This window comes from Lepisosteus oculatus, chromosome 6, assembly GCF_040954835.1.
Source record: "Lepisosteus oculatus isolate fLepOcu1 chromosome 6, fLepOcu1.hap2, whole genome shotgun sequence".
NCBI classification, from domain to species: domain Eukaryota; kingdom Metazoa; phylum Chordata; class Actinopteri; order Semionotiformes; family Lepisosteidae; genus Lepisosteus; species Lepisosteus oculatus.
Window position 1 is genome coordinate 51,316,692 of NC_090701.1, and position 118,387 is coordinate 51,435,078.

Here is a 118,387-nt window from a genome sequence, read left to right on the forward strand (position 1 = left end):
TCTTAAATTGCTGTTTTCGCTACAATATATTACCAACTACTTAATAGAATAAGTGAGAGTTCCATAAATGTAGAATGTTTACTAAATATACAAAATTGATTTTTTAAACATAACTGTTCATATAGCTTAATTAATTAAGAAATACGCAATAACACTTTATTATAATTTATCATTAACACTATATAATGAGGAATGAGTTGTTAGCTGTTTATGAGTAGCACTTAAATGATGACCAGTCCTTGAGAAATGCACAGCTAGGTACTATTTACTGGGAAGAAATAAGTAACAGATGCTCAGCATGTGTCAATAAAAAGATGTGTAAGTAAATTACTAGGACTCACAGTAATGCAAACCTCACAGGTCAACTCTAAAATAAAGCATTATTGAGTAACTGTGCTTCAGAAAACAGTTCAGAAACCGCACTATCAAATCAAAACTTATTTCAAATCAAATCAAAGTTTATTTATCAAATGCACAACAATACAGCGTGCAGCAGTAGTTGCTGGCAATGAACTGTCTTAATATTATGATATGATATAATACTATGATATTTGATTGGAGCACAATTACGCCTCTTGATAAAATGATGATCAGAAACGGGTCTCGAAGCTCAAACCACTTCTGGATAATTCATGATTATGATACAGACACTGCTTTTTTCTAGCTTTTCAAATGACATCTTCCAGTGTAATATCATGTTTTAGCTGGCCTGTGTTCTCTTTGCAGAAAACCGCTGGATATGTCACACCATTGTGAAAGGGAAACCTGGTGAAACCAGTGTACTTTCAGTAAGTGGAATTCCTTTGAAACATGGCTGGGGAAGATTTTAAGTAATAATGATACTGAGCGAGACTTGTAACTTTAAATATAAGGAGTATCATTTAAGTGTAGCTCACAGAGAAGAAACGCCATTTCCAGGAAACTAACGTGATTTTTGACAACCAATCAACAGAAAAGCTTTTACCCTCAGAGCAAGAGACACCTACACAAAAGAAGCTTCCATCTCCTGGAGCACAAGAAGGACTTTTAATATCTTGTAAAAAGAGTTACATTTTGCTTCTCAGACCTATAATTTTGTCAATTATTAGACATTAAGCTGACTGTTATATCTTGAACAAATGACCTTTCACACTGGCTTGCTCAGAGGTTGCTGTTACTCCATATTTTTATTTTATATCATGCATGGAACAGTTAGGGTGGTTTGGAGCTATGATTAAATGGGATCCTTTTCATATTAGTCAAACTGACAGTCTCCTGATGTTAAATGATAAGAGGTAATCATTGCATTTAAAAAATGAACTTAATCACTGTCTGTCCTATTATCATCATTAACTGTGGTATCTAGTGTTGATGCCGGAGACCGTTCTCAGAGAATGGAGGAAAAGAAGCTGTATAGCACATATCGCTTCACAGTGGAAATGCTATTTCAGTGAAACGTCACAATAAGACATCACTATTATAGGGATTGTGACTATTTTATGCTGCCCTTTGTGGCAATCAAATCATTTTCTCAACATGTCCTGTCAAGAAGGCAGTGTATATTTAAAATGGAAGTTCCTAACTGAAGCTCAGGTACTGAAGATAATATCCACCTGTTCCTAAATCCTAATCATTCCTGATATCATTTTCCGAAAGCTCTATATAGCATGAGTTCATCTCTCTTTTGACCTTTGTCTAATACAGCCCTCTTCCATCAGTTCAGCCCTCCCTGTTACCCCCTCCCTTCACACTCCTTCCCGTCCTATAGCCAGTATTTCCATCAGAACGTTACCATTAAATCCTTGTGCAGTCTGGGGATTGTAAAATCAAAAACAACTAGAAGATGTGCTTATGTTGAAACTCCGAATAGAAACCGGCAGACCTACAATTCTCTGGGAAATGTAATGAAGTTATTCAGCCAGATCCAAGGTAAAGATAGGATATCTCAGATCTAATAAACATCTTGATTTGAAATCTGACCGCTATAGAAATCATTTTGTTTTAGTTCAGTAATGTGTTTTTAATCATAAATCTAGATCGTAAGTTCTTCTTCTTATTGTTATTGTTATTATTATTGAGTCCGGACATTCTGCCAACCTTCTGATGTAAGGTTAGTGGTATCCTCACTAATGAATAAATACCCACATTTTGTATTCTGTAATATACTCTGGGGTATAATACTTAGAGGGCTGTCCCAAAGGAAGAAACCTATACTTGTCTTTTTATGTCAAAGGAAATATTTGAAGCTAGAATCTAGGGCCTAAGTGACTGAAAATAAAGGTCAGTAACAGAATGAAGAAATGTCCAAAGCTGTTTGACTGGGGTGCCGACTTCTGCCTGGGGAATGGATCTTGTGTTTTCTGTGAGCTCTCCTGAATACAGAGCGCTGACTTTTTTTTAAACAGTAGCAATACAGACTATAATGAAAACAACAGGGTCGTAAATGTCTGCTTAGCTTTTAATGTGGTATAAAGATTGATACTGTGGCTTCTATTTGGCATTGTAAGATTTCATGCCAAGCTGACTGCTGAAACAAACACAAGTTCAGAATTCTATTCCTTTAACTGACATGTTGGAAAATATCTGTTAGGGCCACTTTATTGCCTTACCATGTATGCAATAAAATGCTTTGGTTTGTAATGAACTATATTTGTGATTAACGGCTTTACATTACCCCGTGAGCAAGAGCAAAGCTGAATTCTGAAACATTTTTTTAAGCGGAGGGATCAATCACATCAGATTTATTTTATTTGGACATAATCAGAAATATATACTTTTGATTTTGTAAGAAAAAAAATCAATGGGCAACTGATTAGGCTGACATTTACAAAATAATTATACATGAGATATTTATCATCACCAATTAGTGGTTATAAAAAGTTTTCCTGTATTTAAAAAAACAGCTGGATTTTTTATGGATTGTTCAACGCTTTCAGTCCTCAATGTCACTGTTAAGCAGTCTTGATGGAAACCAGTAGAAATGTTCATTAGTGGAACACTGAAACTCTCAATAACTTTTACACTGTGTAGTGCAGTTGTAATTACATGAGAAATGAAGGTTTTCAATCTTTTCTGATTTTTCCACCACACTTAACTTTAACTAGAACACCGACATTCTGTGAGAATGCAGAAGTCTTGAGTAAATAATTAGTCATTTTGCTGCAGCATTACAAGAATTCAAAATGTTTATTCTTTATCACAGCAAAGTAAAAATTACTGAAAATGGTAAATCCACACATGCTTGTTTAATTTCAAGGGTTATGCACCAAAATGATGTTTACTGGGTCACAGAAAACAATGTCTAAAATATATTCATACCTGCACACTGGAATATGGGCATAAAGGTGGTGAAATGTGTTAACTGGAACTGGGAATTGGAGTCTGTGGGAGGAAACCAGAGCATCTGGAGGAAACCCATGCAAACACGGGGAGAACATACTGTACAAACCCTACATACCGTAGATAATGTCATCCCCTGTACTCCTAGAGGGTGCTCTACTTCTCTCCTGTTCCTAGTTCCCTGTGATTATTCATGTCTTTCCGTTGTGTCTTGTTGTGGAGCCTATTTACTTCCTGTGTCTGTTCTGCTCCTGGCTCAGCATTGAGGGTATGGGTGTCCTGACTCCAAACTCCAAACTCTTGTTGTAATATTTGTTAGAAACCAACAGCATTCTCTGCACGAGTGTTCCCAAGCGCAACAGTTGCAAAGGAGTAAAACCTGAGACATCTTAAAGGAGAACTACAGTACAATGCTGTTTTCATATTTCAGGGTTAGAAAGAAAGCATTGATGTGAAGGGACAGCTCCTGTGCTCTAATTTTTTACCTCTTTCTTTCATTCTGCTTGTTTTTCACTTATTTTATTTGAGGTTCCCAGTGCCTCTAGTTGACAGGAATCACACTTTTAAAACCACGTCTGTTTCACTTATGCACTATGGAATAATACGCTGTATTAATATGTAGTAATATGGCTTAAAGGAAATTAATGAAAAAACCTTGGAGAACAAAAAAATCTCCTTTACTTCTGAGACAGTAAAACAGATTTGTTATGTTGTACTGTACATCCTGTATGTTTTCAAAAGTTACGTTACCATGCTGTGCACTGATACTAATAAGGAACAAGTAATAGGTTTATTCCATGCTGAAAAAAAAGAAGAAAGAGAACACAACGTTTCGGCCGTGGAGCCTTCTTCAGGTGTGAGAGAGACAGGGCAGTAGGCAAAGGTAAAGTAGCGGGAGAACAAAGGTTGAGAGGGAGGAGGAGTGAGAGGCGGGAGCAGGGGACAGAAAGAGAGGCCAATCAAGAGGTGTGAAGTCAGAATGGGTGCAGAGAGGTGTGAAATGAAACTTCCAATGAATGGAGAAAATTTAAAAGAACAGTAATCTGTCGTTAAGGGAAGGGAGAATGTGTGATCCTAGCTGCAGAATAATTTTAGTTTTGGTGGTCTTTCTGATGTATGAGTTCGGAAAACCGTCTTTGAGAACACAGACGGAGAGATTAGAGTGGTCGTGGCCGTCAGAGGTGAAATGAGAAACAATGGGCTTGGAGAGATCTTTAATCTTCACAGCCCTGACGTGTTCTCTGAAGCGGTCTCCGAGTCTCCTTCCTGTTTCCCTCTCAACCTTTGTTCTCCCGCTACTTTACCTTTGCCTACTGCCCTGTCTCTCTCACACCTGAAGAAGGCTCCACGGCCGAAACGTTGTGTTCTCTTTCTTCTTTTTTTCAGCATGGAATAAACCTATTACTTGTTCCTTTGCAGCCTACGCATGCTGACGCAGCTACCCACCTGAACTGATACTAATATACCACCAAGACTCTTTGACGCTATAGTTCAAAACTCATGAACACAGTTCTCATCAGAAGGTTCAGAACTCTGCTTTCCATGCCCATTAAGACTAACCAAAACCCAAACAGAGAAAGCAGGAACATGTCAGTAAGAATTAATAAATAAATTAAAACAGCAGGCAGTAAAAGCCAGTTCTAGCAGTTAAACAATAAAGTAAGAGCTTTATGTTAAGATAAAAAAATACAGTTAAATATTACGCGTAATGAAGATGTTGTAGCTTACTCATATACACAATACTACTCAGTAGCCAGCATATAAATTGGGAATCTGAAGAAAAACAATATGTACAGGTGAAGCATTTTAATTTACATAACAGAACATGTCTTGTTCTGGAATTTTAAAATAGGACTTATATATGTCACTTGCATTATTTATAGTAGGGGAAAATGGCTCTGAATTTTATGCAGTTGGGCATCTGTCATGTTTTACCGAACTGACATTTTAGTGAGTGCTGCCTGCAATTAGCAAATGTAACAGCATGGCACACTGAACATAGCGCTTCTCACATTAATCGCTGCAGGTCATTGATCTGCCAACTTCGGAGTCCTAGCATCACAAACTTCTTTCTTGTGAGGATTGTCGCTCATTGTTAGACTATTTAGGTAGCGTTGCTTCCTCACCTCATCATGCTGCTCGGGAGGTGGAGGCAGAAATAATTGCAGAGTTCTTCAATTAGATTTTAACTGGAGCCTCGTTTAGGATGATTAACTGCAGGCTTTTTCAACCTGAGCCATCCTGTAATATTTAATTGACAGTAGAAAACTCCCACAGGTACAGGACTCGGCAAGGGGTTATTGATTCATTCTGTTGAACTAATGAAAATGTATTCTTTCTTCTTCACAAATCAGAAATGATACACGCTAGACTAAGGACACAGCCATGCAGGTTTTGCGGCAGTCACATGTTTCTTCATCATCCGAGTATCGTTTGGCGGAAGATTTTAATTTGAAGGTTTGAACAGCTGAAGTTTTAAAAGGCAAATTGGAAAACTTCAGCTGTTCAAACCTTCAAATTAAAATCCTTAATCCTCTTCTCTCCATACCGAGTGGTAAATGGTACGGAGCTGCTAAACAGCCAACCTGCAGCTCCTTTAGCAAATCACCTCTAATGGCCAGATGGACACACGGTTTTCGCTGTATTCAGCATAACTGCACTACATGTATATATTGCATATACCATGGACACACAGCAGCTCTACTCATATTGAGTTTTATTCAATTTCTATTACATCTCTTATTATGTAACCTTATTTTCATAACCTCAATTTTGTGATTTTTGTGTTTTTGTGATTCTTGTGATTTCTGTGATTCTTGTGATTTCTGTGAGCTCGCAGAAAAGACATTTCATTGCCAGCAACTACTGCTGCACGCTGTATTGTTGTGCATTTGATAAATAAACTTTAAATTGATTTGATTTGATTTAAATATCATGCTTGACATTTTGCACCGGTATTTTACTGCCTTCATATTGCATGTCAGCTTGCGCGACAACTTGAATGTTGGTGAATAAAAGTTATATTACAGACTTTCAAAAAAGTTCAATTTTAATCATTTACCATAGATACTGTACAATCATCTATCCCTATTGGTCCAGGGCGATGTACTTCCCTGCACTTAAAGTTGACTGATAAGACTAATATGGAAACTGCATGCTCTGGAAACAGGTAAATAAATTATTGTCTTGGGAAATACCCAGTCATGTGCTGCACAATCTGATGATGGTGAGCTGTCTTCGATGCTTTCTCTTGCCTTGTTCTGAGATCTTTGGGTCTCGAAGGACTAGGCTCATTCCCAGATACCCTTTCTTCTTCTGGTTGGGTCAAGGACTATAATCACCCAAAACTGATGTTGGTTTTTATTCATGAATAAATCACCAGCTTGATTTACTAGAGTAGTGTGGCTTACTGAGAAAAGGTTCTAACATTCTGTGATTGTTTATTGGTGAACAGTGACCTATGGAAGCAGAGGGTTTATTTCTGTTTGAGTACAGTTTTCTATCAGATACGTAGTATTCTAAAATCAATAATGAGGTGAACAGGGGGTCAGTGGTAATATGTTCATACTTCTTTTCTTATTAAAATGATCTATGCAGCATTCTGTACAAGCTGTGGTCATGACATATGAGTGAAGATATAGTACAAGAGAAAAGTGCATTGGGTTAATCCAAGCTTGATGTTACAAAACATTAATCTCTATGTCTGTGAAAAAATGTGTTGGTCATGTTTCTTAGACAAAAGATAACTTAGTAACACTTAAACCATGATTTGATATTACAGATAACTTTGAATTGTTAAGTTGCTAACAAGGTCCCAGGAGTATTGTTTGTTTATCAGAATGTAACTCCAAGGAAGGATTTTTGAATTACAGATCTGACCTTTGATTTATGTGACATACATCAGTATCATCAGTAAAAATGTAATGAGTAAGGTGAGCTTACCTCTGATTTTCAGAAAATATTCCCACAGAGCAATATATAAACTGAAAACAGAACAGACCAAGAATGGATGTTCATGCCAGTCCCAGATTTACATCCTATTCCAAAAGAAATGGATTGTTTCAAGACAGAAATAGAATATTCAACTTTCAAAATCTGTGCTTAGATCTAATTTAAGCACTGAAGGTAGATCTTACTGAAGGTTTGTCCAAACCAGAGGCTAACAGTATTCCATTTGCTAGCCTGACAAGAGTTGTTTCAATAGTGTGGGCAGCATAAACCTGGTTTGAAATGCATAATTTAGACACTTTGACATTCAACGGATTAGAGACCACTTGTTATAAACATTTTGAAAGAAATGAGAGGTTGGAAACACACCTAAAATTAAATAGTCAGAGGAGATTATTAGAGGAGAGCTGGGAATATTACCTGCCAATGAACTGTTAACAAGCACTTGCATTGATACCTGGCTCATTCTGGGACAGGGTAACAAGCCAAGGTGTCCAGCTCAAACGTGGTGGTAAGAAGTTACCACGGTGATTTGAAAGCTGAGACTTGCTTTCAAAGCTTTGGAGTATCGGATCATGTGCGCAGCAGTTATCCAACCCAGCCTATCATTCTAATCCAGTGGGAATGGTTGCTATTTACCCAAAGGAGGAGGTCCGCAAGAGAAAACTAAATTGATGGTCTATCAAGGGGTCTGGCAACAAGATCCATTCGCTCTTCATTCTGCCCTGGACTTTCCCCAGGGGCTCGCAGGCCTCTCGTGATTGTGAGGTGTCTTGGCTTCACTCTCACTTGCCTTCCAGGATTAGTACCAGCAGCCATGTCACCCTGCAACTCCCAGCTGGCAGCCCACTGGAGCTCAGCTGGTGTGAGCCTGGTCAGTACCTGGATGGGAGACCTCCTGGGAAGGCTGAGGCTGGAGGGGATCCCCATTACCTGTAAAATGCTTTGAGTGCAGTGTCCAGAAAAGCACTGTATATGTGTAGGGAATTGTTATTATTATTATTATTATTATCATTTACCAGCCTCTCAGACTGTCCACGCACCATGGGACTTGCTCAAGTAGAGTTTCCTTCACAATACCCTGGCTGAAGATTTGTGGGTGGAATTTCCCCATGTTGTAATAAGGCTTCCATATTCATCCACTGTCTTTACTGGAAAGTCTTTGGGAGGTCTGTCGATGAACTGGGCGGAGGACTCTCCTAGGATTCTAAGTGTCCCTTCAGGCCTCTTCCTACACTGCCAAGCCAGAAAAATAATTAAAACATAATAATTATCTATCCATCCATTTTCTAACTGCTTTATCCAGTACAGGATCACAGTGGAACCAGAGCCTATCAAGGCAAGTAACAGACGCAAGGCAGATACACCCTGGACAGGAAGCCAGTCCATTGCAGGCCAGACACAGACACACTCACAACAGGGCCAATTTCCTCAGAAGCCAATTAACATGCCAGTATGTCTTTGGACTGTGAGGGGAAAAATATAATATATTGACACAAGTTAAATAGCAAAATCTAAGAAATGATCTACTTTTTGTTGATGATCTTGTTAATTCACATTTGTTAGTCTTTTATTTTTCACTCTTAGGTTGGATATCCAGTAAGCTGAATTTCTTATATGGTATTCAGATGTACCAGTAGTGGATTCAATATGGACTTTAATGGTTTTCTAAATCCTGTAATAGACAAAACAGGTAATAAACGTCTTGTGTAAGAGTTTACAGTGTGTGGAGAAATTTTAACCAAGAGAGCTTATGCAGAATTTTCTCTCTCAATAACTCTTTCTCAATAAATCATTCTATAGGAGAGGTGTATTTTGGATAACATGACATTTTAAAATGTGTTCCATAATATGATTTTTTTATACTCATTTTCTTGATCATTTTCTCCATGAATATCTCATTCAAAAATCTTTATGTTGGCTGAATAATTTTTGCCACTAAACTGAGATCTCAATAATTTCATGAAGCAGAACATTTTGACGAAACAGAAGCAGGAAATAAAGAAATGACAACTGAGAAACCAAAAGTTTTTGACTTTTGTAACAACAGCTCTTTTCTTTAAAATTTCTTCAAAAGGCCTATTTGTCACCTGTCATATTACAAAAATAATGATGAGCCTCTTGTCTCTGGACGGTCTCCCCAGAGCACTGTGCCATCAACTCAGGCACATGTCACAAAAATATGTTCAGGAGCAATTTACTGATAAAAATGGAGTTAATGTAAAAGGTCATACAGAGAAGGCTTTGATTAACAACTGTCAGTGTACTTTCCTGCCAGCAGTCAACTTCTAATTAAGGCTTGTTATTTATTGGTGTTTGCTATAAGCGACGTTTTTAGTTTTGTCTTTAAAAACTGTCTAGGTTTCTTTTTCAAAAACAGTACATGATTTGTCCTGATATCACAGCGGATGTGCTGTGAGTAAGAATGAGAGAAAGTAGAAGAGACTACGTAGAAAATATTTTCTTCTTCTGCTTCAGTGTAAACAGATTGTAACGAAGCGTTCTTTCAGGACCCTATGCAGACTACACAATCCGGGGAGGAATGAGGAAAACACAGGGACAAAGGCATGCAAAGGGTCTGGAAGGAAAACAGGGGGCGTGTCCACGGTGCGCTGGTGTTCAGGGGGGTGTGTCCAAGGCAAACAGTCCAAGGGAGTCCGAGGCAAATCCATGAATGATGCTATGTCCAAAACTGGGAGATCATCCAGACAAAGACATACAGAGTTAAAAGCCGGAGTGGGATCCAGCGAAGGGTAGGGGGAATAAAAGGGGGGTCATGGGACCAGACGCTCCAGTCCTGGACCCAATAGGTCAGGACGCCGTAGAAGCCGATGGCGCCGAGTCACTCCTGGACTGGCTGGTAGGCAGGTAGGCGGGTAGGCGGGCGTCCATCTTCCCAAGCTGAGCCCAGATTGGCATGAACACCTGGCCTTTAAAGGACGGGGGCAGGAGCCAGAGGCAGGTGCAGGGGATGAATACAGAACAAGGAAGGGCTGGAGCGTCCTTAAGAGGAGAGGTTTGCAATCGTGACACAGATCTCAGTGAAAGTATGTTTATCTAATTCTGTGCTTGTGTTTGTGCTTTCAGATGACATTGATAACACAATGTTTCTCCAGCAATTTCAGAACATCTATGAATTCCTATGTGTTCTATCTGTCCCATCTGCTCTTGCTTGCAGATATTCTGTAGTCCATATTCTCCTTCTGTTCACAAGGAAATGGTAAGATCTCAAAGAGGTCATACAGATAAAGAGATACATAATTAGAAACCATCAATAAATCATGACAACTAATCATTAAGATGTATCTACACATAGCATTTATGGAATGTTCTATAGCTATAGTTCTAAAAGCTTATTGTGTTCTTTCCTGATTTTTTCTAATTTTGTTACTGATGCACTTGGAACAGCTGAATTGCATTCCTACATGCAGTGTCAAATTCATTTTTGTTGGTTATTAAAGAACTGCCTACATTAAAAATTAAAATAGACTCTAATAAGACAAAAGAAATTTGCATGAAACTTGATCTTAAAAAGTTTCATGTAGGTGTTTTTTTTGCGACTACTACATTAAACACTGATTTTTTTCAAAAGAAAATAAACATTGAGTTTCCATGGGTTCCAATTGTATATACAGTTAATTCTGTATATTTTTTTATTTTCTTCTAGATTCAACATTTTGTAGTAGTTCCAGATTAGAAGCAGCAGTGGAGTCACATAATTACTGATCAGTGCTGCATATTGAATCTCATTAGTTTGAGTCAATGAGCCAATTAAGAAATACCAAAAAAATCAATACCTAACCTTGCTGATCCCTGTCATCTGTAAAAGCCACTTATTGTATCAAACAACAACACAGAAACTCTTCATTACTTAGTGAGCTACAGAGATTCAAAGAAAATTTACAAACAAAAAAACATCCCTTAGAAAATCGTTATTTGCAAGCTAAGTGTTGCTCATAATTTATTTTGTTTTCCTTTTTGTGCTTTCCTTTTTCATTTGGATTAGGTCTGCAGAGGTAAGGAGTGTTTGAGCCGAGTCAGTCTGATAATATTAGATAACATTTAATCAGTTGAATAAAGTGGACAAGCACCCTGTGATTTCTAAGATGTTCAAATGGTTCCAAACTGTCTGTGTTTACATATTTAGACTCAGTATTACTAAGCAAGCTTTACCACATACTTCATTTTAGCTTGTGAAGGCACCGGAAGCTGCTTCTGGAAGTCTTTTTGTGTGAACCCAAAACATCAAACCATCACACACTATGAAACATCTGCTGTATGTAATTAATTTACTGTATGTTATGGGAACACCTGTTACAACTGACACATCTGGTACATTTCTGGGCTAAGTCCAGGGGTTCAAAGGAATGCCCTACACTAACAGGCTTAAAGAACTGCATCTTTTGTGTCTTGAACAGGGCGGATGGTGAACATGCCTGATTGGCCTGTAACCTACGGTATACTCCTACTATTACTTCTCAAAAATTATTTCCAGTATGTCCAAAATTTGGCAGCCAGAATCCTGACCAGGTCCAGTGCAAGTGATCACATTACTCCTATCCTGGAGTCCTTGCACAGACTTCCTGTCAAATTAACTATTATCGCCCTCCTCCCCACCTCACAACCTTCGCACTTCTAATTCTGCTCTCCTAACTGTCCCCCAGGCCCATCTACATTGTATGGGTGACAGGGCCTTCTCCTGTTAATGCTCCAGATTTCTGGAACTCTCTCCCCAAGGATATCAGAGAGTCACCTTCTCTAAACACCTTCAAATCCAGACTCAAAACCCTCTTCTTTAGAAGAGCCTTTACTTAACTGGTTCCATTCTTTACCCCTCTGCTCCTACTATACCTTTTACCACCATCCACAGTCTCCTCTATATATTGTAATTGTGTTTTATCTTGTGTATTCTTTTTATTTAGTGTTGTTGTCATCCTGTAAAGCACTTTGAGAAGCCACCTTTAAAGGCACTTTATATAATAACATTTATTATTATTTATTATTCTCCTAGTGCTATTACTAACAATGCAACTGCTACTGTTACTACTACTACAAATAATTATAGCAATCAGAAATATAAACCTCGAGAGTGATGAAAGTGCTTCTGGAAACATTGTTCATTGCGCAGCAGAAACAATCAGACTTCAGAGAGAGTCTTGAGGGACATCTGTTTCGTACTGCATTGTGTTAGTAACCCCCATCTGTCCTTGCTGCTCATTTTCTAAGCATATGGCAAAGTCCTGGACTGGCTCTGTTTCAGCCCTGTGGACGCTGGCACAATTTCAGGGCATTTGTATTGGTTTTTCTGAGTTTTGACCTTCTCAAAATAACGGCACGTCTCAGTTCTTTTTTCTCTACTCATTAACCTTTATAGGACTGATTGCTGTGCATCGACAAGAGGAGCTAGGAATTAAAAAACCACGCCCCGTGACAACGATAAACAGATGAAAGCACAGTTCTGGTTGCAGCAAGGTTTTTAATGATGTCATGCAAAAAAAGTAATAGTTGCTTGGTGCGTAGTGCCATTGGTTTTAGACAAAGGGATTAAAATGTTGGCTGGCAGATGATCTCCAGCATAGATTCATTAGCAGCTCATATCAAAGCCAATGGTCTTAATTTGTCAAATCCCGTCTGCAGTGCATTGAGCTGGCAGTGGTGCAGCTAAGCAGAAACAACTCAGAAGGTTAACATAAGGACTCCATACCCCTACTCTTTCTTTTATTACTTACTATCAGGGGCCACAAAGCACAAAGGTCCTCCTAGCATATTGACCTTTGTTCATCTTGAAGTCTTCTGGCTGCGTTTTTCTTTCGCTTCCCATTATTTCTTTAATGAGAAATACAATATCTTGAGAAGCCCTTAATAATGTCTTGTGAAGCCATGTAAAAACATATAACTTGAAACAGTCTACAAATAAAATGCAGGACTGCATTAAATAGATATATGGGGTGTTTCTCTTCTTGCTTTTCAAAGAACGTGCAAAGGAGAGATTCTGTAAACCTGAACCAGGTTGATCTCATTTTCAAGGCAGCGGGTGGTATTTGACACTCTGCTTGCAGCACGTCCAGAACCACAGGCCGTTCAAATGGAGAAAAAACCAAACGGAAACAAGGGAAAAGCCCAAAGGACGATGCCATAACCTGTAACAGTGAATACTGCTGATTTAATCATATGCCAAAGTTTACATTCCCTTGTGATTTTCATGCACCAGAACGTGAAATTCTGTATCAACATCAAGAGACAATGAGGAGCCGAATTTCTAAAAAAAAAACTGCAGAACTGCCTAGAGATTTGTATCTGACATCAAATTAACAAATGAAAGAGAGAGGAATAAAGAGACAAGTAATAGGTGTATTCCATGCTGAAAAGAGAAGAAAGAAAACACAATGTTTAGGCCGTCAGGTTGAAACTGACTTCCACTTACATTACATTACACTACACTGTAGCTACAAAATAATTAAGGAGAAGGAAAAGCTTTGCACCTGCCAGGCCTATCCATTTTCAGTAAGCCACCTATCCTGGTAAGCATCATGCAAGAGAGAACCTGTCCTGGGACAATCGGGTTGAGACTGAGAGAACACAACAGCTCTCCCCCAGACAGGGTGCCTGCCCACCACCGAGCATGTACTGTAGAACAGCCTATCAAGCACACTTGGGAAGGTGGTACAGTACATATTGAATTACCCACACAGACTCCCAAGGTCTCTGGAGCTGTCAGAGAGCAGTACTATCCATCACATCTCCTACCTGCTCCCGTCGCGTTTTACAAATAATTTTAAAATCATATTTTACAGTTAAAAAAAAAACTCCATCTATCCTTTTTTAGAAATGCCACCTGTCATTCTTATCATAAAAGCATAGGGCGGCCAGGCAAGATGGTTAATTTTTGTCTAGGACTTGAGAGAGAGAAGACTAACAATGGAAGTAGCCCCAGGATGTGATAAAGGGTCATTCTTAATCCCAGGGGGAGGTTTCGCCCTTGGAATAGTGATCAGTCCGTTTGGTGGGTGGCCAGTTCAGGTAAACAGAAAGAAAGAAATCGTATTTTACAAATAGCTTCTCTGCACTGCATTCACAGCTGTGTCCCAGTGGCGTTGAATGCATAAAATGAACACACATACTGCAAGCTTTAGCTCAATTCTACAGTGACAGGTAGACAGCAGAATAGTTTAGTAATGATTAACCATTTAAAAACAGCCTCTGATTTGTGGTGTTGCACATTTATACTGTATTTTCCCAGTCTAAAGCAGTGGTTGCCAGACATGGTCCTTGTAAATGCTGCCTCTTCTGTTATGTGCTCTTACTGAGTTCTTAATCAGAGGTGAATTGATTAAAAGTGCCAATTTGAGGCATATTTTTAAATTTGCTTTCAGATCTTATCTCATTCATTGCAACTGGTATCATTTCCGCACCACTTTTTGAGTTTAATTGAGCTTATTTAAGTGTGCTGCCTGAAAAGTAACCAAACAGAAGACTGCAGAAGAAAAATAAATTATTGTGGGAAGACACAGATTATTGTCCTTAACAACTGTGTCTGTTCATCATAAATTGATCACCAACTAATCGTGGTTTAGTCAGAGACTGCTTAAAGTTTCATATGCTGAATTAATGGGTAATAATACACTTGAAGTGTGGTCATTTTGAAACTTAAAATTGAGTGCAGCAACATGTTTGTCTAAACAAGCAAGTGCAGCAATTAAAGTCATCAATTAGCATTGTAAATTTGGAGCTCATCTGGAACAGAAATCAGTAGGCACAGGGGATTCTGGTAGCCCAGGACCAGAGTTAGGCAGCACAATATCTATGACGTTCTCCCCCACTCTTTCCAAAACCATAAATAGGAAAGATACTGTAGATATTTGTTTTTCACTTAGTTATTATATTGTAATGCTGTAGAGGGCTTGAAATGGCTCTGCAGCAGGAGATATAGGCAAAGCCCAGGCACAGGACTATAAGAGTGCACTTTTAGATGTTACACGAGTGATCAGGGAGAGTTAGTAAGGGATCTCAGGCTGATGTGTGGAGGTCAGACCGTAGAAGTAAAAAGGTGTTCAGAAAAAAAAAGAAAGAAGATTAAAAGGGGCGCACGGCTCCCAGCCAAAATATAAAGAAAAGAGAGGCTGGCACAGAAAAGGAGAAAAATAAAAACAGAGAAGATTTTCTGGATCGAAGAATCAGAGATTTAAAGATAGGAAAGAAACAAGGTTATACTCTAGACGAGAAGCCAGGCGCAATCGCTAGGTTTGTAAGGTTTAGCTCTAATGATGGAGAGGAAGTTCGGCCTACAGAATAGACTTAAATAGGGAAGTAATTAGTGTGATTGTGAACAAGATCGGGAACCTGATTGAAAGATTGAAGGTTTAATTGAAATACATCCTGATCTAGTTTGAATGACAGGTTGAGTGCTCATGGGAATGTTACTGTTGTCAGGGGCAACAGCAGGACGTGTAGTCAGTCCAGGCCCGGTCATAACATATATATTTTAGGAATATAGAAGCATCAAAAGTAACAGATTAGTATATATTCATGGAGATTTATAGGAAAATAAAGAATGCAGATTGTGAATATTGATTAAATGTGTTTGGCAATATTTTCATTAACTAATTATTCATGACCAACCCTAAAAGCCCTTGAGTGACTTTAACTGTTGCTTCAACACTAAATAACCTCATTAGTGAGAGAAATGATTGGGTTCAAATGATGAGTTTATTTTGCCTGCTATCAAGCCTGTCGAAGAAAGAAAACAACATAAAGGAACAAATGTGCTTCACTTATTAAGTGAATCAACTCCTTCGTGCCACAGATGGACTCACCAAAAATTAAGTCAAATCTTCTTCAACATGAATCGAGATTTTGTGTGGTGGACTGATGGACATCACCAAGATTGGTGTTGCTTACTAGAGTGATATAATAATTGTTCTGTATTACTGTATTATAGAGCAAGTCCAAGTGTGGTGGTCTGGACAGATGTGTCCAGTCTGCTGCCCTGTAGGTTTATCCTGATATTGCAGCATTCCAGCAGGACAGCAGGTGTTTGTGTCCCCTGTGTAATAACTTACCAACAACTTTTTGGTATGAAGAGGACAGTGACAGTTATGTTACAGATATCCTAGCCATGAATTTGCCATGAAACTAGCTAGCATGGCATGTGGCATCTATGAGTCATAGACGAGTCCAGTGGACAGGCACTTGTGCCACGCCCCTTGAGCACCAGATCACTGTAGTCACGCCCCCCTGACTGTCATCCCTTCCTGATCCTGCCGTTTTTTCCCCGGTGTCCTACTCCAGTCACTTCCGGATTATACCGTCTACACTTCACACTTCACGGGAGTCAGGACCAGCTCCCGTTACAATTGCAGCGTGAGAGTAGATTTACAAAATGGGAACATAGAGGCCAAACACCTGAAGTGATCATTAAATAACTTCTTTATTATATAGTACATTCTATATTTACAAATAGTCTTTGGAGTCAGTCTTTTAAGAAATGTAAATGAAAGAAAGAAAACTGTTCATACATGGCAGTGGTTTCACATTGACTCTGCTTATTAGCACAAACACGTTCTGGTTTTAAAGTGTCCTTGACTGAAAACGTGTGAGCAGTGGTTCACTGAAGCTGTCATGTAGTGTAAACAGTTGCTCGAAAACAGCAGGTAGGTCTGTTAAGCTTTTCAGAAATCTCATGGATTGTCTCCTATCATTGTTTAAACTGACAATAAGGTTAACACCATAGTTTTATTCCTTTGGGAGTAAGCAGTGAATCACCATCTCTCTTGAGCAATAGTTTTGATGCATTCATTCACATGCCTTATAGCATACCAAAAGTATTTTTTTCGGATGAAAAACTTTTCTTCTATATGTATTATGACAATATTAAAATCAACTGGTCCCATTCCCAGGCTTAAGAGATTTTGTTTTTACACAATTTCATCATTCTCTGTATCAAATTCACATTAGAATCACAGTCACTAACAATCGTATTAAGGAATTGATACTGGATTATTGAATGATTCCATGGGTTTGTTTTATGGTCAGAGTTAGAGAAGGTGAATTCAAAAAGCAGAAAACTTAGAAAAGAGTTTCAACAAGGGGAAGCCTGAATTTCAGAAAGCTATGAAAATTCGGCATTTTTATAGTCATGTGTCTTTTTTCTAGTCAATGTCAGAAGCATTAATACTAGGATATTTATTTAAAAGTGCAAGTTTTATATTATGGGATGTTAAAATCATACAATACACCAGTAAGATCAAATTTAGAATAATACAATTCTTGTCAGCACATTATACCGTATTGCTTTTCTGCAAACAGTCTTGTGATACAAAGACTCTTGTGAGAGTCTTCTTTCAGGTACTTACAGTAGATTTGCTGAATGGACTATTCTCACTTTTACTGTAAATGTTCTTATGTAATTATCTGACCAGCAGACTCTATAGTGAGAAACAAACTATACAGTAAGTACAAAATCGCGAGGACTGAGCTAGAAGACACAATATAAGTTTATATTGGCACGTCATTTGCACCCTCTAGACCATGTGGGGAAGTAATTAAAAAGGCAAATAAAATGCTGTGATATATAGTTAATCACATAGAACTTACTGTACATCTAGGGATGTTGCGTTTACATTGTATGAAGCGCAAGTAAGGCTTCATTTAGAATATTGTGTACAGCTCTGGTCATCCTATCAGAGAAAATATGTGATTGTGAGTTTCATCAAAACTATTTTTTAATTATTGTCCACAGAAAGCTGAATGTCCAGAATACGGTATTCTTAATTTAAAATAATTTGTATGTTACCAATCCAGTGTAACATACAAAAATGAATTTGTACATTGTATCCTTTAAATACAATCTTGTCTGTGTTTTATTCTTGATTAACTGTTAATCTTTATACTTTAATCTGTGCAACATGAATACTATATATAGAACTGTTTATTTAATTAAAATGTCAATAAACGTTCAAGCGATTTATCAACATATTTATCTTATGAATATGAAATGCACAGTAAAGCAGTATGTTTAGAGCAAAGTCATTTTTCTTCAAAAAGTAGTTTTGTGTGCTTTTCTTTTCCATAAGAGTACTTACTGCATCAATCTGTCACTTGTGAAAAGATAAATTATCTTATGCATGTAAGCTCTAAAAGCTGGTGATTGCAGCTAATTATTTAGAATGGGGTCTCTTATTAACCAAAATTGCAAATAATTTCTGTAATGCTGACAAGCTATGGTATTTAGTGTGACATCTTCTTAACAGACTTTTGAAAATCTAAATTGGGCATGAAAAATCACGTTCAATCACGTATAATTTCTATTCATAAACCAAACAAATTATGTGCAGCATGGGGACACTTTTGGAAATTCAGCAGGTGAATGGAAACTAGTGTGCAACAGACATGTAAGATTGTTTTTCATTTTATTTTTCTAATGTAATGATCATTTAAAAACATTTTAAAAAAAGACATAGATGGTAGCCAAAATGTAAAGCTTAAAGTCCAGCACAAACACCACTTTTGGAGTTAATACTAAGAAATAAAAAATATATTAAAATATTAATGAAGTAGTGAAATTGTTTGACTTTAATATAGTTTTAAACAACAGTGTTAAGAAGAGGACTTCAGCCTGCCTGCATATAAATATGTTTCCATTACATTTGAGCAAGCCAGAGGTCGCAGACCTCGTTCTCCTCAAAAATCGGGCACATTCATATGAGGAGTCAAGTCTTTCATGCCATGGTGATTGTTCACATTTGTTCATTATTGTATATTGTAACATGGAATACTCCTTCTTTGTCCTGAAAAACCAATAAACAAATTGAACATAAAACATCTCCTGGGGCTGTGATGACTTGCTCTGGCCGATTGTCCCAACTGTCAGACACTAATTAATGGACAACTTCTCCATCAGCTCAAGATATTTAAACCCTGATCTGCCACTGATCTGATGCTCTGCCATTGAGATACCTTCCATCTAGAGTAGTGCTCACAGCACATCTAACCAACTTCCCAAAAGGACACCTGGCCGGAATGCAATCCAGGTATTTCTCCGTCTATCTTAAAGCAGCTCTGCCTGTCAGCATCCCATCTGTCTAGTCGAGCAACGACCCAGTGACACAGATCTGAAACTCCCTGTCTGATAACCCTGTGTAGTGGTACAGCCACCCTGCCCAGATCAGCCCTTATAGCTGCGCCCTCCTTCCTCCTGTGACCTGTCCTTTCCACAGTCTCCGCCAGCCTTCGCTCTCTGACCTGCTTCAGCAATCTCTGTCTGCTCTTGTCTCTCTCCAAGTCTGCACTGGGATCAAGCTTTTGGGTTCTTCAGCCTGTCAGCCAGACGTAGCTTCCTCTATCTTCTCTCTGCGTCAGAATAGTTTCTAACTTACTTCCGTGCATGTTTGGGGCACATTTGGCATTGGCTGTTGTCAGAGACAGACCTTACCATGCAAGTCTTTGTGGCTTCCTTTTCCTCAGCTTTTCTAGAAAAAAACTCAACTTCAGTGCTCCCACTGACTTGGCAAGCCAAGGTCCTCCAGCATTCAGTCTCATCTTTGTCTGTTCCAATTGAGTCACACCAGTTTCTTTGCAATTCTTTCAGCAGCTGAATCTGCCTTTAGCCTTGCAGCTGTTGCAGCACATCTATTTCTTCCAAGCACGCCTCCCCAGTCCGATCACCATCCGCCTTGGTAGCATCCTACTCTCTGAAGTCACCATGCTGCCCTCCCTTCCTCCTCAACCCAACTGATAATGGCGTGCCTCCACAGAGCTCCAGAACAACTTCATCCAGGCTATATCACTCTGTATAGCCATCTATACCCATTTCTTTCTGTCTCCCCTCCCACTTTCTCTGCAAGGAGTGAGAAAGAAATGGAGAGAAATAAGAACAGAAAAGTATCAAAAACATATTTTTTCGTGGTGCTATTTATTTTTTCTCCAATTCTCTTTCTTTTTCTTCCAGGTGGTATAAGGAAAAAAAAACTCCAGCGTTCCTGCTGATGGCAAGCCACTGGATTCCAGCATGATTGTTATGCACATTTCTCCATGAGCATCTCTCTCACTTTCTAGCTGCACAAGTACGTGTGCAACTCTTCAGCTGCCAAATCTGCCTTCAGCTCTGCGTCGCTTCTCCATGTACATCATTTTACAAGCCAGCCTGTCTACTCTAAACCCTGACACGTCTCGGCAAAAAAAATATTTCTCAATCCATCTCACTTGGACCCAATTTCCACACCATTCCCAAATTTTTTAACCCTTTCATAATTGCTCCTTCCTTCATAATTTTTTCCTTCAATTCTAGGACAACGTTTTTCTCATTGACACTTCCACCTCTCAAGCTTTTCGATCTCGGTTCAGGTTTCCTGCATGTCTGAGTTTCCCTCAGCCCTGCCAAAACTTAAGCAATTCCGCCCTCCTTTACATCTCTTGAGATTGTCCTTGATTCTATGATTTTCCCAAACACCATTCCTGACAAATGTTTATCTAAGCTGCTTTGAGATAATTCTGACCACTTCCAGTCTGTCTGCACATCGTCCTTCAGGGTGCACTGTCATGTCTTATTTTCTCAACCTTGCTTTTTCTGTAGCACATCTGCACCACTGTTAATCCGGATACCAACTGTACAGAGGAACTAGGGACATGGCACCTGTTCCTAAAGCAATGAAACAGCATCATTTTCCTATAATGATTGTTTTCTGTCTCCAGATCTCCAACATTACACTGGCACTACATCATCCATAAGCTTTAGGACATTTGTCCTCTCTTTCCTCTTTGTTTCCCTTCCCTTACTGTATAACATGAGCTAGACGCTGATGCCTTCATGTTTAGCATGTCTTCAGAAATTGGTTTATTTCTGTGTTATTGCTTATTCGGATCTAACTCAGTGTCTTCCTCATATCTAATACAAATACTCTTAGCTCTGTACTGTACTAGAGCAGTGTCTTCTGAGTACAGGTCACACCCTCTCACTGTCTCCTCTGTCTCCCTTTGAGCCTCTTGGGCAACAACCTGAAATCCTGACACCTTTACTCAATACTGGCATTACCATATGCAGCAGGCGATTTCCCTACTAGCTTAGTAAAAATGCCAGTATTGTCTCGATTAGTCAGATGGATCACACCGTCTGTCAGACGTGTTGCCATTTTGTCACCATAAAGTAACACAACGGGGGTTCAGGTGGGCGCCCTTGCTGCATTAGGTCAGCCCCCCACCGTCAGGGGCTCGAACCCAGGACTCCTACATCACTTAACAGGGACTCAGCCCGGTGAGCCAAAGACAGATCTCTCTACAGCCCAGTAGCTGTAGTCATGCTATCACAGGGAAGTGCGGCGACGTCACCACTCTGGTAAGCCGGCTCTTACACACCCTGATGGCCGTATGAGTTACACTAATAACAATTCATAACTCCCAGCAAAACTCTTAATCCAACCGGTAAAGTAGAATTTCACTTATAGTAGGTTGTCTTTACATCCCATCTTTACAGCTGTCTTTAACTGAAGACATTCCTGAAGACATTGCATTTTTTGAAGATGCAATATCTTTTGAGGGATTAGTTCTTTTGGTGGGTATATATCCCCAACCTGCCCAGTGTATAATAACACATTTAGTAGAAATAATGTATGTATTACGTATGTAATGTATGTATGTATTATGTATGTATGGATTGTTTTTAGCAGTTCTAGTTGATTTGGACTCCATTGTCCATTTCTATCTCCCCCTAAAGGCAGACATCTTGAACTCCTGGAGACAAAGGTCAGACTAAACCAAAAATCACACCCCCTGACAAGAGCAAGTGGCTCATCTACACTTAATCTTTGCCTGTTATGCTGAAACTAATCTGCTTTTGTTTCTGTGGCACGAGTGCTCCACCTTGAAATCTTACTCAAGACTTGAGCTCCAGGCTACATTCAGATGGGGGTACCCTGTGACAGACATTTTCAACCCTGTGACTGATGTTTTGCAACCATCTCCTTCAACCTCTGGTACCAGAGCCCAGAAACCTATTTAATGAACTGAGAGCTCGTGACTCACACAAAAGACAGAATACATCTGTGACTATGAGGTACTGTATGAAGAGATGGATGTCTCAAAGCAATTTTTAGATGTCTTGGTAAATCTGCAAGGGTACGAGTAGAAGTTCAGGTTAATTTCAGATCAGAATGAAGTGTTATTTCTTTTCGGGAAAAAAAACATGTTCTCCTGTCACCTTTTATCTTTACAACACTCTAGTGTTTCACAAAGCCAGTGTGGCTTTTTGTGATGTCTACTGATCTTTGGCACATCCATAAAAAACACTCTGAAGACACGTTTTGATTTATTGTTGAGGAAATAAGAACACCTTGCTGTCAACGTTAAGAGCTATGAGAAGCTAGCAAACAGCAGCTTTTTGGGAGAAAGAGATGAAATATCACAACAAGAACATAAAACATTAATGCATTCTAACTTTGGTTGCCATGTTTCAAAAAGGAAAGATTCTCTGGAATCATTCAAAAGGACAGCAACAAGGATAATTCCTGGGCTTAAAAGAGAGCCTTACACAAACAAGTTGAAAGACCAGAATGCCATTAATCTTATACAAGGGAGACTACAAAAGAACTTTGATAGAAGTATTTTAAATCGTGGAAAAAACAAAGACAACCCAGAAGAATGCTTCAAGATCAACAGAGAGCCAAATACTTATTTCAGTGGAAACTGAAATAAGGTGCATTTAGGACCAAAATCAAAATTCATTGCTCTGTGCAAAGGATTTTATAGTCTAAATCGAACTGTCAACCAATGACATTCAACCACATTCCCTGATTCAACAACATTCACATGATCCTTGGATCGAGACGCTATTAGCAGCTATGTGAGTAAAATGGGCCCAAATGGTCTCCTCTCAATTTTGATCATTTTTAACAATATTATTATGTTTCAGAAAATGAATAATAAATGATGCAATAAAAAATCAGAATTTTTCATTCATATTTTCATTTCTTATATAAATTTATGTATCAGAATTGTACAGTCATAGGAAAGTGTGTGCACATACATTTGGCCTACTATTAGAAAGACAATATTTCCCTGAGCTGAAAATGGGACATTTGGCTTGTAATTTTTCATTTACCCAGAACACAAAAACTGGAGAAATAGCCTATTGTTAAAAGAACTTGAAAGTGGCTGAGTTGAAACTTTTGATATTTGGAAGATGGATACCTGGATGTTTCTACTCTTCTTTCAGCAACATTCTATTTTTTCGTTTACTTCTTCTACAGAGAAAGTGTGATCAGGCATATTTCAAGTACAGCTTCTAAACCTGCTGATAGCTGCTGTAGTTTACGCTTTGATTCATGAGGAATAACAGCACTTAAGGATTGAATGTGTTTAAAAATGTTTATTGATTGTTTAGTCATAGAAAGATTTGGCTCAACCTGCTTGGCTGAGGGCCAACGCCCTAACTGTAGGACCCCAATCCAAAGAGAGGAGGGACCAATGAATAGCTTTAAGGTAGAAAAGGGGTGGTAGAGGAATGCGAAACATGAGTGTGAAGGCTTACAATTACTATTGTAGTTTGTTTTTTCTAATTTGGAAAATGACACCAGGAATGATTATGAGTTAGGGCAGCTGAGGAAAATTGAACTTGGTTGTTGTCAGCACACCTGAACCTTGGTTGCAATTCATATTGTGAATTTGAATCAATGAGTGTATGCATTGCTCAATAAGCACACGTTTTATTAATTATAACCTCTGTAACATACAATCAAAACACACAGCACTTAACTGCAGTTATATGTGGTCATAACAAAGATTTGTACTGTCATCATGAAGGGACAATGCATAATGACAGGAATGTTTTTAAGATGTTTTATTGTTTGCAAGTTTCAACTACGCTCTACCATCACAACAGCAGCTCTAGGAGGGCAACAGAAACAGGAAAAATAAAAATGAGGTAGCATCAAATTAGGCTGCAAGTCAAGTGCAGAAAGACAGAAAAAAAAGGCACACTTTAAATACACTGACCTAGGGGGAATGAGGAATGACAGTGTCCCCCGAGATGTAAGCTGTCAGACTGGTCACCTCTTTTCATGCGGCAAACCTTAATGGAAATAATAGGATGTAATTATTAATGTGAGTGGCAAAGACTCTACTGATACTACCCAGTCATGCTGTACACTCTATCCCACTGCTGCCTGAGCCATACTGGAAATCCACAACGGCAGTCTGAAAGTGGCGCCAACTGGATCCATACAAGTGAAATCCTGGCTGTAGGCCTCAATGAGTGAAACGTGCAGATTCATCTTATGGCAGATCTTTTCGTATCTGCACAATTACTAATATACTGTGCATCGTTTATATATTTCTGGGTCATGACATTGTTGTTGTTATTATTAAATTGTGTACAGCTGGAATCCTGCCTTAGAGGAAGAAAAGAGTATAAAACAGATAACATCTGGCCAGTTATCTTTTTAAGCCGCTGGGACATAACAGCTTGGAACATCCTGTGGAATGAAGATCCAGGAGGAGAACTTTTGGGCGTGCAGGGACCATCACAGAATAGATTATCCAGAAATGAAACTGGCACATTTCCTGGCAAAACACAGGTGCATCACCCTACAAGGGCAAGTAGTAGAAGCTTCTCCACTACTTAGCCCCACAGGTAGAAAACAGGAAGGAGAAATGTTCTGCATCCTGTCTAGAATTATGTTTTTATGACAAAGCATAACATTTCGAGTCATACCAAATCTTCCTTTGCTGTCCACCTGGGGAACAGAGTTGGGAGTTGTTCACTATAATTGATGAAGAAGAACTGGAGACATTTAATTATTTATTGTTACCCTCCCTTCACAAAAAAATATTTATAGAATACAGTCCTGTTTGTAAATGTATAATCATAAACTAAGGATAAAATAATACAAAAAGGAAATACCAACAATAGGTAGTATTCTTCTTTAAGTCAAGCATGGTTCTACATGTATCAGGGTGTAAGCATGACTACTGAGAGCAATTGAAATGCAGTGAAGTGTCAAGAAATTCCTACAGAATGAATTACTCAGTGAATGAGTTCTGAATTAAACACTACTGAAATGATATCTAATAATAACCAGTAGTGTAAACACTTACCGTATCTGTGCAAGACAGTTGCACAGTAAATTTAAAATGTGTTGTTTATTGGCAAAATAATTTTGTTGTATTTCCCATTTATAATTATACATATAATATATAAAGATATATAATTATGTAATTCGAGTTTTTTCTACAATGCATACTGTATTCTATTTTATGTATTGTACCCAAGAGGTTGAATGCCATTGTGTTTTATGGTCAGGTTGCAATTGAATAGAGTAGAAAACTATAAATAGGAACAAGATGGGCAAAAGGATGGCATTCCCCACTGTCTGGTCAAACAAAACACAAAACCATCTACATTCTTTATTACTAATGACTCAAAATTTCAGCAGTGGGAAACGTAAGGGGGGAATTCAAACCTGCTGGTTATCTCGGAGGTTGAAATGAATTAATGCCATGCCCCCAAAGACTGAGCAAGTGTTAAAGAAGAATGACCTGCAGTCATCTCAGAGGTACTTTAGCACATTAAGATTAGTCAATAGAAAATTAAAGCATTTTTAACTTCCTTCGGTTAACAGGCAAATTTTAAAAAAAGGAGGTCAACAGGGTTTTTTTTAATATCTGTTTTTTATTTGAAGAACGCATTCTTCTGTACAAACACAGAGGTGATTAGATGTTTTATCATGCATTTTCTCCCTCCCTCTTTTCTTCAGGTTATGACAGGTCAGCAGTAATATGTCACCTAGACAAGTGCGAAGCTGACAGCTAATTTCAGAACACTTAGCTTCTACTTATCTGACGTATACGTTTTTAATGATTCATAGATCACAATCTCCTGTGCTCATTGAAGGTGCCACCAGTCAGAAGGTGTTACAGGAATGGTGTCTGGAAGACATCTTTTCCCAAGAGCTACACACGACAGATTGACCTTTACTGAGGTATAAAAAGACTTTCTTTACTTATGCTCTGGGCTCATGCACCAAACCATGCAGAGAAACTGTGTATATAATTGAGTAAACATCATGATACACTACGCAAAGAAAACTGTAGTGGGAACAGGATTTTCATCATGACAAAGAAGCAGACAGTTGGATAAGTAAAAGTCTGCTTTAATTCAAACATGAAGTTTTTTGTGTAAAAAATATTAAATGGACAATTACACAGTGTACGGTCACTTAAAAGTCTTTAGGGTTAGTCAGTACTTGAAGATCCTTAAAAAGTTAAAACCAAACGTTTATCTAATTGACTGAAAATGCTCTGTCAAAATGAATATGTATGACTCATTGCAAAGCAGAGGATGCAAGCTCTTGAATGGCCAACCACTAACCGGTCTGGAAAAGTAAAATATGACACAGAGGGAATCTTCATTTTGAAAGCAGTCCTGTTTGTTAAAAAATGCTGAATGAAATTTTATTTAGAAATGCTGTAGAGGCAACCTTCATATGTCATAATGAAAGGTAGGACTGAGAGGTGAAATTCTTTTTTAAACAACAGTATAAAACAAAACGTGTAAAAGCTTCAACATAAATGCAGAAAGACACAAAGACTGGGCACATACTGTATATGGAAGATGATATTAAATGCAGTCAAGTTACATGTTGTTGCATGTAGTTTGCAAAAGGAAACTGTAAATATAAAATGGGAAAACCATTTTAAGTTTAAGGTGGGTGGATTCTTATGAGATAACATAGGCGTTTATGTAGATGCATCATTTCCATCTTCAAGAGACTGTGGAAGCAAGAAAGCAAACAGAATATTGGGCTATATAGTGAAACATCCAGAGGGGAAGGCATATCACCAATATAAAATTAAATGAAAAGGAAATATGGAGGGCTAATTTAAAGACCATGAAACAACAAGTCCCAGCTACCTCCTGAAGGCTGGAAAACAATAAACAATTAAGGGGATCTGATAAACTACAAGTAAAACACCTGGAACACCAATGGTTGTCTTTAGATTATCTTATAGGAGAGAGACAAGGAGGCAGTGATTTAGAACAAGACTGGGAGTAAATACAGCAGTATGTGCTCAGTGCTTTTGTGCCTGGACTTAGCACTTTAATCTCGAGAAGGCACTGTACATAATTCTGTGACATTCTGTAATTCACCTGGCTAGGTAAATAATTGGAAATAGAAATGCCTTTGCAACTGGAATACTGGAAAGAGTCGTGATTGTTCACCATTTACCACAGGAGGTGAAGTGGACCATGGGCCAGGCTAACCCATACAGTAGATGTCCAGTCTCTTAATGGACCTCATAAAGAGATGCCTAGAGAGAGAGGAATTACTGTATTACTAAGTCACCAACCTCAGATGCTCTCTGCACCTCAACTCGGGAAAACTGCTGGGAGAACTAAGCCTAAACAAAAACAGATGGGGAAGAAACTAGACAGGATTCACAAGGAAAGCCTTGGAGAGGAAAGTGTAAACAGCTGGGAGCATGCTTTGGAGGAAGAAAAGAGAATAAAACAGATTAAAATCCCGACCGTTGTCTTTGTAAGCATCTGGGACATACAGTATATCTTGGAACTGCCTGTGGAACGAAGAACCAGAAGAAAAACTCATGGACGTGCAGGGACCATCACAGTGTGGCATCATGAAAATGCCTCATTTCAGGTGAAATACCATACAAGGGCAAGTAGCAGAAGCTTTGCTGGTTTCAAGATGGTTTCAATATGGTGTATTTAGATACATCGTCACTGATCAATCCCACAGGTAGAAAACAGGAAGAGGAAATGTTCATTATCTGCATCCTGCCGAGAACTTGTCATGCCTGGGCAGACCACAGTTTGTGGCACTCAGTTTCCTCAGAAGCTGAGCGCACTCCCACAAGGAGACGCATTCCACCCTGGGCCATCGGACTGTTCGAATATTTCCAGACCAGTCCTGATCACAAACACCATCTCCCTTCCTCGATCACCCAGCGACCTCCATGCCCCACCACTTCAGCTCCCTCCGCCCGCCTCCGATTAACACCGACACTCTTGCGCTTGGATTTCCAGCCTATCAGCTGAGGTTCAGCAAGCTACGTCATAACAGAATTACATTTTGATGACAAAATGTACAGTATAACGTTTGGGTTCACGCCAAATCTCCCTTATCCTGTCCACGTGGGGGGAATTGTTTCACTTCAATTTAAAAAGAGGAGCTGGAGACAGTTTCACTCAGTCACCTGGAGCCAGGGTCTAAAGAAGGCCCTTAGTAATAATTATTAAAGGCTGTTTTGATATTTTGATATTTTGTTTTGATTCAAGAAAGCTGAAATTTACCTGTTGTGTGCTGATCCATAGCTGCACTGGCGGTTTCTGAGAGATCTTAACAATTCTGCGGGAAGTGCAAAATCATTCCTAGTGTCTCCAGTATTATCTGTTGGCACGGGCACAGGCAGCTACAGTTCCTGCAAATTGTGACAAAAGGACAACGGAAATTATGTTTTACATCATTTTTACATATGAAACGGATGCATAAAAGGAGAGAGGAAATAAAAAATGCAGCTTGAATAATAACTAAAGGCCCCCATATTATTTTAATCCAATCTTGAAATAATACAGAAATAAGCACTCACTATATTTGAAGATGTATTATGAATCTCATCAGTGTGATAACTTGAAGGCACAGAGACCTGTTCCATTTTAGTTGTCAACATCTTCCTGCTCACAGGGGGAGTTTAATAATGGATATATTTACTGTGAACCAAAAATAAAAGTGTCATTTCTGCTACATTTAATCATTTGTGGAATTGCACTTACCTAAACATTCTTTTTGTGTTAAGTTTTTTTTTCATTCTGTCATTATCTTAGAAAACAAAATACTCTGGAAGTTGGAAATCTGATAGAGAACATTTACTGGACAATTATAGCAGGTTATATTAGATTTCATAGAATTGAACTGAAATCTGAATACTCTATATACAGTAGTATATGGGTTAAGTTAATTATTTTTAAGCTCAAAGTTCTCTATTTGCAATACCAGAAAATAATATTTCTACAACTAAAGTCCAAACAAAGCATCAGTAATTAAAAAACTCATAGCATATACCAGTCACTTACTCTGTAAGGTCAAATAGATTTATCATAAATAAAAGTGTGTGAGTCAAATCTTCAGAGTAAAACTACAAGCACAGCTTTGTTCATATTTAACAAAGCCGCTTTTAACAAGGAAAACTTAATTAAAGTATGATAACAAACAATTCTGCACTGATTAACATCGTCAACAAGTATTTCCAAAGTTTTACCAGTTTTTCAGAATTCTGTTTATGTACAGTATAAAGCTGACATAGATATGCACATCCTGTGTCTTTATTCACCAGACCATCTTAACTTCCACTTTCCAGGATAAGAATTCAATAAATTCAAGAATCCCTTGCTTGACTAGTTAGTAACACTATGCTATATAAAATGCCAGGCTATGACTTTCCAGTGTCACTGAGAACCTTTGCATCATAATCATTAGGTGGGATAAATGTAGAGAGTTTCTAAGGTACAGATAAAGTAAGTCAAATGTTTTCCTAAAAGGTTTAAAAGTTACAATGCACTCAGGATGCAGGTCATGCCAAGATTTTCAGTGAGACAAAAACGGGATGGATGAATTTGCTCTGCAGACTGCTGGCTGTATTTGTTTGTACTTGAATTATGAGAATTGAGAATTATTTGATTAGATTGAAGCCAGTAGATTGAGACTGGCCTCAAAATTCTGTACAGAAAATAATACTCTGAGCTGGCCGTGACATCCTTTTAAGAAAGTCAGTTGAAGTCCAGTGTATGACTTTCCAGGTGCATGACTTTGCAATAAATATTGACACTTCACAGCTGCACTCAGTCTGAGGCTGGGAATTCAGACTGCATGGAGTTTTCAGTTCCGACCCATGTAGAAAGGGAGTGTGCCATCTGTTACAGGTAGCTCTTTCCACAAGCCAGTGGCATGCTGACTGGGTTTCATTGGCTATTCTAGATGACCACATTCTCCATGGACCATGCAACAGGGGAGATCAGTCACATGTATCCCACCTTGTGCCTTTTGCTTAAAGGATACCAATGAATGCACTGCTTATTTTAAATGTGATGCTTATTTGGATGTATTCATTTAGTGTTTTAAATAGTTATATTGCTCTTTGTATTGAATTTCCCTAAGCAATGCTCAGGTTTAGAAGAAATACACAGATATTCGATCACAATAGTAGAACAAAAAAAACTTTCATGACAACTCATTCACACCCACGGTTTCTATTGATCGGTCTGTGTAACGCAAAGATGCCCCCTACTGTATGAAATGTAACATCCAAAAATGCATCAATTTAAATAATTAGTTTTTTTTTTCCTTTAATAAATCTATATGCCAGGCTCATCTCTCTTTTGTCAATACAATTTTTAAATACTAATTTCTGTTTATTGGCACTTACTAAATTCACTTACTGTTCCTTTGCTTCAGTCATTATAATGTGCGGATTTTGGATATTGATTACAGAACGTGTCTGCAAAACAACAAAATAAATCTCCGGCCTTCACCAGTTAGGTCCAGATGGTTGAATTTAAACATGAATTTAAGACTTTTTTAAAGCAAACCCTACAAGGGAAAACTTTTAGGAAATGTATTTGCAAACTTCCTCAAATATGACTCTTTTCTCTTTGCTGACATTTGAAGAACACTTTTATTAGGGGGCAAACAATTAAGTAGGGAGGATTAGGTCTGCAGACTACAAGGTTGTATTGGGTTTTTTTTGTGAGTGTTGAGTTAGGCAGGTTAAGAGATAGCCTTATAGTAACCACGAGTACGGTTATTTAAGTGTTCCCAGAAGCCTTTAGGGAATGACCATCCATCCTTAGTCACCTGACAAACTGGTTTCAGACAGCTGGTCAGGTGACAGTATAAAAACCAGGAAGCAGGGAGTTGGTCTTTATCTGCCATCTAGGGACAGAGAGCAGAACGATTTGTAATCTGCCCTAGAGCGAGGGACAGACAGACAGACAGATGGACGAACAGAGGGAGGGAGAAAAAAAAGCATCAGTGTGAATACAGGAGAACTCTGTGAGTCTGAAAGTTGCAGAGAAAAAATTTATTTTCTTTAGAGCCAGTTAGTAAGTGTATTCTTATCTCTGCGGATTTGCAGTTTTGATTACACTGTTATGTTATTACACTGTTATTGTTGTGTTACTGTCTATTGTCTTATCTTCTGTTCTATTTATATACTGCACCTGAGTGACTAAGGAGAAACACTTTTCACTGTACTATTCACCTGTGTAAGTATAATGACAAATAAAGTTGAATTGAATTGAATTGGCTTGGCAGAGACTGATAGGGGCATGAAATATGTACCCCAGGGATGTTGTTTCTTTCAATCTGTAAGGCAAATACTGTACAGCAAATGTGTTTGGTGCTAGTGAAAGAGTCTAGCCATCCTGTCCCACAGTTGCGTTCAAACCTGGAGTACCAGCACTGTGTCCAGCAGGACACTGATCACAGTTTAATGCGGAAAGCTTTGGGTGGCCCTTGTCATGTTAGGACAGAAGCATGAGCCGAAAATGTAAAGCATCACTTTGACGTCAGGTGTTGCTAATGTAGCAACAGAAGGGACACAAACCCTACACCTCACTGTGCAGTAGGACAAACACTGACAACAACAGGATAATCCAAAGCTCACACTGATCCCAAAACCACCAAATAACAAACATTTCCAGTTTTGAAAATTGTCATTCCTGTAAGCAGACCTCAGACATCTGCCCAGAATAGAGAATAGTATAGTTTTCTATTCTGTAGAGCAGCCTGCAAAAATGAGTTACACACGTTTCTGATGGGATTCATCTAAAAACACAATGTTCGTCCTGTACAAACATTTTCCTATCTACAGTATGTTGATCCACAGACTGAGTCATGCAAATGAACGTTTTCAGTGACACAGTACAAATTGTACGCTTGCCTTTTTTTCATTTTAAACAGCAAATACAACAAGGGGGGCTGATGCAAGTTGTCAACATGCTCCAAAGCATTGATAAAACTGTCAAGTGATGGGCTAAGCTGGGCTGAGTAGCCACCTCTCATCTGCCTCCTTTCTTAAATTCTTCCATCAGAGGACAGTGCCACTGGAGTGTGGCCATGGTAGGTGAACGAACTCTGGACACCCCTGAGTAACTCCAGGTGGCTAAAGGCCACTGAACCATGACATAACTGCTGTGAGATTAATACTGACGAATCTGTGTGCCTGTAATTTGTGCAAACATCACCTTTGCATGTGCAAACTCACACACACATTTCATGCCACGCACGTTGTCACACGTTTTCACACTTCGTGCTTAGGGGTTAGGGGGATGCACACATTGAAATTGCCCCAGAGGAATCGTAAGCTCAGGCATTTTCAACAAGCATGTCCCAGCTACTTGTGTCATCCTAGTTAGACAGGTGAAATGCTTAGCATTGTGTAACTAATTATGTAAAATACGTGCACTACATTACTAAAATATTTCAGTACAATGTAATATATTTTGTACTATATTTTAAAAGCAGCATGATTTCCTCGGTCCATGATGTTTTATAAAGGTATTATATGATTGTGCTTCTCAACTTTTTTTCTCTTTCATTTTCAAAGTGCTTCTCAACTTTTTTTCTGTTTCATTTTCAAACTGCTTAATAAATGGAGGTAGTGGTATTCATTGCTGACAATAAAAAACTGCAGTATCCTAGTCTCTTCCATCTTAGTCATAAGAAACAGTCAGATGTTTCCACACAGGGCAGTTTCAATACAGGGCATATATGTCTGAGCTGAGCAACAGCACAGACTTTGGAACACTTTCTTTCTAAAAAACAATTGTTTTTTGGGTGTTGCTTTTACATTTAGCAACTCAAAGGAAAAAGATGATTTCTGTATAATACATTTGTAGGTAGTGCGCTCACTGACCATAGCATGACGCCTTTATATACACATGCTCAAATGTCTTAAAGAACACTAGTGAGCTTTGCTGGTACTGGTGGCATCGTCTCAGTCTGATTTGTTCTTGTGTTTTCATGCTGTTATGTTTTTTGTAACGCCATGATCCTAACCAGGACTGAAAGTGGATTGATGAATGTTTTCTGTAAACTAAAGAGCTTCTTTTCAATGCTAAAACTGATGGAGGGCAATCTTTGCAGACAATAGTACTCAATGGTCAGCCTGTAGAGGTTGTGGGGAGTCTATGGGAATGCATATTGATCAGAGGCATAGTTACACCGAGAATACAGACAACATTTTTTAAAAAGCAAATCAGAGATGTTTTTAATTCAAAGACTCAAGAACTTTAATGTTCTAATTTCATAATATCCTAGAGATGGCATATAAAAGCCTTGTTGAGAGCATCCTGGGATTTAACATGACAGTGTGGTATGGAAACCTAAACTGTCCCGGATTGTGAAAATGGCAGGAAAAATAACTGGGAAACAGCAGCCCCAGCTCTGCAACTCATATCATAGTACAGTTCTCAGAATGCCCAGGAACATCACAGCTGACTCCACACATCCACTCCATTCCCAATTCCTAATCTTCCCATCAGGAAGACGGTATAGGGTACCAAATTGAAATAAAAACATTTATAAGAAGTCCTTTGTCCCCTCTGCAATAAAACTACTTAAGGAAGGTATGTAAATGTAGTCTCCCCTCTAAATATTTATTTATCCATCTATTTATGTATCACATACTGTTGTTGTGATTTTATGTGACTCTTGTGTTTTGCTTGTGTGTTTTGTACTTCTGTGAAAGAAGCCAAAGACAAACTTCCACAGCAGTGGACAATAAAGTATCTATTTTTGTAATATATGACTGCCTGCTGGTCTGGCTTGTAGTTTATATGTTCACCTATGCATAACAATTTTTATCTAGCATATACTGTAAATTATGAAGAAAGAAAATACTTGGAAACCTGAATGATTTGGGAATGAAAGGCTAAAAGCGCACTCTCAGTAGAATTGCTGTCTATATAGATCGATGTTAGAATTATAGTTATTGGAGCCTGACTCCAATTTAGCCAAGGAAACCTATCATAGTATTTTCACCCCATAGTGATTTTGTCTGCTGCTTACCAAGACATCTCCACTGTCAGTGAAGGGGCTATACTTCAAAGCCTGTGTACTCATTCCCAAATGGAAATAATTACCCCTGCTGTAATTTTGGACTCATTGAGAAGTGTGGCTCAGCTAGAGCACACAATAAGAAGCTTTCTGAATCACTACTACTGATGCTATGATGGTGAGCCACATGAGACAAGTGGTTTATGATGACAGGACCAGTGCCACATGGAACAAAAAATCCTTGTTTCTTGGCACTCTTTGAAGAAAGAGATGGGCTCCAGCAGTAGAACATCACCCTTGAGTCTTTTGCTGGTAGCATCTTTCTCAATCTTGTTTTTTTTTTCTTCTAACAAATTGTAGAATTGAGAGTTGAAAATGTTTGACTCAGTTTAAAGCTTTCTGCATGTTGAGGAAACTCATACAGCAAAAGATATGGAGGAAAGTAAGTGGATCAGAGCATCCAATATAAAGGTATGACTGCACAAAGGAAAAGTCCCAAATAAAAGTATTACTTTTAAAGCAAGCTGGTTTGTTCCACTTTCCCCTGTGGTTTATGACCTCTTTATTCAGGATGCAGTACACAACATTGTTTGCTTTTTTCAAGTAGGGTTGTTTTGTTTCACAGTTTTTACAGCACTGCCAGTCTTTAGGTTATCAGTTTGTAACACAAAATAATCTCTAAAAGCTTCCCAAACAAATTGTTGTTAGAATTTAATAGCAATAATATTATTTATGCCTTTGTCTAACTTCTTTATTGCAATATTTCTTTTGTAGAACAAGTGTTTGCTTTCTTACACAGTAAAAAGAGAAATCCTGCACAAAAGTAAAAAAACCGTTCAAAACTGCAGTTTCGAATTTATCAGCTGAATGGAAAACGGTTGCATAGCTTGGGATGTGAAATGTCAAAAACAATATTAACTAAATATGTTGAAACTAAAATAATAAGATCACTTTATCTTTCACTCACCAAGTAATTGCAAAAATGCACACTTCATACACACTTACAGTACAGTATGTAAGTACAGTTTGTTGAATAAGGTAAATAATATATAGGACTGGATTAGAAATATGAGCAAGACATTACTGTCTCAGTATTATATTACAGTATGTTTCCTTTCCAAGTAAGTGGAACCACACCAGAGTTCCTCTACAACGATTTCCAGATCAGGATGTTTGTGCTCCTCTTAAGGACCTTAAAACAAAGGCACAGTGTGCTCTTTCCACAAAATGAATAAAAGCCAATTTAAAAAAAAAATGTTCAATACTGACTTTATACATTAGGCCCAGTTGGACAGTGTTTGAAAGAACTAGGATGAACGTTTTGGTTTTCATCGACCGCAAGATCTGTAATCACTTTGATGTGTGCCTATGAAACCTGCTGATTTTATAGTGGTTTGGTTTAAAAACCTGCCATATGAACGATGTAGCCTTGGGACAAATGTACAAAGGCTTTATGCAGAGTGCCCAGGGAGGCAGTGTTCTAAGAGAGTAATGTGCAATGTGGTGTGCAGACTTTCAGTTCATGTATGCCAACACTGTAAAGTGACCCCTCTTTTTGACACTGACATTACATTTAATCTCTGCATCCCCAAGTTAGGTTTACTCTAGTGGCAGGCCTGGAGAGAGAGACTGCAGCAGATACAGGGACTGGCAAGTATTTGGAGCTTACAAACTGTAAATGTTGTGTTTCAACTTGTTTTATCTGTGGCACACTGACAGGTTCCAGCTCCATTCACCAGGAGCGAGTCAATATGTGTTTCATTCATGACTCTTCAGTGTGAAATGCAGGAAGACTGGGATTAGCACTGTTTAAATCAGACAAACTAAACGATTTTTTTCCCTTGAAGAAAAACACATTTGTCTTGTTACTGACCGCCACTTTTCTTTCAGAAATTAGTTGCTTGAAACTATGAAGAGTTATTTACTCTAATTTCGTATTTACGATTTTGTTTATTCATTTTGAGTGAACTAGGCTGTTAAAAGATCATTCATAGGATATACTATATACTATATATCGTATAGTTTTGACTAACATTTATTTCTTGGAAAAAGATAAACCTAAGTATGTCTTAAAATAATATATATGTATGTATGGTTCGAAAATAAAGATTTTGAAGACGTTAATTAGAATTTTTAAAGGAAGCCATACTCCGTTAGAAAAGTTGTTTCTCTGTGTTTGTCAGTAGAACTTAAAAAAAAAACTCCGCGTTTAAAAAATGAATTTAAAGAGCCCGGGGTCAGGTGAGAAAATTATATTACGTAACTCCAGTATCAAAACATTACCTCGTGTGTGGCGTAGTCTATATAATACTCGACATAGTCAGCTCGGTCTAAAATTATATTGGTTTATTTAGCCAGGCTAAAGAATTATGTATCGGGTTATGCCCTAGCTACGGTATAGTTACAGGGGGTGGAAGGTAAATATTTATGAAGTCATGGACAATTTGACTAAGGGTGAGATACTATGAGAATATGAAGGCTCAGTCCTTTAATGATTATTAATGTATTACTGAGTATTATTAAAGAAATTCATTTTCACAACTGGTTTGCATAGAAGGATGAGAGGTATGTAAAATTAGTTTAACAACAACTATAATTTATTTTGGTTATACTTTTTCTTGTGAAATTTCGATATACAGTTCTACGCCTGAAATGCGCATTTCTCCACCACGGCTGAATATATATTGTTTTAATTTCGTATTTACGGTTAAATACCGCCACATAGCGGAACCTGCACGTAAAACCACATCCATGGAGACCCGGAAACAGTCGCTTGACCTTTCCCACGGGCTCCAGCGTGCTTCCTTTGAGAGCGAGACCGTCATGGCGTCCTGCAGTGTGGAAGACGTGCTCGCCAGAGCCGAGAAAGAAGAAGCCGAAAAACTCAAAAGCATCTCGGTCCACAAAGAACTCGAACTCGAGTTCGACCTGGGGAACTTGCTTGCATCTGATAAAAATCCTCCCCACGTCCGAGAGTTCAAGCAGCAGAAAAAAGAGGAGTTCCTGCGCTCTCTCGCCCGGGGCAACACGCAGCTGCTCATCAATGAGCTCTGGAAGTTGCCCACAGAGAGGGTCGAGGAGGTGATAGTGGCCAAGCTACCCGACCCTTCCACTCGGCTGCCGAGAGAGAAACCGGTGCCTAAACCCAGGGCGCCGACCAAATGGGAGGAATTCGCCAAGCTGAAGGGGATCCAGAAGAAGAAGAAAACCAACCTGGTGTGGGACGACGTACACAAGGAGTGGAAAAGGCGGTGGGGCTACAAGAGAGCTAATGACGACACCAAAGAGTGGCTGATCGAGGTTCCCGCGACCGCCGACCCCAACGAGGACCAGTTCGCCAAGCGCGTAAAGGCCAAGAAGGAGAGGGTGGCCAAAAACGAGCTGAACCGGCTGAAGAACATCGCCCGGGCGCAGAAGATCAAAGTGCCCGGCGCTGGGCTGACGCCCGCCAGCCAGCAGTCGAAAGCGGAGCTGCAGATGGCCATGCAGGTGGCCAAGACATCCACGGCCTCCGTGGGTAAGTTTCAAGACCGTCTACCCAAGGAGAAGCCGGCTAGAAACACGGGGAAGAAAAGGAAGTTTCAGCCCCTCATCGGCGACTTCTCCAGCGAGAAGCAGAAACAGCTGGACATGCTCAAGATCATGGACGGCAAGAAACCCAGGCTGGACATCACCAAAGCCGTCAACAAGCAGATGAGGGAAGAGGATGTGGAGTCGGGGTCCAAGAGGAGGAAAACGCCAGGGAAAAAGGGCCGCAAGGGTAACTTTTCTGGGAAAGGAAAGGGGAAAAAGGGACGCGCTGGAGGCGGAGGCAAGAACAGAAAGCCACGCATGAAGCAAGGGAAGCGATAGAGGCGCCACGGGCTTCTCGCGTTTTGCCTGGCGTGGAAGAGGAGCGTGTCTAGATGCAGTCGTCATTCGGTGTTCTGTACAGAACGAACTTTTTCTGCAAACCTTGGTGCCTTGTTCCCCCCCAAAGAAATAACCGTGAGGCCCCGTGGAACTGGTTTCACGTTTAATGGGACGCACATCAATGAACTGTGCACTGGGTTAAATATTTTTGTATCCGATGGTTAATAGGACACATGATATGGTAGTTCAGGTGCGTAGCTGCGTCAGCTGCAAAGGAACAAGTAATAGGTTTATTCCCTGCTGAGAAGTGACGAAAGGAAACAACGTTTCGGCTGGAAGACTCTTTAACTCTTACACCCGAAGAATGCTCCGCCCCGCCGAAACGTTGTTTCCTTTCTTCTCTTTTCAGCATGGAGTAACCCTATTGTTCCTCCACATGATACGATGCCTTGCTTTGCTTCTTTTGCAGTGTACGGTACTGTGCGTGACAATTCGCTGGATGAGTGAAATTTCTCTCGACTGAATATTAAGTCTCTCCGTAGAATCGTGTGTTGTTTTCGCTTTGAGCTCTGAAAGCCCTTCGTCCAAATTGTTTTTTGTTCATTTGCCTCATGTAGAATGCCCATCTGTTAACAAATGATAAATGGGTGTAAATGTAGAAGACCTTATCATGAGCCTAAATGTAGTTCAGATTCTATTGTACAGCAGCATGTTTTAATTGATATTCGAGTTGCATTCTCTTTTACATCAGGTATTTATGAAACAGAAGAGTTGATATAATTGCAGCCTTAGTCTTGACCTAGATTCAGTCAAAATAAGCTAGTGATATCTGGTACCTGATACAGCTGTAACTGCTGTGCAGTGGAAATCTGTCTTGCCTGTCATTTTGTCGGTTTTATGATTGGCCTTGGTCTAACTTTAGGTTAGGTTAACTTTAGATCTAACTTGCTGACCTGACTGGGTGAAATTCACTTGATTACAGGCCCTAGATGGGCTCTATACTATCATGACACATACAATGGGGGACTGTTTTTTCAGCTTCTGACAGGGAATAACAAATATTCAAAGTTCTGTACTACTTGTATTCTGAATACATTCTGCGTGTGATAGTATTTTTACAGTTAATGGACTCTTTTATGTCTTCAAAGATGGTTTTTGTAATGTCTTTCTAGTTTGTTTGAAGGGCTTAAAGGGTGGTAATATGAAGGCCCAGCATTCGTATATGTGCCTAAAGTTAAGAAAATTAAGTGTCGGACTTGGGAATCTGAATATTTAAGGTGTGCATAAGCCTAATTTTGCTGCTGTCTGAAGAGTAAATATTACAGAATGTATTTGAAGTTGGTGGCTTATGAATAAACGTTCACCAAACAGTTGCTGTGGAAATGTTCATTTTCTTTGTATAATCTTAATTACTTACTACTGTATGTTTGAGTGGTGCTGTTTTAATAATCACTAGTGTTCATTGTTACAGTGGTAACCTTATGTCATTTAAGATCTGAAATCTATGCAAATTGTATGAGAGAATCGGATTCCCCTCTTGAAAACAAACATTTAAGCTAAAGTGAAGTTTGAAGATAAGAGATTAAAACTCTGTTAATATACATTTTAATGCTGTTTTGGTGTACTTCTAGAACTTGGCCTTGTAATCTTATCAACATGTTATTAATCTTATTAGCCCTAACCTTGTGGTGGAGACTAAAATTGGTCTACAGATAAGTAAATGTGTAAGAGGAATGCCACAGTTACTATGACAACGGCTAAGTTTGGGTTTCCCTAGGTTAAGGGTTCCTAATGCTGGTTCTGGGGAGTTCAAAACCAGCAGCTTTTATAAGTAATCATTAAACCATCACTTTCTACACGACCTGGCTTGACAAGTGATCAATTAAAAACGATGTGTTGATTAATTTAGAAAGAACTTGTGGCAAACATCAGAATCCCCTGAAATTCTCAAGGGGTGAAGTTCCCTTAATTGGACCAATGTGTTTAATTTATCACTGCTGCTTCTGCCCTATAAAATCGGGTAGCTGAGGATGTCCTGTAAGACCAAACGGCGCGACTGTCTTGCGTGCAGATCTTTTGCAAGTTATTGGAAGAGCTGTGTGCCTTTCGTACCGCTAGAGGTCGTCGCAGCTTCAACAAAACTTAACACGGACAGGCAGAAATTGTCCTTTCTCTCCAGTCAAAACTTTCTGTACAGTAAATACACTAGACACTGATGTCCAATGTATTGAGTGTCAGCCACATCTTGGGTCTCAAAACGAGAAGAAGTTTTAAAAAGACGTCGATACAACTGTATTTTAATGTGCTGACTTATTGAGTACTGCAGAAAATGAGGCTTCAGGGTCCCCAAGTAGCACCAGTCGTGAACAGCACATAATCGGAATTAAAATTAACCTACAGCTGCTTTATGACTTTTTTTTATATAAATTATCGAAATTAATTTACATAAATTGTCTAAATGTTCATTTACACTAGAGAACGACACGTTAATGTCCACTGCTGAGATGCCGGTGTACTAGAGAAGTCTAAAATGCCAAATAAATATAAACAGAACAAAATGTTGTGATCATGTTAACGTGCAGCGCTATGGTTTCGCCTCAACGGTCCTCCTATATCCCACAATTCTTCCGCCGGAGAGCCCCTGGAAGACTTCGCCTGCAATGGCAGGACGTGAGAGAGTCGTGCAGTTGCTCAGGCAATTGGAAAGGGCTGCGTAAGTTTCTTTGCAGAAATCCGAAAATGGGGTTTACGGGTTATACAGAAACGTCTCCACCTGTAAACATGCTAATGTTTGCTTACGCAGTAACGCATACTTACCCAATCGTGCTACTTGCTTACATGTGTGCAATTCCTAGAGCCACGTAATTCAGAGAAAAAAAAACAAATCGGTAATATTCAAGATTATTTGTTCGTCTGTTTAAAAAAATATTAATTGTGGTTGTTCCTTAGAACGATCCTTAAAAACAGTCATACATTCAGTCGATAAAGCGACTTGTTGAAAGAAAAGCTGAAGTTACACTTCAAAGTAACGACTTTGCAGGCGAGTGTAGAACAGAACGTGCACAAACCCCAGCCATGCGAGAGGTGTCATTTTTTGACAGATGGGTGGCCTTCAAGTTGGGATAATTATGCATTAGTCTTAAAAGCAGAATACAATAAATTACCACATGTAAAAGCATGTATAGTAAATATTTAAATAAAATATGTACACTATTTGATTTTTGAATTGTTCTTTTCCTGTTTTGTCACAGGTGCAGATGTCCTGCACATTCTCACAGCTATTATCAAGGTATTTTGTAATACGAAGTTGCGTTAAAGCTGAACCCGGTACTGTTGCCAAATGACAAAGGATTACAATTATTCTGAAGTAAAAATGGCGTGTTTAAAAATCTTCAGCTGGGACCTATGGCTGAAGTTGAAACAGGACAGAAGATTAATAAAAACAAAGCAGAAAATGAGGAAAACTGCAAAAAATGAAATTATAGATTTATATTGTAGTTTTGTTGCTGATCTGTTAATCTTAGATCTACACTCTGGTAGAAAATATTAGATTTATTCAGATTCAGTATACTGTACATTCCAGTTCTCTCTCTACAGTTTTAACTTTCCTTTTCATGACAAAGTTCAATCTGTGTTCTAGCTTCAGGGCATACATCAAGTGGAAAAACAACAGACTATGCATTTGAGGTATGTGATTTTAAATTGTAAATTCAGTAGATTCAAAGTTGTGCTTAAGGCCTGCAAACTAGTGCTGAAACATTTTTACTCTACCTGCTTATATTTCAGATGGCCTGCTCAAACATCAGATATGGAGAAGGGGTTACCAGAGAAATTGGAATGGTAATGGGGTTTTTTTTTCATAAATTTGTGAGGTTAAATCCATCTCTCTCTGGGTATATGCCAAACATGACCAGCTTATTTAAGTTGTTTTCACTGATAAATTACTTTTTTAGAGTTAGTTACAATATTGCACTGAAGATCTGAAAAGGTCCTTCGGCCCCTCTAGCCTGTTTAGCAGTTAGTTGTTAATTGTTCGGTGGGCCCATCCGGATGTTTCTTGAAAGTTTCGTTTTCAGCTACATGGCATGGTAGTTTGTTCCAGACTCCTACAGTCAGCAGTTACTGCTGTTATCGGTTTCAAATGCACTTCCATATCATTTCTATGGTATATCATTTCTGCTTGTGTTCTCTAATTGGCGTTCATTCTGAAGAAAGCCTTTGAGGATTTTGAATACATTATTATTATTAATTCCTTAGACTTATATAGCACTTTTCTGGACACTCCACTCAGAGTGCTTTACAGGCAGTGGGGACTCTGCTCCACCACCAGTGTACTCCCACTTGATGAATACTTGTATCAAGTCCCCTGATTACCTTGTCTAATGAAGACAGAAAGTGTTTAGTTCCTTCAGCCTGTCAAGGTAGACCATTTCCTTAAGCCCCAGTTTGCATCTGGAATGTTAGGTACTTAACCCAATACCACTAAACAGTATACTAGGTCTGTGTAGAGTTCTTAAGTTGGCAGACATGTTTATCTAAAGTGACTTTCAATCACATGCGTTAAACTCCTGTCTCAAAAGGTGCATACTGTCTAATAATAGCAGATGTTTATATTTGCTATATATAGGATTCTAACATTAATTCCAGTTATTCATTAGAATCCATATTATAAAGCAAATATATATTTGGTTAGCATACAAAAAATCAGAAGAGAGGTGGACTGAACCTTTACTAATTAGTAAGTGTTAATAAGGGTTTAACACAAATTACAATTGTTGCTGTTTATTTGTTGTACTGTTTTATATTTTACACATGCATATTCACCATGTGGATTTAAGAAAAAACAAGACGTTTCATCTTTATTCTGCTGGGTTATGCAGGACCTCCTGAACCTGGGATCTAGGAATGTGTGCTTGATGACGGATAAGAACCTGTCTCAGCTGCCCCCTCTCACAGCTGTCCTGGACTCTCTGGTGAAACATGGGGTTCGTTTCAAGTGTTATGACAAGGTGCGGGTGGAGCCCACAGATGCCAGGTCAGCTCACTCTTAGCTCCTCATGTTTTCCTTATGATTCAGTTGACTGTCCCTAAGTGACAGTTCTCCATAAGAGCTGAGATTTCAGGACACCCGTGAGTCCAGTGAGCCAGCAATGACACATTCTGGGCTTCAGGATCGGTGCTTCAGGGCCCGATGTCGCGTGTCATTTTTAGGGATGTGCACCTTCCAGCAACACAGCTCTCTGCAGACTGTCTACAAGTTGTGTACTTATGTTCAAGTTTTGTCACTCCATACCATCGTGCTATCATGCCTTATTATCCAGTTTGAGATTTATTTAGAAACAGCTCTGACAACAACGAGTTTTAAAAGCTCATTTTACAGATTTGAGCAGAAACATGTCTTTCAGTGCTTTTCTTTTTTTGTTACAGCTTTAAGGAGGCTATCGATTTTGCACGGAAAGGGGAGTTTGATGCCTATATAGCTGTAGGAGGGGGGTCAGTGATTGACACCTGCAAAGTAGCCAATTTGTATGACTGCCACCCAGAGGCCGATTTCCTTGATTTTGTCAACGCTCCCATTGGGAAGGGAAAGGCAGTCACAGCTGTGCTCAAGCCACTGATCGCAGGTATTGTTGAAGATAAGATTTGAAATCACTGCCTTTAGATTAGAGATGAGCAACATGAAAGGGCCTCAGACTCCTAATTTTCATTTGATCTCTGACATCTTAATTAAACTACTGAGCAAGTTAATTGGGTAAGAAGCCAAATCACCTGTTTTAAGTCTCTTTTGACTTCATTTTCTTAAGAGTCCTATGCTGTTAGGACATACAGAGTCACAAGTGAGCAGTATTTACACTCTCAACAAAAGACTTGAGAATGAATGGAACGTAACGTATTTAATTTTCTGAACAGTGCTGTAAATACAGGTATTGGTTGTGGTTCTTCTAGTGCCAACAACAGCCGGGACGGGAAGTGAAACAACTGGAGTGGCAATATTTGACTTTGAGAGTTTGAAAGCAAAAACTGGTAGGTACTGTACATTCCTTTGCCTTCGAGAAGCTTTTTTATTTAAATAAACATTTATTATTTATTTAATTGTGATTATTATATTTTTTATTTGAAGTTATTAATTCTGTTTTTATTTGACTGAAATCAAACATAATCTACATATGCAGTGTTTGTAAGCAGACTGTCAATTACCAATGAATGTACTGCAGTATTCCTCATACAGATGTACTTTTTCCCTCTGTGCTTGTGTATCAATTGTCCATTGCTAAGGTATTGCTAGCAGAGCTATCAAACCGACACTTGGGATGGTGGATCCTTTGCACACTCTTCACATGCCCCAGAGAGTCGCTGCTAACAGTGGCTTTGACGTGCTGTGGTATGTATTAAACTATGATTACCTTTGATGACTTTTGGCATGAACTGTGAACTTTTTAATAACAAGCTCCCTAACACTGGCTTCTCGACCTGAAAGGAGAAAGATACTTAATTTTACAAAATGAAATCCGTGACCTGTTGTCACTTCTACATTTCTTTTCACTTTTTTACAGGATTATTTCTCACCTTAAAAATGTGTTGATCATACTGTGGAGATACTGGAAGTACAAATGAAGCTTTCATCAGGCAGACTGCAGTCATTGTGGGCAATGGCAGCATTACTGGCAAATGGAGAAAGATAAGGGAGGAGGAGATTGATAGGGTTAGATGCATCTGGGAGACAGATGGTGTCTGTAATTTTATGGTCTGTGAAAACACATTATTGTTTGTAATTGTCAAGTTTTTTGGTGTAAGAATTAGCACAGTGGCGTCTCAGTTTTTTGGATCCTGGGTTAAGTTGAAGACCAAGGAGGTGTGGAGGTTGCATGTTCTTCCCAGGTTCATATGGGATTTCTCCAAATGCTCTGATTTCCTCCCACGTGCTGGCTAGGTTAATTGGTGTCCCTAAATGTGTGGGTGTGCCTTCTGAACTCCAAAGTGCTGTGCTTCCAATGTTCCCAGGAAATTATTCCAGGAATAAGGAGTAAGCAGGTTTCTCATAATGAATGGTTAGTGTAAGAATAGCAAACATGCTCTGTACACGACAAAAGTAGGTCAGAAATATGTGTCTGTTTTAGAACAGGCTTTCACATTTCTTTATGAAATGTAAAAAAATCTCAGGGCCAGAGATGTTGTTTTATTGTAAAGGGAATTAAAGCATGTAATCACGTCAACTCGGCAAGCTTCTTTCCATCCTATGAGCCACGTTAGAGAGGCTGTTAACATCAGCATGAGCTGCTCCTGTCAACCTCACTGCAGGGGTCGGTGGTGCCTGCCAGTTCTTTATGGTGAAAACGCCACCATATCCATGACTCCTGTTGGTTACTCATTAGCATAACATTGTCATTTTCCCTGTTGAAGAAAGGGGAAGAAGGGGACTGAGATGTTTTTTGGTCTCTGTGCATAGCCATGCCCTGGAATCGTACACAGCCCTGCCGTACAGCCTGCGTAGCCCCTGTCCCACCAACCCTATCCACAGGCCTGCTTACCAGGGCAGCAACCCCATCAGTGACGTCTGGTCCAGACACGCCCTCCGCATTGTGGCGAAGTACCTGAAACGGTATGTAACGGGCACTCCGCTCTCTTTTATTGGGTGTCTTTCTGCTTATGGTGTTTTTATTTTAATACCAGTGTATTGTGCAGTTTCCTTTTAGGACAGACTTGGTCTGTCACTAGTAAACTAATAAAACTGTCAAAAGTACGCAGATTAAGGGAGGAACATTTTGCTTCTGTTTGACCACATGGCTCAGCGTAGATTTTCCTACATAGTTGACAACTCCACAATTAACAGCAACAAGAAAACTTGACAACATAATTACAACTTTATATGAAGTTTATGTTCTTTATATAAGCTTAGATTTATGTTTTTTATACATAGTACACTTTATATGCATCATTTATGTTTGTGTTTTAATGAATTTACGTTTTTGAACAGTGGAATGTGGGTTTTGTATTTCTTGAAATATACAGGCTTGCCGTGTGACTTAAAACAGTGCAGCATACCAGCTGCAGTGACATGCTGAAAAAGTGTGCTGCTCAGCACTTAGTTTGGACAAGCGCTCCTGCCGTGGGCTGGAGAGGTTACAGCCTGTGATTCTGTCTGCAGGGCAGTGAGGGATCCGGGGGACCTGGAGGCCCGGTCCAGCATGCACCTGGCAAGCGTGTTTGCAGGAATAGGGTTTGGAAACGCCGGGGTTCACCTCTGGTAAACGTCACAGATGTGCTTTGCTGTAACTTGACTTCAGTTAGAGTAGAGTAGAGAGTAGAGGAGTTATTGCCATATCTATACAATACAACCATGCCATACAACACCACACAATGTAGACCGTACATTACAAACAAAATAAATAATAACAGAGCAATAAATATGTTGTGGAGAACAATAGACATGTTAGAAAAGTTACAAAAGAGACTTCTGCATCATCCATCTGTTGTAGTGGATGTAGTGGATTTCTGTGTTAAGCTGCTGTTGCACTGCAATTTCCCTCACGGGATCAATAAAGTATCTATCTAGTAAATTAAAATGATTAAATAGTACAGTTCGATTATATGCTTGAAGTAATCACTGTTGTACTCAAATATTGTGACCGTTGAATTAACTAAGCAAATTGGTCTTTTCTCTTTTCATGAAGCCACGGAATGTCTTATCCTATTGCCGGACACGTGAAGACTTTCAGAGCAGAAGGCTATAACGTGGACCATCCTTTAGTCGTATGTTGCTTATTTTCATGTACGTTAGCAGTATGGAAACTGTACTGTAGGAGGGGCCATTGTTCGAAACCTTCCTTCATTAAAGATCCCTTGGCACTGTGTGTAAGAGTAGGGGTGTTATTCTAGTGTCCTGGCTAAATTCCATGATGGGTTTTCGCAGTCCAGCTTCTCGAAACTATCCCCTTAATTCAATTGATGATGTAACTCCTCACGTCTCTACCTGAGGTGCTCTGCTGTGTTTTAATGTGGTTCCTGCATGTCACCCAGGTCCACAAGTGTCTCCCTTTCCAAGTGTAATGTGGGAAGAAAAGGTCTGTGCACATACATACTAAATGCACAAAAAGGAATTGTTGCTGTTACCATCGATGATATATTGAAATTACGTCCTTTGAAAAGAGGATGTTTGGTCAAGTTTTGAGCTGACATGAACCAATGGTATTTACAGAGTAGGTTTCAACAGAAGGGTCTGATTTTTGAGACTCCTCAAAAGTGCCATTTTAAAAGTCTGGAGGAATTGAACTGTCTCAAGGGGTATTCAGTATTTTCTTCAACAGTCAGGCTTGTCACCTCTCAGCATATTCATCAAAGATCTCATGGAGAGCAAGCTGGGGTATGCGAAAAGACAAATTCCAAATGCAAGAAATTGTATAGGGCTAATAAAGTGATCTCAATCTCTTCACTGTCTGCTGTGCTGAAAGATGGATTGATGTTTTAATTCTTAATTTTAATTGACCTGTCTTGGTCTATGTTACATCAGCACAAGGCTCTTGTTCTTCTGCTGTTTCTGCCAAATTATATGTTCAGTATGTTTTGTAGTATTTCTGTGTCTTAATAAAGTTTTATCCTTCTCTTCGCCTTCAGCCTCATGGTCTGTCAGTGGTGCTCACTTCGCCTGCAGTTTTCACCTTCACAGCCTGCATGTGTCCCGAACGTCACCTGGAAGCAGCAGAAATACTAGGTGCCTTTGTACATACCGTACAGTGCTGTGCAAAAGTCTTCTTCCTCTTTAAATGTTCTCCCATTTTTTTTACATTACAAAAGCTTAATGACAGGCTCATTGCATTTCTTATATCACTTTTATTAGGCTGATATTTTGTTACACCTTGATATTTCAGAATGGATGACAGATGTGTCAAGTCACTCTGTTTCGTCTTTCAATTTTAGAAACAATACCAGCAGCAGGTTATCTAATTCAAATTACAAAGGAATATGCGTATACTTTTTCTGTATATAGTAATAATAGATCAAAGTTTATTGCCTGCTCCTATGCACTGGGAATTTCTATTTAGCAGATTCATGGTTGAGGTGGCACATTGTGGGTTTGTAAGATATTCCCTTGAAGTCCTCTAAAGGTTGAATTAGGGTGTGGGTGTCCTCATCCCTTGAAAAGAGAACATGTCGTTTTTTAATATATTGCTTGAGAATATTTTATTTTATATCTCCGTACTCTTCATTCAGATGGAGTTGTGTGTTGCTTTCAACAACATCCTGCAGTGTCAATAAATGACTAAACTTGTACGATTTCACAGAGTCAAGAAGAGATTTTCTCTCCTTAGTGAGCTAAGCAGACTGGTTTCTGTCTCGCTACAGGAGCTGATGTCCGGAATGCCAAGCAGGGAGATGCTGGGCTGATTTTGTCAGATGTCCTGAGGAAGATTTTGTTTGATCTGAATGTTGATGATGGCTTAAGCGCCGTTGGTTACACTACAGATGATATTCCTGCCTTGGTTAAAGGAACTATTCCCCAGGTAATTTTGAAGTTACAGTGTATTCTCATATTATTCACCTAATTTTATATTTCATCTCTGTGAACATATATAGTATAGGGTAGTAAAGTTGTTAGTGTAAGTCCCAAAGCTTTTTGTTATATTTTTATTTTCAGAACGTCTGGTATACTCTAATAAACATTATGAACTTTATTAAACAGTAAATTTTACTACCTCATACAATTTAAGAAAGATTAATTATATTTCTTTTTTCCAAACAATTTCAAATAGTTATTGGATATTAAAACCCATGAATACTTTACTAGACGATAACTTTTTGTTACAACTTCAAAAACCTCCTTGTATTGTTTTTATTAGAATGGTTACTGCCCAGAATTGCAGTTTTTCTACTTACAATGCAGAGTCCTGACAATCGGATACTAGACTATCAATGCTGTATTCGTTTTGTAAGAAATTTAGCATTACATCCTGCCAAGTTTAACATAGTAATTTAATCACTCCTTCTATAGGAGAGAGTGACCAAACTGTCTCCCAGAGCCCACACAGAGGAAGACCTGACAGACCTCTTCGAAGCCTCCCTGAAACTGTACTGAAACAGAGACACTTCTGCCCTCTGTCAGCAACTACACATCCGCATTGCTAAGGATTCATCATTGTCTGGACCAAGAGCGAAAACCAGTAGCAATTACAGTATTGGATAATGGCACACAGCTCTCAACACTACATTCTAGAGAAAAGCAGAATGTTACTTTTGTCCTAATTACTTTAGATTGTAATCATACAATGATTTCTTAGAACTCTGAATGAAATAAGCTATTCAATTATACTAGTAGTCGTAATTAGAATGGTCAGACTGGCGTTTTTTTCATAAAGAACAATCATGTTACATTTGATGTCCCATGTTTCAGCCCAGTGACTTGTGTTACGTTTATGTTATAATTAAACTGTATCCCCCTACAGGCAGTAGGTGTGGTCTGGACCGGGCTGTCACAGATTTCAAGATTGGTTTTCTGAATGTACTGCCAGCTTCCACTATCCCAGGCATCTGCTTTTTGTGTCTCTCTCCCGTGCATTAGCCAGCCTTCCACTAGCTTACCGAAAAACCGTGAACAAAATGAGTTTCATCACAAATAAATTTGAAATGATACTTGAATATGTTTGGCTTTTATTTTTTTTTATTTTGTGTCAAATAGGTGGTGCAGTAGTTAGCATTGTTGCCTCACAGTAGACCCTGGGTTTAACTCCTGGGGTGCATGGGGTTTGCACCTTTACCGATGTCTACATGAGCTTTCTCCAGGTACTCCGGTTTCCTTCCTGTGTCTCAATTTGTGCTGTTCAGGTATCAGTATCTCCAAATGCCTGTAGAGTGTTACTGTAGGAGCTGATGTGAGTCAATGTGAATGCCCTGCGGCAGACTGACATTCTGTCCAGGGTGTAACCCACATCTCAGGGTGACTGTGGGCCACCATGACTGTGATTTGGATAAGCAGTTAATGAGAGTGATGTGATTGTTATATATGGAGTTAACTGTTGCAAATGAGTTGGCTGCAGGGTGTTTTTTTTTGGTCAGTGCAATGTGGTAGTGCAAAATCAGGATTAACTTAATATACAGGTATACCTTTCTTTTGTGAGCAGATTTGCTGTGATCCAAGACGACAAAATAACCTGGACCACCAGCATTCATACTGTGTCTCCAGAGCCGCGGAAGAGCTTTCAAGCAGACCTGATTTAGTAGAGGAGAACTTTAATCACTAAATCACAGTTTCTTGTAGTTCCTAAATCAAAACAATTGCATTATCATAACACCCAGATTTTTACATGGTGTAATAAATTATATATATATAAATGTTGCAAATAAAATTATTCTTTCAAAATCATTTTTGCATTCTGGTCAGTCTCTGCGAACTGCTTGCAATTCTGCCATCATGTCTCTCAGTAACAGACCTTGAAAAAAAACTAGAAAATACAATATATTAACAGTACAACATATTATTTTAAGTTAAACACAATATGTACAATTACAGTAGCTTTCAAAAGTATTCACCCCCTTTGGTCTTTTTCACATTTGATTGTTTTACGATATATCATCTTAAGTGTGTTTATTTGAGATTTTTTGCCATTGTTCAACACAAAACACTTCATTATGTGAACACAGAATTCTACAGTTCCTCCTAAATTTATTATAAATACAAAGCAAAATGTGTATTCACCCATTTGAGTCAATATCTTGTATCTCAACCTCATGTCCGATCCTACAGTTTAATTCCAAGGAAAATAATTTATAAATTAGTAATAAATTTGCCTATGAATACTGTGTGTATTAAGTCAAAATTCCCCCATTTGGGTTGAGGAATATCATAAATGTTTGGCCTTTACATTCATGTACTTGAACATTTCAGTAATTTAGTTATAATGAAAGCTTCCCAATACTTGAAATCGCTGGATAGAACTGACTATTCTATCAATCTAGCTTATTGCAAATGTCATCCTTGTCGACTTAATGGTCACAAATAAAAATTAATCTAATTTAAATAAAATGAAACCTGATTTTACTTCGGAGTTCCAGTATTTTTCGGTGGATCTTTTTTATTGTTTTTTATATAAGGTATTTTTTTAGCGTTAAAATTTAAAAATCTGTATCCCTTCCACTGAGAATCATCTTTAAGATGTTACTGAAATGAAAGAAAATCTGTCCTAGGAAGCAAAACCATTTTGAGATGCCTTTGAAAGAACTGACAAGCGTACAACAAAGCATGTCGAACAGGTGTCAGTTTCTAAAATCTGAATGGAGCTGTTTTCAAAAGCCTCTTTTTCGCTTTGAAAATATTCCCCTGGAAAACAAGAAGCGTGCAGTATACTTCTGTTACTGCTACTCCTTTGATGGAATACCTTCGCTTGTTCCTGTTTTAAGAGCCATGACGAGTTAGGTATTGAACTACCACTTGTGTTGTTGAGCAATAAATAGAAGATGATTAATCTTCTAACAGAATTACTCAGAAGTGAAGTTAATTTAATCTAATATTAAGAAGATTAGGTCAGAGGATTACTGGAAGACTGTTATGTAAAGAGAAGCTTTGAGCTAAGAATGTCTTAGGGTGTTTTACTGCCTTTAACTGGCTTAACATTTCACAGCTTGCAGAGGTGATGGGAGCAGTATTGACCACAGGAGACATTGGCATTGGAACAGAGGTACTGTACAGAGACTTTTAACGCCTGAAGGCAAGGAACACAGAGACCCGCCAGTTCAAACCGAGGGGAATGTAATACAGCCCGCAGAGGATTTTTAGTGTTACCTGAACGGAGACTGGGGAAATAGGACTGGGTGGTACCCCTCTCCTTCAAGTGGGCCATCAGAGACTACAGGCACTAAGGAGAAACGTTCGAGTGGCCTCTCCTCAGTACTTTACAGGGAAGACTGCTGTCCCTCCGGATTCGTTATGACCCTGGGAAGGACCTTTTGGTGCTGCGAATGCTGTTTTTGTTGTGTCTTTGAGTGACAGTGAATGTAGTTAGAAAATAAAAGGGCACTTATACAATACAAATGCTTGTCGCTGGTCTGTGTGTGCATTGGTGGTTCTGGGAGATAAACAGAACTAGAAGGGTGACAGTTCTGGTTCTCCAAACTTGGACCCTCAATCAATGTGGATGGATGAGAAAACGCTGTTCTCTAAATTTTAAACCCTTTCAGAAATGCTTATTGCAAACACCTCTGACTGTTTCATCTGTTTTATTATATACCAATTCAAATCCAAACCAGTGACATCTATGGTCATTTACTCGGATATCCCTTGTTTCTTGAGGTTTAATGTTGTTGGTTATGTTTCTTTTGAGTACAACCATGCGATTTCTTCATTCAGTATCAACAGAATGGTAAAACATGGTGGTCACTGCATGTAGGGTATATACAGCATATAGATGATTTTAAGGTATGTTTGCCCAGATTATTAAAACTGAAGCTTTTAAGACAAAGGTCCTTAACAAAGGTCCTTTCTTGCGTTTCATGCTAAGCAGTGGCTCCAAGCTTATGACCTTGTGTCTGGTGTTGGGGAATCACTTCTCTTGACTTGAGAATCACCAGGCTTTCTTTGTTCATGGCCAAATGGTTTTATGGCCATGTCTTCTCTCTCCTTGACAGAGAGGATCACAGTTCCTCTAGTCTTTGTGGAGCCACAAGGAATGACGAATCTCCCTCTATTCAGAGAAGCAGGCATGCTGACATACTTGTGAGCAAGAAATGGCCATGCATTCTGAAATACCAGATAGTACGACTTACAGACGAAACCACTGGACATCGAGACTGAACTGCCTTCTCCTAAAAAGACACTCTAAACTTAGTGTTATGTTGGCATGCTCTTGAGATCCAGCGCAGCCAAATATCTTCAAATATTTGAATATTTAAAGACTCCCGCCAGCTGGCCCAGGGCACAGGATACCCGCCAGGTAAAGCCAGGAACGGAGGAGGTGGTGGGAGTGACGACTATCCTTGTCGCCAATGTTATATCGCAAAGCAGGCATAGGCTATATGAATATGTTTGGCACATGCCTGCTGTTTATTGTGCATTTGACAGAGCTGTCATGGGCAGACAGTGAGCCGTCGTGACCCCCATTGTGTCGTAACACGTAACACACTATCTCCACATTGGCACTAGCCAATAAGCACTGTTGGCACAACATTAACTGGCACTGTGTGCTGACAGTCCCAGCTGCAAGATACATGAGTCAATGGAGAACGCATTCCCTTTCCTACAGCATCAGTTCTCAGTGCTGCCCATTAAAGCAGGTCTCACAAGTGCATAACCACGAGAAATATTTCACAAGTGACAAAATAGACTTTTTGAATATTTAATAGGATCAAATTGAATGATCCACTTCAGCAAAGGAGATCTGTATGAAGCAGAATCTGTGCCTGTTGGTGGCGTGAGATTCCCTATTGGAGTTGACACAATACAGTCTCACCCTCCTGAAGGGCATTTATAATCTTGAAGAGTTTTATTTTAGCGCAGGTACAGGTTTCTAATTGGTTGGAATTAGAAAGAGGAGATACAGCCAGGAATAGGAATAACAGCAAGGTTAATTACCTCTAGAGTGCCACTCTTGCGAGATTTGGAATCTCAAGTAATACATTTTTGATCTCAGGCATGTAGCTATCAAGATCACTTTCTGTCCCAACAGAAGTCTAAGGAAAATACAGCATAAGGTTTTCATGAGGTAGTCTTTTGCCATGAATGTATATCTGCAATTTATCCATTATCAGATGGAATAATATTGAAATAAATACATAGCAATGATAATCTTTGTATTTTATACATTGAAAATATGTACCTTCCATCAGGTTTTGAGTGGGTAATTGTGTGTATAGGACTAAACAAGGCTAATTAATTAAAATTCATCTTTTTGGAAGATGTTCAATTTACTTATTATCACGAATTTTATATATATTTTAAATAAAAAATATGTAACCATGAGTACAAGGGGTCAGAATGATGTGTTTGCTATGGTATAAATGATTTAGCTTACTTTATCTGGCCAAATTTTTAATGTATCACATGAACAAAATGTGATACACACATGGATTGATATCCATCACTTCTTCCTTGTAACACCAACATTTTTCAATTGCTGCAGATTTCACATGGAAAGATCACATTTTTTCTTTTTACTTCACTTGAACTTTCTTACAACTTCCCAGAACAGTGGACAAGGCAATGTCTTGATTTACCTCTTGTTTTGCATCATCTGCAAGCTGAATTAAATGCTGTTCTTGTACCAGGTATCAATTGATTAATTAACACAATAAAATAACTCCATCGTGCATAACACATTATTCATTCAGACTCTGCACACTGACAAAGCAATAACTATGAACTGAAATTGTAATAGGCATATTCAGCACACTCTTTCATGCAGCTATTAATGTAATTAAAATTAGAAAGTTAAAAACTGAGAATAAAGATCATTTTGCTATTTATCCTTTTCCAAATAGTACTACGATATCTCAATACAATCTGTCCTTTTTATTCATCAGGTTTCACCATCTTTCATTGTGCATAATCTTTGCTTTTTTTTTCTGATAGATACTGTTTGACTGCTTGACGCTGGCACAGTGGAGAGCAACAATGTCTCTTTTCAACAATGAAAATCTGTCTCCCATCTGTTGACCAGTCAATAGCAAGAGCCCAATTAATTCATTCAGATCTTCTCCCACCCGAGCCTGATGCTATGGAACACAAGTCACTGGGCTGAAACATGGGACATCATAATTCTAAAATCAACCAACCTCCATGATAGAGAAGCATTAATTCTGGGATTTCAGAGATTTTTTGTTAAAGTGTCGTTTATATTTTTATTAGAGTGAGGTTTAAATATTGCTCGTTTTCAAAACTGTCTTCTTGCAAAACTTTAGAAATATTTATTCGATTTTTCTTGAACAGTGACAGACCTAAAACAGACTTAAGGATTAACCTAATGATTAAGCAAGAGTGGATTGTGTTATTTTGATTTTACAAAAAGGTACTTTTGGTCTGTAGTTTAAATCTTTAGATGCCGAAAATTTTTAAGTCACTTGTTGCCTGGATCAATTTATTACAGAAATTCTGAATATAGCAGAGAATTGTGTAAATTATTTTGATTTCCTAATAATCATTTGTAATTTTGAAAGAGAAATTCATTCTAATAGTGCCATTGTTTTAATTTAAAAGCCTGCTTTTTAATGCGACTTGATAATGATCAGTTATAACAACAATACAGACGCAAATGCAAGTGTAAAGGATTACACTGAAGTGAAAGTTCCTCTGAAATGCGTTCGCGTTACGTCTTAAAATGAAGGAGACATGCAATGTTATAATTTCTCTGTTACCTTTTTAATATAGCAAAATAATATTTTGCCCTTGTGTTAAATCCAAATTAACCTTTTCCTTAAATGTAAAAAAAATCTCCTGACCCAATAATGCCTATAATTCTACGTATTTTTTATTTTAAGATTTGAATATTTTGTCAGCGTGATAATGTCAACAGAGGTGTTACACCCAGAGAACTGCGATATAGCATACCGCAATTTCTGACTTTATTATATCTCTTTATTATTATTATACGTTTTTGCTTACAGGGTTTACAGTCACACACGTGTTTAGCCTCTGTTTGTTAAGTCGAAAACGATTAGCCATGCCAGTTCCGTGAAAGAGTCCACAAGTTTCTCAGCGCAGAAGCCCAGTGCTAGAGGCAGGTGGGAGGGTAGCGTGTGAGTGTCTTAGGTCTACGTGTGGAAAATGTGCAAACGTGGACAGCGATCAGAGAGCAGCCCTGGATTAGTGAATCCCGGTTATTTAAAGCCCGGAGCCGGAGCATCGCGCCCCGGCAGTGTCGGGCAGGTGGACGATGGATTACATCTACAACAGCAGCCATGGGCACTTTGAGGTCTTCACCACTGTGTTCTCTCCTAAAGGTGAGAAGAGGCAGGAACCAGACGTGCGAGGTCGACCCTTGGGGCTGCATGGTGGTGGCGGACATCGCGCACGCAAAAACTGGACGTTCTGAAATCTCTAAAATCACATCTTTCTCTTTTAAGGACGAGGGTGTATTTTCTGAAAATAACATGCCCGGTGCGAGTAATATGGATGGCGCTTAAAAACAATGTAGAAACTGAATTGATTTGCTTTGTTCTAAGATGAATGGATATCATTTTGCTCTATTGGTAAAAATGGTTTTCTTATTGTTCTTAATATTGATTTCACTGTTTTAACCAGTCAGAACTAGTAACTTTATCCTAGGACCTACTAATGATTCACGCTACTAGCCAACTTTTTATATAAAAGATTTACAGATTTTCTATATAGGAAAATGTACTATTTTTTAGGATGTAGATGTTTTTAGATAAAGTAGATGTTTGCTACTTTATCTGAAATGATATGGATTTGTTTCCTGTAACATTGCTTATTAAGACTATTCTTTCTATCAATGCAAACATTTAGTACAAATACAACCACATCTAAAAAGTCTGATTTTTTTTTGTAAAAAGTTGTGGGAATGTTGTATAGTAATCGCAAAGACACATTTTAATTTCAAATTATTTTTTACTCTGTAGAGTATACAAAAGTAAAGACCATTGCAGTTTAATATAACACTACCAAAGCTGTGGCTGTTTGATTCCAGATCCTGCATACTCTGAGTATGCATACTGAACTCAGATAATAATGATATTAGAGCAAATATTTATTGAGCTTGTAGTTTTCCTGATTTTCATGCACATTTATAAGCAATTGAATCTAGCGAAAGTCCTCAGCTATAGAAGTACTAGATGTTATCTTTAACTTCTCCAAAAATCCTGATGGAGCTTGTCTCCCCGCAGTGTGCAGGAATTCAAGAACCAAACCTAATTACGGACAGAAAGAAAGAAGAGACGAGGTGAGTCATGTTGTTTGTTTCTGTAATAATCAATAAAAAGAATATAATGTAAGTCTACAGATACCGAGGTGTAGAATGACAAAAGTAGTGACTGTGAAGAAGGACATTTCCGAAAAATCGTGGTTGAGCACTTCTCCTTACTGAACAAGGTGAAAAGAACTACAGAACCTGCATATGGTTTCTTTCCTTAAGGTTACAAGATGAAATCATTTTACCAGTTAGCCTGAGCTGCAATCATTGTCTTAATCTGTAGTGTAAATATTCATTTAAAATTTGCCTGGAATACTTGGACATCAGCACATAATACAGGTTTATAGAGAGCTTTAACTGCTGGCAGCTCTAAAACTGAAACTACAGTCCTGACCAGTGAAGCTGACAGCAGTGCACAAGACATGGGAGGATAGGATGATAATGTCACAGGCTGCCTGGAGGAGAGGTAGTGTTGAGCAGAAAACTGATGTTTCTCTTTCTGACTGCGCTGCAGGTTCACAGCTCCTCGACATTTTGAAAGGGTCGCTGTTGAGTGGAATGATGTGGACACGTGTGTAGGCGTGAATTCATATGTAAAAAGTCTTCAAGCATAAAATGTACAGTACGTGGCAGGTATAAGCATAGGGAATGAAAAAACGGAGCCTTTTCACTTGTTCTGTTTTTAGAACAACAAAGTAATGTATTTCTTTACTCCCCTATCCTGACGATTCTATTGCTTATAATTGTTCATTGACCTATCGTAATAACTGCTTTAGCAGGTTGGGCTGTATAGGTGTCACAGTGCTATTTATATTTTGTAGTTAATGTTTGTATTTTGTGTTCTTATTTGGATTTTTTTACATTTTCACAGGACGTTGTTGCACTCCTCTGTCATTTTCTCTGTTCATACTGCCTTCTGTTATTAAAGAGTCTCTTAAACCTGAAGCTGCCGAACTGTGATATACTGTAACTATAAAAAGATATCTCACAGGCTGCTGTCCTGGCTGCTCTTCATATTCTTATGGTTCTTCAGTATAAATCCTTCCTCTAAGTCACCTTTAGCTGGCTTGAGAACACAAAATACACCTTCATGTTGGCATGGCTGTATCCCTTACAGCTCTTTAAAGAGACAATAATCCTGAACACGGTCCCTTGTAAGATGTTTATACTCCCTGGTCTCTGGGCACAGTTAGCTGTCAGTTTAATGAGCCCTAATAAAAACAGAATAGCTGTTGTGGTTTTTATCTTTTAGTTCATATTTGCAAAGATCTCTAGATAGTTCTGTATATCTTATGAAATGGCAAGAGGTCATCATTCTGATAATATCAAGAAAAACACCTATCAATTATCTTCAAAATTTGGCTGCAAAATATATTTTATCAGCACTTGAATACAAGCACGGAAAAAATGGTGCAAGACCCAAGCCAATATGATGTGCCAGAAGGAGAGATATTTCTTTCTTGGCCTTTGTGTACAAAAGTGGATTTACTTTATAAACGTATAGAGAGCTTGTCATTACATTCAGAGAAGGATCAGTAATCTGCACACATTTAAACATCTAATCCTTTTCACTGAGATAATATTAGCAGAATTACTTGGTAAAGGCAATTAGCCCTTTCAGTAAGACTAAGCTTGTCCTCACGGTCACATCACACATCTATTGAAGGACAGATCTCCTTTCCCTCAATGGTCTTCATACCCCAAAGTCTCTATTTTCAAAATGCCTAGACAGTTGAACTGTCATTGTTTCTGACTTTAATGTAGGGCTGGCCCAAAGTGTATGAACACAGATTTGTTATTCCCAGTTCTCTTTTCCAAAGACACTGCAAAGGAAGTTTAGAAAGCAATGCCACATTTTCCTTTCCATCTCTATCTGCTTCTTCCAGTTCAGGGTCGCAGGGGAGCTTGAGCCTATCCCAGCAAGCAATGGGAGCAAGGCAGCGAACAATCTGGACAGGACACCAGTCCGTTTCAGGGCAGACTTTTATAAATACAGACATGCACACACACACAGCAGGGCCAGTTTTGCCAGAACCCAGTTAACCTACCAGTATGTTTTTGGACTGTTGGAGGAAACCCAGAGAAAACCCACATAAACAAAGAGAGAACATACAGATTCCACACAGACAGCATCCCAGGTTCAGAATTGAACCCAGTGCCCCAGCACTGCAAGGCAGAAATACTAATCACTGCCACCCATGTTACATTTTAGTTAATATATTACTGTACATACATGGGAAAAAGCAAAGGTTAATTCTGTTCCAATTCTTTCAAGTCACTCACACCTGAAGAAGGCCAGACAGCCGAAACACTGTGTCTTGGAATTCACATTATCTCAAGGAACAATCCAACTTAAACAATCAGTAAAACTATCAGCCCAATATTAAAACATAAACACAGTTATGTATGTTTCCTACGAGCTACTGATGTAAAATTTAAATTTAAATGATTTCATTGTGTATCTGAATCCTCCAATAATATAAAGTGAAGAAGAATGACTCCTCTTTCCACTGTCTTTTCAAAAATCTAAAGGAAGAAAAAAAGTCTTCACATAAATACTAACTTTTGCAGACACAGGGAATATATCATGCTTCAGTCATTTCATTGTGTGGAAAGAACTACTTTTCACGTAGCCAAAGGTAATACAAGACCAGTATTTCTAATTCTTCAACTATGTGCCTTTTTAAAAAAAATGTATTTTAATAACGTTTCTAAATGATACAATGCAAAACAATCATGCAATAAACAAGGCCTGAAAATGTCGGATTTTTCAATATAGACCAAAAGGTTATAAAAGGGTCTGCCTCACCTAATATCCCATGGGTTTCAGTTCTTTTTCTGTCCAGTAGATGGCAGCAGTGCTCAGTTCTTTTTCTGTCCTGTAGATGGCAGCAGGGCTCAACTACACTCCCCACTGGCCAGATGAGCTTGAACTCTGTCAGGGTGATGTCATCCCTGTTCTCATCAGGGATGATGAAATGAGGTGGTTTGGGCGCCAGCAGAATGGGCAGCAGGGCTATTTCCCTCCTACTTGTGTAACCAAACAGAGTGAGTTCACCATTCCCAGTTCAGATATGAGTTTCTCAAATTTTGAAGAAAACATTCACTACTTTGTATTACTTAAATACTTAAATGTGATGCCTCCTTACTTTCTACTGCATGATTTAAAAAGTCTGTGACATATTCACTTAGCTTTTACCTCTTATCAGAATTTGTGGAATGCATTTAATTTCACACTCACTTTAAACTGTTTACCTTTTTAAATTAGAAGCAACACAAATGTACAAATGTTCTGAATTCAGGCGTAGATGTGCCCCATCAAAGAAAAGAAAAAGGACACACAATAGTTTTACATTTTCTGTATGGTTTCTGATTCTTCTGTCCTCGTATTGTATTTCAGTGGAAATGGACACTAATACCCTGATTTCTCCGTTTGCTGCTGTTGATGTTTTCAGATTATATAAATGAAAATTCCCGTACAGATTCACAGTTGCACAGTGACCTGACTTGGAGAGTTTCCTTCGCCAACACAGAGGGTTACAGAACTGGCAAGAGACGGCCCTCCATATTTGATGTAAGAATCTGGCAGTTTTTATTGATATTGACACAGCTCTCATTAGGATAAAGACTATGATTGTTTCAACCTTCATCAGAATGAGAATTATCAGCAATATAACTCACAAGTTACAGATGGCCGCTTCTTTTCTCATTTTTATTTATTCTTTAAAAAATCAGTACTGAGGCACAGCAATTGTCTTTGATCAGAATGTACTTTTCCATGATGAACAGGACCAATGAGACTGTCTTTTCACACATCTGTGGCATGTGGCATTTCCAGCGCTTTGTTTTAAAATGAACAGCAGATGGCTGACGTATTACTTAACAGAATGAGAAGACCTGATAAACAGATTTTTTCATCTGTAAATAAATATAAAGAGATCTTAATCAGATGTGTTCAATTTTCAGTACAAAAATGCCCATCTTAAACTACTGGATGGAAATCTTAATAACTATTATATTTGTGCACCAAATTAGAATTTTAGACACATCCGTTTATGATTAATTCTTTAATAGCCTGGGTGTAAGCACACCAGGAAGTCCTCAACTGGTAGCTGTTCTCTTACAGGGCCCTGACATCATTGCAGGACGAAAAAAATATTTTTCTTCCTATTTTTAGCCGCGAGCTCACAGTGAGGCACACTTCAAACTGAACTGGCTTTGTGTCTTTTTTCCAGAAAGCCCAGCCATCGGCGCTCGTATCAAGCTCATTAAAGCTTGGGACAGCCCAGGAGCCAGCCACAGATGGCCCCGCTCATTCTAAAGGGTCAGTCCTTTTTTAGAGCAACAGGCTCTGCTCCCAGCTGCTCGGTGCGGAGCAGAGCTTCCCTGAGACTGTGGCTTGTCTCCCCCCCCACAATCCACAGGGATCACACTCAGAGCAGGTGGCCGGTCTCATACCTCATTAGTTTACAATACACAGGCGTGTCATCTGCAAATTACGCCCTCGCTCGAATCAATTTTTAATGCAAGGTTAAAGCCGAACAAAAATTCCCCGTCAGGATTGATGATCACTCATCCTTAGAGCTCTTTAGAAATCCTGCATCAGGACGTCTGCGGGACTCCTGCTCAGGCAATATGTTTTAAGAAGAACACAGGATACATTCGGGGGTTTTTTAAAGAATAGGTTGAAGCACAACAAAAAATGATAATTGATACTTCATTGTATTTATGTAGGGATTTCATTACAAAAGGATCCCAAAGTGCTTTTCATTCACCTCTGAGCTACACAGCAGATCAGGTGCAGAAGTAAGAAATCAAACTGTCACTTTCTCACTGTCAACATGCAATACATATCAACACAGTATCCACATTATCTATATTTTTAGCTTTTGTTCTGAAAGCTTCATTTATCTTGCCTGCTCCTTACATTGGTTCTGAAATTTGTGTTAGCCTCACTGTCGTTTTCCCCATTTATTTTCATCTCATTGTACCTGCCAGGCTAGTCTGTGTATTTACACTTAATTCAACTCTCTATATTGTAAGTCACCCTGAATCTGATGGGCAGATAAATAAATGATTCTCCAACACTAGGATTAGTAAATATCAAAAACTGCAAGAAAATGCAGTGTCAGAGATAGATAAAGTCGATCATGTAACTATTGTTTTCCTTAATTTATAAAAATGGTTAAATTGAGTCTGAAAACCATTTATTTGTATTGAACACCTTGCATATCCAAAGTCTATGAGGAGCCTAACTTTTTAAAAGAACATTTCTTCAGATCAGAAGTTTCAGAACCTAATCCTAGAGAGTTCTAATCTAATAGGAGTTCTAATAGGAACGTTTATAATGTAGATCACCTCACTACTTTCTAAAGATTGGGAACACCTACAGTATATGTTTGAGATCAATTAAACAAGTCCTGTTGACATCTTGAAATTTTGTTCCAGTCAGGTTACGGTAAGATCATTTCTTTGTTTGTCTTATAGACTACAAATTGGTCCTGGCCTTTAGAAATATGTGAGTTAATAGTGATCTATAAAACCTGCAGGACTGTATAAAACTAGCTCCAGTAGAAAGATTAAAGATTCCGCCTTTAGATTATATGATCTGTTTTTAATATTTTGATTCTGTGACCTTTGAAACATATAGGCATGAAGTCGATCAGTCCAAGGATCAGCCCGTAAAAACTAACATCTGAAATGTGTAAACAGATCAATTTGAAAACATTATAAATTTTAAAAAATGCTTGATTTCTAAGACATTTCTAATAATCGTACTTGTTTTCTTTAGGAAATGCTATTTTAAGGCTCAGTTAACATACAGTACTGATGTGTATTGACATTCATGTGAAATTTCTAAAATAAATGTATCCGTTTTGGTTCGTCAACTTTTCAGAAATTGACCACAGAGTCGTCATAATCTCACGACTCTGTGTCTGCTGCTTGCAGTCCTGCAAGTATAGGCAATGATGCCATCGAGAGCGATATCCAAACACTAACACTTCATCAGGGCAACCAAGGGTCTACTTCAGAGCTGAAACGTGGCTGGAGCTTAACAGTACTGTTGTAATCGTCCTGGAAATCTGTGGAATTTGGGTCACTCACAATAAACAGACCCCTTTATTCCATTTTTTTTTTCTATTGCTCGGCAGGATGTACCCAAAGTCTCAGCTGTGTAGGAAGGTTGGGTGTGGGCTGGATCTGGGGCCTGAGGCCTCTCTGCCCCTGACAGCAAGCATCTCCCACAGTTCCCCCGGCCTCCTGCGCAGGATTCGCCTGAAGCAGAAGGAAAAGGAGGAGTACCAAGGAGCCACAAATGCCGCTTTCGAACCGGACTGAGAGATGTGTGCTGCTGGAAGCTTTGGGAGGCTGCATCTGTAATTGTGAAGAGCACGCAGAAGGAAGTGAAGTAGCTGTTATTTTTAAGACATGACATCCTGCAACACAGAGCTCCTTTCAGGTAGCCGAGCACAGTTAACCTCTTGGCAGTTCACAGAGCTGTGCTGTTTAACTGGTTGTGTGACAAGGCCCCCACCTTCATCCTGCAGAAAGAATACAGAGCCTGTGGCAGTGCTCACAGACTGACCTGCTTTTTTAAGTCTTTTTTTTTCCAGAAATATCAAAACCAAAGAACTGTATATCTGCTTTGGCATTGTGTTCTGTTTTCAAGTTGGACTGTAACCTGCACAAGCTGTGCATACATTGTATTGTTATATTTATGATATATTGTAAAGTAACCTGAATTGTACGGTGTTATTCAATAGTTACTTCAAAGTATTTGAAGAGAAGTCTCATAAATGGAGGTTTCCAAGGATTAAAATTTCATTAAATGTGCATTTTTACTGTTCTCTATTAACTTGATTCAGTTACATTATTCATATTCTAAATCTATATCTGAAAATTCAAGTGGTCAAACATCCTTTTTTGCATGTACGTCCAGGTTATGTCCTTCTTGCTGTACGTAAGGCATGTCTGTATAAAAGTGTAATAATAAAGGTAGTCTGCATGTTGTGAATTAGTAATCCCCAAATTATTTTTTAGCAATAAATAACACCACTGTTATGAAGGTTGTCCTAGTAACGCAAAAACAAGCCTCACTAGTTCCATAAAGCCTAAAACTCTGCCCTTCAGCCCCCTGTTCCTGAAAGATCTTTTCATTCGCACGAAGCACTGCAGATACAACAGGAAATAAAAACCGGTTCTGACAAATAAGACTGATTTTTCTGTGCAAGACTGGAAAAAAAGCAAACTGCAGAAGAAAAAAAGTTGTTTCTCCATGGCCCTTAGACGCACCGCATCTCAACAGATTTGCCTTTTCAGTAGAGCACTGCTGTCCTGTGCAGGGTGTCGCTGTTTAAATTAACTATGAAACTCAGGGTCAGAAAGACTTCTTGTGGCCTTTAGCACTTGAGTTTGTATGCTTTTTCTGTCAGAAAGAAGAACCCACCTATTAAAGTCGGAATCCCGAATATCCCTTTTTTTCTCCACAGATCACACAGGGGACTAAAGAGGGAGTAGGAGCACAGGGATGGTCTTTATTCTTCTCAAACCAGACGAAAGGAAGAAAGGACATAGTCCTAGCTGGCTTACCACATAGGGAACCCCCAGAGAGCAGACAGCTGGCCACAGCAGAGTGGGTTTAGAATCGTCTGGGTCTGCCCATCCCTCGGTTAGACTTTCAACTCCAAGACAATGAGAAGTCTAGCTGTGGGGAATTCTCTAAATACAACTTCTGTGGACAACAAGCTCAAAAGTCTGTTTGCAACAACGTGGGACAGACATCGTGAAAGATGGTGATGGGCTTTTCTCACCTCATTGTAATAATGCTCAGATTGCAAGTGGAGCCTTGCTGCACTTGGAGTTGAAATGCGCCCATTAGCTGTCTGTGCTGGGTCTCAAGTTGCTGTTTGATGAGAAAAGGAGTTCAATGGCAGCCTAACCCCCCCCCAGCCCACCCCGCCTGTGGTATGGGCACCGTATGCTCGGTGCATTTGATAGGAGAAGGAACATGAAAGCACGTCAGCTGGAGTACATTTTATTCCTTATTCCTTGTGAGATTTTTTTAAGAAAAACATTTTCGTCACCTCCCCCCAGCAAGCCAGCTTGTGAGTTTTAGTCATCCTGCCTGCGGGTCTTTTTCCTCCTCCCCAGATACTTGTCCATGGTGCCACACAAGAAAGAATAACTGTCGTAAAAGCATACAGCGGTCTGATACAGCTTCGCGTTCGCAAAGCAAGGTCCGACTCTGATTCAGTGTTGACGCAGTCGCGCCGAAGCCCATTCTTCACTGGAGAGGCCGCTGTCGAGAGCTGTAGGTTTCACCTGCCTTGCAGATGACGGCTCATTGTTTCCTTCAGAGCAGCTGCACAGCCCTGCCCCCCTGACAGCACTACAATCCTGCACCAGTCCCTCTCTGGAAGCTCTCTTGCACTGCTCACACACTACCTGTGTGTTTTTGTTCCTGTGTCCCCTTACACAGCAGATGTCACACCTGTTAATCGGCGACACAGCATCTGGACCATTTCACACCACGTAAAGCACCGATATTTAATATCGTCTTCCCAGACGCAGCCATTAGGAATCTATACAGCTATTTCTGAAGAGAGAAAATGTATTCGTTTCAACACAACACCTGCACGATGCTATGATCACGGCTCACCTCCATCTCGCAAAGGATCCATCTGCGTAGTGCTGGCAACTCATGTAATATATCACCTGAAAGTTAAGAAAAGCACATGACCCCCTTCAAATCCCAGCCCTAGCAATATATTCAATTCCATATAGATTTCAAGATATTGCTATTGACTCTTAAAGCTATGAGGAGAATTGCTCCCTCTGAGAAATTGCACACCTAACTGCACTATCTGGTGCCTTGATGAATACTACAAACTGGGGGGTGATCAACCCTTCTTCTGCCATACACTGGTGCTGCTGAACACTCTTTCCTGTGTGGAATTCTTTTCCAGCGACTCCCTAAGCCATGTTTACATGAGCACTGCTATAAAAATGTGTGTTGTCTATTGCACAGATACACTGCATCTCATTCTATTTTCATCTAATCTTTCATAAAGTTCCTTTAATAAAATCTTCAAGTGTGGTAGATTAGAAAACTCCTAAACAGAAAAGTGTTTATTACACCTGCTTTATTCCAGAGACTGTGCAAAATGTAAAGAAATGTGTAGTGCCGAAGATTTTCATTGAACTCTCTGAATTTTAGACTGTATATGTATTAAAATGGCAGTAGACGCATATACTGTATGTATAGTACACCCAGAAATATTATAAATGTAACTAATGCTTTGTTGCGTTTTTTAATGCCTCGCAGTATATTAAAAATGCAGCAGAGCCTTTTTTTAAGCATGTGGAGCACATGAAACTCAACAAGGTTACGTACATGAAACTGCAGAGCAGAGCTGAGGATTCTGCTTCGGAGGCAGCACACAGGTGCTGCTGAGAACTGACCTAGTTATGCTGCACTGGTTGCAGTGCTAAGAGTTTCAATTTCCCGCCAGAAATGACACAACCCTGTGCCTGTGGAGTGTCTGCCAGATGACTCCTCTGTCCAAGCGCTAATTGACTGCCATCTGCTGTCTGGCACACACAAAAAGGCTGACAGTGGTGGGAGGGAAGGGGCTGGCCTCACCAGGTCTCTCACAGCTACAGCCACACGCTAGATGCACATTACCCCCGTTCTGCAGAGCATGGCCTAGATCTCTATATTAGAGCCTTTCTGAACCCTAAAAGCCTGCAGCAGTTCCACCCACACCCCTGCTGAAGTCCAGCTGTATTTCTATGCTGGCCCTAGCCTTTGTGCAACATTTCTGAAAGACCCCATTCCCATTCACGATCTCCTAATGATAAGATTGATGTATTGTGCTTAAATTGTTTTTGAAATTAAATTATCCCTTCAGTATACAATAAGATGGTTTCAGAGAAAATTAGTACTTTTTACACATCAGACAAATGCATCATTTCACAGAATTTCAATTTTGCGCTTTTGGTGTTACATTAATATTTGCATTTTTGTAAGCTTCTCCGAAGAGGAACTACGAGACTGATAATTTGCCTATAATGTCTCCCAGTCAGATCTTGTCACAAGATGAACCTGAACATTAGACTTGGCAAAAAAACAAGAACCTTATTTTTTTCCCCACATACAAATTGCACAGATTTTTGTTTTCAAAGACAAATTATTTTTTAGTCATGACCTTGACTTTTACCACTTTCCAAAGGTTGTGGAACAGTGTTTTGACAGATCCCAGTGTCACACGTGCAGTGTGCCCACAAAAAAGCTTCGTGCTTATGTTCTAATACAAGCAATGTCCCAACATATCTTTCTGCTATGTTAACGTTCATAAACAGAGAACCTGTTAAATTACAATCATAAATAACCAAGTCACCTTTTCTAACCTTTACAGCAACAAAAACAGCAGAAAATAGCCAATTTACAGTACTTAGGAGAAAGTTGCAAAGACAAAATTGAAAAGAATACGGGTTGATAAGGAAGCAATGATTTGGTGCAGATGTGCTTGGTGTTTTGCAATGAATAGAATAAGGCATGTTAATACGGTAGTGTGCCCCTCTGTTCAGAAGCAATTGAGTGAATGTGCCTGTAAAACTAACAGACTTGCAGAACAATGAAGCCAAAAGGCATTATTTCATGGTAGAGTGGGTTGCGTTTTTTTTTTTACTTAAGCAGCTGTCCTGTGGAGGGCCCTCTGGGCCACAGGAGTCATGGTGTCCCAGGAGACCAGGGCCTGAGCACCACAGGAAACTGGGCATAGCGCAATCACAGAGGCTCACAATCAGGGCATGAGCCAACACAGCACACCACACCAGACTGTACACAATGCAAACGCCAACCCTCTGACACACACATGTAGGTCTTTTAAAAAAAAACATACGACTTTAAATGTGAGAAAAAAATCTTAAACTACTTGTATAAAGACAAGACCAATACTGCATAAAGTAGGTAATTAAGAGTTATTATAATTATGTATATGAAAAAATGGTTAAAATTGCTTATCTTTAAAAAAAAAAGATAATGAGCAATACACACTAGCTCACTCCTTCTGGTCCTTTCATTTTCATTCAAACAAAGCACATTGATGCACTCAATTTGTTGCTTGCAACATTTTATTGTTTAATATGAAGTACATGCATTACAATGGCTGTCCGTATAAGTTCTATGGCACTGGTGGATATGTAATGATCTTGTCTAAACTAAAGAATAACAGTAATTTTGGAGTATGTGAAGAAAACAAAATCGGCAAGAATGCTGCATTCTACAAATAAAAAACCACTGTGAAGAACATACTGTACGTATTTTTGTTCATGCAAGTTGCAACTGCTATATGTACTTCCCTTGAAACCTAAACTTCAGAAATGGGACATTACAGCACATAATGTAAAAAATGAAACATAAGATGATCTACAGACACCAAAAACATTAAATCTTTCACGCAAAAGCAAAACAGAAAGATGTTTGGTTGTTACCCAAGTTTCAACTAATGTTCACATCCGAGGTTGAAAGCGAAGTTGAAGTAAACAGGATTTAAATGGATTATAATAAGGTTTAGATGCTTTAGTTTTCTAGTGCTCTGGAAAGAAATACATTGCAAGGCTAAATCTATTTAATTTTCAGAGGTAAACCAGCTAGTGTCTAGAGATCTAGAATCTCACTGTGTTTAGAGGTTGTTTTTTAAAACAGTGAGGCAATGAAAAACATAAAAAGGTTCACCATCAAAAACAATTCCCTGCAAGCTCTTTAAAACAATAAGGGCATTATAGCAAGAAATATTTTGCTAAAAACTACCCCAAAAAAGTTAAAAAGTTTCTAGGTTTGTTTTTAGAAACATCAGTACTACATAATGCATTGTTTTAATATGGTAATTTGCAGAAAGTAATAAAAATGCTGAATTTGGAAGTCATTATACTTAGCAAAATCATCTTTAACTTTCTCTAAACCACTAAAGCCTTTGAGCTTCATGGCAATGAACAATAGATGTACCAGACAGTCAACCAGTAGAGTTTTATTACTTCCATTCATGACTGATAAACACAGCAAGAACAAAACCCTACATACTGTACATGTCAATAACTTAGGCCCACGGTTTGCTTTATACTGAGGACCAAATGGGTCAAATCTTGTGTGAACTCAGATTATAATGAGAACCTTGTTTCCATCCTGCTTTCGATTGTATATGCAGCGGCACTGCATGCTCTCTCTTTCCATCTCTCAGTAGCAGCAAGCATACCCTGCTATTAACCATAGCAGCACATCTCAGAGGAGGAGAGGAAGAGTCAATATAAAATTGCTCACATACATATGACAGTATTATAGCTCTTATTTAAAATGTCAGTGTTATGTTCATGCACACAATTATATTCAGCAAACATCAACAGCTACTAATGAAAAAATTACAACAAAAGCAAAAAAAAGACATATTCAAACAACAAAAGTGCAAATTGCCTACATTAGACGTCTGAAGCAGAATGCTGCTACCTGTATAGAATGAGTCAGATTTGAATCTGTGAAGACCGAAATAAACATCAGGTCATTTTGCTACATTTAATAAGTAAACAATTAAAGAACTCCGACTACTGGTAAATGTGCTACTTCTACTATAAAGGAGTGAAAAACTGCTGGCAGTGAAAACTTTTTACAGATCTAAGTCCCAAGTGTTCAGAGATTTTACATAAAAGGTATCCAAATAGTTAAAGTTTAAAAGAAAAGTATATAAAAATTAATCTCAAAAATAAATAATTATTAAACATTTAATAAATAGAACCTACAGCCCTACACAATCAAAAAATCCAAACTTTGTTTACCAAAACATTTACAAGCGTTCCTGTAAAATTATTTAAAAAGGGATTGCAAATTTCTTTTGCAAAATAGTACAAAACATGATTAATTGCAGATAGTGCAATATCAGAAGCTCATAAGTTTAGAAATTGATAGACCAAAGGAAAGTTACAGGGTTTTGCTGCAGTGAAGACAACCAGGTTGTCAGCACAGGTCGTATTTCTTTACAGGAAACAGCAAAAACACTTCAAGATGTCCAACATACATAAATACCCACATTTAAGCTTTAAAGCAAAAAATAAATTAAAAAGGTACCTTTCCAATTTACAACGTTTCTCTGCAGTTATACGCTGTACAATACATTCAACAAATGTCTCTGTATGAGACTCCTAAGAGAAATACTGTGAAGGAGAACAAACTTCATTCTGTCCAGCTGACCTACTGTACAGCCACATTTCAAGTGCTTTTCTGTTACTCCTAAACATTGTAATAGCTCCTCTTCCTTCGGCAGCATACCAAAACCAGTAGTGCAATGTTAACAGTGCTTTTCCTTTCCTTAAGACTGTAGCAATCAATCTAGTTATCTTTTTTATATACAGGCAGTTATGTGAGCAGGGAGTTGTGTGCATACATACTGTATACATAAGCAGCTCCTAGTAGCTTGGCATGGAGCCTAAGTTCAACAACTTAAATGCAAATTGGATATAAAATATATTAATAAAATAACTCATTAGACTATATATTTTAAATGCTAGGTGATTGTAATATGTTAAAATTTGGTGTGGATGTGACCTTATTTGTTTGGAAATGCATTAGCATTAATGCCACCACACATTGTCTATGCCAGGTTTGAAGGTGGCAACACTAATCTTTTTGTGAAGAGCACCCTGTAGGCTCACTAAGACTTCTACATGCCCTCCTAGATTAAGTCAATAAATAATATCTACAAGCAGGTTTTGTTATCCTAAATGGAGAAGGGGACAATAAGTTCCTCTTCTTCTTGCCAATCCAGTATTTGTGTGTCATTTTAGTTTTACAGGAATATTGTTACTATTGAAGACATCCGTGACAGAAAAACAAAAATGTATATTAATAGGAATCATTTTTTTTAAATGTATAGCAGCTGCTAGCTTGAATGTACTCTGCCTTAGAGACACGTTCTTTCAAGGCTGAACCTGACAGCTAAAATAATTAGAGCATTAGCTTGCTGTAAAACTGTCTACAAAATATTACATTCCCTTATTTAGAGATCATCGTGTAAATGTAAGCTACTCTCCTGACTAATCCACACTGTAGTGTCGAGAGGTGCCAGTCATCTTGCACTTGGCCAGTGGAGCTGGAAATCAGAGCACAAGGGCTCTTGGAGTGACGGTTGTGTATGCGCTGAGATATTTCCTGGCCTGTTCTGTCATTATCAGCTGGTCTTCCGTCTTTCCATAAACAACAGCTTCCCATTCACTGTTTGTCTGTGCAGAAGACAAAAAAAAATGAGTTACTCGACAGTTAAATCTGTTTAGCAGTTTAATCTGTTTAACTATTCTGTTAAATGAATAACGAACATAAACTAGCACCGTTACAGCTGACAATTTTGCTTTACGAAACGTTAAATGTTACAGATGCATCAGATGTCCTTCCTTCACATTCTGAAACTCTGTGTGATCTTTAAAAAAATTTAAAAGACATGTTTTTGAGGAAGCTTTCCAAAGTTGTTTGCAGCGCAAGCCCAGTCAGTCACTTTTATCCAGCAGCCATATCACTCTGCAACTCACCACTAGCAGCCCACTGAAGCTCAGCAGGTGTGAGCCTGGTCAGTACCTGGATAAGAGACCTCCTGGGAAAAACTAAGGTTGCTGCTGGAAGAGGTGTTAGTGGGGCCGGCAGGGGGCGCTCACCATGTGGGTCCTAATGTCCCAGTATAGTGATGCGGACACTATACTGTAAACAGGCGCCGTCCTTTGGATGAGACATTCAAATCGAGGTCCTGACTCTCTGTGGTCATTAAAAATCGGTATTTCTCGAAAAGAGTAGGGGTGTAACCCCAGCGTCGTGGCTGAATTTCCCATTGGCCCTTACCAATCATGGCCTCCTAATAATCCCCATCTATGAATTTGCTTCATTACTCTGCACTCCTTCCCACTGACAGCTGATGTGTGGTGAGAGTCCTACGGCTGCCATCGCATCATGCAGGTGGATGCTGCCATTACCTGTAAAGCACTCTGAGTGCAGTGTCCAGAAAATTGCTATATAAGTGTAAGCAATTAAATTAATTAATTTTGTACATCACACTCCTGCTGGCATTTCTGATCTGAACCCTGGTTGGAGTCAGAGTTGGAACCAGGATTGAGCTGCAAGACATTTTGAACTGCTCCCCTCAGGGGAAAAGAATAAGGCTAAACTGAGGTGCTTCATTGCCATGCCATGCAGAGTTTGCTCATTCAGACATCTTATTTTTACAGAGTCGAGTTCTTGTTAGGCCAGGAAAGAAGCAGCCCTCCAGGACCATGTGCTCCTAAAAAAGGCTGAGAATGCACAGATATATTTCTATTTCTAAGTCTACCAGTATAAAGCTAACACAATAAAATACACTCAGCTGTTACCCAGCAGTTTTGGGGGTTTCAGTCCATGGTGTTATTACCTAATCTTTGCTTTATATTAAAATTAAAAGTTGTACAGTATTGTGTGATATGAAATGTGAAATATTAGCTTTTTGTATGCACCATGAGCAAATAGTTTTAAAATGTCATTTTAATAAATTGTAATACTACCTGGAAATAGCAATGAGAATATACATGACTGGAGTAGCAAGAAACTCCACTTATAAATTTTAAATTTATGTTGTAAAACAGTTAGTTTTCCTTTTCTTGTAGAAACACTGATAGTTAATGTCTGAAAAGTAGAAATGTTTTTATTGAAAAGTATACCAAAAAGATTAATGCTACAAAACTCAAATTAGGGACTATAATAGATTCAGCCATTTTAACTTACAAATTGATGGTCATCACTATTAATATTAACATTTAATAGTAGCATTGATATTAACGGTAGAATAAGAATGCTGCACAATGGTAGACACTGCATACACTCCTACTTATTTCTAAAGTAAATTAAATGAATATTAATTATTCCTAATTAAGTTTTTAATGAAAATGAAGCACTTTGTTCATTGATTTCCATCTATAACAATTTTAAACAAGTCTTAATACACTTGTTTAAAGTACCTTTTCTGCACTTTCATGAAATATTTGTATAGGCCAATAGTAAGCCACCTATTTGGTTTCAGGAACAAGAAAATCTTTATTTGTGCAAGCCTAGCCTATACCTCAATTCACAGTCAGTACAAAAAGCAATTTCAGCTGCATCTTTCCAGACGTAACCTCATTGCTTATATTTTCAAAATGATATAGACCTGTAAAATGTTCTTGATAGGCAAATGGCAGGATAGAGAAGTCTGAAGACGTTTTCCATTCTTTTATAAAGTCTTATTTAAGCGCTATAGCATAAATATGATATTTAAAATATATTTTTCCAAATATATACTAATGGAAAAACAAAAGCAACATTTTCTGGAATGGAAATACTATAGTTATACCTTATGTACTTTCACAAAAAGTTGTCAATTTGTTTTTAGCCCTCTGACCAGCAATCCAGCTTGAAGTGAAGTGAGGCATTGCAACTTGCCAAACTCGTTAGGTGCACTTTTACCCAACAAAGTCCAGGTGGAACAATGCCTGAGCAGGTCACCTTTAAAAAGGCCTTAGTTCAAAGCTTAGGTCACTGCTAGAAAAAGGCCACACTCAGTCAGTTTTCTGTGCATTCTATAACGCCTCGAATGTCACCAGAAGCAAGGGAGAGGGCCATTGGCATGCTGCAGGCAGGCTTGTCATGTGCCAGCGTTGCCAGACACTATGGAGTGAGCCGCTCCACTGTGTCCCGACTGCAGAGAAGGTGTCAGCAGACCGACAGGACAGATGACTGTCCCAGATCTGGTCACCCTCGAGTGACCACACCAGAGCAGGACCGACACATCAGACTGGTCCATCTGAGAGATCGTTTCAGATCTGCCACCCGTAATGCTGCTGAAACTGCTGGCAGACACAATGCCTGCATCAGAGCTTAGAGCAAGGCGACCTGTCAGAGGCCCTCTGCTCACACCTCCTAGTCGTCACACCCAACTGGCTTGGGCCAGACAGAGGCTGCGATGGACTTGTCAGCAGTGGCATCAGGTCCTCTTCACGGACGAGTCACTCTTCAGCCTGTTCCACCCAGACGGGAGGGCCAGAGTGTGGAGGAGGAGGTGTTGCGTTTCTTTTTTCCATCGATATATATTAAATATAATACAAAATAAATATAAAAAAACATTTTTCTATATACTTCCTCATATGATCTACATATGTTCAGCAGTAAAGTGAAGCACTTACCTGTGTGGGAATTTCTAATCTTGAATCTGTGGTCAAAGAAGGGCTAAAATATTGGGCTGGTTCTTTGACCACTTCCAGGGAAGTGTTTCTCTCTTCCTTCCTGGGCAACGGGGTCATCAGAAGAGCACTGGTGAGCAGGTTCTCATTCTGGGGCTGAGGGGATAAAGACAGTGTAAGACTCCGTCTTCTTATCTTGACGTCTGCTTAGTAGACCAGTTTAAACACGGCAACACAGCTGTACAAGCCTTTGTGCATTTTTTTAAAAATATCAAATCACCAGTTATGCGACTTTGTATTGGCCTGGCTCACAGCTATGAAGCCTGTGTCCTCACACAGGAAAAAATGAGAAAGTGTAAGCAGGCTCCTCTGACCCGCCCCACTCTTCTTTTATCAGGACCACAGACCCATTCACACTGTTTTCACAAACAGCCAAGAGAGCCCTGGCTAATGATTCCCAAACTACTCTCAGGAGTACCACAGTATGCTAATAATGTAATGTAATAATGTAATAATAATAATAATAATAATAATAATAATAATAATGTTTCTTTATTAGCCCTATACAATTTCTTGCATTAGGAATGCGTCTTTTCGCATACCCCAGCTTTGCACAGACACAGACACAGAGACAGAGACAGGGAGAGAAGCTTGGGGTCAGAGTGCAGGGTCTGCCATTGTACGGCGCCCCTGGAGCAGTTGGGGTTAAGGGCCTTGCTCAGGGGCCCAACGGAGTAGGATTCCTCTGCCGGCCGCGGGATTTGAACTGGTAACCTTCCGGTCACAGGCGCAGAGCCACCGCTCCGCCCAGGTGACATGAGCCAGGATCAAGCCCACTACTCCTGGAGCAACCTACATGCCCGGATTCTAAAACTACACCTCAAGAGAGCACCTTAACTGGTTCTGCCACTCAACAGCCTAAAATCAAAATATATGCTACTAATTGCCCAGACATTACAAGCCTGGTATAATAGCCAGAGCCTAGGCAGATACTGTGCCTTCTGAACGTTTTGGGACAGCAATATCAAATCTGTTATTTTTGTGTTTCTGTCATCAATCAGAACAAGAATAACAAGTCAAATATCAAATACTTTTTAGAAACAAATTGATCATGGAAATTATGTGGAGAGCAAGATGCGACTCATTCACACATATTTGAGTCATGTCCAAAAATACATCAATACTGGAAATCTATACATATAACTCTTAATAATTTAGTAAATGTGAATATACCATTTGAATTTTGTGTTATATACTTGGGCAATTTCGACATTGATGATATTGAAGTAAAGGATAGATATATATTAAGGATTCTTCTAGCAGCTAGTAAAAAACCAATTACACGAAAATGGCTTACAAAAGAACCTCCAACACATGAACAATGGGTTATTGTTGTGAATGAGATCTATATAATGGAAAAATAACTTTTTCCCTCAGACTGCAGACAGAGAGGTTTAGCAAATACTGGGAAACATGGATCCAATTTATCTCCCTACAGGGACCTGATTCTAGTTTGAGAAAATATGTAGTGATATCTATGTGTAGACCTTTTTATTGTTTGTTGTGTTTCTTATCAGACAACTGTTTTTTATTTTTTATATGGCCCACCATACCCGCTGGCATAGTGTAAATAGTTCATTTTATATATACAATGTGGCAGAAATGTAACATGAAGGCAAATGTTTATTCTGCTTGTATGGTTATGTTGTTCGTAAACCCTTTCATCGCTAAATAAAAAGTTGTAAAAAAAAAAGATCATATTAGAATAAAAAGCACACTGTGTTCAAACCAGTAATTTGAACCAGGTTAAGTTAGTATAAAAATTGGGACATATTCACTTTAATACATTTCAATGTATGCATGTTCCCTTTGAGTTATTAACTTGTTTGCATTAATAAATTTGATACATTATCTATCCCAAACTAAGAGAACTAGCCAAAACATCATACAGGAATCACATTTGATATGATAGACATCAACATACAACAGACAGTTACGAAATCGGTTTCCTCCGAGTCACTGCACATTACCCTGATGACAAACAGATGCTGAAGGAAAGAGTTCTGTGTACAATTAATGGGACAGCTTGTTAAGAAAAATGACAGAAAAAGTTAGCTATTAGTCAATAGTGCAGTAAGGAGGAGATGATCTGTTTTTGAAACTAGTTTATATTATGGATTAAAGGACATTAATATTAATATTGAAGATTATCCAGAGATGTTACACAGCTGAACTGTGGGGATCATCAGTGTAGCGTTGTCCTGCATAACAAGCTCTGATGGTATATTCAGCCAGAAAACTTTCATAAGTCTAGATGCTGGAAATTCTTTTTTCATAATGTCTAAATTATAGTTTCAGCTTCAGAAGATACTAACAGCTTTTGTTGTCTTTATATACAATGCTGAAATAAATCTAGTTCCAGAATAAGGAAACCTGTAGAAGACCAACAGAGAACGACAACAAGAACAAGCTGAATGAGCTGAGTTTTAAGAGTCTTGATGACTGGTTCTTTTCTACACCAATTCAGAGATACAAAAGCCCTACAAGCTTCTAAATCTGACGCTATTTCACCACTGTATTTTAGGAAGGACTTAAATGTCATCTTCATCCTCCTTTAAGCAAAAGTTACACATGTCCTTAGCTGAAAAGCAAATATTTATCTTTTCTTTAGAATAAATCTGAGGTTCACACCTTGCATCTTTGACTTAAACTGCTTCAGAGTGAGAAATATGTCTAGTGGGTACAAGGTGAAGGCTAAAGTTGGGTAAGGAAATTCTGGACCAAGTGCAGGAAGACAGCAACATTGCACCACTGTAGTGAAGCATAAAATGCCCATGACCAAGGATATTTCAGATGTCAAGGATTCCAGTGATGATACTACTTTGCCTGCAGGTCATATGCTATCCTACCCTGAATGCAAGATTTCTATCTCCTTCAATGATGGAAGAAACACACTGCTGTGTCCTCTTCTTGCAAGCTTCACCTAGTCAATTCTGACTACAAAAGCCCCATGGGAAAGAGATTTGTCAACAGTAGGAAAGAAAAAAGAAGCCCGTTGAAACCTGGAAAAGTGGCGCTTTTTTCACAGTAATTTGATTAAAAAGGATATATAGAGTAGAGTTTATATAAAATAGAGTTTTTTAGTTTTCAGCTAATTTTGTTCAAATATTTTAAACATAATTATCACAACATTTTTAAGACTAGCTTAGAGTTGACTTGTTGAATGTTTAAAGAACTTACTCCTTTGAAAATAGGCTTAATGTTACTTTAAGTTGATATAATTTACTAAATGGAATCTTTAAAACTGCAAAACAAACGTATGACCTTAAGTAGAGGAGAGTTTTGACAATATTTTGGGTTGGGATGAGTTGTGGTTAATAAGTTGCGGGTTATTGGACCAGGTTAGAAGCAGGTCTTTAAGAATCAGTCACCTGCAGAACTCTTGTCGTCCTATACTTTCCAATAAAATGTACCCAAAAAACTGTAAAACCAGTTCCTTAATAGTCCTGAGTCTATAAAAGTGAAAAAGACAACCAGAAACACCTTATAAAAGGAACTGTGACACTCAAAATGTTGGACTCACCTGTGCATCAGAAACTTGCTCTTGTGGGAACAACTGAACATTAAGGCTGTCTGTTCCACAGGAATCCAAGATGAGGGATTTTCTGACTTTTCTGGCTGGGGCATCATGCTTTAATTTAAAATGCACAGCATTTGTTTTCAATCGTACATATATATCGGACAAAAACAACTTAAGTACAAGACCGACTTACAACCACACATCCATGATCAGAAAAACCGATTAACCCTGGCGAGGATTAAGGCAAAACAGTTCTTGTCCCAGAAGAATAAGGCACTAGGCAAGACTACACAATGGATGGGATGCCAATCCATCACAAACACAAATCTTAAATTTAGAAATACCAAGTAAGCTAAGCAGCGTCTGTGAGGAGAAATAGAGAAGACCCACGCAGACATGGGTAGAACTTGTAAAATAAATCTTCAAAAAGCGTCACAGATTAGAATCAAACTCAGGGACACAAAGCTATGACACACCCTATCGCCCGTTTCACATTTTTTTCCCTCCTATAATAAAGCGTGTGTCAACAAAGAAATATTTTTCCCTCTGTACCATATACAGATACCATATGCGACTTTAATTATTGTACCTGATTTGTTGGTTCCACAAAAGTTAAATATTCCTAGATTTTTTTATTTTCAAACATTTTTATTATTTTAAGTGTTCCAATTAGTCATAAGGATGAAAAAGATATAATCACAACACTCTTCAAGGAATACAAGTGCCTATGTGTACACATTAGCCCTGCTTATACTATATACTATAACTTATAACATTGCAGCATATTCATGAAGTAACCAAAAATGTGTAGAAGTGAAACTTGTCTACTGGTTGCAACTAAGGTTGGTAAAACAAGTTTCATGGAGGCAGGAGGGGGATACCTCGTGTTTCCAGGCAGCAAATTCAGGTTGCAAGTCCCTCTGGAATGATGCAATTGTCCCAGTCTCCTCTTTCAGCACCTCCAAAATGTCCTCCTCCAAGTAGGGCAAAGGCTGATGCACAAAACACAACATGAACCCATTAAGAAACTTGCAGGAGCAAAGAGTAAACAAACCAAGTTTAGAATGGCCTGAAGGTTGTTAAACATTTTAATATTTAGGTTACTGAAAAAAACCTACCACCATGAAGTGGTCTAATAAATAAACTGTGTTCCCAATTTTCTATTTCTAATTTCTATTTCTCAAATTTAAGAACACAATTAAAGGCTACAAACAGGAGAAGGCCATTCGACCCATCTAGTCCATTAAGTGCTCCAGGGAGATGCATGTCTTGAGCAGTTCTTTAAATGCTGAGTTAGAAGATAACAGCTACTGTACCAGGTGATATAATCACTTACCACCATTTTCAATGGTCCATACATCCTCTCTTGGGCAGCCAGTGCATTTTTAAAAGGTGTTGGGGTCCTGGGACTAGGGCCCATAAGAGATTTTCTTATTTTAGGGGTTCTGAACCTGCATAGAATGGCAATTATTAAACATATTTATTAAAAGCATAATGACCCATACATTCATACTACCAACTGAAAATTTTGTCTGTAACACTGCTTTTAAGTGAAGGCTAATTTATAGTTTGCAGAACCGTAATTCCTAACTTTGCAAAGAAGCACAGCGGACTGCAGGGTTTAAAAACACGAGAACTTAACCTACCCTGCATTTTCCTTCTGATGCTTCGGGGTCATATCCTTCTGAATGGGAGTTGTAATGAAACATTTCTGCCCACAGACTGGAGTAGAAGTAAGTGCTGGATTGTCAAGATTCAAATTTTCATTGCCCGAAATGTTGAAAAACTGAAAAAACGGGTCACAATATAAATAATTATATAATTGCACAGAAAGGATTTTACATTATAATGTTCTGAAGAGTTCACAACTGATCACAATTACAATACATGGTAATTAAACTAAAGTTAAGTCAGATCACAGTAACAGTAATGTAATCCAAACAATAATATACCGGTCACATTATGAAAATATCTTGATGGGTTTTTTTTTTAATTAACTGTAGTAAGTAAAAAGGACAATGATAAAAACTCTGATGTTAATATATTTATAAACATAATGTATTTTGTTCCAAAAGGAGCTGTTGTGCTGACTGACCTGTGAGGGAGAAAAGGGCAGGGCTTTGATAGGAGTGTTTTTGACTGAAGCACTGCTTGTATCCAGGAAGGAAGTAGCACTGGTCTCACTGGACGAAGACTGGTCGGCTCTCTCCCTCTTTTTCTTCCGGAGGATTGTGGGGGGCTTGCTGTACTTGGCCACAATGGGTGATGTTAAAGGGATGAGTCTCCCCTTGACAGAACCACTGCAGTTTTTAATTATGTCAGAAACTGCTGTGCCATCGAACTGGTACCCCACAACCCCTTGGCCACCCCCTTGGGTGTGTGGAAAGAGACCAGGAGTTTGCTTCGCTGGCGAGGCCACTTCAGAGAGGCCGAAACTAGCAACTTCACTCCAAGCCAGGGGATCCTGTCAGGATAAAAAAAAAACACTTTACTTGATTGATCCCCCAATTTACTTAACAGCCTATAGTGTGAAATACTGAAACACTGCTTCATCTTAGGAGTGTGGGATGCCACACTGGTTTCCTGGGATCAACTCCTTACCGATTCTATGAGCTCCAGTGTCTCCGCAAACTCAGGAATTGTCTGCAGGGATGAAAGAACAGCACTTGCTTCCACTGCGAGGAACTTGCTGGGAGACACTTCAGGGGACAATACTGGCTGGGGAGTCTCCCGAGATGGACAGAATTCCAAGCTCTGGTCCCCAACACTGCTCACTGTAGTGTTTGTCATATTACCGTCACTCCCAGACCAGTCAGTGTACATCTGACTTTGCTGTAAACAGACGGGTGAGAAAGAAGAAAGGAAGGTCATTGGGGTGTATGTATTTTAACACCTGGAGCCCAGGGTGACAATCCATCTCTGGCCATGAATGAAATAAGCCCGAGGGCCAAGGACGGGTGTAGACCAGTAAGGAAGAGATGGAAAGGTCAGGATCAAAACATCCTCACCAGGTTCCTGGGACCAAGAATGACTACAGCCAACACAACTGGGTACTGGACTGAACATGGAGTCGTAACTGATAGAACAGTTACTGACTACATTGGTATGAAACAAACTATGCCTACTGTTCCATGTTCAGAAACAAGTTTACAGTAATTGTGAGCAGACAAAGCATACCTCAGCCATTCACTTTTGCTTCTACAATTACACTAAACTCAAGAGACTCTCTCACGTGCTTGAGAAGACAGCAGCAATGCTTATTTTATGGCATAGCCTTAAACACAGACAATTCATCTTGCTGAACCAGTTCACAATTTCCCTGTGTCACAGCATCCAAAGCTGCCGCTGGAAGAAGAAAGGATGGTTTTACTTTTTATACAGAAGTCCATTTTTGCAAATTGATTAAAAGATGTAGAGAGGGTATTCCAGGTGGTCTGCAGCAAAAATGGAAGGAGATCTGTCCAATCCCTAGTTTAATCCACAAACACACCGTGCATTCCTGCTGCTGTGCAAAATAAGCAGTCAAATAAGTACTCGCTGCAGAATGCCAAGAAGCTGTTAGCGGGACTACGAAGCACAGCTCATGAGAGCTAGAGTGGGTGAGATGGAAATGAGGAGACTAAGCAATCTAGGGGGTTGTGGGTGCGCACACACAATGTCCTTACACATGAGGCTCCCTTTCTTCTGACTTCATTCTCAGCTGACATAAGCAGCAGCTCAAGTTCCTTAATTCTTTGTTCTTTATCAGGATCATCATCACATGGCTGCTGCAATAAATACGTGGGACAAGACAGATAAGGAAAGGAACGAAAAGAGGGGGAGATGGGGAAACATTTGGTTTACTGACATGTTGTTACTGAGGGTACAATGCAGCACGTTGGCCACATCAGAGTTTTCAATGATGTATCTAAGATGAAGGATTTAAGAAAAACGGAAGGCACTCAAGCTTTCTAATTGTCTGCAGTGGTCACTATTGCATTTAACGATTTCTGATAAGATTTTTAAAGACATCTGAAGAGGATTTTCTAATACTTCTGCACTGCATGAACCATTCAACCATTCCATCTTGTGATCTATGTAAAATATCTGCCATAAAAGAGGTCCAATGCAATAAAAATACTTTAAAAAAGACTGTTAAACTATTGTAAAGCTTGTGATCAGTCTGCTTTCCTTTCTCTATTTAGTTTACAACAAGACCTTCCATGGCATCACTAACTGAAAGTTTGAGTATTTAAAGAGATTGTGCATTTATTTTTTGAATCAAAAGAAAACTATTTTTCTTTAATCAAAGCATCTATAAATTGTATTTGTTCCAATTAGTATTGTACTTTTAAAAGGAATATTTATGTAAACAAATGTGTTCCCTTGTCATATATATAAAGCATGTTTGACACTAAAAGTAAAAAAAATGCACTAAATAGAAAGCAGTGGATTATTAAAGAGGGTCACCTTCTTCAGCATGGTATCAAGGAAGAATTGGATATGATAAAAGCACAAAACATTAAAAATGCACAATGATAATAAGCCTTCTCATTATTTACTCATTGTTCTTGTTCCATTTACGGAAGCTTTGTAAGTGCAAAACTGCCCTGGAACCATATTGTACCAGCATTCAATATACACTTGCAAAATCTAAAGTCTGAATGACTTGATATTTAAATTTTTCCTACATCAATGATAACTCTGATAAAAACCAAATCAGAATACTAAAAAGCCAAAAGTACAATACAGATTGTTAATGCAAACAAAGGAAAATAAAAAGCCTGGTGTATTAAGGTTTTAATACCAAAGAGAAGCAAAGATCATACTGACAAAGAGCAGTAAATAGACAAGTACAGACTTCAGCAACACCAGTTTAGGAAGCACACTGCAGCCTTTGGAAAGTGGTGACACGACCAGAATTAAGAGTGAGTCCTTGGAAATAACCTCATCACACTTCAAATCCAAAGGACTGAAGCAGCAATCCCTCATGAAACACAAGACACATCATGAGGGAGGTTTGATGAGATGTGCTCTTTGGAATGAGATGCTCTTCTCCCCTTATAAAAAGGGGAGAAACACAGTATGTCAGACCTGCCTTCCCCAGGCAAACAGTACAAGGGGTCACTCAGTTTAGAGTGGAAGTGGAAGGGAAATACAATACAGTATATGCTCTATAGATTTAAGGTATTTTAACAAGTACTATTTAAATCCCCAGAGCATCAATACTCCTAATGCAAACCCTGTTGTTATTGATGTAGGCAATATCTCATTGAAAGCTTAATTTGACATTTTTACCTGATTTGGGAAAGTTGTGACAAACTGATTCCGGTTTTGCATAGTTCCCACAGAACAGTAGGGCTGGGAAATCCTCTTGTTTTCCTGGCCTGACTTGTAGGACGGAGACTTCTCCTGAAGGTACCCCTCAACCTCCACCTTCCTCCTCATTGTAGAGTTCCAATGGTTCTTGATCGAATTGTCTGTCCTGTAAGCAATTTCATCAAAAAACACAGTTAGCAAACCAATGGCTTGACTTTCCATTTATTTTTTCACTTTATTGCTGTAAATTACTTTACGATATTTTTTAAACTCATTTACTTCTTAACTTAATTGCAAGTTCTCCGGGAAAGTGTGTCAGTAAGCAAAATGCTTCACTAAACATCTTCAGTGTCTACAAGAAGGCAAAAGGAGCTCCGTACCTCCCAGGTAGTAACTTGGAGATTTCAGCCCAGCGGTTTCCCAGGCGCCTGTGGGCTTCATAAATGATTCGGTCTTCCTCTTCAGTCCAGGAAGACTTCTTGACCTCAGGATTCAGGTGGTTATGCCATCGCTCCCTGCACTGCTTCCCAATCCTGCCTTGGAGGTGCTTGGCAATAACAGACCAGCGCTTGGGACCATACTTGTGCACAAGTTCAATGACCTGTCCTCAGAACAACAGAAGCCAAGTTCAGAGCACAGAACAAGCAGCAGCTCCTGTCAATCCAAGGGCTTACAGACAGAAGAAAAGACCTGCCAAAAGGACTGGCACAAAAACAGCATACCAGGAATTGACTGTCATGACCACCCCGCACACCGCAAATTTGAGCTCCTTCTATTAGGAGCTAAGGAACCTACTTAAACTACCTAGATCTAAGTACAACAGAACCAGGTTACCTTTATTCCCATGGGTATGAGCCTGCTTAAATTGGAGAACTGAACGGTGTGTTTTACTTTTTTTTTTTAATCATGCATTTATTATCTACAGTATCTCACACCCAGGTGACCCAATTTCTTTGTTTTTATAAATTGTGAGGATTACTTAAAGCTGCTAACTTGTTTTTTTCTTATCTTATGCTTGTATGTTTCTAGGTTGTTAATGAGTTAATGTTGTGTTAAATGTATTCAATATTGTATAGTATATTGTTACTGCCTAATAGGGGTGAATTTCCCATCTAGGACAATAAAGTAATAATGGTTGGAATTAAGAAATCTAAAGCTTGAGATTCCTTTGATTAATGATAAACCAAAGCACACTTTTTTTCTTTTAAAAGATTATCATCACAACTTTTACATATAGATCCATTTTTGTTTCAAATCCAATATATATAAAATGTTTTATTGGTGCTTAGGCACCAAAAGTCTATAATATATTTTTTTTTTATTTCTTAATATTTGTGACTAAAAGTGAAACATGACAGATGAGACATGTGGAGATAAGAGAGCACAGTTGCTCAAGTGCGAGATGCAATTCCTGGCATTCCTGCAGCCTGTATGTAATGCTGTTGTTACTCCCATGGAACGTATTGTTCTCCTTGCTCACATGGGATTGTTCTGAATACACAACCAGTTTACAGGACACTCCAGAAACGCATTAAAGAAAAATCTGTGAGTCTTTGATCACTAGCACTAGCAGACAATGCATTTCCTTTAATATGAACTTTCATGTACAACATATCTAAGTGAGTACAAATAAAAAACAGTATTTGTACTCAGTAAAGGCAGAAATTTAATTATTTCAATTAAATCCCCAGAGAAAACAGTCAGTTTATTTTATACACTTTGGTTAATGTTAGTCCAACCAGTACACTGAACTATCATTTTGTGAATTTCATTCACTATATGCTTGTGTAAGTAAAAGCTGAAGAAATGAATCTAACTTATACTGTAATACTGTAACCCGCCTGAACCCGCAGGTCCACCTGTCTGACAGAGTGCTGCCTGAAGTGTCAGAAAGTGCAGTCTCCAGGATGAGTTCACACCCAGCTTTCATTACCCTCTGATCCTCCTCCTTTGTCCAGGGTCCTTTCACCAGCTCTGGGTTGAGCACCTTCTGCCAACGGTGTTGACACTGGCCATCTGTTCTTTTCTGTCAAGGCAAACCAGTAAATATCTGAACACCTGCAACTCACAGACACAACAGTGCGTGGTCTTCTTTTTTTAAACTCCTGAGAAAGAGAGGCAGTCACCAAGCTGCCAAGGCTACTGATTACTAAAGAAACTGATCTCAGATCAGTTTAATGTTGCTCAAAACCAGAAAAGCAGCCCAAATAGACAGACCTCCAGTGGAATTTTTTCTCATCGTAATATACAAAAAATTGCAAATCAGTTTCTATGTAACATTTCAGCTTTGCACAAATAAGTGCCGATTTTTATTTTTAAGTAAATGTGGCCAATGTAGAATCCACATTGGTGTTGCTAAGACAGTACAATCATTCATTTTACTATTAATATTGGGTTTAATAATTCCTTTCATTTATATTTAATCCTGAATGACGGCACCTCCTACAGCAGTATCCGTAACACTATACTGGGGCACCGGTTTGGAATTCAGGTCCATAGGAAGAATACCCCCTACTGGTCCTACTACAAAACTTGCACCTGCAGCCTGGTTTTTCTAGGCTTGCTCAGCTTTTGATGTCTGAAAATATGAGGCTAGAAGGTGGTTACACTACTGTTTAATGATACAAGAGCATGTTGAAAAAACTGCTCTGCAAGATGTTTAACAGCATGTACATCCCTAAAAATAAGAAGCTTTAGCACAAAAAAAACAGGCATCTTTATATGAAATGCGTTTCATGTGATGAAATTGGCAGCATGGTAAAAGTATAATATCGCCTTAGACACCACTCCATAGAACATATGACATATTACTTACTGGAAAATGTACAGCAATTAAGCCCCAAGCATCTGTTCCATGTTCTTCTACCAGCTTTCTAAGCTTTTCATCCTTTCAACGTAGAGTAAATAAAGGAAATTAGTCATGTCCACAGCTCCATGAGTGGAGAAACTCTAAGAAAGTGCAGGAAATTAAGTGAGGAAAAAAATGCTTTATTCATCAGTAGAGTACTGCACTGACACTAGAAGATTCCTCAGGAGCATCAGAAAATAAGCCTTGGAGTGCATAATGAGAAGGTGAACTCTGCTACACCGTTTCACACTCTTGACATCAAATAAGCGAAACATAAAACTGAAAGGTATGGTTTAAGAGGAGGAGGCGTACAGGGAGGAGGCGGAAACCCTGGCAGCATGGTGCCAGGAGAACAACTTCTCTCTGAACATCACTAAGACTAAGGAGATGATTGTGGACTACAGAAAACACCATGGAGGAGATCACACACCTATCTATATCAATGGGACTTCATTGGAGAGGGTCAGCAGTTTTAAGTTCCTGGGAGTTAACATCACAGAGGACTTAACCTGGACCCACCACATCAACATAGTGGTCAAAACAGCATGGCAGCGCCTATTCTTTCTCCGCAGGCTAAAGACGTTCAGCATGCTAACACATATCTAGGCCAACTTCCACAGGTGCACTACTGAGAGTATCCTGACTGGTTGCATCACTGCCTGGTATGGGAACTGCTCTCCGCCCGGGATCACAAAGTACTGCGGAGGGTGGTGAAGTCAGCCTAGCTCACTACTGGCTGTGAGCTGCCAAACACCCAGTGTTTGATGTATTAAGAAGCGCAGGTCTATTCTCAAGGACCCCAGTCATCCCAGTCATAAATAGCCAACCTGCAGCTCCTTTAGCAAATCACCCATAATGGCTACATGGACATACAGGTTTCATTGTATTCATCATACTGCACTACTTGGACATAATATATTGCATACACCATGGACACATAGCAGGTATGCTGTTTTTGTGCCAGACCTATTCATATCTATTCATATTGAGTTTTGCCTGTGTTTATTTTATTTTATTTCTATTACATTATTATCTATTAATATGTCACCTTATTTTTTTATTCCCCCCCGGTGAGCTTGTAGAAAAGACATTTCATTGCCAGCAACTACTGCTGCATGCTGTATTGTTGTGCATTAGATAAATAAACTTTGATTGATTGAGGACATAACTGTACAATATACTGCAATACAAAAAATCAAGTAAAAGAGGTATGAGTGCGACAGGATTTAAAATCTGCACTAAATGTGCTCATGGTGTCGGTCAACTTGCTAATTTCCTGTCTCACCTGGCACAGTGGAGCAGAGAGGAGGTCACCTGCACTTTGAACACTACAGAACACTACAATGCTGCTTGAACCACAGTGCGCAACACCAAATAACTGAAGAATTTCCCAGTAGGAAACAACAGGTTCCCAAATGCATTCGCCACTGGCATACATGAAACTACAAAAGAGCATCCCAGAGAAAGCATGCCAGAAGAGGGAGCAGTGAATGAACACTGGGGTCTAATGATGCAGACTGATGGGCCGAGGCAATAGCAATAGCAAATCCCTCCATAGTGGAAGCTGGACATGGCGCAGTGAGGGCCACTGATCACCTGTCCAGACCTCAAACAGTAATTTTTCATCCCACCCCACAATGGGGTGCGCCGTTGTCTTAATGTCAACCCCCTCATCACTTTCAAATGAACACGTTTACGGACACATTTTGGAGGCATCAGGAAATCTGGGTTCACTCCTTTTAGCCAAGACTAGGGTGAGCCTTCAACAGCAGGAAGCACTAAACTTGCACAAGTACAGCTTCTCTGAACCTGGTTTGCTCAAACTGGAAACCTTCAGAAGCCAATGTGTACATTTCTCAGGGATATTGAAATTGGGTACATCCCTTCACTCAGTTTGTCCCCTTTCACTTGATCAGATCCCAAAAGTGTTGTACCACAGTCTGGAATACCTCTTCCCGAGTCCACTTCACTTTATTCATCAGTTTCCTGGAGTTCTTTTTCACAGCCAATCTGCTTTCAGCATCCAGGGAGAACAGCTCCTCCTCTTCATCCTCACTATGAAAGAAAAAGAAGATACGGGAATAATTCTCATGAAAATGGATAAGCAGGGACCAGTCTGAAAGGCTAGTCTACAGATATGAAGAAAGACGGGACTATGCAAGGGGGAATGCCTGCCAGCACAACTCTCTTTGTGCGTCCTTAAATTCTGGGGAAAAGTTTAACAGCCTTGTCAATTAACACCTTAAGAATAAAGAATTATTTGTACCTCAGGTTGTCTTCGGGAGTCTTCAATGAAGAGAATAATGTTCTTTTTAAGAGCTCAGGAAAATCCACGTTGCAATCGCAAGACCACATCACCAGTGCAAACAGTACATAGGCACTGTTGAAACCCCAAAAAGGGCTTAAAAGGGGTTACACTCAAACTGAGAATTCAAACCACAAGAAAAAACTAAAAAGAAAATCGAAGTGTTGAAAATGATACTATTTGCTAAATTAAATTATTTATTTTAACTTTATATTAAAGAATAGCTGAAAACTAGAAAAAGTTGGCTAATGTTAACAGAGAAATAATCCTTCATGGATCAACATTTTTAATTTTTCTATTATGTCTAATTACAAATGACCTGGTTTTCATAATATGGCAACAAAATGTATTATTTTTCAGCTGGTGGACATTAAATGGAGAAGGAAACTATTCAGGCAATGTTCCCTCTGATCATCATCAAATAAACTATTAGCTCAGAATATTTAAGAAGTAAGAAAGCCTGAAAGGAAATAGCTCAGTGTAAAAAAGGGAAACAGGACATACCAAGTCACCATTAGAAAAGCCATATATAGGTTATAACCACACTTGAATGTTTTCTGAACTTAGGTCAGTTTTCTAAAGAGCATTTTGCGGCTTAACTGCAATAACCTTACATACTGTATCAAAAACAACTGAGTCTAGTCACACCCCTCAGTAAATGAAGACAATAAACAGATATAAAAAAAGACATGAAAAACACCTTTCTTAGGTGTAAGTGTTTGGCACTGTTTTCCCTCTCATCTAGAACAAGTAAGCAAGTGGCTCTGCATTCACAGTCAGGCTCAAGGAATGCCTTGTTGCCAAGCAACACTTCCCTCTAAACGTTGTGCCAGGCTGATCCCTTTTACCAACAGGGTGGAGAAAAGAAGTGAGTCGCTCAGGGTAACCACAGAGAACCTAAAACAGACCTCATATTATACCACTGAAAAACGGGGAATAATGATCAACAAAATGGCAATTCTTTTGTACAGACAAAAAACAGATGTGCTTGAAAAGAACATAATCCTGTCATTTCACAACACAATATGCAATGTGGTCTTCCACCCCTTAGAAAACTCGCAGTGTTGGCAGAACACCAATGTTCTGCAAGCACCAATGAGCTCCAGCCTTCACAATAATGTGTAGAATACAGTTGTACCAACAGACCTTGGGCAATACGTTTTCAAGTCAGGTCTTTAAACTTGGAGAAAAATAACACAGATACACTGGTAAATTGTGGCATGGAGCATAGTGAGTGTGGCAATTATGCATTGTCTGCTTTATATGGGCTTATTCTATACTCATTTTAGATACAGTGCTTATAAAGGCATGACAAATAAGATAAAATCCATTATTAATTAGGGATGACTGTGGAGCATGGCTGTATTCTGTATACCACAGTGAATCTCTTATTCAAGGCACAAGGAAAGGGGCAAAAAAAGTCCTCCTCTGGTTCTCAGGTCCAGGCTCTGACAATCCAGCACCGCAGGGGCTGTACATCACAGCTAGAACAAATCATTTATCAGAACAATGCGTACAACATTTAACCTTCCTAGTCTCTTATATCTGTCTGGAGCAAGGATTTTTTTACTAAACATTGCACTTACTAGGCCTAACCATTTAAAATTCTGTTTATACTGTGGTTTGAGTTGACAATGACTGCCCCGGAATCATTAGGTTCCTTCTAAGTAGAGTATTGATGTGACCACTGGTATGAATAATTGTTAATGAAACACTGCCACTTAAATTATAAAAATAATTTCTGTAGAAAAAGCAGTTGGGAATTAAGAAAAATCTCCTTATGCTGCCCAGCTTTCCTGGCCTCTGATTAAAGGATTCTAAAAGCACTAAACAGACTGATCAAATTACTCTATAAACCTCTTTCCAAAGAAGAGGAAAAAATGGTTTCTGAATTAATTTCTTACAACAATGAATTGCTTTTAAACCAAACCCGGGAAGTAAAGCATACTTACAAAGGCAAACCCCACTGCTGCATACGCTACTGCACAGCCAAAACAACTGAACCTTTTACTCCTAACACCCGTGAACTTACAGGGGGGAAAAAAAGAGGGAATCTCACAACTATTCACTAATCTTTCAAACACTTTATTTCATTCCTGGAAATCTGGCTTTGTCTTGGGCCGGGGCGACATGTGAAAAAAGGCTGTGGATTAACAGGCAAAGTGCAACAATCAATGCACAGGCCCACCTGAAGAAACTCATCCCAACATCAAGGTACAGTCTGGAAAACTGCTGATAAATTAACATTAAAATTGATCAACTTTGAGATGGGCAATATTCTATTTATCTTATATATTTAATGATCTCTAAGGAGCCTTCTTGGAAAGTCAGAGCATTGATGTCTTAATGTACAGAATATTTAATTATGCTATATTGGAAATTCAGTAACATAGGCAGTGTTGAGACATGTGATGAAGATGAAGGTTGAGCGCTCCCACTATTGGCAGAAAATCAGTCCCCAGATCAGTGTTAGAGCACTTGATCAGAACAAAACTAGCCAGCACTCGTCTCCAGAAACTATCCCTGCAGCTCCAACCAGACAAAATATATAAGTACAATTAAAAAAAAAAATCAGACAAGTGTGGTTAAAATATTTTTGAGATATAAATAAAGGTAAAAATAAAGGTAATGGATAAAGTTTGAAGCAAGTAATCATTATCAGACTGTCCTATTAAACAGCTTAAACAGAAACCTTTGCATATTTTTCTAAGGAAGTGTTCTACAACACCCATCCATTTTCTAACAGCTTCTTCCAATTCTGGGTCACAGGGAGCTAGAGCCTATCCCAGCAAGCATTTAAAACAAAACTGAAAGAAAATGAAGTTTCCATTCATCCATTTCCTAAACTGCTTTATCCCCTTCAGGATCTCAGGGGAGCCCGAGCCTATGATGGCAAGCAATGGGCAGAGGGCAGGATGCAGCATGGACAGGACACCAGCCCGTCACAGGTAAGACACACTCACATCAGAGCCAATTCTACAGAAGTCATGCAAACTCCACACAGATAGCACCCCAGGAATTGAACCCAGGGCCCAAGCGCTGCAAGGCTGTTATGCTAACCACTGAGGAGCCACCAGACAGCAATTAGGGATGTACAAATCTACAGGGAAAAGTAGCGATGTACAAATACTGGTCTTGGAGGGCTGGTATGTCTGCAGGTTTTAACGAGCTAAATCAGTTAACTGGACAATGTAACAGCTTGTACCATCTGCAGACACTGGCCCTCCAAGGCCAAGATTGGGCAGCACTGGATTAACAGTGTTCTTTTCAGAAGGTTCACTGTGAATGTGCATGCCAATCTAAATGTATTTATACAGTACCTATACAGCCCTTCTTTAATCTGCCTTTCAAAAATCAATAATTTATATAAAACATAACTTAAGTCTCAATGGAGGGTCTATTTTACCTTCTGTTCTTTTTTCCTTTTTAATAGCAGCTGCTGCAAATTAAGTTTGACTGGGGATTTTCCATATGGATCTCTACAGTTTAATTATGCATGATTCACAAGTAGTGGACACAAACCTATATTTTGCTCAAGAGCAAAAGACCACATCGGAAAAACACCCCCTCCCCCCCCACCTCCTGAACTTCAGAGTGTTCCACATGTCGCTCTTTAACAAACAAAGGCTTATATCACCAGTATACATGTATGAATCATTAATAGACAAGAATAATGGAAAGCTCACTTTTTCCATAAAGCTTAGTTGATAACCTGTCAGTTTTATCCTGCTTGTGGCTATTGCAGTTTCCACAAAGACTAATACAGAGGAACAAGTTCTTAAAACAAGTTTCTGGAACCTAACTAATGTGACCCTAGAGACCTTAAAAGAGAATAAGAAGCTGAGGAAATACAACCACCTTCAAAACACTTGAAACCCATGGAATCTGAAATAACAAGAAAACTGCAGGCATTCTACAAGCATCTAGATGAAACGACTCAGCCTTTGCACTAAGTTCATTCCTCGGGTTCCTGAGGAACCAGCTTGATAAGATTCTTGGATCAATAACCTATCAGCAACCTGTGTAATAGCCCATAACTGATGTATTATGGGTGATGATCATGATGGATCGCAGAGAAAGAGCTTAATATTACACAGCCTTGGTCAGTGGCCTGACAGCTCCAGATTCCTGGGTTCAATTCCACATTGGGATGTCTGTCTTTGTGATGTCTAAGCAAGATAGGTGGGACTAAATTGTCCAACTGAGGATGGTTCAAGAGGAATTAATTAGCTGTTCCCCCAATTTCCCAAGATAACCAGTAGTAGCTATGGGACTAAAGAGAAATAAAATCAAGCGAGCATGCTTAGAAACGTGTTTGTTTTGAATTTGCAATACTGAGCATCTGGTATTTTTCAAGACTTATGCTGTAACTTATGACAGACCTATTCCTTAGTTCAGAGGGACACAGAACACATCTGCTTTCCCAAGGTTCTTTTATGAGCCAGTGATCACCCAATAAACAAAAAATAAAATATTATACAAAAATGAAACAAGATTTGAATATTAGAAGATGGGTGGCACACTTCCTAAGAACAACTGAACAAAAACAGTCTGTCTACAACTGGAATGTATTCTTTTATGTCTGCAGCTAAGCAGCATACTTTAATCAAAGTGATTTGTGGTCCAGGAGGTCATTTTCATTGGGTGCATTTCTTCACAAGATCACTGTCTTTAAGGAACTACAATTTCACTAATATTACATACCTGCAATGTAACAGATTTTCACATCACAGCTTTAAACATAGCCGAGTGTTGCTTTTTGCTTAGAAAAACTGGGCTCGATATAAGTTCAGAAATACAAAAAGGACGGTGAGTAATGTGAAATGAAAAACTATCTGTAGCCAGTATTGCTAGATGTCGATTATTAAGAGTGAATCAAAAATAAAAAGGAAACATTACAAGTTTATAAAACATTCTTCTGCTGCATGTGACCAGAGCTAATTCCCCATGTCATTCCATTGTGCACAGGATTTATGTAATCTGCCTACGTCTATGAAAATGGCAAAAAGACCAGTGGATGACCTCTTCTTAAAACAAAACACTACACAGGACCTTACAAGGAGAAAAAACATTTAAAAGCAAAACCTCTTATTAGACTGCATTTCTCAAATAGTCTTCATCCCACTCGCAAGCAAGCAGAAAGCAGGACTGCTACAGTACCGCATTGTTCAATCAGTACATGCATGGCCTTAAGTAGTTTTGCAGAAAAAGCGTGTTATTATTGTTGTTTTTGTACTTTATTATACGTCTAGCCGACCTGATCGAGGTCCCAGCAGACAGAGTGTATCCTAACAGTCTCAGCGAGGTGCGAAACGGTCTTGGACAAGGTACAAATACCTCACGTACTGAAATCATCTGGTGCAGCGAGCAAGACTGAAAAAACCTCACTGGCGCAGGCAAAAACCCCGAGAATGTAGCGCGCAGTTAAGACTACAGGGGAACGCGGTTTTCCCCGTCAACGGAAAGTTTTTAATTTTCATAATATACTCGATGAACCATAGCCAGAGGGGGGGGGGGGAAGAAAAGCGATTATCAAAACAGCAGCCAAGACAGAAATGAGCCTGAAAAATACCCCCTCGATTCGTGCAGCATTCGCCTCGTTTGTGAACGCTTTGCCAGGTCATTTTTTTTACTCTCAGCTGCCCAAGTCCGAGGTGCAATGCAAAGCCATCTATCCAAGCAAGCTGGGCATCAGGTTTACAGTAGAAAATGTTTTTTTTAAAACCACAATAAACAGTAACTATGAGATAAGAAGGGTGGATGGATGAATGAATGACGTTAAACAGCGCACTAGGGTTTGGACAGGAGCCCGGTGCACTAGATACAGTTTTCAACTGATCCAAGTTTCCTACTGACTCAGACAGGTCGATGGCGATCTGAGCAGTGCCGGTGGAGAAAGCGTTAACTGCAGCATCCCGAGTGAAGTACCTTCCCCTAAACACCCGGCGTTGGCACCGCTCCCTCTAACTGGCCGGAGCGCGAATCCACTCACATCTACAGGACAGGAGAAGTCACACAAGCAGGTGCTGATGTGGCAGGGAGCACGAATCGGCAGGGACATGCTTTCGGCGTTTTAAATCAAACGGCAATGAATAGCAGAGGGGCCAGCGCAGTAGCGAGCTATCAGTGAAGTGAGGGGAGTTAGTGAGCATCTGCAGACGGGAGGCATTAACTGCACGCTGTCAGAGTTCAGTATCCAAGTTCCTACTTTGCTGTAAAATTACTGCAGGAGAAAGACAAGGTCGACATGTGTCACACGATCACATCGCGACTGTACCGTCCCGCCGCGTCCAGTCACACCTGGCGACACCGTTAACGGAGAACCTTGCCCCCCAAGTCGTTTCTGAAGTTGCGGGAGCAGGCGGCTGTGCAGCCGCAGCGTGTAATTATAGTCGTGCACACAGGCCGTGCTCCCGGGGGGAGGTCTGGCGAAGGCGGGGAGGGGAGTCGGCACTCACCTGCGCGATCTCCCGCTGGCCATGGCGACCCCGTCTGCCGACGAGCCCCGGAGCACGACCCGCCGCTGACTTGTCGCCTTCTCCTTCCTCTTGTTCTTCTTCAGATGCCTCCCTGCTTCGGGGGATAGCGGTGTAAGGTCGACGTCCACCCGCTGTCAGTCCTCGTTAGTGCAGCCTGTCCTTCGGCGACGGAGACATCCCGGCTGCGCGATTACATTTTGAGCCACCTCGGAGCGCCGCTTCTGTGTGACCAAGTCCCTCCGCAGCGCAGCTAACTTTCTCCGGGCTTTGCAACTGTCACCACCTCGGGGTGCTGTCAGTGTCCGCGGTGTGGCAACGGGGGGACGGACGCCGAACTGCGCATATTTTCCCTTGTTTGAGCCCCAGTCAGCCGCCGCTCGCCCTTCCTCTGCGATGACAGCGCGTCTGTGTTATTTTCGCCGCTACGGATTTTTTTTGTCCATCCCGCCGATTCTCGCGCCCAACCTCCTTCTAGAAAAATGTTTGAATCTGCGCACGCGGCCCCGGATCTGATTGGTCGGAGGCGTGGGCGGTCCCTCGCTCTCGCCGTGCGGCGTGTGACGTATTTTGTTTGGTCGGGAGGGGGTGAGTCCCAATGTGCTCAATGGAGTTGTAGTTTTTACGGATTAGGCTGCAAATAAAATTACTTTTGTTTTTATAATGAAGGGGGGCGCGAGTCCGTCATTTCATTTTTTTTTATGTACCGGAATAATTAAACAAGTAAGCCTACAAATACTTAGAAAATATGACAAATGAAAAAATTCCATAAAGATGTCTGTGAGGACTAAATAAATCATTATTTGATAGGTAGCAAACATACGACGTTGCTAGAACCTGACTTATTTCAAAATACCCTATTTCAAAACGGAGACTTGTTACGTCGGTTTGTAACCATTTGCTTCTATGTAACTATGTAGATTTGCTTTGTCTTAATACCACCATGTATAAGACTTTTAGCCAGTTAAATATGGTTTAAAGGCATACAGAGCACATAGCACATTTGCTTCGGTTTCTTAAAGGTTGAGACGCAAACTGCTCTGTTTTAAAACGGGGGGAATAAAATTCAGAAACGTCTTTGTTTTGCATGCTGGCAAGAAGCAATGCAAATAACACCTGATACCGAATATAACTTAACATTGTATTTTAAAGTGAGAGGAAGAGTCACATTTAACTTTGGAGGTCAGACCCATACTCTGCAGCGGCAGATATGTGGGTTTATAAAGTAAATCTGGATGTTTGGTTTATGAAAAGAAAAAAAGAACCGGTTCAAATGCACAGTTCATTCTTGACACTAATAAATACTGCCCCCTGGTGTTCATTATTTTATAAAGAACTGCCTTCACGTATCATTAATGTGAAAAAAGAAATTAGGGGATAGTGCAAAGGATATATGTCACCATCAAAAAGTCTTATTACCTAAACAGCAATTATTTCTGAAAGGAAGAATCGCTTAAATTTGCGATTTATTATCATTAACACTACTACTTATTTTGCCTACTCAAAATAAGAATAATTCTTTTGAAGTTAGCATTAGGCAAAGGAAAAAAACGACAGGTCCGAACGCAGAGTATTCAGAGTAGTGTATTTCTGAGCATGCAAACGAATATATTTCTATTTTTTTATTTCCCCCGTTTTAAAATAGAAAGAGCAATTAGTGTCTCAGCTTTTCAAATACCGAAGCAAATGTGCTATGTGTTCTATATGTCATCTCTATTTAAACTCATCCATGGTATTTAAAACGGGAAGTTTCAGCAGCATTTTATTCCAAAGTGCTGCTATAAAAATACACCCTTTCTTTGGCCGCCATCGCATCATCCAGCCAAGAGCTACTGTACACATTGGTGGTGGAGGGCAGTCCCCATTACCTGTAAGTGTCCAGCAAAGCGCTATATAAATGTAAAATTAATATTTTTTATTGTTGCTATTTTCCGGGCACACTTCAGTTCAAAGTGCTTGTCAGAATGCACACCCCGTTTAGCAATATAAATAAAGTGCCGTGCAAAAGTATTCAGCCCCCTTAGTCAGTATTTGGCATAAGACACTTTCACTGCCATTCCTGCTGTGAGTCTTTTGGGAAAAGGTTTTATAGGTCTTGCACACTGGGATGGTTCTATTTTAACTTTTTTGGGGGGGTCAAACTCGGTCAAGTTCATTTGAGATCAGTGATAGCAAGGAAATGACTTGAAAAACATCATACCAATATCTAAGATCAGTAAATGCAATTAAAAATATATATATACAGGGGAAACCAGGATTAGCAACCCTGCTTTTACAAAGAGTCCTACAACACTTTAAAGACCAGGTAGTCAGGACCTCAGTTTAAGGGTGTCGTCTCCACCTGCTGCAGTCACCCCATCACCATACTGAGGTACTGCATTGGAAATTCTGGTACAGAGGAAACAGTCCAACTTACTGATCCACCAAGATCGTTCACAGCAGCATCAATGTTTTGCTTCAAGGTCTCCATTTCTAGGAATGACCACACCCAGTCTCACATAACATCCAAGATCTGGGATCAAGCTGGTAATGTCAAATAGCACAGTACAGACACCTACCTTATTGCGTGATCTTCAGATTTCTTGAGCTCTTCTTTTTTCTAGTAAATTTAAAGCACTGGCCTACACACAAAGTGTCTGTTAAGATGTGTAGGTCTGAGATGAGTAACCTGGAGTTAATTAAACACAATGGAACGCCAGAGTGTGAAGCAATTACTTTATTGCACTAAGTTTGAAAAGTCATCACGCATGCTGACAGCAATGTTGTATCCTCGGTAACTTCAATTGTTTTATTAGCAAACAAGGGGAAAAAAACATTTCTGTACAGATCGAAGTATAGTACAATATATACTATTATAATACACTGGCTTACATTACATATAATTAGTACAGCAGTCACAAAGAAACAAACCTCTGGTTTGTTGGAAATTACCAGTGTTGCCCAGACTAGGCAAATTTACTACCTCTTTCCATTTCTTTCATTGAATGGACAACAATATAGACTATATTCTAAAACAGAATCATATATACACTAACACAAGCTATTTATACACATTCTAACAAATTTCCCTCTTACTTTGAAAGTGCTTGGATGTGTTTTCTCTTGTACAACTTGCCCACACCAATTCATTCTCTCCGGCTGTCGAGTTATTGCTCAGCCTCAATGTTAAAAAAAGAGACGGCATCCCACCTTTTAATCCATCATGGAAGTCGAGTTTGGATTTTGCCATCTTTTCACACAGTTGGCACAGATAATGGAGTTCAGTGCATGTAAATCAGATGTAAGGTACTTCCAAGACTACCGACTGCAATCAAAGATACTTCACGTACATCATAATTTGTGAGCCAGGACTTTCACAGAACAAGGTACTTAAAATTATTCTAGCACTTCACACTTCTCAAAATGGTCTCCCTCTTCAACAAACATGGCTGAATTCTCCTTTGGGCTCTCTGCACTGAGTGGGCAGCCTCTTACGAGCTGTCAGGCCCTCTGGTGTGTAGGTCCAGCTCCGATCTGGAGCTTGACAAAATGGTGTTTGGAAGAAGTCAGACCAGTTTCTTAAGGGCCTTGATCAGTTGTGAATTGGGAAGAACCCGTGAAACCCCGCAGGTTTCCAGATTAGCCCAGAAAGAGATTTCCCTCTTCCCGGTCGACATCGTCAAAGCAGAGAGGTCTGTTTGGCCACGTGTGCCATGTCACGTACTTGAGGCCTCCATCACCTTTGAAGCTCACCATTTTCTGCTGGTCAACACGAGGTTTTCCTCTTGATTTAACCAGGAACTTCAGGTCATTTCAATGATTTCGGTGGTGGGGGATGGGAGGCTGCTCATTCTGGCAACTCTCCTCCAACCAATTCAAGAAAGAGGAAATATTTTCAGTGAAATGATGAGGCTCAGATTTAAGAATAAGTCATGAACCAAATTGCTGTGATGATTTTAAATATCTTGCGCTATGCTTTTACTGACCTTTTACTTTTACTTTATGTGACTCGATCTAAAAATATATGTACCACCATTATAAAATACCTTCATTACATTTAGGAACACTGCATTTAGAGGCACCTTTTTGAAAACAAAATCACGTGTGTGTGTGTTTACCATTACAGTTTAAATGTGAGGTTAATTATTCATAGTTTTTTTCTTCAAAAACTATGTGCATGACACAGTACACTGATACAACAGTTAACCTTTTTTGCTTCTAAAGTTAACTGAACTTTAAGGCCACTGAAAATAAAAATGAAGCAGATCTAGAAAAAATGTCAATGTGTTCTGGACAGTAGTGCAAGAAACGAGAGTGGGACAATGTTTTTTTTTTTTTTCATTGCCTGGCCCATCTCTAAAGATGCTTTGGGATCTACAGATAAAAAAGTGATTGTAGAAAATTTAGACCAAAACTGAAGAGAAATGTTACCCCCTAGGTACTTTGGCTGATAACCCTTTTACACTGCAAATGTATTCTACAAAATAAAATACATAAAGACTTTCGCTTAAAATGTGAAAACAACAAATGATGCTGTGAGCAACTAAACAGTTAAATAATGCTGTGATCACATTTCCAATTGTCATTGAATGCCTCTGTGCTACGTGATGAAGTCACAAAGTGTTAATAGAGACCAAAGACCTCTATATCTGTCCTGAATAAAAGCAATTCCGAGTAGCTATATAGGCCTTTTAACTGGGTTGCGTTACCATTAAAATGTTGACGTGCTTTTCATATACCCTGACATCCTCGTCATAGTTTTTAGAATAATTTATCACTGAGAGAACGAGATAAAAAACAGTAAACCTGAGCTGCTGTGTGTTACAAAATAAAAAATAACTGCAGTTTTCCACAGTCTGTAAGTATTCGGATTTATTTCTAGATGCAAGATTCCCTTGGATCCCTTAGGAAATAGCTGGATGGGCTGGATGAGATCCTTAAATCAATCAGCTAAAAAAACAACTAGTAGCTATCACAGGTTGAATGCCCCTTTCCGTCAGTGGCTTGATTGTGGCACGTTATAGCATAAGAAAATACAGTACAATCCAATCAGTAAATGGAACAACTGCAAATCGAGACCATGCAGGTACATGCCTCCAGATGATGTCTGTAGCTTGACTTCAAGACTAAGATTAAACAGCTAACTTTCAGAAAGCAGACCTGCTGTTTCTGGATACATTTGCACTGTGCCAGAAATACCACCTGATAAAGGCTCACTGGAACTCTCCTTACATTGGTCATTTTTGAGGGGTGAAAGAGAAAAGTTCTAAAATTACTACTTAATGCAACTGTTCCTAATCTTCAATTGTCTTTTTAGGGACATAATAATAGCAAGAATAATATAAGTATTGTGAATGACTGGCATCGAGAAAATAATGCAGCCATTTTTTGAAATGCTGAAATTACTAGTAAATCTACGCTGAGGCTGAACACAAGTACTCATTTATAATCACTGTAGTCTAGTGCTTTACACAAAAACACTGTTTTCTCATCAACACTTGAGGGTTTGACAACGTGGTGACGTTAGCAAGTACAAAACACGTTACCTTCTAGTTTCACAACAGATTGACTATGGTTCCTTCAGATCTGCATTAACAACACTGGTTCTAAAATGTAAACAAAACAAAAACCTTCAACATTTGCCTGATCTTCGCTTTTATAGTGTTGGAAATGTTTAATTAGTCTGATCGAAAACTCAGCAGTCTGGCTAGAAGAAAATAAAATCACATTCCTTATATTTTTACACATTTCTTACAGGTCATACTTTTGTTTTTCTATCTTTGAAAAATGAGACAAGGGCTTTTTTTTTTATGAATACTGCACCATCACATTTTCCAACAGTTTAGATTTCCAAAGTGCAGATGGTGCCAAACTGCACAAAGCTAATAGTGCAATGCTAGTGCTGTGCGCTTTCTTTAATGAGTATTAATGTTATACCAGCATCAGGTAAGGCAACAGAACTACTGCGTAATGAGCAAAGCCAGTGCATGTATATGGTTTCAATGAGAAAAATCAGACTATTCAAGGTAAAATCACTGGTTATAATATGGTATATAGTGGCAAAATATTCACAATCAGATGAGAAATTTGCATCATCCTTTGAACTAAATTTAGTACTGCTAAGTGCCAGACTATTTTAAGTTGTGCTTGATTACAATGCGGAATATTTTTGATTGTCCATTATGACCACAATCCGTGGTCCTCTCAACCCCTGCTCTATTCATTCTAAATTCTAAGTCTTAAGACTCGGAGATGATGTTTAAAGGAATGAACTCCACATCATGAAACAACACGTACGGAGGAGCGAAGCAGTCTTGTTCGTGTTCGTTCAATTCTTCACAGTGCATGTCCTGTATTACCGAGCTGTGATCGTCACCCTGGGTAGCAGTAAGGCAGAAGCTTTCATACACACTGCCAATCTTAAACTCGCCGTCATGCAGTAAAGAACAAGAGAAAATATGGAAACCCTATGCTTTGATACAACCCGATTGCTTCACTACAACAAGCCCCCAGTAATGCAGCCTAGGCTATGGAGGGGATCGGACTTATGGATCGGCTTCTCTATCCGAAACACACAAGGCTAAAGAAGAGCCTTTCCAATCAGGAGTGATCCATTGGCTCAGTGGCAATGGTCAGCTCGGTGTCCTGGCTGTCCATGTCTTCCAGTTCCTCTGTGGTCGTGCCTTTTCCAGTGGGCTTCCTTGCTGTCACTTCCACCCCGCTGGATGTGCCAAGAGCGGACACGTCCATGCCCGAAGGCTCGTGGTCGCCAATTCCCAGGACGGGCTGCGGCGCCATGGTCCTTGTGCCGTCTGTCCTACTTCCCAAGCTCCCGGCCTCCGCTTTCCTGGGGGCGCGCTCTCCCGGCGCGGGCTCCCCCCCGCCCTGTTCCCGCAAGTGCCTGTCCATCGACGCCTGGATGGAGGACACCATCTCTTGCAGCTTCTTGCGCTGCGCCTCAATCATGCCGGGGTCCAGGTGCCTCCCGTCCTTCATGGTCACGAAGCCCGGCGCCATGCGGACCAGCTCCTTGGCCGCGTCCTCCGAGATGTCGGACAGCTCGGCCCCCGGCTGGGGAGCGCTGCCGCTCAGATCCACCCCGCTGCTGTGCTTCCGCGAGATGGGCCGCTCCCGGGGCTTCTGCTCGGCGGGGGAGCTGCCCGCCGCGCTCCCCAGCGAGTGGCCCTTCCCCTGGAAGGCCGTGACGTGGTGCGACTGGTCCGACTTCTTCCTGACCACCCCTCCGCTGCCCAGCTTCAGCAGCCCGTGGGAGGGGCTGCCCTCTCTGCTGCGCGAGGCGGCCTCCGAGCGCAGCTGGGTCAGCGCCTCCTTCACCAGCTCCTCCACCTCCGGGCCCACCGGGAAGTGGCCCGCCACGTCCACGCACAGCTCCAGCCGGTCCTCGGCCGCGTTGAACACGAAGGTCTTCCCGGGCATGTGGGGCAGCGTGCAGTGCTTGCCGTCCATCAGACCTGCAGGGGGGAGAGACCCACACCCCTGCATCAGCAGCACTCCGGACCCTCCCTCTCGCGCGGAGGGGAGCGTGCCACCTCACAGCCCAGACCAGCCCACACCAGCCCACACCAGCCCACACCAGCCCACACCAGCCCACACCAGCCCACACCAGCCCAGACCAGCCCAGACCAGCCCAGACCAGCCCACACCAGCCCACACCAGCCCACACCAGCCCACACCAGCCCACACCAGCCCACACCAGCCCACACCAGCCCAGACCAGCCCACACCAGCCCAGACCAGCCCACACCAGCCCACACCAGCCCACACCAGCCGGCCACAAGGGACGATGTATAATATCAAAATAACCCACCGCCTGCAACACAACGACGTACACTGTAACAGAGCGAACACAGGACTCCCGCCCTTTAAAAATAACCCCATTTCAGATTTCAATCAAATCACATTTTCTCCTCCATGGCACAGCTGAAGGTGGATCTCACTGAGAGCGTGTGGTACAGTAATGGGGACTGAGATGTACTGCACAGACTGTACAAGCCGTTAAAAGATATGAACTTATATGTATGACTTCCATAAATATAAGTGCAGTGCGGTGGCTCCGTGGCTAAGGATCTGCGCTTGTTGCTAGAAGGTTGACGGTTCGAATCCCACGGCCAGCAGAGGAATCCTACTCTGTTGGGCCCCTGAGCAAGGCCCTTAACCCCAGCTAATTATAAATGGCATTTATGGCCATATAAACGGCTTACCCTGTGCTCTGACCCCAAGCTTCTCTCCCTGTCTGTGTGTCTCAGGAAGAGCAAGATGGGGTATGTGAAAAAGACAAATTCCTAATACAAGAAACTGTACATGGCCAATAAAGTGATCTTATCTTATCATACTTCAAAAAGCTGCACATCTCCTGTAGTTACTTTATTTGTATACTAGTGTCCTGGACACAGCTACACATTAACAGTAGAAGGAAAAGAAAATGTTTAAGTATTAAAGGAAAACGGGCTGAAAGTGTTTGTTTCAGGCAGCTTAACCCGACAGAGGAAAACCTTAAAAAGGGATGGGAGAGATGCTGTGGATGTGTTCTGGCTGCAAATACTGAACCTGATTTAAGTAACAGATTTGTGTGCGGGGATATCCTGCAGACGTCGGTGGATTAAAAAAAATGCTATTAACACCTCAAAATGCAACATCGACATTAAAGAGATGGGAAGGTGCTTCTGAAATTACCCATGTCTTTCTTCATGATGTTGTAGAAGACCCCGCCGTGCTGAAATAAGTGAGGCAGCTTCTTGGCGTAAGACCAGACGTCTTCTCCTGTAAATACACAAACCACGGCAGTAAGTTATTCTGGGGGCCTTTGGAAGGCTCTGGCATGGCAGTCGTGTAGCAGAGAAACCTACAATGTAGATAAAACAGCCACATGGATATTCCACAACCTCACCTCTTCGTATGAACATGAACAGACCTCCATTGCCCAAGCTACAATGTTTAATACCTACAGTAAAGTGCCTTCTTGTTTTCCCCTAAGGGGTTCAAGCAGTGTGCCCCAATGCAAATGACGCTCCCACACCGTGAACACACTGTACATAAAGGCGGTTACACTCCATCCCAACTGGAACACACACTCTACAAACCCTGTCTGTCACTGCTGTGCTTCTCAAACGGTGGGCCACAGAAAGACCTCAGGTGTGCCACAATCCCAGGAGAGATCAGGTTTAATAAGGAGAAGGAGCTTTGTGCAACTCTATCCAGCATTTAAACAAATCTTAAACAGCTGTGTTCTCTAAAAGGAGCTCACATTTCTCTCTGAAATTCTGGTCAAAAAAAGGGACGACAGACATTTTTAATCAAAACTGCAATATATGCTTCAGTGTGAAATAGATATAATATCTTTATTAGGGGCCCATACTTCAAAATAATTTGGTGTACCGCAAAAGGTTTGGAAGTTATAAGTGTGCCATTAACTCACAATCAAATGCTCCACAGAGTTCTGTGACCTTTACATGTTGCTTGGTCAGATCATTCAATATCACAGACTTCAGGGGTTTCATCTGTAGGCAGGTGACCCCCAGATCTATTTGCAGTGCAGATCCAACTGCTGCCATTTCTGAATGTGTTGTGTGTCAGTCTGATCTTGAGATATGGACACAACAGACCTTTCTTGACATACACTGTGACAAGACATCAACATCAGCTTGACAGTACCACAATCAAACCTTTCATCAGTTAGAAAACTGACTTGCTTTTGCTTTGTAATTTGAAGGGCAAATTAAGAATGTAAAAAGGACGTTTCTTCCTCCAGTGTATTACTGCTTGGTTAAAACCCTACATCTAATTATCTTCTGCTGAAATATCGATGCATAGCTTTATTTCACCAGGGTTGGACTATTTTAACACCTTAGGTACTGGTGTACTTCTAAAAGGCCAGGTTTAGTACTGTACAAGTATATCCAAAATCAGGTGACTTATGAGCCAAATAAAAGTACTCTTCCTCAATATCTTACATCCGTCCTCTAGTCCCAGTGAATGTTAGCATGGGCATCAAGGTTCTCCTGCTTACATAAAAGGCACTGAATTATCAAGCTCTAGTGTGTCTTAAGCACATATTGTACAAGTACTGTAATCAGCACATATTGTACAAGTACTGTAATCAGAGACTGTCTGATTCAGATTCTCATCCTGCCAAAAACAAGGCTACAAACAATGATCCAGCAGAATCTCTGCAGCTCTCAATGCTTTAAAAACAGTTTAAAAAGTTTTTCAACAAAGTTAATTATAAAATAATTTTGCTCTTGAATTAACAGGTCAGTTTGCTATTTGTCACCACATTCTTTTTCTTTTGTGCATGATGCATGCACGGTTTTACAGCGCCTTGAGTTTCTTGAAAGCATTCACAGATAAAACCATATAGTTATTGCTATTATTTTTATATTGGATAACATCAAAAATACACACAGGGATTATTCATAGCGTTGTTTTGTTCAAGCAGATCTCTAATGCTAGGAATCAGGACACCAAGCTGTTTACATCTTAAAACAGCAAAATGACTCAGCTCAGTTAGAACAAGTAAAAATTTCCCTGCAGAATGTACACATTCCGCTACTACTACTACTATACAAATAGCCCATACCAACAGAAACTTGAATTGTAGACGCACCTCGGGATATATTCTTTCTAAACATTTTAAACTAAAAAGGAATCATTAACATAACACAATTGTGCTCTAGGTGCATCTCTTGCCTTCTGACTGGGGTGGATGCAGTAATAAAAAGAATGCAGACATCCCGGACAGCTCAGAAAGTGAAGAAATCATTTATTATCATCCACGTGCCTCTCGCCTGTTGTTTATATAGGACGCCTGCGTAGGGATGAGTCACTCTGGTTCTTTGATTTGAACCAGAAGGAATCTTGAGGAGTTGGTGGGAGATTCCAAGAGCTCACTGAGACTTTCACTTTTTCCCTGTTTTGTCTCTTTTCCAGATTTTTGCAACAGCGGCTCACAGCGGCCTGTGTCATGCCAGAACATCACAAGGCCTGCGTGGCACAAAACTCAAGTACAGTCAAGAATTAGGCTGACAGGCCTCCAATTTCGTCATAGCAAATGTCTTAGTTCACATGGACACTATTAGCATTTAGCAAATTTGGATAACTACTACATGTCTGCAACACAGGCTTTACCATGATTACATTTTGAACACTTGTGCAGCATCTATTAAATACAACAAAGACATTTACACCAATGCAATGCAAATTCTATGAAAATACATTCCAGAAATTGACATAAGTCTCTTAATTATATAATAATTATACAGTATCTTAGCAATGAAAAGATTAGACTGAATTTAGCACTGCCATCTGAAGCCCACAGCAAACTGAATACATAAACACATGTATAATAAACCAACATGTTCCTTAGCAACACGTTAACGGTACTGATACTATTTGAATCTCTTTTGTTGGGCTTTATTTATTAGGCCTGTCCACAAGTGTATGGCACAGTCTTTATATATCTTCTTCAGTACAAGTACAGTTTAAGCACTGAAGTTAGGAGACCTTTGAGACATATTACACATCACATTTGACTCACAAAAATAAATAAATAATAAATTGAAAAGTTAGCAGGACTCTTAATAAGCCTACAATCTAAAGAATTCAAAGCATGAAGATCCTCTTATGTTAGGTGTTTCTGGAAAGTAGGTTGGTGTGTCAATTGCATACACTAAGAAGCCCTGTGCTGGAGGAGATAAACTCATTCCAGGCTCTTACTGAGGAGACCTATGGCAATTTACTTGATCTACTGTTCTCCACGCATAATTAAGGGCTTGACAATATTCCAGCTAGACAGATCAAATAATTTCGACTGTTACAGAGGAGTAACACCAGAGACATGTTTCACATCTTGACAATGTCCGAATGCGACTTGAGAAACAGGTGAACATATTGAACAGACTGGGCTTCATCTGCTCTAAGTCATTAATATAATCCTTGACATGATGTCTCTCCATGACAGCACATTCGTCAGCAGGGACATTTTGCTGAGGACTGGAGTGTCTCCTGTAGTAACAGTGAAACAGTGAAAACGCTGTACCCTTGTCTAACTACACGTCCAAGCCAATTTCAATGTGCAAAGTGCACCCATGCAAGATGTGGAACTTTCTATAGCGAAAAACCAGCAACTGTGAATAAATTGTCACAGGAAAAGTGTAGTTTCTTTGAAAATCACTTTAAAAAAAAAAACACTTAACACCGAACAGTTCCTAAAAGACCGATTTAACGCATAATGCATGCGTTGCAATTTATAAATGTCCACAGAATGCAACTGCAGCTGATGCAGTGAGGGAGGGGCGATAATAGAAATACAGCGTTTGAAAGTACCCCGCTGTGACCAAGAGCTCCCTAGAGGTTGGGCACAAATGACCAAGCGCCCTGGCTTGGGATAGGGGCTGCCCTGCTGAACACGCGGGGTGGACTCACCTCCCTTCACTCAATGCTTCCTCTGATGTTAATAATTACTCAAGTAGTGCTTCCCAGCCTGTGGCCCATGACACTTCTGCAGTGTGTCCGTGGACACGAAAAATGCAAAGGAACAAGTAATAGGTTTATTCCATGCTGAAAAGAGAAGAGAGAAAACACAACGTTTCGGCTGTGAAGCCTTCTTCAGTTGAAAAATGTAATGTTATACTTCTGATTAAACCTAGAAAGCTCAAACTGAACACTTAAGGGTGATATTAAATGTCAACAATAAACTGCAAAGCATAATCCAAAAACTGGGTCAATATTTGGTGATAGTAAATAATTCTACTGTGAAGTAAGAAAAATGTAAGGTGGACTCAGATTTAAGGCCAAAATCCTTAAATTTGGTCCTCGCTCCAACCCAATTTGACTTTTGAAGTCAGCAAAACAGCACCAGCGATCTCACTGGCATCTAAATAAAGCACACTCATGTTCTTGTGCTTGTGTTCTTCACAAACAAATTTACTGAGTCAATGAATTCAGAGAATCTCAAATAATGGAAGATGGTCTTTTCTCGTGTTACATTTCCACACATGTGGATGAAGAAGTGCATAAGCACAACTACGGCACCAGCGTGTGACGGTCTCCCGCAACATGTCTGGAAGTTGAAAAGGCCTTCGTACAACTCCTCTTCGATTTCCAGAAGGCTGGGGACTGCTGGACCAAAAGATTCCGAGTTCACACAGCACATATGGTCGGAGAAACCCTGGCACAAGGCCAGTGGGGCAAGCAGCACTTAAAAGAGGGAGAAAGAAGCAATTGCAGAAGTCCACAAGCTGGATTTGTCTGCCCAGATGACTTTCCGGATGCTGACCGAAATGACCAACATAAACAACACGAAAGCACTGCTCTTCTTGCAACAGACCAGGCCTAATACCACTTGAAATATGGTGAGAGCCGATGAAATTGAATAAATCTGCTGCAGATGTAATTACACACTTTCGCTCTCATGCATCCCAGGAATGTGGGCTCTGCAGTCTTTGCCACTTTCTACAGAGAGCTGTTTCGGCACTGTGCTGCAGAAAAGTGGCTCAAACCCACATGGCTGATATGGTGAATGTCTGCTTTCTTACCTCCGTTGTCAGGGAACCAACGAGGGAAAATGCATCACTGACCCGATCTTTTCAAGTGATCCAGAGAGAGTGAAAAACGTGGAGGTGAAAGAAGCATTAGGAACCCGTAACCACAACATGATTGGTTTCTAATATATGAGACTGTTTCTAATATATGTTAATAAAGGCAGATTGTAAGGAAATGAGATGAGCCTAAGAAAAAATAGATTGGGTACACCAGAAAAATCGGTCAAAAAATAACTTTGTGCAGCCAGAGGCACAAGAAAATCCAAAGCTTACCATATCACAGCCTAGATAAAACTGGCTTAAACAGTTTAAAATATCACTAAAGAGCAAGTACAAAAAATAGTTCATAGGGAATAGAGATTGCATCAGGATGGGACAGAGCACAGAGAACAAACAGGTCAGTAAAGCTAACAGAAGAGCAGAGAGCTGTGGAAGGCTAAATCCTAAGAATTTTTCACAATTACAACAGTAACTTGTCAGAAAGGGAAGAGGGTGAATGTTTTAGGGATACAAAGGGACACCTTACAGAGGATACGCAGGGAAAGTTGTACACCATCTCGGCACATGAGAGCACAAGATGTTAAAGAGACTTAGAAAAATTCAGAAAAAAAGAGTCTTCACTTATCCATGTGCTTTCCAGGAAATGAAGGTAGTTATTCATAAACTACGCACAAGGGTATTTCACATGGCTCTTAGGGCATGGGATGTCCCTACTGCATAAAAAAAAACAAATGTAAAACCCATTCTTAAATAAATGGTGGGTGGATGGATGGATAAGGGGAGTGATGAGGTTCAGTTTGGGGGACAGGGGAGCAATAAAAAAGCCAACAATATGCTTGGCTATACTCCGAGTACAGAATTTAAACCAAAGGAAGTCCTGTTATACAATACATTAGCGAGATCTCTCTCAGGTCTACTGTATTTAGTTTTGGTCATCGCACTACAAGGGACAGCTGCTCTAGAGAATGTATGACAAGGAGCAATCAGATTTATTCCTGGATTGAAGAGAAGATTGTATTTAGGCAGAATAAAGCAACTGAATATTTGAGTTTGGAACAGATAAGACTAGAAGTTTGGAAACAATTTCCAGGACATGCGATTCAAAACAACTCCACAGGATCCTTTAAGAAAGGAGCAGATCAAATTCACAGAATTCGCAACCAAATGAATAAGCTGCCATTCCTGTTTGCAAGCTGACCGATGTTACCTGCTTAGGACTAAAACTGTTGGTGCATTTCACAATAAAATACAAGAAGACAGCACAGTCTTTAGCATGGGTTTTTAGTTGTGAAATATCCAGTTCTTTAGAATGACGTTTTAAGGATTTGGGATGCTGTTTAATCATGTTTTTGTTAAACACGGAGCAGTACAACGTGCTACTTTACAGTACTTGATTGTGATACATCTGCACTGCATTAAGAGCTCTGCAACATGCACAGAACATCATTTGGGATTTAACAGATTGAAATGTACCTCCTGCTTTAGAGTGCGCCAGTCCCTACACCCACAGGACCTTTGCGCTAGCATTCTATCTGGTTGAAAATTCCATCACTGCTTAGAAGAACATCTAGCAAAATATAAACACACATTCACCGGTGTGCAAGCGTGGTGACGTGTCCGAAACTTTCCAGGTGAGATGAGAAGGTGGAAGAAGCCAGAGCTACAGCCACATATTTAAATGCTGTTTCAAGGCTAGCTGGATTTGATGGAAACCTATGTAAATGTACCAAGCTTGGAATTTGATGGGAAGTGTACATTTTTCATCAAATCCAGCTGGGGGCGGTGCGTTGGCTCTGTGGCGAAGGAAGGTTGCAGGTTCGTATCCCGCGGCCGGCAGAGGAATCCTACTCCGTTGGGCCCCTGAGCAAGGCCCTTAACCCCAACTGCTCCAGGGGCGTCGTATAAATAGCTGACCCTGCGCTCTGACCCCCAGGTTCTCTCCCTGTCTGTGTGTCTCATGGAGAGCAAGTTGGAGTATACAAAAAGATAAATTCATAATACAAGAAACTGTATATGGCCAATAAAGTGATCTTATTTCAGAATGTGCTTTTACACTTCCAGTCAAATTCCAAACTTGGTGCATTTACTTAAGTTTCCAACAAGTCTCCACGTGGCAACTGCAGAGCAGATAATGGACACAAAGAAGAAGGAAACACCAAGCAGGAGAAGGCTTTGCATTTTAGACTATGATATATCGCAACAGTGGTTGCGATAAATAAAAGGTATATTTGTCGATTATCGTCTTTGCACTCCAATGTTATTTGCATTCTTTCTCAACGAAGATGAAGTTGAAGGGTAAATGCAAAGGAGTAAAAAAATATTTTTCTGTTTTTGTCAGACACTATTTTCTGTCTTCGTGCCACACTGTACGTTATTATCCAAACCGTTTGTCTTTCTAAACGGGACTGGATGTGGATCGTTCTTCCTAATAGACAGCACCTTTATGATAGGACAATTTTTCACTACTTTAATTTGCAAGTAAAAACATGAGCAGACACTGTACGATGCACATAAACAATACCTAAATAGCTTGCTAGAGAAATACTAATTTGTGTACTGCTTGTAGCCTTTTGTGTACTTTGCTTTTATTCTTTTGACAGTTTTTAAAAATTAATTAAGCACCGTCATGGCAAAATATTTTCTGTGCATTTTGTGGTACATAAATGAAGGCAAAAGAAAATAAATTTTCATAGTAAAATACGTTACTGATTAACTAAAATCATCCCACACACTAAAATAATGATTTTTCACTTAATGCTGTTAACGACATAAATAATTTGAGAAACAGTTTACCACATGACACTCATGACACCTGTTACGTAAACATGTTTTTGTTAGAACGGATCATTTTCACAGCCTGCTGAGGCACTCATAACTAACAGGAAATTACTGCTAAATCGAATACAAAAAGGCTTCTTCTAAGGAGCTGAAGGCCCAATACAACCTGGCAACGAACCGTATATTGTAAAGACACAGAAAGAATACATAGTTCTGATTTGAAGGAATGTTCCAGGATTTGTTCATCCATGATCCACCTGGGAGATGAAACATGGAGACAGATCACAGTACTCGTCACTGGGATGAGGAAAAGGTGAAAGCATCTCAATATTTTTTGAGCCACAATAGTGTCTGCTGCTGATTTAACAAGGAGAAAACAAAATGCCGGCCTGTTTTTAGTTATTATGATCTCTTTTAGCAACAATGTTCCACAAAACCAATCTGAGGGCAATTTTAAGCCATTTGTGTTCGGGAAACATTGATAAGTACACAGCATTTTTCCAAATTAGTTCTGAATTTCTCTCTCGCTCTCCAGAGGCTTGTGCCTTAATTCCACATAATGATCCAGCCCCCACTGCTGTGTATGTGAAACCTCTGGATGCTCCGATGTTAAAGACAAAGCACAAAGCTCAGCAGTCTGTGTGAGCCTGTACACAAAGCTGGGAGCATTACATAAAAAAGCCTTTGTTAAATCAGGTGTCCCCAGTGCTGATCCTGGAGGACCGGAGTGTCTACGCGTTTTCAGGCAAGATGGGCACATAGTGACCCGAATCACCTCATCACTGGATGAATTAGACAAGATTACCAGCTTCTCCCAGCTCTTCAGCTCTTCAAGTGCTGCTGATTTGAAGAGACCAGGACAACCTGTAGACACAGCACCTAACAATCCCCCCACAAGAAACGACAGCAAAAATTATTTTATCATTCTAAATCATTAATGATTGGCTTCTGGTGTTCTCCCCCAGCTTTGTTCACAGTCAAGTAAGAGCGCAGGGAAGGATCAACTGGTTCTTCTCCAGTGCCAGAAAATGGTGTAGAGTTGCAGACCCACAGATCTTTTATAAGACGCCAGCAAAGTGAACAGTCACCAATCTGATTTTCATTCTTGAGCGTTGTCAGAAACATCGTGTGTTCTACTAACCAGATAAAAGCACAAGCAGAGACTACCTGTATAGGACTGGAGACTTCCCTCTATACAAGCAAGGTGTGGTTAAATGAGAACTGCAAACAATCAGAACATAACACAAATTGTCTGAGTAAATCGGGTTTTTGCCAAACTCAAATTAAGTTAAAAAAACACCTGAAGAGATTTTGACATGATCAAGAGACACTGATTCAGGACAAACCTCGCTGATCCTCTGTACTTTGTCCTGTGGCAAATTGTGGACCCCAGAGGACAGTCCTAGTTTCCCATACTCGCTCACAACCATCACTGATCAGATCAATCAGATACACAACTGCTCCTGATTGCCCTGAGACAGAGCAGGAGGAGGCCCAGCATTCACAACCCTCAAAGGCACTGATAAAGCCAATTCACTGGACTTCTTTAGAACCTACGGTTAAAACTGAACCAGGGGACAAAGTGGACACTGGGGGAAAGTGCATTTACAACTGGAAGCAGGAGGATTGCTTCTTACACAAGGGGTAGAGGAATCTGAGAAAGTCACTCGGTCTTGTTGAGAAAAACGACAGCTGGCTTCTTTCAAGAAGCACTTGGACAAGATCCACTGGACCCTTAACTGCTAGCAACCAAAAGATTAAGATGGGCTGAATTATTTTCACTAATAACCATTCTTATAACAACAATATTTTTTGTATCAAATTAATTAATTAATTTTTTGTTAAGAAATTAACTAAAATCAGGTGATCATCAGTTAAATCTCAAATTATGTGTACACAGTAAATTAAAAGCATTTACTGCAGCAGCCTATGTACCTTTCCCAACAGCAAAAGTTATAAAACAAATTATTGCTACTATCGGGATTTCAAGAGAACTTAATAAGATCCGCCTTCGTTGTAATAGCTGACACTAGAAAATAACATCTGTCAATTTTCCAGATGACATTACATGACCATCAACTACAATGAGGAAGCAGCCCATTGGGAGTAATAAAAATGAAAGAGGTAGACAAATGCTTGAACACCTTGTGTCTCTAGTGTGTGGGGGGTGGGGTGAGGACACCCTTACACCCACTCTGAGGACTCAATTGTCTGATTATGTCTCACTCGTATTGGTTTTGTTTTCGAATCGGTGTTTCTCTGTCTCTTCTAGTTATCTTACGATCTATGATGTCACTCCCTGAAGACAGCAGCACACCGAAGGGCAAAACAGAAAGCTAATGAGACAAGCGACACAGAAATGAAACCAAAAGTACATCACTTTTCAAGATGTGCATCAGTGTGTCAGACAAAAGAAAATGTACCAAACTCTTTGCGGTTAGGAAATTTCATCTGCTATCCCTCCAGTTTATCTCATTTCAATCTTCTTTGAAATAAAAACATAATATGAACCACGTCTCATTTACCTTACTCAGTGTTCACGTACTGTTCCTTTAGTACATGGGCAGGATGTAGAATTTTACCTGTTCATTATTCAACATATGGAGAACAATCATTGAAAATATTTGCAGATGTTTCTTTAAAGAACAAAAATAACTGCTTTGTGAAAGACTTGTGTATCTCACACTTACTACCATGCAACTAAAACCCCTCAAACGCAGAATTAGAAAAGGCTCATCACGGGCAGAAAAATCCCCTAAAAGCAGCCAAAGCAAGCAAAACTTAACTTTCCCTTTCTTCCAGCACTTCCTCACCTGCACAGAGATAATTGGAAGGACCTGTCAGCCCTGAACTCACAAAGTATAAGATCCTTTTAAGGATGAGATTGTGGTACATCAGGATGACACAGTTAGATACAGATCTCTACAATGCACATGTTGTGAACCAACTAAAGAGAAGCTCAGCTGGTGCTTCTGATCAGATGGTGGGCTGTAATAACAACAGCGTGCTTCAAGTCCTGTAGTCAGCCAATACACATTCTATGGCGAATGTGTTGATATATCTGAGCACATTAGAAATGTGCTTCTTGCATACCGTGCATATTGTTCAAATGAACTTACTGAAGAATAAATCATTACATCAAACATCCCAGCACTTTTGTTGCCAGCATTAACCAGACGCCGATGAGAATTGAATTGATCAAAGAGGAACTGGCGGCTCTTACCCATTAAAGTTGCCAGGAGGCACAGGGAGGACATCTCCAGGTCAATGTGGTCCTGCAGCTCTCTGGGGGTGGGTCTGCTGGAAGACGCAGGATCCTCGCTCTTGACTGCGTGGGGGGCAGGAGCAGAGGCTGAAGCGGCGGGGGCCGCTGCTTCTTTCTCCTGGGGGTCCCTCACCGCCTCCAGAGTCACCCTGTCCCCGTGCTGCAGGGGCACGGGCTCGTCCTCGCGCCCCGCCCCGGGAGGCAGGAGCTCCTTGGGTGGGAAGCCGTAGCGGATGCACTGCTGGGCGGGGGGCACGGCAAACTCTCGGGCCAGGCTCTCCTGGAGCGCGGCGAAGGTGGTCTCCACCTGGAGCGTCAGCATGGCCTGCCGCCCGTCGGTGGTGGTCACGCGGATCTTCTTCTCCTTGCTGGACTGGGGGGAGGAGGGGGCTTTCGTGGGGGTGGCGGGGGCCGAGGAGGGCCCCTCGCGGACGGGGCCCGGGGAGGCGGGCCTGGCCTGAGCCCTCTGCTCCTGCTTCAGCTTGTCGGTCCTCTTCTTCTGCGCGGCCGAGGCGTTCTCGCTGATGCTCTGCTGCAGGCTGCGCTCCGCCTTGCTCATGTTCAGCTCCTCCTTGTGCAGGGTCTTCGCCTTCTGGCCGGTCAAGATGATTTTGGTCGGCGGCTGCACCTCCACCGCGGCCTGCCCGTCCGCCACCTCCCCCGGCCTCTGATGGGCGTGCGCCGCCCCGTCGACGGCGACCGGGTTGTACTCGTCCGGGTTCTTCTTGGCCGTGTGGTTCAAGATGGTGTTCACCACCTTCTGCACCAGGATCTCGCTCCCGAACTCCCCGGGGAAGTGCTTGGTGACCAGCTTCATGGCCACGTCGAACACGTTGCTGTTCAGGCTGGGCTCGGCCTCGTACTGGAACCAGTACACCGTCTCCCGCACCACCCTGCCGCCCCACTCCAGGGTGATGGGGAAGGCCTCCGGCAGATTGTCGTACTCCTTGCCTTCCCAGAAGTGCTTGAACCCGCAGCCGCACTTGCCGCCCCGGGAGCGGGCGCTGGTCCGGTCCCCGTCCAGGTACACGACGGAGCCGTCGCCCCGCACGCGGCGCACGGAGGTGCCGTGGCACCAGTTGCAGGCGCCCAGGTGGCTCAGCTTGTAGTCGGGCACCAGCGCGTCCCTGTCGGCGTCGTAGGAGCACACGACGTTGTTCAGGGGGAAGCTGTAGTTCTTGTCGGGCCGGAGCTGCCCGTGGGTGGACTTGGCCAGGGTGTAGAGCTTGCCGCCGGGGGCTAACCACTCGGGAGGCACGTGCAGCTCCGACAGGGCGTTGCAGATCAGGCAGCGGTGAAGGCGGTGCTCCGCGACGGCTCTCTTGGCGGCCTCCGTCACCTCCTCGGGCTGCACCCCGATCACGCCGGTCCTCCGATACACATACTGGTGGACGTCGGCCACCAGGGACGGGTGGATCCCGTGCTTGTCCATGAAGACCTCCTCCATGGCGCTCACCAGCCTCATCAGGTACTTGTCCTGCAGGCTCCGGTCTCCTCCAATCACGCAGCTCCCGTCCGACTCCAGGCGGATGTACTTCTTGATGAGCTCCTGCGGGACCCCCCAGGCCTTGGGCAGCAGCTTGGCCGGCAGCCTGGGCAGGGGGGCGTTCTTGATGCCGACGAGGGGGATGTAGTGGTTCCGGCCCGAGCTGCTCCAGGCGATGCAGATGGGCTTGTTGAAGTGGCCGTCCTTCCCCTTGCACTTCTCCTCCGGCACCAGTCCCGGCAGGAAGGTGGCGGAGTAATCCCCGGAGCTCCTCATCCCGCTCAGCGAGTCCAGCAGGACGATGGGGCGGTGCAGCACGTTGGCCAGCCCGAAGATGTGGATGTTGCGCAGCCCGAGCGGGACGCCCTCGGGCGGGACGAACAGGGGGTCGCACTCGTTGATTATGTCCTCCCACTCGGCCGCGTCGATGAAGTCCTGGAAGAGGGCCTTGTAGCGCTCCAGGTTCTGCTTGAAATGCTGCTTCAGGTTTTCCCGCAGAGCGTGCCAGAAGAGCTCCCGGCCCACCAGCGCCCGGGACACGGCGTGGACCAGGCAGTGCCCGTCCCCGTCCACGTGGACCGGAATCAGGCACTCCTTGTTCCGGTTGGCTTTCTTCAGCTCCTCCAGGGTGTCATGCAGGTACACGAGGCTACCGGAGCGATCCCTGCCGTAGCCCACGGTGCTCACGTGCTCCTGCTCAATGAGGAAAGCCCTGTCACCCAAAAGCGAGCAGTCAAACATCTCCCCCTGGTTCATGTCCCGCAACAACTTGGCTTTCCCGGTCTGCTTGTCCATGCCGAACCTCGTCAGGACTGGGGACAGCAACTTGCAGTGGTAGTTGGAGAGCCCCATCACTTTCACTAACTCGGTTCCCTTTTTGGGGGCGCCGGTAACCCCGAGAAGGGCATTTCTTAGCAAGTTGTGAAGCACGACGTCCGGGTCGGTCACTTCTTCCACTTTCAAGAGATTTTTCTGCTCATGACGCTGGCCGCACTCGGTGCACTCAATGCTGACCGAGCCGTAAGCAGGGAAGAAAAGCCTCGCCTGACATTTCGGGTCCGGGCAGGTACCAGACAAAATACGCTTGTCCTTTTTCTTCGACCCCTGCTGCAAAGACATTTTTTAGCGATAAAAGTGTTGTTGTGGGTAGTCTTTTAGTACATCGTTATAGATTACTCACCGGCGATTTATCAATACTGTTTTCACCTCCCGCAGCTGTTATTTTATGACTATTGCAGAACCGAAACAACACGGAAGCGGTTCTTTTTTTTCCACAGACTTTTTCGCCGTCCTGTTGCGGAGAGATACTGACCCGTCCGTGTCGCACTGGTTTTAGGGATTTGTAGTTTGGGATAGCGATGTCTTTGTTGTCGTTTAAAGCCCGATGTTGTTTACCGAACAACGTTACCCAGAATCCCCTGCCAGGAACCCGCAAACTTGCCACTTTACAGGGGTCGACGGGAACTGTAGTTTATTTTGCGACAAATGTCCTCACTTCCAATCGGAAGAGACGCAATGTGCACTACAAATACCAGGTTTCTTTAAATTAGCTCAGGGTTTTGTTTACTAACTTTGTTGCATCAGTGCTCCGGAAACGATCTATCTTGGAGTTGGTGCTATACTGTTTGAAGCAGAAGGGTGGAAGAAGAAATTCTCTTCTATTTTAGGCAAATTTTAAAATGTTTTTGGGCGTCATAGTAGAGTACGTCGAGAGCACGTGTTTTATAAACATTTTGTTCATAGCTTGTAAATTACATTCTGGTTGTAGATAGTGTTCACTGTAAATGATGTTAAGGTAGTATGTGTTTACGTTTGATGTGTTAAACATTTTCAGACATTTTCATTTTAAATTGTGCCTATCTTTGAGAATTATGCTATTTCACTGTTAGAGCGATAAAAGTTATTTTCTTTGGATCACAATTAATTTCAAAGTGAGCTGGTTCATTTCCGAATTATAGCTGATTTTGTTATTTACAGTTCTAATTATTTAAGTTCTAATTCTTTTTAAAAGCTCTTGTAATATGTCCATCGGTTGTATTATTATTGTATTTACCACTGTACCTCAGATTGTTCACGGTTATGCTAAAAGTGTTGCGTCTTAAAACACGTGCCAGTCGGTAAACACTGAACTCGAACGCATCAGATTTCTGAAAATACTGTTTTGGCGATGGTCTTCTGTCTCAGAACTGCTGCTGAAATGTAGCAACGTTCATTACCCAATTCCCATGCCCTTGGTATTCTGCTTAGATAGACCAGCCTCGTCGTCTTACAAAACGGCTTCTTTCCAATTTCATTCCACAAAATGGATATCTTGTCCTCGGAGTTTATCGGAATAAAATCCGGGGAAGGTTGCCCTGGTGGAGTCCTATCTGTGCGTTTGTTCAATAACAGGAAAGAGTGGAGCCGGAAATCAGAATATGAGCGAAGGTAAAAACAATATCACAGCTGTAGACAAACACGGGTGTAGCCATAAGCGCTGCTGGCTCATAGCCCGGGCGTTGGATTGATTCTACCCTGGGGAACCACCTGCGTAACATTTGCATGGTCTACCGATTGCCCCCGTGTGTTT

General features: G+C 40.1%; 5 protein-coding genes across 10 annotated transcripts; 3 read left to right on the forward strand and 2 right to left on the reverse strand.

The window, feature by feature from the left end:
- The first annotated feature begins 37,055 nt into the window (after nt 1–37,055).
- On the forward strand, nt 37,056–39,550 carry rrs1 (ribosome biogenesis regulator 1 homolog). The gene has a single exon (XM_015353702.2). The coding sequence runs from the start codon at nt 37,077–37,079 to the stop codon at nt 38,175–38,177; it is 1,101 nt and encodes a 366-aa protein (XP_015209188.2). The 5' UTR covers nt 37,056–37,076; the 3' UTR covers nt 38,178–39,550.
- A 1,238-nt stretch (nt 39,551–40,788) lies between these two features.
- adhfe1 (alcohol dehydrogenase iron containing 1) lies at nt 40,789–49,808 on the forward strand. The gene is made up of 14 exons (XM_006633900.3): nt 40,789–40,890; nt 41,429–41,466; nt 41,818–41,864; nt 41,964–42,017; nt 43,058–43,212; nt 43,605–43,801; nt 44,124–44,201; nt 44,454–44,559; nt 45,625–45,777; nt 46,324–46,422; nt 46,850–46,928; nt 47,790–47,886; nt 48,519–48,676; nt 49,165–49,808. Exons 1-14 carry the CDS (start codon nt 40,838–40,840, stop codon nt 49,246–49,248), a joined length of 1,398 nt encoding a protein of 465 aa, XP_006633963.2. The 5' UTR covers nt 40,789–40,837; the 3' UTR covers nt 49,249–49,808.
- Nucleotides 49,809–55,848: 6,040 nt separating this feature from the next.
- On the forward strand, nt 55,849–64,218 carry si:dkey-97a13.12 (vexin). 4 transcript variants are annotated; one of them, XM_015353406.2, is made up of 6 exons: nt 55,849–56,096; nt 57,000–57,055; nt 59,911–60,073; nt 60,508–60,599; nt 61,261–61,349; nt 63,178–64,218. In XM_015353406.2, exons 1-6 carry the CDS (start codon nt 56,030–56,032, stop codon nt 63,362–63,364), a joined length of 654 nt encoding a protein of 217 aa, XP_015208892.1. In that variant the 5' UTR covers nt 55,849–56,029; the 3' UTR covers nt 63,365–64,218. The 4 variants fall into 4 exon arrangements, with proteins under 4 accessions (XP_015208892.1, XP_015208891.1, XP_069047637.1 ...); XM_015353405.2 differs by having other exon boundaries at nt 55,852–56,096; nt 60,481–60,599; XM_069191536.1 differs by lacking the exon at nt 55,849–56,096 and adding an exon at nt 56,103–56,345 and having other exon boundaries at nt 59,892–60,073; nt 60,481–60,599.
- Nucleotides 64,219–68,143: 3,925 nt separating this feature from the next.
- On the reverse strand, nt 68,144–94,844 carry mybl1 (v-myb avian myeloblastosis viral oncogene homolog-like 1). 3 transcript variants are annotated; one of them, XM_015353384.2, is made up of 15 exons: nt 94,735–94,844; nt 87,921–88,026; nt 85,939–86,010; nt 85,057–85,149; nt 83,504–83,724; nt 83,103–83,289; nt 81,491–81,589; nt 80,427–80,657; nt 79,921–80,289; nt 79,472–79,611; nt 79,162–79,276; nt 78,707–78,817; nt 77,829–77,936; nt 74,249–74,401; nt 68,144–71,296 (listed from the first exon to the last, which is right to left on the reverse strand). In XM_015353384.2, exons 1-15 carry the CDS (start codon nt 94,755–94,757, stop codon nt 71,174–71,176), a joined length of 2,151 nt encoding a protein of 716 aa, XP_015208870.1. In that variant the 5' UTR covers nt 94,758–94,844; the 3' UTR covers nt 68,144–71,173. The 3 variants fall into 3 exon arrangements, with proteins under 3 accessions (XP_015208870.1, XP_015208869.1, XP_015208871.1); XM_015353383.2 differs by having other exon boundaries at nt 81,491–81,592; XM_015353385.2 differs by lacking the exon at nt 81,491–81,589.
- A 2,609-nt stretch (nt 94,845–97,453) lies between these two features.
- vcpip1 (valosin containing protein (p97)/p47 complex interacting protein 1) lies at nt 97,454–117,216 on the reverse strand. The gene is made up of 3 exons (XM_006634000.3): nt 114,291–117,216; nt 103,425–103,511; nt 97,454–102,203 (listed from the first exon to the last, which is right to left on the reverse strand). Exons 1-3 carry the CDS (start codon nt 116,935–116,937, stop codon nt 101,332–101,334), a joined length of 3,606 nt encoding a protein of 1,201 aa, XP_006634063.2. The 5' UTR covers nt 116,938–117,216; the 3' UTR covers nt 97,454–101,331.
- Nucleotides 117,217–118,387: the final 1,171 nt, after the last annotated feature.

Bases quoted from the DNA above. Each gene is read 5' to 3' on its own strand.
- adhfe1 (XM_006633900.3), top strand. From the start codon at position 40,838: ATGGCAGGACGTGAGAGAGTCGTGCAGTTGCTCAGGCAATTGGAAAGG. The intron at 46,423-46,849 runs GTAAACGTCACA...CTTTTCATGAAG, and splicing joins AACGCCGGGGTTCACCTCTG to CCACGGAATGTCTTATCCTA. The intron at 46,929-47,789 runs GTATGTTGCTTA...CTTCGCCTTCAG, and splicing joins ACGTGGACCATCCTTTAGTC to CCTCATGGTCTGTCAGTGGT.
- rrs1 (XM_015353702.2), top strand. From the start codon at position 37,077: ATGGAGACCCGGAAACAGTCGCTTGACCTTTCCCACGGGCTCCAGCGT.
- si:dkey-97a13.12 (XM_015353405.2), top strand. From the start codon at position 56,030: ATGGATTACATCTACAACAGCAGCCATGGGCACTTTGAGGTCTTCACC. The intron at 56,097-56,999 runs GTGAGAAGAGGC...GTCTCCCCGCAG, and splicing joins CACTGTGTTCTCTCCTAAAG to TGTGCAGGAATTCAAGAACC. The intron at 57,056-59,910 runs GTGAGTCATGTT...TCTGTCCTGTAG, and splicing joins AGAAAGAAAGAAGAGACGAG to ATGGCAGCAGGGCTCAACTA.
- mybl1 (XM_015353383.2), bottom strand. From the start codon at position 94,757: ATGGCCAGCGGGAGATCGCGCAG. The intron at 79,612-79,920 runs GTCAGTCAGCAC...CCGTTTTTTCAG, and splicing joins TGCCCTTTTCTCCCTCACAG to TTTTTCAACATTTCGGGCAA. The intron at 77,937-78,706 runs GTATCCCCCTCC...TTTAAATTAAAG, and splicing joins TTGCTGCCTGGAAACACGAG to CATGATGCCCCAGCCAGAAA.
- vcpip1 (XM_006634000.3), bottom strand. From the start codon at position 116,937: ATGTCTTTGCAGCAGGGGTCGAAGAAAAAGGACAAGCGTATTTTGTCT. The intron at 103,512-114,290 runs GTAAGAGCCGCC...GTGTATTTACAG, and splicing joins CCTCCTGGCAACTTTAATGG to GAGAAGACGTCTGGTCTTAC. The intron at 102,204-103,424 runs GTAATTTCAGAA...TCCCCCCTGCAG, and splicing joins CATCATGAAGAAAGACATGG to GTCTGATGGACGGCAAGCAC.